The sequence below is a fragment of the Centroberyx affinis genome, unplaced genomic scaffold (genome assembly GCF_046629955.1).
Source record: "Centroberyx affinis isolate AG114_WGS23_722 - 3 ecotype Tasmania unplaced genomic scaffold, CSIRO-AGI_Caff_v1 ptg000374l_1, whole genome shotgun sequence".
Taxonomy (NCBI): Eukaryota; Metazoa; Chordata; class Actinopteri; order Beryciformes; family Berycidae; genus Centroberyx; species Centroberyx affinis.
In genome coordinates, this window is record NW_027279043.1 from 1 (window position 1) to 142,588 (window position 142,588).

At 43.0% G+C, this 142,588-nt stretch overlaps 9 protein-coding genes and 1 pseudogene across 11 annotated transcripts in view; 7 read left to right on the forward strand and 3 right to left on the reverse strand.

Annotated features, from left to right (window-relative positions):
- Window positions 1-793: 793 nt before the first annotated feature.
- LOC139641466 (cell division cycle and apoptosis regulator protein 1-like) lies at window positions 794-4,866 on the forward strand (the record flags this gene model as incomplete). Its single annotated transcript, XM_071515877.1, has 9 exons — window positions 794-985; window positions 1,163-1,396; window positions 1,492-1,621; window positions 1,904-1,995; window positions 2,078-2,224; window positions 2,427-2,547; window positions 2,757-2,939; window positions 3,472-3,677; window positions 3,781-4,866. Coding segments are annotated over 9 exons (1,386 nt in total), but the record flags the coding sequence as incomplete, so codon positions are not given.
- Window positions 4,867-14,843: 9,977 nt separating this feature from the next.
- Window positions 14,844-34,333, forward strand: stox1 (storkhead box 1). The gene is made up of 4 exons (XM_071515876.1): window positions 14,844-15,186; window positions 29,938-30,090; window positions 30,277-33,013; window positions 33,715-34,333. Exons 1-4 carry the CDS (start codon window positions 14,844-14,846, stop codon window positions 33,866-33,868), a joined length of 3,387 nt encoding a protein of 1,128 aa, XP_071371977.1. The 3' UTR covers window positions 33,869-34,333.
- A 953-nt stretch (window positions 34,334-35,286) lies between these two features.
- LOC139641461 (zinc finger protein 345) lies at window positions 35,287-42,007 on the reverse strand. Of its 3 annotated transcripts, none has more exons than XM_071515871.1 (2): window positions 41,870-42,007; window positions 35,287-38,942 (listed from the first exon to the last, which is right to left on the reverse strand). In XM_071515871.1, the coding sequence occupies exon 2, from the start codon at window positions 38,818-38,820 to the stop codon at window positions 37,174-37,176; it is 1,647 nt and encodes a 548-aa protein (XP_071371972.1). In that variant the 5' UTR covers window positions 38,821-38,942; window positions 41,870-42,007; the 3' UTR covers window positions 35,287-37,173. The 3 variants fall into 3 exon arrangements, with proteins under 3 accessions (XP_071371972.1, XP_071371973.1, XP_071371974.1); XM_071515872.1 differs by lacking the exon at window positions 41,870-42,007 and adding an exon at window positions 41,116-41,289; XM_071515873.1 differs by lacking the exon at window positions 41,870-42,007 and adding an exon at window positions 40,616-40,667.
- Window positions 42,008-44,766: 2,759 nt separating this feature from the next.
- ftr14l (finTRIM family, member 14-like) lies at window positions 44,767-50,044 on the forward strand. The gene is made up of 7 exons (XM_071515875.1): window positions 44,767-45,378; window positions 45,531-45,626; window positions 45,793-46,026; window positions 46,191-46,350; window positions 46,500-46,631; window positions 47,536-47,672; window positions 48,173-50,044. Exons 1-7 carry the CDS (start codon window positions 44,980-44,982, stop codon window positions 48,554-48,556), a joined length of 1,542 nt encoding a protein of 513 aa, XP_071371976.1. The 5' UTR covers window positions 44,767-44,979; the 3' UTR covers window positions 48,557-50,044.
- A 257-nt stretch (window positions 50,045-50,301) lies between these two features.
- LOC139641459 (transmembrane protein 150A) lies at window positions 50,302-76,567 on the forward strand. Its single transcript, XM_071515868.1, has 8 exons — window positions 50,302-50,497; window positions 51,157-51,420; window positions 57,157-57,204; window positions 58,066-58,152; window positions 59,859-59,926; window positions 65,646-65,773; window positions 71,837-72,014; window positions 72,501-76,567. Exons 2-8 carry the CDS (start codon window positions 51,356-51,358, stop codon window positions 72,761-72,763), a joined length of 837 nt encoding a protein of 278 aa, XP_071371969.1. The 5' UTR covers window positions 50,302-50,497; window positions 51,157-51,355; the 3' UTR covers window positions 72,764-76,567.
- A 142-nt stretch (window positions 76,568-76,709) lies between these two features.
- On the reverse strand, window positions 76,710-86,134 carry mat1a (methionine adenosyltransferase 1A). The gene is made up of 10 exons (XM_071515874.1): window positions 86,001-86,134; window positions 83,677-83,754; window positions 83,014-83,136; window positions 82,808-82,920; window positions 82,412-82,555; window positions 80,672-80,797; window positions 80,475-80,567; window positions 79,886-80,068; window positions 79,588-79,721; window positions 76,710-78,833 (listed from the first exon to the last, which is right to left on the reverse strand). The coding sequence occupies exons 1-10, from the start codon at window positions 86,065-86,067 to the stop codon at window positions 78,731-78,733; spliced, it is 1,164 nt and encodes a 387-aa protein (XP_071371975.1). The 5' UTR covers window positions 86,068-86,134; the 3' UTR covers window positions 76,710-78,730.
- Window positions 86,135-97,664: 11,530 nt separating this feature from the next.
- On the forward strand, window positions 97,665-100,727 carry LOC139641464 (peroxiredoxin-like 2A; annotated as a pseudogene).
- A 969-nt stretch (window positions 100,728-101,696) lies between these two features.
- Window positions 101,697-107,516, forward strand: selenou1a (selenoprotein U 1a). Its single transcript, XM_071515861.1, has 7 exons — window positions 101,697-101,790; window positions 102,446-102,692; window positions 104,339-104,518; window positions 105,106-105,197; window positions 105,410-105,550; window positions 106,154-106,318; window positions 106,423-107,516. The coding sequence occupies exons 2-7, from the start codon at window positions 102,488-102,490 to the stop codon at window positions 106,516-106,518; spliced, it is 879 nt and encodes a 292-aa protein (XP_071371962.1). The 5' UTR covers window positions 101,697-101,790; window positions 102,446-102,487; the 3' UTR covers window positions 106,519-107,516.
- A 4,816-nt stretch (window positions 107,517-112,332) lies between these two features.
- Window positions 112,333-118,194, reverse strand: sfxn3 (sideroflexin 3). The gene is made up of 11 exons (XM_071515862.1): window positions 118,118-118,194; window positions 116,653-116,825; window positions 115,782-115,952; window positions 114,886-114,984; window positions 114,188-114,263; window positions 113,928-114,013; window positions 113,325-113,452; window positions 113,089-113,138; window positions 112,751-112,800; window positions 112,583-112,630; window positions 112,333-112,471 (listed from the first exon to the last, which is right to left on the reverse strand). The coding sequence occupies exons 2-11, from the start codon at window positions 116,814-116,816 to the stop codon at window positions 112,375-112,377; spliced, it is 969 nt and encodes a 322-aa protein (XP_071371963.1). The 5' UTR covers window positions 116,817-116,825; window positions 118,118-118,194; the 3' UTR covers window positions 112,333-112,374.
- A 2,907-nt stretch (window positions 118,195-121,101) lies between these two features.
- The window catches only part of pdzd7a (PDZ domain containing 7a), a 23,390-nt gene continuing 1,903 nt past the window's right edge, over window positions 121,102-142,588 (forward strand). The window contains exons 1-15 of the mRNA XM_071515866.1: window positions 121,102-121,294; window positions 122,093-122,230; window positions 122,410-122,584; window positions 123,629-123,805; window positions 124,320-124,467; window positions 125,383-125,443; window positions 126,241-126,768; window positions 128,262-128,414; window positions 128,795-128,970; window positions 129,767-129,858; window positions 129,974-130,065; window positions 130,238-130,306; window positions 131,336-132,007; window positions 132,378-132,478; window positions 135,351-135,476. Of these exons, the coding sequence (XP_071371967.1) occupies window positions 121,102-121,294; window positions 122,093-122,230; window positions 122,410-122,584; window positions 123,629-123,805; window positions 124,320-124,467; window positions 125,383-125,443; window positions 126,241-126,768; window positions 128,262-128,414; window positions 128,795-128,970; window positions 129,767-129,858; window positions 129,974-130,065; window positions 130,238-130,306; window positions 131,336-132,007; window positions 132,378-132,478; window positions 135,351-135,476 (2,901 nt within the window). The remainder of the gene's footprint in view (window positions 121,295-122,092; window positions 122,231-122,409; window positions 122,585-123,628; window positions 123,806-124,319; window positions 124,468-125,382; window positions 125,444-126,240; window positions 126,769-128,261; window positions 128,415-128,794; window positions 128,971-129,766; window positions 129,859-129,973; window positions 130,066-130,237; window positions 130,307-131,335; window positions 132,008-132,377; window positions 132,479-135,350; window positions 135,477-142,588) is intronic.

Sequence of the window (142,588 nt, forward strand, 5' to 3'; positions counted from 1 at the left end):
TAGGCTAGCTAGCTAGGCACAGTAAATCCCTAGTCCCATGACCATGAAAGACTCCTTGAACCTGCCGGTGGAAAATGGTTTCTGTCCGATGCACGCTCAAGTTAATTTCAAGACAACGTTAACTTGAATTTGGGGGGGGGGGGGGGGACAGCTCATACCGCCGTTTCAAATCGCGGTATACCTTGAAACCGGAAACCGGACCATGCCTAGTTACCGCACACGTATTTTGATATGTTGGTTGGGTCTTTGTTTGCTCGATAAACAGAATAGTTCCATATTTCACTCATGGCACCAGTTTTGTCAGCCAGGCTGGGTGGGCTTGGATTCAGTTCAGGATGTGGTGGACTCAAAAAAAAAAAAAAAGACGCTCTTGCTGTGTTTTCAGCTGTTTGACGGTTGAATTTTGCACTGACTGCTCCAGTCCAATGTCAAGAACCAGACTCCGGTTCTGCATATTTCAGTCAGTTTCATCTCGTAGAACATATTAGGTGAAAGTATTGAACATTTTAAAAAGTCTTGCGCAACAGTATCAAAGTAGTATAAACATTTTGGCAATGGTGGCAGCGCTACAGTCTGTATGTTACTAGACGGAGTAATGCAAGTGTCATTGAGAGGTGAGTTTTGTGTCTCATCATGGCTTGTGCCTTTTGTTGTGTCAATAGGCATGAGATTGCTGATCACTTTGTCAGTCTACTCAACATTATAAATCCTTTTTAGAATTCAGAGTCTGCTTACATAATGATGCCATTATGAAAAGAAGTCCACTTCTGACTGGTGTGTTTGTCTCTGGTAGGAGGAGGAGAGAAAGAGGCTGGAGGAGCTTGAGCGCCAGCGGAGAGAGAGACGCTACATCCTCCCCGATGAGCCCACTATCCTCGTACACCCCAACTGGGCAGCCAAGAACGGCAAGTTTGACTGCAGCGTCATGTCCCTGAGCGTGCTGCTGGACTACAGGCTGGAGGACAACAAGGAGCACTCCTTTGAGGTGAGACGCCCTGGCCACAGCATTTGTTTTACACTGCCTTGCAGCGGAGATGAAAGAAGTGTACAGTGTGAAAGGTCTGTTTGTGAATATGAAACCAGTAGCATCTGTTTTGTATCTCACAAACTGCCGTTTTTGTCTGTTCAGGTTGCCTTTACACTGTCCCCTCTCTCTGTCCAGGTTTCCCTGTTTGCTGAGCTGTTTAATGAGATGCTACAGAGAGACTTTGGCTACCGCATATATAAAGCTCTTGCTGCGATTCCTGCCAAGGATGAGAAGAAGGAAAAGGAGAAGAAGGCCAAGAAAGAGGCAGAAAAGAAGGAGGCTGAAAAGCGTGAAGTAAAGAAGGAAAAAGAAGAGGACAATGAAGAACCAGTGGTGAAGAAGGCCAAAGAGGAGGATGAAAAGAAGAAGGTAAGCCTCTTAAATAGACCTGGTCTTTTATTTACCTAAAAGTCTACAAGTTGTGTGTGCTTTCATGTCGACGTATGATACATGTCTTTTACCAGGACGATGAAAAGGTCCTGAAGAAGGAGGAGTCTCGTGACGAAGACGAGAATGAGGATGAGGGCAGCACAGCGAATGCTGAAGAGTACGACCCCATGGAGGCCGAAGATGCAGACGATGACGACGATGATGGTACTACTTCTTTCTTTTTCTTTTTTTAAACAAGGAATTGCCTGAAAATGCAACCAAAGATTTATTCTGGAATTTCCCACAAAATGATTTGGCTGATGATGAGAAATCATGCACCACTCTGAACACGTGATGGATAACATTTCCACAGTATCTGAGGCCTCGAGATTTATTTCTGAGTGAACATGTATTACATTCCACGGTTAGAAATTTGACGATGCCACTGTTCAACCTCTGTCCTTCTGCCCCTCCATCTCTCTCTCTCTTAATCTTTCTATTTCTCAGATAAGGATGATGACGATTCTAACGACAGAGAAAGGAAAGACGACCGCAAGGATGGCCGCAAGTCGTCAAAGGAGAGGTCCTCTAAAGACAAGGTGGGGTTTATTGTCGTAAGCACACTTTACATAGACATCGACTCAGAGTAGAGTGTGAACGTGGTTGTGTGTGTTATGCCAGGAGAAGGAGAAGAAGCAGATGGTCACATACAACAAGGAGCTGCTGATGGCGTTTGTCTACTTTGACCAGAGCCACTGTGGCTATTTGATGGAGAGAGACCTGGAGGAGATCATGTACACACTGGGCCTGCACCTTTCTCGCGCTCAGGTACACACACACTCCACTTTTTTCATTCTCGGTTCTGTTTGTACTTAATGTCATTTGTACTTGTGTCGGCTGCCAACACTGTAGATTTTGGCATATACAGTTCTGTTGTGTGGGAGTTGAATTTTTAAAGATGGTTTACTTTTTCCTATGTTTTGTTGCCACAAGTCATCCTTCCTATCACGTCTATTTTGTCTGTTTCCAGGTAAAGAAGCTGTTGAACAAACCGGTGGTCAGAGAGTCTTGTTACTACCGTAAACTGACGGACAGGGGAAAAGATGAGCCTGCTCCTTCCTTTAATGGCGCCCAGCTAGACAACCTTTTAGGTGAGCTAATATGGCTGAGCATGTTTCTGCCAACTTTTTAATACAGTCTTAGTGCCCTATGAAAGTAGGTTGAAGGTAATCGAGCACAGTGATTGGTTCACTAAATCTGAAATTGAATGTCTAAACATTAATTTTCATGCAATGAGCTGACCAAATGTGGCTGGGGTGGTTTAGCTAACTAATTTTTTTAAATATTCTCTTTCTCCCAGGTAACCGAGGACTCCTCCCAGCCCCAAAGGCTCGTGCTCAGTCAGAAGCCAGCGAGTCTGGTAATCTGATCGTGTACAACGGAGCCATGGTGGACATCGGCAGCATGATGCAGAAGCTGGACAAGACTGAGAAAGCAAGAGAGGAGATCGAACAGAAGCTCATTGTGCAGGATGCCAAAATGGGTGCGATTTTGAATCATGTGTCATGTAGAGTATTGTCTATTCAAATGTTTTATTTGTCTCATTTGCAAGCTACACTCTGTGTCAGTAGTCCACCAGGACAGTGATCTGGCTCAATTTGAGCTTTGCTACAGCAGAGCCCAGTCTCACTTCATTTGGCAGTCTCTCTCGTGTGATTGCTGTTGCTAAGTGGACTGGCACATTGCTATCGGCCCAATGGTCAACTGCCACATAAGAAGTTAGAATAGGATCCAGCAGTGCTAATTTTGATTGGTAATGCTGAATGGAAAAGAGAAACTAGTTTAGATTCTGTACAGTCCCACTGTACATTTGTGGCTTTGCAACCTACAGCTAACTAGCTAAAAACACTCTCAGCTAAGAAGTGAAGATTGGTTAAGGTTAAATTTTCAAAATGGTAAAACCTTTTTGATTTATTAAGTAGATAGTGTATCTCACTCTCAGCTGACCTGAACTTGCTTCTTGATGTCGTATCACTGGACGTCCCACCTAACTTTGTCTTGTGGCCTCATTCCAGACGACGATGCTAAGGCGATGGGCCAGCTGGAGCAGGCCAACAAGACGCTGTCCAGGGAGCTGGAGGAGGTGAAGAACACGCTGAGCCAAACTGAGGACTCTCTCAAGACCACGCAGGAGCAGAAGAGCAGCTTCCACGACCAGCTGCACAAGACCTCCAACACCCTCAGCGCCACCGTCAAAGAACTGCTGGCAGTCCTGAAAAAGGTGACAAGATTTAAAATGAGCAAAGTTACTGTCTCACTATTATGTTGGGGTTTTTTTTGTTCATTAGATTCAAATTCACTGATTGTTTTTCTTCCCCTCCTAGGATCAAGAGTCGGAGCAGCCTGCTGATAAAGTCACTGGCGATCAAACTCGGACGTCTCAAACGAACGGTGCTGATGAATGAGTGACACCTTTAAATGAATCTAATCTGTGACATTGACTCTCTTAACAACCTGTAAATATGCACTAAACAAGTATAATTTGACTCCTTTTTATTTGGACCTATTGTTGTTTCCCAAGTACATGTATAGATTTATTCATTAATTAGTTCCCTTGTGTTCATTTGACCTCAGTTTCTGTGTTTCATAGGTTTGTTTCCAAGGAGTTAGTTTTGTTACCTAGACTGTGCCGCATCCTGATTTTAACTATGAGAATTAAATAATTGAAAAGCTTATTTTCATAGTTTTTCATAACTTCAGTTGCTAACAAATATTTTTTTTGCTATTGCTTTACCCTATCATTGTGGCCATTAAAATACCACATGTAGATTTCTGCCAGTATGTGTGAGTTGTACTTATCAGAGATTTTGTTTTTTCTAATTAGCAATAATGATGCTATTTATGTGCAAGAGAATTCATAAAAAGTATATTTAAAAGAAACTAATTTTGGATGGCAGAGGGTGGGAGTGGGTTCCAGCTGATGTTCAGACAGAATTTATTTGTAAACATGTTCCTCATCCCCATCCGCTGTTTAAATAACTGTGTTCAATAAACACACTGAGTTTGTAGTTCCTCTATTTGGCTGATTTCACTGCCTTCCATTCTCTCTTAAAACACACGGCTATGCATGATCCTTCCTGTGACGAACCTCGACCTCTTGGCTACATCATGACTACTGCTGCAGTCATGCGGTTCATATTTTACTGCTGGGAGTTTGTCTTCTGTTTGTTGAAAATGGAACTACGTGTGAACCAAACGATAAGCTCGATGAATGTCTGGGATGCTGAAGGAATCTTTGCTGCAAAAGACATGACGTTTTTGAAGTCCATCTCTGAATTCTGTGCATTAGTTGTTTTGGGTTGGAAAAGAGCCAAAATTGAATTCAAGTTGTGCCCCAAAGCAGCCAATTTTATTTTTCTATTGACAATGTACTCTATGGATGTCTTGTGCAAAATTAAAGTGGTTCATTTTAACACTAATAATGTGTCTTATTATTTTCTGGTACTGTTTGTATGACAAGTAGTACATTTTCATTTAGCCGTTCCTTCATGCAAACAATTAAACAGGGCCCCAATAAAGGAATTATAAGTTTGCCTCTATTCACATGTACATATATGATCAAAGATGTTTGAAGATATTGTTAAACATTTTGTTTGAATGTTTAAATTTAAGTTTTTGAATTTGAATTAGACCATTTGGTGTTGATGGCCAATCAGGGTCCAGTATTGTGAGAACTAATAAATCCCCTTTTAAACAAACATTAACTTGCAAAACATCATGAAAAATGTATTCTTATCCTGAGCTGTACCATATTTGAAAACAAAATCATGAAAACTAAAAATATGGAACCTTGTGATGGCTCTACTCACCAACAGGGGGCAGCAGTAGATGCAGAATTACAGCCGCAGAGAGCTAACCGACTGCTTAATTTACCCTGTTGTAGAAGAGCTGTCCCGATGCACATTTTAGAAACCAGTTGTTCACTCAAAGAGAGTTTCCATCACAGATTCAGAAACATCAACATGTTTTTTTGTTTCCCTTGGAGGGTTAAGGACCCAATACTGGGCTGAAAAAAAGACTCAGGCTCAATTCTCTTGTCGGTGGCAAAATGCAAAATTGTCAGATTTAGCTGACTCAGATGTTTACTTTTGTGCGCTTTGCAATGCAGAACAGGTGCCATCTTGATCACACTGAGGTTTCCTGAAGGCACGCAGATCTAAGCCCTCTGACATGAAGGAGAGTGTGATAAGTCCAAGACAGATTGCTCCACGCCGTTTATCAGGAACATTATCCCTCTGGCTGCAGGTAGAGCTTATGGGTGTGACAGAGATGGTTTTGGACAAGGAATATTAATTATGTGATATATTGTCTTGGGTTCGGTCTATACTGCTGGGAACGGACTAGAGAGCGGAGCAGGGAGGGTCCTGCCTCTCAGCCTCTTGTAGATCATTTACCTTTGAAGCCATTGTTGCCTGAGACATCTCTTTGAAACGTTTAAAGGCCTCTATGTCTTTGAGTGATTGGAGTGTGTTTACCTCCTGTTGATGTAATGCTGGCTACTGGCCTAGGCTTTGTTTCCTCTCTCACCACTCCCTTCAGATGTAAACACTCACACACACACACACACACACACACACACACACACACACACACACACACACATAAGGGATTATTAGAATGAGAGTTTTAAATGTGGTATCACCAGTGAATTACCATTTAATAATCACTTTTGTCTTTCCTACACAACACACCACTGTTTACTCATCAAACATAACAGGAGGCACAGATATCACACTTATTTGTATGTTGTATTGGTTTATTTCTCAGTCACAGTTTATTTCATCAATTTAGAGCTTTTGTATCCCATTAATTGCCAGCGGGTAATCAGTATTTTTCCCCACATTTTCATTTGAACCCACTGTCTTATTTTCCCACAGTCCTGCAGCTGTGAACTTTTATTGAGTTACAAGTGAATCCTGGATCAGCTCCCACCAAGAGTGATCCTGTTCACATTGTGTTAAACTAAAAAAAAAAAAAAAAAAAATAGGAACCTCTGACTTCGTAGGAAACATCCCTGTCCAGTTTTTCGACAGCCTGCCTATGTCATTTCCTAGGGAACAATGACTATCTGTCACCCAGCGCTGTGGTTATGTGACTGCTTTTGTCCTGATGTCTGAATGGGTGACATACAAACCTAATTTCTCCCCGAGGAATGAAATGCACACATACCCTCCAAACTCCAGCAGCAGCAGCAGCTCTGTGTGTGTGTGTGTGTGTGTTTATGTGAGTGTATGTGCATATGTGCTTATGCTTATGCGTATGCATGCACATGTGACGTGTGAAATTGGAGCCCGCCACAGAGAGCAGGGCAGGTAACCCCACTCCCAAGCTGCAACAGAAGGCTTTTGTGGCCCTTCTCCGCCTCTCCTCTTTAACCCCCCGCTATCAAAGGGCTTGGGTGGGAGTTGCACTCACAGCCCGGTCTGTGGACAATCAGCCCATTTCAATGCGGGGTCGATGTTTTTCAGGGGCGGGGGCACCCAAGGTTAGTAAAGAGGGAGTTTGGTTTAGTAACCGATCACGTTGCCGTTTCTGCCCCCTCCCTTGATGCTCGCTTTTCATGTAAATAAGGCTTCTGAAGTCTTGGAGTGGGGTTATGGGGTTAGAAAGCATGTGCAGATGTGGTATGACATTACACTGCTCTCATTGTCAGAAAAGTATCTTGCAAGAGTCTCTCATATTCCATTATGCATTAACACAAAAAGTTGAAATGCTGCTACACAATTCTTTATCGTATGCCAGTGGATCTGTGTGTGCTCAATTTCTGTCTTTGGAGGTATTGGTTATGCCGTTCCCCCCTTGTTCTCTGTTACTCTGGGCCCTTGCAGTTTGATTTCAAGGGCCTGCTGGTCTGCTTGGTGACTCTGTCCTATCGTCAATCTATGAGTCAAACCCTTCCCCGTCTGGTTCTTCTCCCCTCCCCGTCGTTGTCACACATTGTCACACACTCCGCACTTCGGCAAATCACTCTTTTCCCCGTTAACTACCATCCGCTGTGCATGTCAAAAGTCCAGAGTTATTATTACCATGACAAAGCCGGCTCCCCCGCCTCACACACAGCCTTTGTGGTCCTGATGGGTCGGCTTTTCATAACCTGTCAGGAGTCACTGTCTGTTTGCTCTCTGCTTTGTTTCTTGGCATTCCTGCCAGCGATGGTGACAAGATGGGACAGACATGCAGCTCTGAGCCCAAATGTATCCAAGCTAACCGATGTATTATAAACCCATGTTAGTTTTTGTATCAAAAAAAGCAAAGTTTAACCTCAAAACCCAACTGAATCTGACTGAACTCTGACCAAAACCACCAAACGGTCTTTTGGTGTTGTCTTAGTAAATGCTCAGTCTTTTTGTGAACTTTCTTTTTTTACCTCAGAGTGTCTGTGTAAGATTTTATTCTTTACTCATAATTAATTGTCTCGCTGTATTGTGCAGCAAAGACTTGAATTTCCTGGGCGATGAATTGTAATAGAGATAAGTCATTCATACAACAAATGACCCAGCTTCCTTCATATCCTCTGGGGTAAGCCAGGTTTCTCTCTCAGCTTGTTTGTCCCGTCCTCTCACCCTCGCCCGTCTCCTCTGAGTTTTGCCAGAAGACGTCTGCCCACCAAAGTCAAACAAACAAGGCCGACCGCCCTCTTACGTGCTGTTTGATACTTTAGGTAATTGATACATGAGGGGCTGCATTGAGCAGCTCTGCTCGGCCTCTCCTTGTCTCCCCGACACCCCGGGCCCCCGCTGGAAGAGAGGGGCCCTGTTCGGCCGGAGCGGCCTGCCCCAGGAACCCTGTATCCTCAGGACCGGGACAGCAAAGTGGTGCGGTTGTTGAGGAAACGATCCTCTCTCAAGGCCTTTCCCTGGGAATACTGGGTTACAGTGTGAGAAAGTTCCACGGTTGTTTTTGACAACATGCCTCTGGGGCGTCTCCCAGTGGGAGCACAGGAACGCCTCGCCTCTGTGCCGTCTGGACGACCCTCCCAAGACCAGGAACACCAGGAGAACAGCGCAGTCCATTGCTACTAGTTTCCCTCCCAAGTGCAGGGTGTAGGTATAAGTTGGAACACTTTTATAGGGCTTGCAAAATCAGGTGGCTGTACTGCTGGAGCCACTTCAGTGCAACTGTACACCGCTTCGCATCAATTCGAAGCAAGTTTCATATTTCGTTGGTTAACAATAGCTACACAAAGCATAGCATTCATCTTGGCTTAGCATCTACACTTTGGGGGAAAAGCAGATTTTCTCTAATTGCCATTGCATGCTGCCCTGAAGGAAAGTATGTCACTCAATAAGATAATCATATAGTGGGAACCAAAGATTGCCAGTACCAGCTTGCAATTTGGAAAAACAAACATTTCCATTGTGAAATTGCATAGCTAGCTTTGACACGGTGCATGCAAACATGGGTCAAAACATCTATGGAGAAACAATATGTGCGGTAGACACAGGAAACATTTCCATTCAGGCCAGTTGGTACAATAGATCCCAGTCATTCATAGCTCTGCAGATGTTATATTGAAGTGCCAGGTGGGTTGTCTACTGTCTGGCTCAGATGTGTGATTAAACATAATTATGAATGACTTTTGAATACACACTTGATTTGTATTCTTTGTCTTTCCACTCCTCTGCCTAATGGTGAATATTGGTTTCTCTCATGACAACGTGTTCTAAGTTTCTGTCTTCTTACCTGATTAAAGGCTTAAAGGTCTACACTGACTTTTTGTGAGTTTAACCCATATTGGTCACCTAACCCAATATGCAACGAGAGGATTAGCACCAAAACCAGCTCTGTACGCATGCTAATGCTTCAGCATACAGTATGTTAAGTAGCCTAATCACAGGCAATTAGCATTAGGCTATCCTAAAAGTGGGAAAGTGGGAATTTGTAGCAGCTCTAGTGTAGGATGGTTAGTTCATTTAAATGACTCTATTTCGGTGTAACTTGTTTTTCTTTGCACATGAAGTGAGCTCAATGGCCAAAAAGCTAAAGTTTTAGCACTGTTGATTTGAAATGGACATCACTAATGATGAAGATTGAGATTTGGTTTTCAGAAGTCATGAATCTTCAGCTTATAGAAAAATCAAATCAAATTGCCTACGGTTACTTATCCTGTATGCTTAAGTGTTAGCATGCACACTGGAAGGAGCTAGCTACTGGAGGCACAGAGATGATTTTGGTGCCAACCCTCTCGTCACATCTTGGGTAAGGTGCCAACGGGCCAAACTCCCAAAAAGTCAGTGTAGTCCTTTAATATGCCACTAAAGATATGTTAGAACAAGCATCTGCAACCCACTTGACGGCTGCTGTCTTTGACAAACTGCCTCTCCCTCCTTCTCCCTCCGTCCTTCAGCTCTCTTTCCTGCCCTTCTTCCTCATTGAAATGCAAAACGCTCTGAATCAGGCCAGGAAGTCACCGTGAGGCATTTCCTGCATGCTCCGGGTCACCTTGGAGGGGTCGCCGAGAACGGTGGGAGCGTACTCTTCCTAACAAGGGTGTCCTCTGTGTGTGAGTGCGTGTGTGTGTGTGTGCGTGCGTGTTATTACAAGGTCATGGGCATGTGTTATTTCATGGATCCTCCTCTGACTCAATAACAGTAAGCATTTTTTTTCTTCCGTCTGCTGGCGGTGTGCTCAACTAATGAAGCTCATATGCTGCACATGTCTTTGATGTCACATTACCATAGCAGCTTTCAGGCTCTGCTTCTTCAGTTCAAAGCTCTGGCCATTCAGATCCCGGTTTAATACATTTAGTGTGGCTGTCTGGATGTTAATTCGGTGACAGGTGACACATCACAGACCAGAATCAGCCTTCATCTTGCTAAAGTTGGCCAATCAGTTCAATGACGTCCGACTTCAGGCGAATTTAGAAAGCGGGTCCATTGCCAAGAACCTTGTGCACATGTACTGAATGTACAAAATATTAGGGACACTTGCTCTTTCGAAAAGCACACTGATGAGCTGAATCCAGGTAAAAACCATTATCACTTATTGATTTCCCTTATTTAATCTACACCAATCACAAAGGAGGAGATGTAGATAGATAGGATTTTTAAGCTTTGAGACAACTGAGATGTGGATTGGCTGCAAGACAATATCAGGAAGATGTTCCTAATACATTGTATATTTCAAGATCCTTGAAAACAAAGATAATATGGGTCTTACAAAATGATTACATTTGCTGTGGGTTTGATTCCATCTCTCCATCTGTATTGCATGCCACCTTCCACCTATGTTACCTGTCACTCTTTAAATGTAAAATCCCCCCAAAAAGGGTAGCAATGCCAAAAAATAATAGGAAAAATGTTGCTTTGACTATGGTTTCATGGCTCCAAGAATGAGTTTAGATGTGGACATACTGTAGGCACATTAAATGAATAAGCCTAAACCAGCCTTCTGTTTCTGTAGTGTCTGTTGACCCACTAAGTTGAGCCATGAGAAACGCATCACCTGGGAACACAGAGAGCCTCTTGGTAACAGACAGTAACTGTTATGGCTTTATGGAGGTCAGTGTTTGATGAGAGTAGGTTGCACCTGTGAACTCGACAGTGTGTGTATGGATGGGGCTGCCACAATGCACACTGCTGCTGGAAGAAAGGGAAGACTAAATCCCCGACCCGCTCGCACTCTCACACAGCCTCAAAGTGCAGCTGTAGACATCTCTCACATGGCTGTGATCTTCAGCATGTCCAGAGGGCCTTTGTGCGTGTGTGTGTGTGTGTGTGTGTGTGTCTCTGAGAGGATGTGGGTGTAAACCAGCCTGCAGCTCACTCACCACCTTCTCAGCCCATAGTATATATGTACAGTAAACAGTGCTATAGTACAAAAACTAACTTTCCATTTCTCTCTCTCTTTATTGCATAATCAAATAAGGCAGAAATGTCTTTAAAAAGCTAAAAATGTAAAAGCAATATTATTCCTCTGGGGACTAAGTGCTTTGTTGGATACCCTCTCTGTCCTAGAGTTATTAAAACAAGATGACTCAATTACAGTTCTGACTTTAGCAATCACGTTTTATGGCAAAAACCACTCTCATTATGCTTGTCTGGCTGCCCATTCACTCTGTGAAATGAACGTCTCCTGCAGGTTTGAGTTAGGAAGCGCATTGATTTCTGCTCTAAAGCACTCAGGCATGCATCTGTTACTGTCTTAAATGTCAATACACACTGTTGAGATTGAACACAAACCAGTCCGCTCCTCCTTTGATCTTGGCTGCAATGGCAGGGTGCTGAAATAATGAAATCGTAAAAAGAGTACGATTGATGCTGAGACATGTTCTCTCATGCACATAGATTGAAAGTCTTAAAAGCATGAATAAAAAAAAGATTTGAACTAAGCATGATTGATGAAGGAATAGTATCAATTTTGATCGTGGAAAGAAATAACTTTGGTGTCAAATCAACTATATTTGCACGGCATCTGATTAGGAATTCAGCTCGCTTGGCTGAATTTCACCTAGATGTTTGTTAGGGCATTTTGTGAGTCTACCATCCTCCAGCTTTCTCCATCTGCTGTAACAAGATTAGAGTCAGCGCTCCCCACAGGGAGCCCATCCTCATGTTTCTTAAACATCCTCTGGAAGGATTTAGGCAAGTAAATAGGCGTGGTGATAACATACAGCGTTTCCATTTAACTTTGTTAGCTGAAATATGCGGACACGGTTACTACAGCGGCCTATGCTGCCTATGCAGTCTCATTAGTTCTCTCAGATGGCTATATCCTTATATGTATCCTGCTTGCATGAGCTTATTGACAGGTCAGTGAATAAATAGCCTATACCCGACCCTCTAATGATCCCCCTGACCTCACAATATGATGCAGCGCTGACCCTTGCCTTTTCCTTTCTCCACTAAGGAAATCCACATTCCTTAGTGCCATCCTAAGCCGGTAACATCAACAAAGAGGGGGCACACCCTCCACAAAGGTTGTAAGACCGATGCTGAGTCTATATGTATATATATTGCCTCAGTATCCAGTGGAGTGGCCTCATGTGCAGGAATCCTGGTGGGATTTAAGGATGATTTGGGTCATATTTATTCTTGGCAGGGAGGTATAGGTGAAGCCTTCTGGGGGCTTTTTAGTCAGAATATGTCCCAAGAGCCAAGACTCTGTAGCAGTAACAGATGTTTTGGCATGTATGTAGAGGCTCAGACTTTTGGTTCAACATTGTGGTTCACTGACATTATGTTATTTAAAATATACAGTATGATCACGTCGTGGTCATTCATCCTTGAGAGACACCTGATACGACCTTTAAATTGCTTCAATTCCCAGAGAGAGAGAGACATGCATGCTAATTGAAAATCAGGGGGCCAGAGTGCAGTATTTCATATAATTATGGTAAGTTGGTGAACTTTGCTTCATGATAATCAGTTCCACCGGCAGACTAAACATTTGGAAGAAAGAGCCCTCAGATTTTAAACATGATTCGGGCGGGCAGGTCGAGTCCCATTGTCCCAACAGATGTAACAACATGTGTGCCAACAAAGTCTGTTTTTATCTAGAGGAAGTTAACACTATCAAACAATGGGGAAATTCCTACAGAATTCCATGCAATGCAAACAGCATCACATAATGCAAACAGGGCTATGAATCTTTTTTTGTGTGTGTAATACCATGATTTCAATCATCAGTGGATGTAGATGGCTATGAATCATCATATATTAACTGAAGTAAAATTTGCAAACATAAAGAAGCCAAAAAGGAAGGTGATGTCATTTGTAATTTGCTTTAAAATGTGACCACAATATGCTGTTTTTTTCCTAATTAAAACTCTTCAACTCTATAACACCACACAAAATATCTGCGACTCAAGTCCTTGCCTTTGCCTTCAAACTTCACCCCACTCTCCTCAACTCTGCTTCCCAGCAGAGAGACTGCACATAATTCATCCTGTGTAGACGAAGGTGATGTATTCTTTTCATGTACAGAGGAAGCGCAATATCCTGTTCCCGCACCGGGCCTAATACCACACTGAGGCAGGGTGGCCCCCCTCTCCAGGGCCTGAGTGCTCCTGAAACCAAAGCCACGGGCTTTCTGAGACTGTGATATATGAGGTGTCTGTCTGTCTGTGCTTCTGAGGCGGCCTGTTAAAGTGTCAGTAAAAGCACGGCCTAATGGGCTGCCTCTCTTCAGAGCTCAGGCGGGAATGGTTCTCATTTTAGCAGCAATATGTTCCTTGTGGCAGAGGCTCCCAAACTGTTATTGAACCAACATTTCTCTCACTGTGTCACTGCTCTGAAATGTAATATTTCAAGTTTCTCTCATGTTAACACAATCCAAATGAATACATTTACTCTCATCAGATCCCTGTTTACCACACAAACCGTTTGGCCCCAAGGCGTCTTTGTGTCAAACGATGTAGCTGTGGGAACCAACTTGCCACGAGGAGTCTAGTAATGGAAAGAAGCGGTTCTTATATGGATCAATACTAAATCCCTCAACAAAGGTTGCTTTCAAGCTTTGTTGGCACCTCCATCAACTAAGGTCTCCTCTGATGGCAAGTCATCTATATAAAAACCCCTGAACAGGAACCAAGTGTTTTACAAGGCATCCATGTTGCTGGTCTGACTCCAGACCTTCCCTTATTGCTTATTAGGGCTGAACAACGTTTGTGCTTGTGTTGCAGGCTATTTTGCTGGATATAAAAATACTCTGTGTATTTTATCTCCACAACATCTTTTAAGAAACAACATTGTTTGTTTGATGAGATTGACCAAGTTTTTTTCATGGCACATGATTATCCCAATAGCTGTCAATAAAAATAGCAAACAAACAACACATAAAAACACAAAACAGGAAATATCCTAACATGCACACACAAAATGTGCTTTGATTTCATTCTACAAGGCATATTTGGGGGTGGCAGAGTGGCCTGCATGCATCTGCCTTGCTGAAGTGTCCTTGAGCAAGGCACTGAATCCCTACCAGCTGCAGGTAGGCTGTCACTGTTGTCCCAAACCTCTGACCTTCCAGGAGGGAAACAAGCAAAGAGAGCATTCCCTATGGAGATCAATAAAACAGATATCACATTATTAGGCTTTCTCCGTTTGGAATGAAATGCAAATACATAATAATTATAGTAACGGCACCTGTCTGTCTGGTTCCATACAACACACACCTGTGAGAACTGGGAGGTCTACCTGTGTGTCCCGGCAGGCTGAGCCCTCCTCTTCTCTGCCACCGTCACTGTTTCCCTGGAAGCCGAGAGAAACCAGTCAGACGTCCTGTCGTCCTCCGCTCCACACACTGCAGGACGCTGACGGACACCGGGGGAATGCGTGGCAAATCCCCACGTTTATCGGGATTTTTTCAGAGGGGAGAGCTGTGTTTTCAGAGGAGCATCTTCGCGGTACGTCGTTTCTAGCATGCACGCTCGTTTCTCGTGGTAGAAATGTCTCACCAACAGCGGGTCGTCCAACTCTCCGCCGCGTCGCTTGCTCTGGTCTTCGGCAAGGAAGAGGAGAGTTTGCGCGCCGGTGGAGAAAAACTCACCGCCGACGCCGACGCCGCCACCGCGAGCGGCCAGGAGATTTTTGCGGACTTCAAAGCGCAAAACCTGCGAAGTTTTTGGAATAAAAGGCTCGTGAAGGCTGTAGCCGAGGTCTACTTTCAGGGATGGATGGAAAATTTGGTGCTTTTCGTTCAAGGAAACGCGAACAACTTGGAGGTGCTGAGGGAAGCATGGATGCGCAGGGCGCTGAGGTCACCCAAAGGATTTGTCATCAAAGCTGTTGGTATGTAACGTTAGTCCTGTCAATTAGCCGTCATCAGTGTGTTTATACTGTATGTTACCATTAATGTATGTAATATGCCTCTCCACACGCTCCTGAACAAGAAACAACTAAGCCTATAGTCATCCAATAATGAATTTTAGAAGATACAAATATATACAAATAAACATAAAATCTATAAGTTCCTATAGGAATATTATAGTGATACCATAAGAGATAGAAAATACCATAAAGTACCATGAAGAGGTGACCTTACCCCTGAGTACCAGACATAATTAAAGTCCCTATAGGTAAACTAATGTAATCTTTCGTCAGGGCAAATTGTAGGGGCACGCGAGAAGCAGCGTTTGTGTACTTTACAGCTCAGAGAGAAATGTGTTAAAGCAATAAAGCTTTAAAAACATCGGACATGAGAGCTGACAGTGTGGTTAAACGCCCTGTGGAGTAAATAGCCCTCCTCTTCTGTGTTTTCCCCCTCAATACTAGGTATTTGATTTTTGTCAAATTTGACGTCAATAGGCCTGCATTTCTTATATGTCTTCCTTATCCTACAATTTAACAGTGCCATTTTCAGTGTGAAAGTTGATCCACAAAAACAAATTGTGATAATGTATTTGTCTCTCATGAAATAGTCAGACATGCATCATCTTGTTAATGTGTGTGTACAGGCATACAACTGGCAACTGTTGCTCCACTTTTGTCTCTGAAATAATTACCTTATGTGACATCCAGCATGACAGCATTTACATTTTTTCCTTCATATTCTATTCTTGCAAAAAGACACCATTCACAAAAGTGACATCATTTTTAAAGGAGGTTTCTTTACTCCAGCTCACCCTCTGGTCCCACATTTAGCTGCAGTGCCTAATAAGCAGTGCATAGAGTCACCAGCTGTAAGTTGTTGGAGAGGGCTGAAGAACTGCCCATGTCACCAATACTGTTATGTTTGTGACTCACTCTGTCACAGGCTGAGAGATGATGTCCCATCAGCCTGGCTTCCCCCAAACCTGTCTCTCTTCTGTTGTTGACACAGTTGTGTGTTTACCAATGCTTGTTAACAAACCTCTGTATACCATGTAATTACTTCTAATTGCTTTCTCTCTCTCTCTCTCTCCCTCTCCAAATGTGTCTGTGTTTTGAGGCAGCATATAGCAACAGAGAAACAATGAATGGAAACCTTCATACAGCTTCCTATAGCATGATCTCATGGGCTGTAAATGCCTGACAGCACCGGCTGCTGGAGAAAATGACAGCTCTGTGTGGATGTTAGACCTAATGATAGTACTCTTAGGAGGATACAGCAGGTTATTCACATTTTTAGCCTTACTTTATAGAGCAAAGACACTAAACAGCCAGTTAAGGGAAATAGATATGTGGGAAGCATTAAAATAATTTTGCGTTTCTGCCACAAAGCACCACATTCCCACTCAAATCTACACAATTATCCCATAAAACTGCAAAATTAAATTTTAAAATTGCATGATGCGAGATTGTTAGCATTGCTGCATCACACACACACATCTTTTCTAATTGTTAAGATGAAAGTTGGTTCCTTTTGGTCGTTGCTTATTGAAACAGTGTCCCGGCAACAAACATTGGCTCTGAGTTGCCATTTGGTCCAGCTGCCCTGCCTTTCCATTCATCTGCCTGTCTTTGTCTGTACGTTATTTTGCCTGGATGCTTGCCCTTGCCTCTGTCTACCTGCTGACTTAGTATCAGCCTGTCGGCTCTGCCAGATTGAGCAGTGCAAGGAGAAGGAGCGTACAGGCGAGGAATGTGAGGGAGAGGAAAAGACCACACAGGGGGAGACCCGGGAGGGGATGGAGCGAGGGGGAGGGGGAGACTGACACGCCGTCCTGCTGTGAGACAGTATGTTTCTGGCCCTAAGCCTCAACTCAGCACAAATGCTCACCCACACGCAAACAAACACCATATGGGGCAAAGGCGATGATTAGCCTATTACCATGTACGGTATCACGAACATACATGAGCTCATAGTCAAAATGCAAGGCAGGCATTGACACCACAACAGACTCATCAGGCACGGCCTCTCACTGGGCAAACCTGTCCTCTTAACACCAGAGCCCTGTAAGCAAACACACGTCTGCGGACATGTCACCTCCTTCTCCTCCCTTTAACAAATTTGCCGCCTCACACCACGGCAATTTGTATGGAAATCAGCCCCGGCAGGTTGTCAGCCTGGTTTACTGCCTTCTCGCTGAGAATCGGTCAGCAGTGAATCACCGCTCAACTGGCTGCCGGCCGCAGTCGCTTTCTATCGCCCGGCCCCGCAGGATTAATGTCCCTCCATTTCATGGCCAGTGAAGGACTACGGGAGACAGACTCGTAGCGGGATATCAGTGGACAAAAAGGCCTTGACATTGTCCTGATATAAAGACGTCAGCTGGAAATTGGAAATGTTATGAGTTATGGGCCACGGTGAATTTAAAGCAGGCCAATTTCCTTCCTCAGGTCAGAATAAAGTTGGAAAGTGACTTTACTGACTTAAGTTTTTTCAGTGAAGGGACACAGATTAGGAGACGCTGACCTAAAACTAACCAGGTGTGGGTTTTAGTTAACAGTGTTGGTGAGAGAGAGATGACAAAACAAAATATGCGGACAAAGAGACTAGGTCACGGTGATTTATCACGCTGATTCCTCATTCTTCTTGTCCGGTTATCAGTGCTAATGGGCTGAGCGAAGACAGAGTGTTCTGCGGGCCGCCAGCCACCTCTGGGCCTCTTCTGAAGAGGGGGCTATGCAGAGCAGGAGGAGGTTTGTGGGAGGTGGGGGTCGATGGAGGAAGGGGATTGTGGTGAGGTTAGGGGGAGGTAAACAGAGCAGGGTGAGGCGTTAGTATGAACAGGCTTCGTTGTTATCCTTGTGGGAATGGGCCCCGCTGGTACTGGGGTTGACCTCTCCGCTTCAAGTCACAAATGTCTGTCGGGTGTTTCTCTTCTCATTCTTATTCTCTTTCCCATGGTCTAAAGTTATCTTGTCTTTTCCTCTTGAGCAGTTCTTTACAGAATAACACCACAGTATAGTGAGTCAACATCCTTGTTGCAGAGCCTGGTGCCTCATCACCAGTGTTTTAGTAAAGGCTCAAAAGAGATTCTTATGGAAGGACCATCTAGGTTGTTGTAATGCTCTCCTGTTGAAACCAGAGGCTTCATAATGACTGTTAGCTGCTCCTTCATTATTTAGAGCCTCAGTATTGTTTCTGCTGCAGGACGAGCATGGATCCACGAGCTAAAACATTTATACAGAGTTAGCCAGTGGTGTAATGAGGTGTCCTGTATCCTCCCCACAATCAACCTCTGTAACTGCCCTTGTCTTGAAGGGCTGGACAGGCTTTTGGACATGAACGTGACTGAATGAATCCCCCGGACGGGCCTCTCGCTTTCGCCATGGAAAGCTCTTCATTTGCCATTAGAAGACATAGGTCTCCTTTTGTATATTCTTGGGGAACTAATGCACTGCTATGCTGCACTTTTTAGGCCAAGTTTCCTTTTTAAATGGTATGTTTCATTTAACTCACCATACCGTAAGGTGGTGAAGCATTCCTGAAATGCTTCATTTACTCTTGAGATCATTTCCTGAGCCCCGGCTCCAAGCGCCTTATTTTTGCTCTTTACTTTTCACTTGAAAGTGTTGTATTTTTACACAAGGGGTGTCTCCTTTCATGAGGGTATTTTGTCAAAGTCTCCAAGCTCTCTGCTAATGGTCATAACTCTTCCAGATGTTAGCTTATTAACCATGACACCCCCTTGCCGGGCCTTACCGGGGTTAAACGGCCCACCCTGTCCTGGCTAAGCAGCAAAGGTCAAAGGTTACAACCTCTTTGCTAACTAGCCCCCTTGGGGTCACTAAGCTTCAGAGGGGTTTTTTTGGCGAGGTGGACAGAGCAGCCCACATCAATGCAGGATAATATCCAGGTGTTCCTCACTCACGCTGTGTGTCACTGAGGAAGTCCTGATGCACAGAAGCACAGAAGAAGCCTCACTGTTTGGTAAAGAACACACACACACACACACACACACACACACACACACACACACACTCATTAGGGGATAGAGGTTGCATGTCTGGTTAGTTTGATTAGAGGAAACACCATACCTTTGTGTGTGGCATGCGGTCTGCTTCACTCTGCTTTACTCTAGTACAACAGCTCTGTGGTACATCTACCATCTACCAGCCTCGCTGCTCTCAAACTATATTCCTTAAAGATATTCCTCTCCAGCTCCCTTGGCACTGGTAGTATGACATTAAGGTGTTACACATCTGAACCCAAACTATATGCTGCTATTTGTCAAGCTCAAAGCCACTAAGAGTCAGTGTTATGACAGCAGCGGGTCCAATCTCGTACGTCTCACAAAAACACCAGCGGAATGTTTTTGGAGGAAACCATATACTAAATCTGCCAGGATCCAGCAGTGCGGAGGCTCCTGTGTCCGACTTCATCGTAAGTTCGCTAGACCAGAGGACCCCTAATTTAATTTAGCCTAAACAAACAAGCGACTGGATTTTAATTCAATTGTAACATAAAAAGTTTTGATATTACTCAGCCAATAGCGGAACAGCCTCTGTGATTTATGTGCAGCCTAGTGGAACTATTAAATTGCCTCAAGTATATTACTGTTTACCCATAAATCAATTGCTATATGACAAGATGTTGGTATTGGGTAATTAGGCTACACTCTTATTACACAAGCTTCAATCTTATTATGTCTTTGTACCTCATTGGCTGTGGGCCCAGGGTGTGTGTCTGCACGCTATCTGTTGTGTCTTGTATGCTGTTTCCTGGTGATTCGGGGCTTGCAGCAGATTGTTTATTATATAAGGCCCGGATTTGAAGAAACCTTGACCTCCATTCTCAAACATGACCCTTCACAGCGCCTGTACATGTGTGAGAGACTGTGTGCATGTGCATGCCTCTCAGCACATCATTTGTTAGCTACATCCTTTCCCATCGAGCAGGAAGCTCACCCCCAATGTGAATCAGCCGAGCCGACCCCTTTATCGACCCAAATATTGAGCTCACCCATAGCGGTGGAGCGGTGCCAACAATAACAGATGAGGAGGTTCCTCTGTATCCCTCGGCTTATACACCCTGTCAGCAGCCGCTTGCACTTCCCTCCTGGGATTTGTCTTTATTCGCTCTCCGGTCAGGCGAGCGGGTCGACACAGAGGTGAGACAATATTGCATTAAATTTGGTATTACTATTACTCTTCAGTTTCCTGACAGGATGTTTTCTTTGCTTCACTTAGCATTGATAAAAGCAGTGGTACGCTAACACCGGCTCTGCGATAGCAAAGCGCTGTGTTATTGCATTACGTCAATGAAAAATACTTTCAAGGACCATGGACAGAGTGGAGCGCTGACCAGTTGTAGGACATTAGAAAGCTTTGGTTCATGTGGCAGACGTGGACCGGCGCTCTGTTCCAAATACTGGGATAACAAACACAGGGATCTGGTGCAGCTCAAGCTGGGTTAAACAGGAGGAAATGGGTTTCATCTGCGCCCAATGACTGCCATCACTCTTGATTAAGGGGTGTGGAGCTGCTGGAAAGCATGTTCACTCTCTCAGATTGTGTGTCTGTATGTGTGCGAGTGTGTGTTTTGGTGGTGGCGTGTCAGCAGAGAAAAGACACTTGGGTGGAGTGTGCTGAGAACACCTGGACCTCCTAAACATCCTCTAGAAGGGATGCTTGTGAAGCTAAAGCCATCTTCCTACGTCTAAGTCCAGTGAGTCACTACAAGAGCGAAAAGCTTCACCACAATTTCTCTAATCCGTACAACCTTATTTACCCCACATAGCCAAAATGTTTTATACCATAAAAGATAAAACCACAGTAGTTGAGAAGAGAACTGGGATGTCTGGATCTTTAGCAAACTAAAATCTATTGGCAAGACTGCTTGTGTTAATCTTGACCCTTAAAGCATAATGTCGTCCATTTTCATCACTTTGGACTCCATTTTCCCATCATTATTCATCATATTGCACAATTCTGACCCAAACCTTGTGAATTGTTTCACTGTAGAGCTACTTAAGTCTTGTTTGGCTGGGTGCACAGCTCTCCAATACAGTCCTATAGGGCCAATGAACCCTCCAAAAACAACCGCAAAAGCACCCAAATCATGAAGCAATAGGTTTTGATCAGAATCAGTTGTTTGCATTGGAAAAAGATGGGGGAAAAGAGTCCAGGTCAGAATAGGCCAGAGTTTTGCTTTAAGTCCTGCCTGCTGGCACCACATGTAGTGTTGGTATCATGTTACACAGAAAATACAGCCTGTCCTCCTCCACATTATTACTGCTCTCCAGTCAAACACCTGGTCAGCTGTGTTTCCTACTTCCCATGATCTATGATAACAGGTTTTTGTACAGTAGTTTAGAGTCAGGTCAGTTAATTGTTACTGACTCAACATGAACTAGATCTCTTTGCAAATAGCTCTTATTGTGAACTGCATAGTAAGCATAATTTAATTACGTTATCATTGCAGCAGCAGGGATTTTGAGGAAAAGACTGATCAACTATGTATGAGTGTACATTGAAAGTACAAAATATTAGGGACATCTTCCTGATATTTAGTTGCAGCCCCCTTTGCACAATCCACATCTCAATTATCTCAAAGCTTAAAAATCCTTCTCTAACTTGTCCGCTTCTCTTTATCAACATCTCTTCCTTTGTGATTGGTATAGATTTAATAAGGGAAATCAATAAGGGATAATGGCTTTTACCTGCATTCATCTTATCAGTGTGCTTCATGAAAAGAGTAAGTGTTTGTAATATTTCTTACATTCAGTGTACATGTTTTAGGCTATGTGAATGTCACTTTAGTCCCAGCCTGTTTATGCTTACTAGCCAACTCATGTTGATTGTTTGTATGGCAAGGGCTTTGCATGACAAACTGAGTCTCAAAGCTGTAGCTGATGTCCATGCTAGATTTCGAACCTTGTTGTGCTGTTTCTTCTTATTCTTTGCATGGGACAAGGCACTCCCACAGTAAAGGTCTCTATGGTGATGCAAGTCAACACAAAGCCTGCCTGTGTCCCTGTTTTAGCTCATGAATCCTCTTCACTAAGTAATAACATTATAAGAGTGACATCCAAAAAAGTTTGGATGAAAAACAGACAATTTGATTATTCTCTCTGCCTTTTTTCTATTCCTCTGCTGAATAATGAGGTTCATCTCACTATGTCTAGCATTTAAATGTCAGATTCATATCCTGCTGAAATATATCTAATTTAGTCCATGCAAAAAGAAATCCCCTGAATGAATCTGGGTAGTCTGAGTTAGCATAGCACAAACCATGTCTCTTTGCCAACAAACCCATTTCCTCAAACAGTGATTACAATGAGGGCACAGTCTGAATTTTGCTCTTTGCCTCCCATTTCAAGCCTTCACTTAATATTAACACTGAGAACGCTCTGAGATAGTGAAACGTCGAAGTTTCAGATTAAATATTTATCTAATGTCTCCAAGTTAGGGGGCGGGAATGCTGATTTTTACTGTCACCAATCAATAAAGCTGTTAAATCATAAAGTAGTCAGTGGTTCAGTGTTTCATTTTGCACATTGTGTTTTTAAATGGGTTGGTGGCATTCATGTTGAAAACACCTCACCAGGTCACAAATGAACCCCACTGACAATGTTTCTTACACATCCAATGACAGATAATTATCACACAAGTTAGTACTAGATCAAGGCTTTGTTTAATTCCAAGTGATTTCAAAGGGAAATGGCAGGAAAGGGCTGTGCTGCACATCAGTGTTTACCAGTGTTGTTCCACTGTTTTGGGTTTGGTTGTTGGGACGGTGATTGCTCTGTGAAGGGATCTTTTCACTCGGTTTATTGGTCCACTTTACTGCAGAGCCCACATCTGTGTGTTAGTGAAAGACACGACTTGTAAAAGACGTTTAAAGTGTCATGCACACACACACACACACAGACACACACACACACACACACACATATATATATATATATATATATATATGTAAGAAGGCAAGGGCGTGTCTTGGACGCCTGCTGGTCCAGAAGCTAGAGGACCAAAACAAAGGGAAATAGTGGTGGGACTGGGAGGGTGTGGCAACATAAATTACAGCTGACATCTCTTCCCATTACACTGAATCTGACTGTGTGAATGTTTGACATTGTCCTACCAGAGACTTAACTTAGATCTTCCACTTATAGCCTGCAGATCCACTGAAGCGTGTCCTTCACAGGGTCTGAGTCGGTGGGAGACAGGGGGGGTTTCTGCAGTTTGGGCCGACCTCAAGTTCATGTTGAATGCCATGCAGTGTGTCCTTAATGAGGGAGAGAGAAGATTAGCCTGTTTGCTTACTGGAGCCTAAAAGATTAGACGATAGAGATGAGATAAGGAGGGGTGTGTGTGTGTGTGTGTGTGTGTGTGGGTGTGGGTGTGTGTGTGTGTGTGTCAATATGTGTGTGTGTGTGTGTGTGCTTCCAGAGAGGTCACAGAGTGAAGGATTGTGGGAACAAGCCTGATGTTTCAATTAGATCTTACCTGCGATAGCGTGGAGGTGGAAGGTCAAGGACTAGATTCTATCACAGCTCTCTTTATTTCTTATTTGCTGTTCCTCAACAAGACCTGAATATGGTGGATATCCTGTCTATCTGAATCTGTGGATCTATGATTGAGCTTCCCGCTGGAGCAGGATCACTTCCCATCCTCCATCGTAAGCTGAAAAATCAAGTCCCTCATGTCACCTTCTCTACACTGCATCACATCCCCTCTCCCACAGCAAAACTAGAAAGAAAAGTTACACTGCACCATCATGTCAGATTTTGCAGGATTTTTTGTTTGTATTGTTTTATGACACAAAGGGAGATTACTTCACGGCACAAATCAGGAATCGTTTTGCATGATACACAGCTTTATTTTGTATCCTACTGGCACGATAGCTTACTACGCAGAAATGCATATTGGGGTGTTATTGGCTTTTATCATTCTTGCTTTTCAAAACAAACACGTTGAAGTAGCAACACCCTTTTTGTGGAAATGTGGTCTTAATTTTATGGGAAATGTGGTCTTAATTTTGAGAAACACAAAATACAACATGTGACACCTTTAAAACCTTAGATATTTTGGCTACATTTTATGTATTCTACTTATCTGCACTTATATAGCGCTGATATACTGCATATAGGAGCCAGAATGCTCCTCATCAGTCCAGAGATGAAAGGAAAAAAACATAGAACGTTATTGGTGTATGGCAATAATGCTTTACAGCTAAGTATATGTCTATATTTATTCTGACATATTTGTTTACAACCTCACTTCTAGCAGCTAGTGTCAGTCATAATTAAATCAAGCTAGTTAGTTGCTAACCTCTATGGTAAATTACCACTAGAAGGCTAACAAGCCAGCAGACCTATATAGCTGTAAGTGAATTTTCAACAACAAAAAATTTATTCTGAATGCACTATTAGCGTTTTGAGAATAACTGATGACATTCGGCTCATGCAAGTTTCAAAATGTCTGACATCTTCGTGCCCAGCAGACCTGCTTGGGCTGGTCGCAAAAACTCCCTTCCACCGCTCTCCTTAGATCTTACTTTTACTCTTTTCCTAGCAGCTTTCTCTTACACAATCATTGTAGGGCCTCAGGAATATTGTCAGGGTGCTGTGGCTCTGACCTTTGCACTTACTACTGGTTGCATGTTATGATTATGGTCTTGGAATTGAGGTTTATTCTACTGTTGTAGGCTACTCTATTCTAAGATAAAATGTCAGCTTAAATGCTTAAAATGTAAATGTAAAATTATATAACAGCATGAGGGATATAGCTTAGTTCTGTGCTTCTGTCTGCTTCTGAGTGTGTGTGTGTGTGTGTGTGTGTGTGTGTGTGCACGCGTGTGCGTGTGTGTATTGGTGATCAAAGCCAAACCTTGGCTCATAAATTGGACTGTTTCAAGAGTACGGAAACAGAGTGTGTTGTATGCTGTTACCAAGGTGAGTTGTAAAGATTAACAGGTACCTCCAGTCTTCACCTGCCAAATGTTAGAGTGACATATTGTCCCTCCCCTCTAGGCACTGAGGAGATGCCAGTTGTCCTGAGAAACACTGCGTAGAAACAGTGTTTGGGTTTGTGTTGCCACACGACTGAAAATGTCTCTTTGTATCAGTCAAGCTGCTGCACTTTGGCAGCATTTTGCCCCTCCATCCCCCTAGAAAAGATCACTTGAAGATGGCATCACTTTCAGATTAAATCTATACAGACAGACTTTTACTGCCACTGCACTGAAGCGTATGGAAGATGTACTGTCTGTGCTGTATGTGCAAGAGTGTGGCGTGTTAATATTCCCCTCCAAGAGACTGGAGGTAATGCAATCACGTATGAAATGGGACTCATGCGGCTCTGAGGCCCGTTAACCACACAGCCATGTGAATACATGTGGCATTGATCAGTGTCAGCAGCCGAAAAGATCTGTGTGTCTCGAGAGGAGAGAAGCTTTCTGTCAATCTTCTCCACAATCTGAGGAGTATGATTTCAATCATTTTTCATTTTCAGCCATAAGCAGCTGTTTATTCGCAGGGAGGGCTCATGACATGACAAGATGTAACTGTTTTTAGCTCTAGCTGGAAGAGAAAATAGTGCAGGCTGTGTCACTTCTTCATTTCAGTGATATGATCAGTGCTATGACAGTAAAGCTTCAGGCTGGTTATATAGAATTGGTTCCCTGTGACAAAAAAAATCATCAATCAGTCTCCTTTACCTTAGTGGTTCTCAACCTGGGGGTCGGCACCACCCAGGAGGTCGCAAGATTATTTTGGGGGATCACAAGATGATTTATGGGATAAGAAAAAAACATATTTCTGCGATACAAATGTATTATGTCGATTTTTTCAGATTTTTCTCTAATTTTTGCTTTTTTCTTCTAGGCCTAATCAAATGAAACAACCTGATAATGGAAAATCATTCTTTAGTTGAACTGTTGCAGCCTGTGATGGGGGGGTCACAAGTAGGCATCGCTTCCTTTTAAGGGGTCACTAGCCAAAAAAGTGAAGAACCACCATTCTATGCCTAACTTGCCTCGACAGAAGCCTCGTCTCCTGTTTGACTCTCTAGCTGCTGTTTCCCCCCCTCTTCCTTGTGGCACTGGGTTCTGTTGCCATGGCATCCAGCAGGGTATTCATGCTGTGTATGACAAAGGGTGTAATGTCCACGGCCCAGTCTTAGATTACAGGAACACAGAGGTCCGCTCCCCCTGGAGAGAAGACGGTTACCACAGTGAACCTCCCCGACGGTCACGCCTGCTAATGTTAGACTCAATAAACACTAATCCTCTGCCTGGCCCATCCTTCCATTACACCAACTTTTTCCCACCTGGGTTTCTTCACAAATAAACTGCTTTGGACATGTTTTTGTCCTCTGCCAAACACCTGAATTGTCTCACTCTCTTCTCTTTCTCCTTTTTACCCTCCGCAAGGTGGGTGCTGCTAAGAGACCTGAATTAAATCGCATATGGGAAACATGCTCTTCCTCTAACCTATTTCTCTTTTCAACTCTCTTAAGAGTACAAGTGATAACAGGTCTCAGACAGGATGTCCTGCTTACAAGCAGGACGTGGCCAGTAATGTAGCGTGTAGAGAGGATGTTGCTTCCATCTACCAAAGTTGCCTCTATGCAACGAGGACTGGAAAGTCATTTCAAAGGAGGTTTTTCCGTTAGCTGGTTGATTCTCTGTGATTACTACATTAGTTTTATTTATTTTTCAGAATTCTTTCCTCCCTCTGACCCTATCATATACTTGCTGACCTTTCTCGTCTGTTGGGTGTTGACAATAGTCGGGGGCGGTTGCTATGCGGACAGCCTGGCAGGCATTCCTATAGGAAGTTAACAACAATGGAGAGCAAAGGCAGCAGCACTAATTCAATGCCGAGGGAGACTGCTATTGAGATATCCGCTCTGAGGTTTAGTCAGATTAACGTCTTCTGTCACTGCTGGGGAAGGCAGATGTTTTCTACAATGCCTCGCTGTGTCACAGGATCAGGTTTACAAAGAAAGACCCCTGCCTCCGAGCCTTAGGAGCTTTAATTGAGCTTACAGTTTACTGATAATTGATGTTTGTGTAGGTTAAATAACTTCACTTGAGATATTCCTCACTCTAGATAAGACATGTTCACCTCAAAGGCTGTGCGTTTCTTTTCTAAAAACACAGAATGATTCATAAATTGCAGAAAGGAAATCTGTCTCTTGATTAAAGGCTGTTCTATATAGTTAATACATAATGACATGTTGAATTCTTCTTCATTGGTGGCAACTGTTCTGTGTGTGCAACACTGGAAAAGTAAAGTTATTATTTAGTAGTCTTGCCTGTGTCTATGTGGGTGCATCAGTGTGTGTGTGTGTGTGTGTGTGTGTGTGTGTGCGCTATACCATGCTCTACCATGGCAGCTATTTGATTAGTCGTTTATTTTCCCTGTCTTGGACATAAGTGGTTCAAGTGTGAGGGTTGTAAATGTTTACTTTAATGGGAGTGTGAGCTTGGCAGTGTTTTCACTGAATGCCCTGGGGTTGACGGGTGAATCACCCACAGTCACACACGCCACATGTTTGAGCTTAAGCCTGAATTCACACATTTATTCATGGAGCATTGTTGTCAGCACAACTGAAAACCTCAAGGCACATGGGGAAATCAATCAATCAATAACAAAAAGAAATTAAATCTCCCCTAACCACATGACTGATTTGCATTTCATGTGACTGGCATTTTTACAGGGTGCACCAAAGACTGCCAACAGTATTGGATAATGCCCTGCAATAACTGCCAATAATGCAATAATGCCAATCTCTGTGGTGCTATGACAACATTATGAAGTTTATATCTGAATACAGGTTTTGCTTGATGATTTGACACCATTTTGTTTTTTCTGTTTGTCATTCAACTCAATTTTTTTAATCTGTGGGCTATTAAATTCAGGTCAATAAATAAAATACAGGTACAGCACGAGTAAGCACATCTTTTCGTTTTTTTTTTTACATCAGTATCACATCTCATTGCTTATCCCTAAATCCACCAACTATGCACCTTGCATTAATGAGCTGTAGCTGATTAACTAAAACCAATTTTCCAGTCCTGTGAGTAAGGTCATGTTCATGCCCTTGTGTCTGCAGTTGATATTCATTGTAGTTGAGCCATCTTAAAAGGAGACTGGGGAGTTTGTCTTAGCCCAGCCCAGATGCTAATCATTCATCAGCACTGGGACCAGGCCTGGTTTGTTTTGGTGCCTTCACTATGGGTATATTTCTGCAGAGAATTCACCCAAGAAACAGTTCTTGGTGGCTCTGGTGATATATATACACTGTATATACTGTATATCAGTAAATCATACAGACCTTTAAAAAACAGTTAAGGGCTAAGGGCTACAGTAGCTATGCAAACATTTTCCATTTCCCCTGCATAGCAGCCCTCACAGACAGAGCTGCCCTCTGGTCATTTCCGTAGCCATTTTGCTTCCATCCTTCCAAGAATTAAGCTTAGTTGAACTGGGGAAGCAAAATGGTGCAGGGGAAAGCAACCCAGTGGCCAGCTGTTGCTTTGCAGTTGCCTAACCTTGTGGGAAAAAAATGTTAAATGGCAAATAAGTCATACTTATCTATGGACAAAAAAGTGTAAATGTTTTTAAATAAAACAGAGCCTGTGAGACAACATACCCCTACACAGACTGATAATGTCTGAAAATGTGTCCCAGTTGCCTCTTGTTTCTGAACAAGATAACAGGTTGACAAAATTAGAGACAATCTGGTTTGTGAATCTCTTGTCACACAGTGAGGTAACCAATTATTCAGATAAAACTGTCTCAAAGTTCACATTCAGTCTTGATGTCCCATCCTTATCTTGGGGTGTGGTGGGGTCTTTATGGCACTGCGATACCCCACCACCCCACCACACACACACACACACACACACACACACACACACACACACACACACACACACACACACACACATACACCCTCACCCCACCCCTTCATTGTAGGCTTTGCACTTGGTATGAAACAGAGCATTAAAACTAGCCCATAAAAACACTATTTGCCCGAGGCAGCTAAATCACTGAGACTCAGTTGCAGTTGATTGTCTTTGGTGCTGAGATAAAATGTCTCTAAAATGTCTGGTGTGTTTTGAAAGCAGCTCGTTTTTTTATTTCAAAGCCCTGTGGCTTCTGTCTGATGGGCTCCCAGAGTTTGTTTGTATGTCACTGGAATGCTGTCAAAGCTTTGAGTCTGTCTGATTGGTGGTATTTTGATGTGGGGTGTGCGTACATAGAATGAGTTTCATACTGTTTTTACAGAGACCGAGTGTTTCCAAGAATCTCTGTCTATCTATTTCTCATTCTCCCTCACTTTCTACAACATGTTTGTCTAAGGGCACCTCCTAGACCAGTAGAGCCTTAAGATATGGGGGGGCAGGATATCTGATCTGCCCAGCAGGCAGACCTGTGGTAATTTCTGTGGGAGTAATGGAATTCTGTGGTCTGTCCCAGTATAGATGGAATTTCAATAGCAGTCAGGCATGGTTCACATAACTCACATAAATAGACCACCTTGGTCATGATTTAGAAGGTGGCTAGAAAAGGAATGTCAACTTCAGTTCTTTGAGTTGTTTGCACTGGCAGGACAAGTCAGAGAGAGACCTCTCTAACCCAGGTGTGTTTGTGTGTACTACAGCAGGCCCACCTGTTTCACCCAGTAATGTGTGTGTGTGTGTGTGTGTGTGTGTTTCAGGTGATCTGTCCCCAGTGCAGATGTCCCCTGTCCCCCAGTCCCAGTTCATCCCGCTGGCTGAGGTGCTGTGCTCCGTCATCTCAGATATGAACTCCTCCCACATCACCGTCAACCAGGAAGCACTTGTCAACCACATGAGCAAAGCCCATCCAGGTAACCTATAAAACATTGCCTGTCTGTGCAGGACAAGGCAAGCAGCTGTTGCAAACCCTTCTTGTTTCTTGTCACGTAACCAGTATTATTCCACTGTGATAATCTTGTTGGGATCTTTAACCAGAGTTTTTCCTCTCACTCTTCTGCTAATCACCCTTTTCTCTTTCTCTGTTCTCTTTCTCTCAGGGATGACCATCCCGACTCAGGACATCCTGTACAATGCTCTAGGCAATCTGATCAAGGAGCGTAAGATTTACCACACAGGAGAGGGCTATTTCATTGTCACGCCACAGACCTACTTTATCACCAACAGTGTGGTCCGAGAGAAGAGCTGGTGGACCTCAGGTTCAGGCGACGACCCTCCCTCACCTCCTCCCATCACCTACCTTTTGAGCAATGAGGCCTGCATGGAGAACACTCAGACACCCCTAGTGGCCCACTGCAAGTCTTGCAGCTGCTTTGCCCCTCTCCAAACATCCACTAACGTCACCACCACTACCGTAACTGCCACTGTCCCTCCCTCCACTGTCCCAGACCAGCATTCTGTCTCAGTATCCATAAGTGAATGCACAGGCAAGAGCTTGAAGTGGCCCCGACCGTTAGATCACAAACCCACAGTACAGCATCAGTCCACCTCCACAGCAGCAGACTACCAGGCCAGCGAGGTCAGCAAAACCACAGCCACCACTAACGCCACTAGCCGCAAGGAAAAAGACAACAAACCAGGAAGGAAATTTGGTCTCAGTCTGTTCCGGAGGAATGGAGGGAAAAAAGAAAAGCCAAAGAAGGAGTATGCATCATTTTCAGGCCAGTTCCCTCCGGAAGAGTGGCCAGTAAGGGATGAGGATGACCTCAATAACTTGCCTCGTGACCTGGAGCATGCCATCATCAAACGCATCAACCCTGAACTCACTGTGGACAACTTGACACGCCATACAGTCCTTATGAAGAAGCTGGAGGAGAGAGGGGAGAGGGGGATAGACAAGGTGTTGGACAGGGGTCTGGATAAGGACGATAGGGGAGTAGACAAGGGAATGTCAACCGAGATCCTGACTTTCTCCAAACCCAGGCACCATCACTCCTCCAGGGCAGGGGCAGGGAGGAGATCGGCCCCCAAGGCCTCTCGCAGCAAGAGGAGAGCCCACTCCTCCAAGGAGAAGCAGAGGGATAGGGAAAAGGAGAGGATTAAGAATAAGGCCCCCATATGTGGGGATGACTACCCAGAGGAGGAGGACCTGATCCCCTCTCGGCTCAGAATGGAAATCCCTGTTGATGAGTACCTGGAGGAGGCTGGAGGTGTGGAGGGAAAATGTCTTTATAAGAAACGCATTGACAACCCATTTCAAACTCAACCAATCAAAGAGCCTGCTGAGACCACAGTTACCGCCACCGTGACCGCTGCCACCAACAGAGAGCATAGGAGGCGAGAGGTGAAGGAGGGCAAGACTTCAGCACCAGGGAAGAAGGAACGAGCAGGTCACCGCTCCAAATCATGGGACCCGCATCGGGCCAAAGGTATTGTAGCAGATGCGGAGCATACAGGGAAATCCCGTACATCTGAGGACAGGTATGACTGTGTCAATGAGAGCAGCTTTACTGCTGATCATCTGCTGCAACCAGACATGAAACTCAACAGAGAGCTGCCATCAGACTACAGCTCAGCCTACCCTGAGAGTAGTACCCTGAGGATAGATGACAAGGTCCGACACCAGAGGGAGGGAAACAGCAGGGAACCCTGGGAGAGAGAAGGCAAACGCAGGCCTTTACCGGAGGCGGAGTACAGGAGCGTAACAGACCACATGCACCAAATGGGCCAGACTACAGAGGATGACCTCCCTAACATTCAATCATACACTGAAACTGACTCCATTCTCCCTACCCATCCCTATGATCCAGCCATAAACCACTTGTACAATCCAGCTCTGGCGTGGCCTAAGTCCTCTCTACAGCGGAAACACTCCCTCAGACGCTCCAACACACAAGGGGATGATATTCAGAGGCCTGATCGGCTCTCTCCACACCAGCAGGCCTGTAGCACCACAGCCAACCAAGAACAACCAGGGACAGGAGCCAGCATCATTGTCAGTAGTAGAGAGCAAAGGGCCACAGGCCATGAAGAGAGACTGGAGCTGACAGCTGACAGCAGCGTCTTAATGACAGACACTGATGGCTTCATAGAAGATGACCACAGGCTCTACCAGAGAGCAGATGAACAAGATGAGGATGCCTGTAGCTCCTTGTGTCTGAATGAGGAGGAGATTATAGAAGCTGCAATGGCCTACCAAACAAGAGCCCACTACCATGACCCCCAGTTGGTTTACCATGACCATGAATCTGATTTGCAATACCAAGACCCCCACAGCCACTATCATAATTCCCGCTCTCACCACCCACAAGTCAACTCCATACAAGATGACAGGGACAGCACTTACAAAGAGATCATTCCTGTTACCACCCAGAGGGAAAACTCTCTTAGCCCCACCAGACTTGGGGAGACCAGCTGGAGACCCCACCATCACCATCAGAGGACTAGATCACCAGGGGCCCAGAGCGAGCCCAGCCCCAGGCAAGGAACATTGCTCCAGGGGGAAAGACGGGAGGCCAGCCTTAATTTCGACTGTCTAGAAACCCCTGAGGTTGCAGACAGCAGTATCTTTGACTACTGCCAGACTAGTGAGATGGAATCGGACACTGAGACCCTCCGAAAGTCCATTGATGAAGGTGATGGTGAATCTGCTCACTGGGGTTGTGAGGTGGAGGAAGTGGAGGAGGGGGGATTTGAGACCCTCAGTGACAGGGGAGTCCCTCAGACTCACAGTGCCAGTCTGAGCATGCCCAGTGGAGCCAGAGGGGGAGAGATTGTGGAAACAGGGGAAGGAGAGAGCCAGAGCATCACAGGAGACAGTGGTATAGATTCCCCTCGGTGAGTGGTTCTCACTACAGCTATTCATATTAACTATAATAACTTCAATACTGCGTTTTTCTCTAATTATAGCTCAGTTTTAGAGCAGTGGTGACATCGTGTTAAACTCATTTAACTGACTGAAATGTTGGCAGACTGAGACTGACTAAAAGGTTTTATTTGTGAAGAGAAAAAAGAAGGTCCACCACCAATGAAGTCTCTAGGCCAGTGTTTAACTAGTCTTCACACTTTAGGCTCATGTCCTATCTCAAGCTTCTGCTGTAACCCAGCCCATTGAACAATCAGATCGACTATCACACTACATTCTGGAGGAGCTTTAGAGACAGGCAAAATAAGCACCATATTGAGGTTAGTTAACCTCTGGGTTAGATGTCTGTGGTTGACCCTACTCCAGAGTCTGTTTTTCCCTTTAATGTAAATGGCAATAAAGCTGAACAAACACCTTGTGGCCAATTACAGCATCCAGTATTTGGACAGAAGGGAGTCATTTTGATAATTAGTATAATTACTCTGCAGCACTTATATCCTCATGTTATAATGAAAGAGGAAGAAAAGACTTCTTTTTTTAACATTGAACTTGCTGCGTACCCAGTGTATGTAGGTGGGTAGATGGAGTGCATGAGTGCATGAACATGTCACCTTGTTCAAATGGCGTATTTATGGAATACATCAACCTCTTGTGCCCCCTTTTTTCCCTATAGGACCCGTGTCAGTCTGGCCTCCAACAACACTGTGATTCTGGAGGGTCTCAAGAGAAGAGGTTTCCTACAGAACTTGGAGAAACTGCATTCCAAGAGCAGTGCCATAAGACCACAGAGCTCACTGCTGCAGCTCACCCCCGTCATGAACGTATAGCAGGCCTGAGTCCCCTGCTGGAGCTTTGTGTTGGACCCTAGAAATCTCCTGACACAGCTCAATATGAGAGGCCAAAACCAAGTCTGAGAATCTCCAATACTATGCAACTGTTTACGGTCTGAAATATATCCAGTGGGTTATACTTAGGTGCTTATCTCCAGATCTCAATACCTATTATAATAGAGGTCTGTGTACAGATGTATATTTTTTTTCTTTGTTGTAAATAACACTTTTGTAGTGGAGTATCCTAGGATGTATCCATTCATGGACTACGTGGTATATGTGCTGTTAAATGCATGGTTTACTGACAGCTTGTGTTATGTAACTGTTTGTACAGTGACTGTGATAGTGAGTTTTTTTCTCTCTCTACATTCCACATGGGTTGAAAAGTTCCATGACAATAACAACATTCGTCCCACCATTTGTTTTTTGTCTCTTTTCCTGTAGCGATTTACCACAAATAAATCGGTGTATGTCAACCAATGTGTCTTTCCTGTCATGAGTTAATTCCTCATAAAGGAACATACAACACAGAGTATCTCAGTTCTAGCCAAGCACTCGCAATGACAGTGCAGTTAATTCAGTGAAAACATTAGTGATGCAAACCAGACATTGCTCTGCACCCAGAAGGTTGATAAGCCCTGGGTGTTTTTGGAGGTTACTGACAGTGAGAGATCCCAACCTTGAGTGCCCACCAACTGGGAACTGAGGTCAGACCTGTAGTTGTGGAGGAATGCAAGCCAATGTAGTGTGTGGGGGAGGCAGCTTGCTGACATTACGTTGATGTTTTTACACCGTTCGCAGGCCATTCCCAAGAGCTTTTCCCATGGTTTGAATTGAGCTTGGCTGTTCCAACAACTAGACTGGTCTGGTGTTTCTTTCAGTGTTGAGATTTCAGTGTAAGACTCAACTGTTTGAGTTGTAGAAAGGATCAGAATATTAACCTAGATCTCAAACACTGAAGTGCAATACCTGCTCTACATCTAGTTTCTCCCTATTGAATTGGTACGGCTGCTGCCATATTACATTTTTTATACAAGGTAAAGAGCGACACCATGTGGACTTGTTGAAAAATGCAGATGTGTGAGAGAAACCCAATATGCTGAAGTTCCCAAAATGTTGCTTTATCAATTATAAAAATGAAGTACTTAATAGTGCAGCAAAATAAACCAGTATCACAAAGTGATACAGCATCTAGTGTCAAAACCAGACACCAACAGTCATGTGCCATTGCCCAGGACCTAAACAATTATGGGTCTTCCGGATGACAACAGCAGTCCGCAAATAATTGTTTCTGAGCAAGACTGCCATCTAGCTGTATGGCTTACTGCTTTTCCCCAAATTATACCACAGAAAATCCTAGTAATTTACCATTAAGATCATGTGATCTGCCTTATACAACGTACAGAACACCACAAGAGAGTCAACAACCTTTATTTAACCATATATGTGCCACTCAGAAATTGGGAAGAGATGTTTCAGGGTTTGCCCTTAAAAGAGAAGCCTATATGGATCAGTTACATTGTTACTTTTTTCTCTCTACATTGAGGCCATTGACAAAAACGGGGGAAAAAAAATTAAAGACAATATGGTCGTAACAGTGTAAACACATGGTAATATACATAAAAGCAAAAAAAGTAATAGGTATCAGTGACATCAAATTAAAATGTAGGGTAAGTTAGTATGAGTAAGAACAAAAGACTCCTGAAAACCCTAACTTTTTTTTTCTTCTTTTTTCAAATAACAGCTCGGCATACATTTCTACATAGCATGCAATAAGGCACCTATCTAACACAAGGAAGAAACCTATGCTACAGTTTGAAGCACAATTGTTATCCAAATAAAATGAAAAGAAAATATTGCTCACCATGTTCACTCCCATAAAAACAGTATATCTCTCATTCCCTTTCATATAACCCAAGCCATATCTAAAAAAATACATCAGTTTGTAAAAGATATTTTACACAGAACAGTAAATAGAGCGCAATCCAATGGAATTCGGAAAAATCTGAAAGTTCTGTAAAAGCAAGCTTTTCTCCTGTAGTCTTCTTTTTAGTATACACAATCGATCTGCTTGACCACATTGTGAGTTTGTAGATCTTTATGAGTAAGAGTTACCTATATTCTATACACAGGTAATTGAATTAGTCTCCAAAGCAATAAAGAAAGTGTGTCATTGCATTTCAGTAATGTACATTTGGTGCTGGAGTACAGAGGAAAACGCACAGTAAATAATTAGGACACAGGTCATCTTGTAATATGCTACCCAGTATGTTTATTTTCTATTATGCATTTTCTTATGACTAAATTGCATCTCAATAGAATTAGGGTCTCAGCCAGTATTGCTCTCTGTACAGTCTGTTCAGCAGTGCTAACCCCTCGTAGACATACCAAAAACATAACCTGATAAATATAGAAGATGGCTCGTGTCTGATGGAGCCCAAACCCAAGATTAACAGCCTGCACGAGAGCACCTGCAACATTTCCTGGTATCTCCAACACTTAAAACAAAACAAATAAAAGTCATAAAGGAAATAAAGGTGGAGACAAAGTGGATCTTACTATCAAAAATGTCATCTTCTGGAACATAACAGCACACTAGTCACCTATACATATATATAAAAAAGAAAATCATTAAATATTTACATAGGATTTCTTTGTCTGCTTCACGTGGATTGTGAGGGTGAAAAGAAACGGCTAATTTATTTAAATCAAGACAAAATAACTTTTCTCGTTCACCAATTGCGTTGGTAGCCTAGACTGCTACACGTCATGAATAAAGTTACAGCTGAGAAGCACAATTGCCTGCCTGAAGGTACATTAACTCAATTCTGCTATCAAAAAGACTAACCAGAAGGGGAAGCATCGTTTTTTCCCCAGGTAACAATTTTATCATGTAGATTATCAAATCACATTTTTTTTCTTTAAAAGTGTTCAAAAGAGGTCCTGGAGCAAGTTAAGCACAATCACAAACAAGAATAGAGGCTCCTTCACATCTATTATCACAACCTCTTCAAACTGAGCAGAAAGTCCTGGGTACAGCTCTGAATTATAGGTTACACAGTCCTTCAGGCCAAGTCTTTTCCTTTTGAATAAAGACTTGTGTGTCACTGTCCATTCATATTAAACTGCTCCACTTAAACATAGCAATGTGCTGACCTGACCTGACTCTTCTCTATGGGAGTTGGCCTGATATTTCCTGTGGCTATATCAAGGATGGGACCATTGGTAGAACAGAAACAGAGGGGGGCGCAGGGGTGTGTGTGCGCTTGAGTGGGATAGGGTGGGAGTGTGGTAAAGGGGGCTCAATGATCTACATGGATCCTATGATGCCTGGAGAGGGAGGATGAATGGTTAAAGCCTTTTCCACACTGGGAGCACCTGTACGGTTTATCACCAGACAGGATGCGCTGTTTTAGGATGGTGGTGTTCGGGAATCCCTTCCCCGAGGGCATGGGGCTGTACTGCTGCGGCTGCTGCTGCTGTTGTGGCTGCTGCTGTTTATTCTCCAAGTGAACTCTCTGATGCCTAGAGAGGGAGGAGGAGTGATTGAATACCTTTCCACAGTGAGGGCAGGTGTAACTCTTTCCCTCGGAGTGGACTCTTTGGTGCCGGGACAGGGAGGAGGAATGATTGAAGCCCTTGTCACAGTGGTGGCACATGTAGGGCTTGTCTCCCTGCTGGTGGATCCTCTGCTTCATCGGACCGCCATAGGGGAAGGTCTTCCCAGACTGAGGGGAGGGATACACAGGGTTCTGCAAGTGGGCCTTGTGGTGGCGAGAGAGAGAAGAGGAGTGGTTGAAGCCCTTGCCGCACTGGGTGCAGGTGTAGGGCTTCCCTCCAGCATGGACCTGCTGGTGCTTCTTCAGATGGCGCTTACGGACAAAACTCTTCCTGCACTGGTTGCATTTGTACGGCTTCTCACCCGAGTGAATCCTCTGATGCTCCCTCAGTGTGGCAGCAGCCGCAAAGCACTTTCCGCACTGTGTGCACCGGTGGGGCTTGTCCCCCATCGCCGCAGCGTGGGTCTTCTGGTGCTGCTTTAGGTTGGAAGCTGTAGCAAAGCCTTTGCCACATTGCCCGCAGGTATAGGGCTTCTCGCGTGCATGGACCTCCTGATGCTTTTTCAGATGCCTTCTGCGGATGAAGCTCTTCCTGCACTGGGTGCATTTGTAGGGCTTGTCCTCTGAATGCATCTTCATATGTTCTCTTAGGGTGATGGCAGCTGCAAAGCTCTTGCCACATTCTGAGCACCTGTGGGGTTTCTCTGGCAAGTGGATCATCTGATGAGACTTGAGGTTGAAGGCGTCAATAACACCTTTGCCCACCATCTCAACTCCGGTGGGGACATAGGGCTTTTCTTTCATGTGGATCTTCATGTGCTGCTTGAGGCTGGCCTCCACAGCGAAGCTCTCGCCACAGTGGACACATATGTAAGGATTGAGGTCCTTGTGAATCTCAAAGTGTTGGTGGAGATCGGCTATGCTGCCAAAAATCTCCCCGCACTCGTTGCACTGCAGGCCATGGGCCTCATGTATGATGACACCATTCTCAGACTCCACTGTCAGCTCCCCGCCGTGATCAGACTCCACTTTCACCACATGCTCACTTTCCGTCTTTAGCAGTACCTCTCCCAGCAGAGCCTCACTTGGTGCGGTCTTGATCTCTGCCCCTGTGAAGCAGTGCATCTCAGCGTGTTCCACCTTGATGTAATCATGGTCCGTCTCTGCTACAATTGCATCTACACAGGCTACAGCTCCCAGCTCTGGCCCCAGTCCCTGGATCTTGGCTAAGTCTGAGCCATGGATCTCCAGCTCTAATCCACGTTTTTCTTCTGTCATGATCTCCGTTTCTGCACCATAGTGAAGGTCGACCTGGCTGTGGGCTATGACACACTCCGACCCAAGTGTGTCAAGGCCGGAGGTGTCACACTCAGTCTCTGACTCGGCCATGAGAACACACTCCAGCCCAACGACCTCCGTTTTCCTGCCGGGCGGTGACTTTAGAGGGAATCGGGGGTAAAGAGCTCTGTCTTTTTTTCACGCAGCGCTGGTCCCTTGGTCAGAGAGCAGACCTGCAAGGGAGGAAAATAGAGAGAAAAATAATTAAAATAATAATGGAGTGGTTTTCAATCATGTGTCAAGGGTCAAGAACAATTGTATGTACAGTATATATACACAAGATATTTTCCCACTATTTACAACAGCATTCCTGAGGAAGGTCACAAGCCACAAAGGTTATGCTTTCCTCAAAATGTTTTACTTTAAGAGACAGTGCTCAACAGCTTCTTTGCATGCTTTATAGGCTACCAGGTTTCACATATACACCTCGCCACAAACACAAAATGGACTTGCTAATAGCCCACATTTAGTAATATAAAGTTAAATAGTCAGGCCCCTATCGATCAACAGCAGTTTGGAGCCAATGCCACAAGGGAGGGTGAATAAGGGTGGCATGAGTGAAAACATGGGTGAATGCAGAGTGGCACAATGACATGGCAAGGGGCAAGTGACTCCTCAGAATGATGATATGGATAAACAATACAAAAATGTCATTAGAACCCAATTATGGCCTTCCTGGAAGACAAAGGTATTATGGTAACAAACAATTAATTTCGAACTGAAGACCTAACATTGTGCTTGCAGGCTATAGACGTATGTACATGAGTTAGTTTGATATGCTCAGACCTTTAATTAAATAAATAAAAGAATATGGTTGGCTCAACAAAGAGGTCTCCCACCTACCGACCATTATTAAAATAAAAAATAAAAATATATTTGGCTCAACAAAGAGGTCTCCCACCTACTCCCCTGGATAAGTAGCAGTGCTACTCCTCCCTATCCCCCAGGTCAGACATGCCCAACCTGGGTAAGTCAAAAGAAGCACCCCATTGGAGGCATAACAAACTGCCAGTTGCAATGCAGGGGTTGAAGGAAAGCAACGTGTGTTTTGGTTAATACAAAACTATTATGGTGGTAGTCAACATGTTAATATGATAGATATGTCTATTTAGTCCGGCCTATAGGTAGTGACTCTGTCGTGCACACACTGTTATTAAATCGTGCTCATCCACAAAACACGCAAATTGATTGGGTTGGTCCGTGCGCACGAAGAAACCATAACAAGGAAACGGAGTGATTTTCGTGGTCACACGGGGTACATAGTGCCCTCTGAATTAAGTCATGAGCCATGACATAATATAAAAGTGTATTTTCCATGACCACTAATAGCTGGCTTGCTATACAACTTAGCAGGCTAAGTGGTCGCTTTGCTAGCTAACTTAGCACTTACGATAAGCTTCACTCGACTAGCTAACACAATTGATAAAATCAGAGTGGACCACATCATGCTCAAGTCCCAATTCTAATGTGAAAACACACGCCAGCGCATGACTGGCATACAAAATGGCTTATTTGTGCATTTCATGGTTTGTTATTTTAATATCTGGAAGGTGTAGCATTAATTAAAAAGTAAGATTCAGTCAATGGTTAAATATTCAACTGTTGATAGCTAGCCTACCGTAACAGCTACAAATAGCCATCATAGCCGCTAGTTAGCTGGCTATGGTCGGGGGAAACTGGTTAACGACAAAACAGCATTGTGTTAGCAGCTAATGCGTTTGCTGATTTAGCCCGCTAACTAGCTTCATAGCGAGCAACAAGCGAGTAATAGTAGTCATTATAAAGAAAATAGTACATTTCGTACAAGTAAACATAATATATAGATCAGACTTGAGCAAGTCGGTACATTTATGATATAATCACCAACGCGGAAATTCTCCTTGTGCGCAGTATTAACAGGCCATCTTGTTGTGCCACACCAGCACTTCCAGCTAGCCAAGATTACATGCTCGCCTAAGATGGCTGCCGCTAGCTAACGTTAGCTTCCGCCCTTCAAAAAACATTGAACTCGAGTTGGCCCCGAACAAAAACGCCCAAGATTTGGCCAAACGTGTATACAGTGTCACATAACCAATCTAACGCCCTTGTTAAAACAGAATCAACCCCAAAGGTTGATTTTATGGGCCAAATAACTAGCAAGCTAACTGCAACACACAGCAGTTACAATCTGGTGTTCGCTAGCTGAAACAAAGATGGCTAACGCGAGGGCGACAAGTGTTGGGGGAAAAGCCCGGGAAAGACAACCATTTACTTACATAAGAATCAATACAAGACAAAGAACATGCACAGTAATACATTTTGAGATGTATGAACCAAATAGAATAGCAACAAACAGTCAGTTCTTACGTCAACTTATTTGATTCCCGAATGAGAGAGCATGAGGTAACTTGGCTACAAATCCAAAGCCCTCCTTTAATGCGGCAGCATCCCACAACCAGCACATACGACTTCAATGGCGGCCTTGCTCATGCTAACAGCTAGGCAGCTACAACATTAGCGTGTTGGCTACCTAGCCACGATGCCAAGCTAACAAGCCAGCTAACCCAGCCCGCTAGCAAAGCTATCAAGCCTCCTCTCCTAGTACTAGCTTGTGGCTTCTAAAACACTGGAGCGGAAGCTTTCTTAAACCGCCCATCCGACCATGTTAACTCTGGTTTCGCAAAGATAAACTGGATGTTGTTTCCAGAGAGACGGGGAGGCAATTCAACACCCAACATATGTCTCAAAATTATATTTACTGGAATTCAGACTGAAATCTTTTCCTATTCCCGTGTGTCGCTGTGCTGTTGGTTTTTTCCAACAGAGCATACCAGAGTGAGTCTGGGCCTGTATTTTTCCATTATCACCGTATACAAAGTTACTATCAAAACTGGAAACTGAAAATACACAATCCTAACGTTGGTTAATATTAACTATGCCGATTAAGAGTATATTCAGTAAAATTGATACGGTAGCACATAAAGTTGGCTCGTTCTGCCTCAACGTTGCTACTTTAACGTTAATGTAAGTTGATTTTGAACGATGAAATAATTTATGAGGAATAAAGATTCCGATTGTTATAAGTTAACAAATTTGTGCATGCGTGCAACCATACACCCACCTTTCAGGACTAGTACTTTTTGATTGTTGACGAAAAAAGCCGTTTATATGCTTCAAACTCCGGGTTGAAAAGGGCTTGCAAGCTCGTCTGTCTGCGCCTCGTCAAACTGGTGTGTCTTCCTCTCTCTCTCCCTTTCTGTGTAGCTGGCGCCACAGCTCATCTGGCGCCAACGTTGGAGCTACCGACGCACTTTAGCGAAAGTAATCATTGTCATTTAACTATTACGGCAACCGCTACCGCCCCCTATAGCCCTGGAGTCGCTGCAAAAAGAGGGGTACAGTTTCAAATGAGTTTAGTTTATGAAGAGAATGAGTGTTGAGAAAATGTTTTGACATACTGAAGGAAAGCTCCAAACAGTGTTTATCAGCAGAGAGGCCCCAAATCTAAACAGACAGTAGCATACTCCATAATCTGGGAAGGTTAACTGTCTGTTATTACAGGAATTAACTCTCAATTAAAAGTGAACTTTTCAGGTCAATGGAAGAGATTCTGTACCAATATGTACAGTGTAACGAATATGGATAGAACATTTAATTGACAGTTGAGTGGTGCTGAAATATCAGTCCGGCTGCTGAACGTCTCAAATATTTTCTATAGCCTAATGTATGGATCTTGAGATTGGTAGCAAATGTGGAAGTCTGCGCAATATTATGATGTAATGGTAAACATCAAATGTCAACTAATAGTGTTAAAACGCATTACAATTTGCTGATTTTGATAGTTATACTACAAATTCTGTAGTATGGTAAGGTGAATATGTTTTTTCCCAGTAAATTATGTTTTTTTCCCAGTAAATTATGTATTTTAGTATTTTTTTTCACAGGAATCTGGTTAATGAAACTTGGCTAATTAAACTTGGCTTGCTTAAGCTATAAGTTTTATATGCTTCGATCAAGTAGATGTCATCAGCAAATAAAGGAGGAATCACTGATAAAAATGCATTCATGTAGAACAGGAACACCAAGGACCCAAGAATGGAGCCCTGCAGGACACCATCTGATGTCCATCTATTTGCAGCAACCAGTTGTTGCATGTAGATTAGAGAATGAGAGGATGAATCCATCTATTTGTCCACAAAAACTGTAGTGAGATAATATGCAAGTTAGAATGTAATGATTAACAGCATCCTACAAAGGTTTTAATTAATCTAGAAATATTGCAAGAGCATATTCTTTGTAGCTGGTCATAGTTGAGAGCAGAATGGATTTATCAACCAGCTGTAGGGCAGACATGTCTGTGGTGGATAGGTGGATCCTGTGGGAATCAATCTATTGAATCTGGCATGGTCTTTGAGCTATACAGGACATTCACCCCTGATTTTATTAAATCCTGGAAGCTAAGCAGGGTTGTGCTTGCTTAGTATTTGAAACAGAATACCAGTAGTAAGTAAGTAGTAAGTAAATCTTTCAAATATCTCTGGTAAGAGTCTATTCTGGTAAAATATACATTATAAAACAAAACAAAATATTATTTGAAGTCCATCATTCAATAACTATGAAATATAGAGGATCCAGTCTATAAAAGAGTTTTGTGAACCAAGGACATTTTACATACCAGAATTTATAAAGTGTTGTAATTAATTTAAAGTTTGTGCTATCAATCAGGTTGTAAGAGGTGTCTCTTTTTCACACAGTAGATGTCTGACTTTGGAAGGAACTCTTCATGTAGCCTACACAAGGGCATTTTGGTGCACAGTGCACAGTGTATAGATTTGAGGGAGAGAGACAAGAGAGAGGGGTATAGCCTACTTGTTTCCTGTAATAATATGTTACTCCCACAAGAGGACCCTGTTCTACCATTGCCAGTAATAGTGAATGCCCTGGTGGTATTCCCAGTGATCTCAGTGAGACTTGGGTTGGCACAATTCAAAAGATATAGATAAAGCAAATGTGATTATGAGACCAAGATAACAAAGTGGAGGTAATTCCTTATAACAGTGCGAGTAAGTTCAAAGTGAAAAATACACATTTAGCAAGATATAAGATTATATGAACATCCATACAGTAATATGGATTAATTTGGCAACCCCCTTTATCTTGGATATAGCACCGCTCAGAGGTGAGAGGTGGTATGGATTTCAAAATGAAATGAAACAAGTAATCATCTAGAGGGAATATGTAACTGATAAGTGACACTTGGAACTTGGCAAACATCACACAGCCAGCTCATGTTGCAGATGGTGAACTTCTTCATCTCAAAGTGCCTCAAGTGGAGGTACAACTGGACATGAGGACCTCCTGTCTCTAGACTTAATTAGAACAGTGCATAGCATCATTGTGTGTTGTAAAAGTGAGATATGTAAATATGTAAAAGTGTAATGTGCAACTCTTAAACGATTAATGACACTGGCATTACACACATTTCTTATCAGACCTACTTGTATATAAACTAACCAACCTCAATAAACTGTCAATATAACCATACAGTACTTGTGGACTCATTTCAGTTGGGGATTTTTATTTTTTTATTAGTTCTGTTGTTTTATGATGACATACTGAAAATCAAATACATCATCATATCCATCTGCACATACAAAGTGGGCTTTATACTGAGGGCCTTTATGGATTTGAAATAATTTTGGTTCTTATTTCTTACTGAATAACAAGAAATGTCTCTGTAATACTTCATAGTTCATGTGCAAAACATTTTTTTGCTGTGGCGATTAATTCATTTTGAAACATACAAATAAGAGCTCCTTTTTTGGTACTGGTAGTTTCTCATTTTCCATACTATAGTACATTCTTTTGTCTCAACCCTCCTCTTTGTCACATGCAGTGCATGTGTAGTGCCACCCCTCCTCTGCCTATTAAACATCCAACCAGGAATACTGGTTTTACCTTGAGAGTACACCACATAACTATCATTCTGTCACACACAGCTGCAGTCACACAGTTTCACTGAAGCTGTCAACTTCTGGAACTCATATTCTCTGTGTATCTGTGGATGCCACATCTCTACACCTGCTCGCTTTGGTTTTCCTTGGGTCTTTTATTTATCTGTGGATGTAAATACATTTTATCACACTTTTTTTTAATCTTCTAGCTGACCTTAACCACCTGTGGACTTTAACACGATTATCTGCCGGACATCACTTTTTTATCCAAGTAAAAATGTCCCACCCCAGCACTCTGGACTTGGACAGATACAGCAGCTTGGAGAAATCTCGTCGCTCCACCAGCCGCAGCCAATCCAGGCTCCAGCCCAAAAATGGAGATGTCCTGTGTGACTTCTGCACAACGAGGAAGCAGAAGGCTGTGAAGTCTTGCCTGCTGTGCCTGGCGTCCTACTGCGAGACCCACCTTCAGTCTCACTACGAGTACCCTGCTCTGATGAAGCACAAGCTGGTCAAAGCCACGGGCCAGATGAGGGAGAAGATCTGTGCACAGCATGACAAGCTGCTGGAGGCGTTCTGCCGCACCGATGAGACGTCGGTGTGTGTTCTCTGCATGATGGATGAACACAAACACCACGACACTGTCCCTGCTGGAACAGAGAGGACCGAGAAGCAAGTGAGTAGAAAGAACTAGCACATAGATACTCAGTGAGGGATTTAAAAGGTTCTTTATTGTAACTTGAATGCAGCTAGTAGTTCAGCTGAAAATTTCACACTGTTATCTTCCATTGATGAAGGCAACTTTGATGTTTATTCCTTCTTCTACAGAAACAACTTGGCACCACACTCCACAAATCTCAACACAGGATTGATCAAAGAGTGAAAAAGTGGCAGGACCTCCGACAAGCTGTGGAATCACTTAAAGTAGGTATAATGCTATAAGGCTAGTATGAAGCCATGATACTTTCTGATTGGAATAGAGAGAGAAGTGGGCCATCCTTCAGACAATGAAAAATAAACTACTTTCCATTTGTCTTTAAGCAAACTCTCTCTCCCTTCTCTTTCTCTCTCTTTCTTTCTATGCCAACAGCACTCGGCCCAGGTGGTCCTGGATGAGAACGAGCGGATCTTCACTGAGCTGCTGCGCTCCATAGAGAGGAAGTACAACGAGGTCAAGGAGATGGTCCGCTCCCATGAGAAGACCACGGTGACCCGGGCCGAGATCCTACTGGACCGCTTGGAGGAGGAGATCACACTCCTGAGGAAGAAACACACCGACCTGGAGAAGCTCTCACACACCGACGATCACATACACTTCCTACAGGTGAGCCTGACTGTGCTGAGGACAATGGACAAGACCAGAAATAGACAGTTTTTAGACATGAACAGTGTGGTGTTATACTGCATTAAGCATTGTGTCTCGTATTTAATATCCACCTAGTATCCACCTTCATCCCTGTCTTCATCTCTGTCATTTCTTTACCACAGAGCTGGCAGTCTCTGTCAGGTCCCTCGGGGTACGAAGACCTCAACAACGTCAGTGTTGCCCCCTACTACTCCTTTGATGCCACCAAGAGAGCCATCGCTGCTCTGAAATTACAAGTGGAGGAAGTCAGCAAGACAGAAATTAGCAAAATCTCTACAGCAGGTTGGCAAATTTATCTTGTTTTTGTGTCAAGTGGCATTCAATGTCTCTCTGCAGAAGATATTTATTTTCTAGAATGGTCATTTATTCAGGCGGCTGTTGTTTATATGAAACATACACTGTCATGGGTTTCCTTGTCTGTCTCTTCATAGTGAAGGAAGTGTACATTACTGAAGAACTGGAGACAAAGACAAGGAAAGAGTCGGTGATAAAGGAAGAGCCAAAGACAAGGAAAGAGTCGGTGATGAAGGAAGAGCCAAAGACGAGACAAGATTTCATGAAATGTGAGCCGTCCACTTTCTTTTTACAGCAAACAGTAGATCCAGCCTGCTTTGCATTGAACTGGAACTTTGACTTCTTTTTTGCATCAGCCTGGCAGGGTGATTTGGTAGACATATTGTCTCCATTAAATCTCATTCACATTCTGGCTAGAGAGGTTAATTGTGTACTAACCTGATGTGAAAAGAAGTAGACATGGGCTGATAGGTTAGGAACATTTCCATGCCTGACAATGGGATGACAAAACCTTGTGGTGAAACAACTGAAACTAGTGTTAAGAGAGGTATGCTGCTTGCAGAACAGGTTTGGTGAAATGTGTGAAAAACAACTTGCAGTTCAGGAACGTCTAAACAAATAAAGGTGTTGCTGCTTTTGCCCCCACCTGTGGAAAGTGGAAAGCAGTGCAGCAAGCTGATTTCTGGGAGTTACACAATATGGACTCACTGGGTTGACTTTCAGTCATTCTTTAACGTATTAGTTTCCCTCTGTCTGTAAATGTAGCAAATGCATGTCAAGTCCATTACTTCACAAACACTTGGTTTACACAGTTTCGTTCATTTATGTGCACAGAGATAAAGCAAAGAAGTGGAGTGATAAACCATGGTGATAAAATACAATGATAAGACACGGATAAAAAAGAAAAAACAAATACAGACTTGGGCTTATGAGATAAAAAAAAAAAAACTAGTAGAGGCTTATAAAAACATCTCACTTCAAAAGAAACAAACACAAAAACAATCCAGATGACAAGCAAAGATAAAACTGAATTAGAAAACATTTACTAAATGACAACTAAGCACAACAAAGACCCACTTTAAGGCAACAGAAAAGACATCAAAGAGTGTTTGAGTGTTAATTAAGTATACTTAGGAGCTTGGATTGATGTTTATATCGCTCTGTACTGTCCAGACTCCTGCCAGTTGACCTTGGACTCCAACAGCATCCACCCCAATCTTTACCTCTCCGATGGGAACCGAACAGCTACGATGATGAGCGATCCCAAGAGCTACCCTGACCACCCAGACAGATTCGACCACTGGCAGCAGGTGAGAGCTGCTTACTGTTTGCATGAACAGAGGTGGAGGGTTGAGTTGACCCATTGGCCTTTACTGTCAGGGAACCTGCTCTCTGAAATGCCCCCCTGGAGGAGCTCAGGCAGACTCAGCGTTGTCTTTTAAATCACTTCTTATGACCCATTTATAAAGATAAGTTTATGTAATGTTGTTTTTCTTGCACTATTTTTCCTATTATTTTCTTCTGTACACTTGTTCATGTGTCTTTTGTTGATCTTGATTGTGCAGCACTTTGTAAATCTTTGCTTTAGAAAAGTGCTAAAGTTATTTTATTATAACATAGGCTAATTAAGTTTATAAATGTGTCTAGGGGATTTTGCAGTTGTAGCATATGAGTCATATCTCAGCAGGTGTCGTTATGCAGCCTTTTATGCTACCAACTGTGGATTTAACATGTGGAATGACAGGATAACTGTGCATGTGTAAAGCACTATTTGGGCCTTCAGTTTATCCTCTCCTCTGTCTCATCCCAGGTGCTGTGCAGGGAGAGCCTGAGTGGGAGCCGCTGCTACTGGGAGGTGGACTGGAGGGGAACGGAGACCGATGTGGCCGTTACCTACAGAGGGATCAGCCGCAAAGGCAATGGCAATGAATGCAGCCTGGGCTGGAACGACAAGTCCTGGAGCCTGTACTGCTCAGAGTCCAAATACTCATTTGTGCACAAAAACAAGAGCACAGACATAGCGGTGCCGCGGTCGTCTCGTATCGGGGTCTACCTGGATCACAAGGCAGGGACCCTTGAGTTTTACAGCGTGTCTGACAGCATGCACCTTCTGCACAGAGTTCAGACTACATTTACAGAGCCGCTCCACCCGGCATTCAGTGTGTGGGGCTTTGGCTCTAGTGTAAGACTATAGGAGATTTGAGAGAGTTGCTTCTGAATATATTGCTGTTAAATTAGAAATATGGTGTTTCTTTCCTTTTCTATTGTAAGGAATCCAGGTAATTGTTCTTTTAAGGCTATTTGATCTGTGGATGACAATGTGTTAGTGATGAGTAGGGAAGGAACGGTTTAAATATGCAAAAATTAAATTATCATCTTGTCTTTTCTTAATGTCTTAATCATACTGTTTATCTTTTGCTGTCAGTCACCATCAACACTGTCAGTCAAATTAAATCATAGTTGCTGAAAACCTCAACCCCGGTGTATTGATTGATTGATTTGGCACATGAAATAAGGATTTACTTTACTTTATACACCTTCTATCCTTCAATGCCATATCAAATATCATCCTCTCACATATCTAACATTTCTGATTCCATTAATACAGCCAATCTGGAAATATCCTCTCTCACCTGGTCCCAACACTGATGATGAAAAGGAAAGAAAACCCAACATCCTAACAAACATCTAGTGTCAGCCACTGCTTTAAGTTCTGAGTTGTAAACGACCCTGTTCAACGCTTGAAAATCAATATAAGATCAATAAGTGCTTTGCATTAATTTGAAAGAAAAAATGTCTGTTGGCCATGTTTTGGTTGTTTTATGGCAGGGCAACCTTTTTGTTTGTGTTTGGACTGCAGATTTTTGATCGCCCATCCCCTCATCATGGGATTTATTGAGAGACAGTGATGAGTTGAACCTCCAGAGGGCATCAGAAAGAAACAGATTTTGTGTGTGTGGTCCAGATCTCTCTGTATCTCTCTCTGTCTCTCCCTCTCTTTCTCTGTATCTCTCTCTCTCTCTCTCTCTCTCTCTCACACACACACACACACACACACACACACACACACACACACACACACACACACACACACACACACACACACACACACACACACTTGAGTTCCCGATTCTTTGTGGACAATCGAGTTGTCTTCCAGAGAAGAGGAGGATGGTGTATCATGAGCGACCGGGTAAAAAAAAAAGGCAAAAAAAGATGCGCTTGGTTATTGTATCAAGCGCTCCCGATGGCCTCTAAATGTCTTCATCTAAACAATTCTTTGGCAGCTGTTAAACCTCCTTGTGTAAACAACGAGTTCATTCATCTCATCTGATCATTCATCTGAATCTTGATCAAATCGCAGAGATCAGCGTTGACTTGATCCTCCAAACCTGGCTACAGCATTTCCACAGCATATGGAGAAAAGTACCGGGTGTGTTACTTTACAGATATGACAATAGTAAGAAGGTTGTATTTTCATCTAATATATTTTTTAGGGTGTAGCATAAAGCCCTGTGATGACCTTGAATGAATGAGTTGATGGGCCAGTTTTTCAAGGTAGCCTACAATCAGATTTGACCAGCGTGTCATCTAAAAGGTGAAGTCTAATAAATATCCTCACACGCATATCCTGTTTTGCCATTTTCACGTGGTGATAATTGTTTGTAAGTTTCCCAATTAAAATGCAATTAAAAATACAACATTTTGATAAAAACACACATCATGAGTCTGGCTGTAGTTTTGTCCGCCCGCCCACTCGGAATGCAGGAAAACAGAAATCCAGCGTACACACCACTCTAGCAGGCTTGGGGGGGGCGGAGTTCAGTGTAACAGCTGGACGGGCTCGTGGCGGCGATGTAGCAACGATGCAGTGTAGCACGAGCCCGACTACCTGGAAGAGCGAGCCTTCCCTCTCTGATTCAGAGCGAATAACGGCCGGACGGGATTGTAGTTTGCCGGTTACGGAAAGATAGGAACTGATGTAAGCATACAGCGATTTCTCCCAACACAACACCGTTTCCTCAGCCATAGTGCCGCGTGGAGGTGACCATTTGGGCTGCCGGAGGTGTGGACAAGAGGTTGCCGTACGTTAAGTTACCGAAAAACTTCAACAGTAATCTCGGAGAGGGAGAAGGTAAGCCAAAAAAAATAAATAAAAAAGCTGTTGTCGTGCTTCGTTGTTGTTAGCAACATAAACGTTCGCAGCCGTTTGTATGTACCTTATGCATGTATGTAACCCAGTGGTAAATGAAACGGTGGGTGAACTATGACATCCAGTTGGTCATCATTAGGGAAACCACCATCAATGTAAAAAATAAGCTAGATGCTAGCTATATATCCTGAAAAGCATTTATGTTTTTCTCCTTAAAAGATCCCATGTCAATCTTAACCTTAAGTCAGATCTATTCCACTTACTATGATGAATTCACCAATTCATATTTTGTATTGGTGAACGAAATTGATGGAAAAAGAGAGTAGATAGTGGAGCCATAGTAAACCATTCCGCAAATCAAAAGGTCGGTAACGTTAAACTTAATTTAGGTGGGTTTACGCTCCAGGGTTAACGTTATTTATAAACTATATTAGCTAGTAACTACATTTTGTGTCAGCAAACCCATGGATAGTTTATAATAACACTTACCTTCACAGGACATCACGTAACATTGACAACATTATTGAGTATCATGCTCTTATGCAGGATGGCCTAAACTGGTGTGATGATGATAATGATGATGTTGAATGATGATGTTGAATGATGCTGACCAAACTACTCTTCTCACCTCCCATTCCCAGGTAAAAGGACATATCTGACCTTTCAGTGTTCAGCCTAACCGTCATTGGATGGTTTGAAAAAGTCAGTGGAAATGCAGATGTCAATCACCCACAGTTAAATGCTAGTACTTGAGCAGAGAGTGCTTGGCTGGCCAAAGAGAAAAAAGAAGAAAGGGGCTGCTCCAGGTGCCAGGGGAGAGGTTGACCACAGGGGTCAGAGATGTCTCTGTGGATGATACTGCCTGTCAGCCTCCCAGCTCTCACCATCACTGGGATATGGGTTGTGTAAGTGTCACCTTTCATTTGCAATAATAACATAGCATGTAATTCTATTTTTGTATAACTCCGAAAGCTTAAAATCATCAGTGAAAAAGTGGTTGCTCCTCTTGCACACTTACTGTAAGTCAACTGTGAAAATTGAAATGTTTGTACAGCCCTTTGCAGCTGAAAGTTGGTGTTTGACTAGTCACTCTGCTTTAGGATAATCTGGGAACTACAGCAATACGTATGTTCAGTGTAAGTTTCTGGTATGTAAAGGACATATCGGGCTGGTTGCGCGGACATGGATTGAGCCTAGTATTAGACTAAGATTTCATTTTCAGTGGAGATCTCCATCGGTGTAAAGTTTTTAATCTAGGACTAGGTGTGACTGATGTGTCATTATCATAAATTTTGTGATGCAGAAGGAAGTATATCTTTCTGCCTATACCACTTGCCAACAAATTTTAAAAAATCAAGCGTACCCATTCACCTTCTTTCATAGAAATATATTATTACAGCATTGTTTGCCACTTAGCCCATTGCTGTTGCATCTTCTTTTAAATGCAACTAGGCATTAGGCAAACACCTTTCAGCCTCTCTAGATTTATGATCTACTGCTAACTTTCTGTCAGCTAAAACACTAAGTGTGCATTCCCAAAGTGAATAAACACAGGTGCCTAAACAATAGACTGCTTTTGGTTATGTCTCAGGTGGTAAGAATCATGCTTCATGCTTGCATCTGTTTTTATTGGCTAGCTAGACTGGCACTCAGCTGATTGATAAATACTACAGATATACACGCCTATGTTTGAGAAGCAGTTGAAAAATGTGCAAGACTACAATCTATTACAACACATGGATTAGGCTACATGTAGTAACGTGTTAGTTGATGCCGTGGAAAAGTTGATTTGGAAGTCTGCCCATTAGATGAGCGTATTCACCCAGGTCATAGCGTAACAAACTACAGCTCTGTTGTTTTTATCAAGGCAAATACGTTTTGATAGAGCAGCCTAGAGGAAATGCCTACAGGAGAGTAGCACTGCATATTTACCCTGAATTCCTGGGAGCCATGGCAATTGCATGTGGATTAGCTCTCTAGAGGAAGGCTGTGGGATAATCACTCTCTCACTTAAAGGTGGGCCGTAGTATAGCTTAATTATCAGAAATACAGTATCTGAGCGGATGTGAGGGAGAGAAAGAGTCCCACCTGGTTATGTAGGAGCTGACAGCTCTCCTCTGCTCTGTGATTACTCTGGGAAGAGGAATGCAAATCCCAAGGGGCGAGACAGATGGCCCAATTCCAAATACACTGACAGTGTCAGAGTTCTATATCTAGGATATGTGCTATATTTATGATGAGTTGCACAGGGACTAAGCAGACTCTTGAGATGCCAAAGCAAAGACCTTGTACATTGATTAGCATTTTTGAGTGAGAGTATAATTACAGTCAGCCTCACAGTCCAACCTGCAGTGTGTGTTCAGGTGTACAGGGAATTGCAGGCAAGAAGGGGCTCAGAGGTTAATGTTTGAATAAGCCTTTACTGGGATGGAGAAGAAGGAAACGATGCAGGTGAATATTGCCTTTAGAAGGAGCAACACATTTCTTTTTTTTGTTTTGGCATGTGTTTTTGAGGTGGAAAACTGATCTTAGTAAAGAGGCCAGAAGTTGCCATCAGATCCTTCACACCTATTTCCTTCCTGTTACCTTGACAAGGGCGCCTTTCTTCTAAGTGCAGTCAAGGGTCTCTTTCCAGAGCGGTGGAATGCCAAAGGCCATGATTTGTTGCATAACTCCCCCTTTTCACAGAGAGTGACTGGGTGGGAGTTGGGTAAATACTGGGACGGGGTAGCGGAGTGCTTATTCAGGACTTTCACACAGCATCTGGCGGCCCTGCCCAGTGTACAAAAGGACCGTGCGGAGCCAGAGGAAGGCTTAGGCCCGCGTCCACCCAAGAATCTTGGCATAGATTCTTCCGCTGACCTTCATAAGTTCAATAAAGCTTTTTGAAAGGGCAGTATACTGTAGATTCAGTATACCTGTAAGCAATACTTTTTCCCATTCAGTTTTTAAAGCACATACAGTATTGCTTCAGGTTTTAGTATATCGTTGCCCATTAGTGTATAGGCAACAGAATGGGTTATAAAGAGCCGGATAGGTTGCTCACTGGAGTGTAGGCTTTAGTGGCAAGTTTTATTTATAGTAAAAGGTATGTTATGCATCACACCCTAGCCTGTGGTTTCTGTTGACATTTTGTCCTTTTGTGGCTATGAAATGTATATACTAGAAGTTTCCATGGTGATCTTGTCTAAATGTTCCTGGTCCTCCAATCTTAAATAAGAAAACACAGTCTGTTCCTCCTATATGTTGCTCCCAGGCATGCAATTACTGCTCACCACAGCTGAGCTTTGGTAGAGGCCCAATTATGTAAACAAACCTGTTATTATTTAGCCTTGTCCAAGCATAGAGTGTGTTGATTTAGGTCTGCATACAGCTAAGAAAGACTACTTTATTTAGAAATGTTTTGGAGCTGTACTGGTGTTGTTTTGACTTTGAGAACTGACCAAATACACCAAACATGGCTCTCTTCAGCTAAATATGTCTTCTGTTTTTATTTCTTTCCTGTTTTTTTTCTAGTGAACTCAGTTGGTCCTCCTCTACTTCTGCTAATGGTCTCTTTTGTCAGCCTTTTTTATGATGCTATTCTTCAGGCAGTGGTTTTAGGCCTCGACTCTGGCAGCCCTCTACCTGACAGCCATGTTCCATTCACAACGTTGGGTTTCCACGCTGCATTATGCAAGAGCAGCGCTCTATGCCGCCATGCCATCTGGTTTATATGGCTTTCACATTGTGATTCACTTAAGACTGTGCCAGTTTTGGGTTGGAAAAACAACAGTAACACATACATCAATGCTGTCAAGCATTTACCAAATGCTGCTCCCCTGTACAGTAGTAAAACTCGAAAAGACATGCATTTAGTAATCACACATTGTGGAAAAAATGAACAAACAAGCCACTAAGTTAATTACATCTTAATTAAGTTCTACCTCCTGCCTTCTTACACTTTTGAGACTCAGTCTTATGGCTTTGCGAGATGAGCTACAAATAGATATTCTTTTATCCTGATTTGTTAACGACATTTGTGATTATTGGATTGGTCTGAAATTTTATGAGAATGCACACAGTCTAGTTTATGTAGTAATGACTGTTGTTTAGATTGGGACTTTAATTACTTACATTTGGTCATTTAATTTCCTTGAGTCTACAGTAATACAATAAGCTGAATTAGTGATGCCCTAAAACTTGTTTTTCATTCTACTAAGTCCTAGTTAGAGTTTAGCTTGCAGTCATATAGGCATATAGGCTGCGACAAAGGTCCCAGGCCGGATTCAAACCCAGGGCACCACAGCTTTTTTTTGTAAACAAATGAACAATTTTTGTAAATTCATGGCCAACATTGCTTGAGTATGTATGACACAGAGGCCTAAAGGACGCTGGTTATTATCATATTGTCTTATTATACTTACCGCGGGAAAGAGAAGCATGGCTCAGATGATCTATGTGTGGCTTTGTTTATGTGTGTGTCTATCTTTGGGTGTGTGTGTGTGTGTGTGTGTGTGTGTGTGTGTGTGTGTGTTTGTGTGTGTGTGCATGCACGTGTGTCTCTCTGTGTCTGCTGTTGTGTCTTTACGATGGCAGGTGCGTCAGGAGTGCAGATGTGTGTTTTAAGGGGCAGCTCTGCATTTTGTAGTAACCTATTTTGTGTGTGAGTGCACACGACTGAGTGTGGTTTGCGACTAGGATGCTGCCAGCCGTGGAGACATTCTTAATTGCTGTTTAGCCTCTCACTGACCTTGGAGTGCTGTCACATATCAGGACAAACAATCTCTCTCTCTGTCTGTCTGTCTGTGTATCTCTCTCTCTCTGTCGATCACTGAAAATATTGTTTCTGTTCATTCAACAGTGTGCAGGGATAATAAAGAGATGACAGTCCTCCTTGTGACATTTACATTACAATTACCTTTCCTTCCTGAGCTGCCCCTTGCCCTCCTGAGATATCGACCTACAAGTAGGGCAGCATAATGTAATCTTGTATAATCGTCTATCTTGATTTTAGTTTCCATGCTTAATAATCAGAGAATTCAACATAAACATATGTAAATGTTTCATTTCATTTCATTCAGAACACCCACTGTACTACCAACTCAGTTACTCCCATTAACGTTCCTCCGCTATTCACATTGAGCTCTGCAACCAACCATTACCATTGAATACGCAGCATACAGCATATTCGTCTTATCATTTCCATCTGCTATTCAGTGTGACTTGAGCATACATGGGCAGAGTAGAAACAGTTGAGTTGTGCATAGCCCAGCGCTAAAAGTGAACGATTAGCTGGCATTTCATCAGTCCAAATTTCAGGTCAGAATGGAAAAACCCACTGATGATAAAGAGGCAAATCTGCCCTCCTATCGCAACCTCAAAATCATTTTAGTGGCTGAAAATGGTGGTCTGTCATTTGGAAGTGTACCTCAAAGTAATAGGACATCTAACCCAACACCTCAAGACTGAACTCACTTCAGTGAGTTCCGCTAATTTTCTCCAAATTCATTGAGATGAATGATTGTGGACGGTTAATAATTGTGATCACAACATCAGGCAAAATAATGAAAATTATTGTAACCACAATTACACAGCCCTACCAAGAAGTCTCACCTAATCTCACCATGACAGTTTTGATTTTTACTGATTACTGTCAGCCCCATTCACATTTGATAGAATGCTATCCTCTCCTTTGGCTTAATGTCAGAGCTTCCATTTTGTGCCCCATGCCAAATGTTTAATTCAGTTGTGGACACAAAATGATAGGGATGAAAGCCACCCATATCAATTGAGAGCATGTTGACTCTTAGGTTAATTGGGGCATCAAGGTCTTAATCTGAAAGTGCAATATGGGTCTAGAGCAAGCAGAAATCTGTTGCTATCTAGTGATCATCTGGTCATTGACTTCTGTGTGGGTCCGGCTACTCAGTGACCTGACCAAATAAAACACTAATGTTGGTTTTCAGCATCCGTCATGTCAGGGTGACTGACACAAGCCAGTCTCTCTCTCTGTAGTCCTCTGAGTTTGGGATCAGGTGATCAGAAACAGTCAAGTGTCAGGTGGCCTTGTCCTACAGGAAAAACAGACAGGTGCAAGTCAGTGGCAGGTCAACCTGACAGGATCGTATTTGTCCATTTTAATTCTGAAATAATGTTGTGGTGCAGTAATTAAAGTAAGTAAAGCTACAGGACAGTGTTGTGGGTGATTTTAAATGGCGTACCGCTATGACAGGAAGGTTTGGGAGGACTAGTTAAATTGTATTATTTCATTTAGAGAACAGAATATAACTAAGAAACAAGTATTCAGTGGCTTCACTCTCCCCACTGTTCACTTCCCACCTACAGTATAAATTCTGTACTAAACCATATCTAACAATGAAAATCTCCTTAGGTGGGTACCTTGGACACAATCTTACCAAACAGGGGTCTGTGGCTTAACGCATTTCTATGTAGGAATCCCTGGTTGCGTGTAATGTCGGTGATGTAAGAATGGATCCATATTCTGATTTTGTACTCCTTGTAAGTCATTATGGATAAGAGCGTCAGCTCAGTGTTCAAAATGTAAAGTGTAACAGTTTGACAACTCATAAAATAAACTCACACTGTAGCAAAATAACAGTTACCTTTTCTTTTGGCTAATCACATCTTCCCTATTTCAGGTATGCCATGGCCCTGTACAACCAGCATGTCTGCCCTGTGGATAACTGGTATGTGACTAAACCTATCCTGTGTTTTGTTTGATAACGCCTCTCAATTAATCACTACATGATATGATGACATAAAAAAAAAAATCACAATTATGCAATTTCCCCATTGGGAATGCATTCAAGTGGTTCATTCCCAATATGTTTCCCAATGCGTTTTTCTACAGAATGTAACGCAGTAAGTAGCTGGACTGTTTCCAGGTTATTCATTTCCCAGAGGCTCCAAAGAGACACACGTCAGAGCTCACGCACATTAACCAACAGAATAAACAGCAGTAATCCCATTCATCTAACACAAATCTAAACTGCAACTTGCATTTGTTATTCTTCTCAATTCAAGCTCCCTTAATTAGTGACTGACCAGTCCTTTGGGCCCTGGGCCTGTTTTGGACATGCTGGGGTTAATCTGTACCAGCAGAGCTACTTTTTGGATGACGCAGTGGTTCTCTGACTCTTTGGCTCACCAACCCTAAAAGCAAAGGAATGCCTGGTTGTGACTCCTCAACATGGACGTCGACATGGAGACATTAACGGCAAATTATAATGACTGTTTTCCCTTTGCAGGCTTGGAAGTGGCCTAAAGGCTGCAAATACACATTTCACGGATAAAAAACATTTATCCCAAAGATTATATAATATATGATAAGACATCAGAAATATTTCTTGTTGTTTTGTTTTTTAAATCCCCTTGTGGCCGCTAGCAATTGTGGATTTTTCCCTTTGCTAATGAAATGGGACTGAACAAAACTAGTAATTTTGAGGTATATATTTTTTTTAACATTCAGCTTTTACATTGACCTGTGTGTGTGTGTGTGTGTGTGTGTGTGTGTGTGTGCGCACGCACGCGCTTGTATGGTGTTGCAGGTTGTACAACCAGTCATGTGAAGAGGAGCTTTATTTGCAGAGTGGGCCAACATTGTGCTGCACCCTAGACAATGTACCTCTCATCAGGTCAGTGAGATCCCCACCCGTACCTCTCCCTCCCTCCCTCCCTCCCTCCCTGTCTCTTCCTCTCCCTCTGTCTCTCCCTCTCGCTCTCTGTCTCTGTGTCTCTTTCTTTCTGGTGATTCAAAACAGGAACACCGTGCCATTGTTTTCTCATGACCCCTGTCGCCACGTTGGTGACAGAAAGCGAGTGAGCTTGAAGGAGACAGTTCCCTTGAGTTTGTGTGTGTGTGTGTGTGTGTGTGTGTGTGTGTCTGTTCTGAAAATAACTTGCGGCTGAAATATCCTGCCTGCCACCGTGGCAGTGGGGTTGAAAGGCAAAGCATAGGTCTGCACTTGCCCGTACACACACACACACACACACACACGCACACACATGCACATGCACATGCACACACACACACACAAACACACAGGAATTCCCCAGAAAAGAGGAGTCAGCTTACATTTGTTAAGAAATCAAGAACCTCCTGCTTCTTTGTTTAACTTTTTGGCCCATTGAGCTTTGAACATCAAAGAGCAGTTAGAGAGCGTAAATACTGTGGTTTATATGAAAGAGTTGGGGAATGTCAATACAGGCTGTCGGAACAACTTACAGGATAACTGACTCCTGTCTTTTAACAACCATTACTCTTGGAGTGTGTATGGGTTCAAGCATTGTGTTCTGTGTGTGTATTGCATGCACTTTTGAATGGGTGTCTGTGGGCTAACATGACGATGTTGGAAATTATGTTATTTCATTCTCTTATGGACAGTATGACAGTAAGTATGGCAAAATTAAAAGCACTGCGGTGGTTAGAAATTTAGAAGCAACACAGTTCATGGTGTCCACTCACAAACATGTATTTACTTTTGCACACTAGCAAACAAAAATACATTCTTATCACTGGAGACATGGTTTATTATTATCCAGTCACAGACAAGAATTAGTGTACAGAGCACGACAGTGTTCCCAAAAATATCAGATAGCGCTTAGAGCTATGTGCAGCTGTCAGATCAACAGATAAATTGGGAAATGTCTAAATGTTGCAAATGTAATCTACACTAATGCAGTGGTGTTATTTTTTCTACTCTACAGTTAAAAAGCTGCTGCAATAGATGTACTTTTTCAACTGTAAATGACTGACTAAAATCTCATGTAATGACGTGACTAAAATATGACTAAATGTAAAAAAAACTTTGATCAAAATACTAAGACTATGACTACGTAAAATTGTGTAAAAACTAACCATGTCTAAGTGGTAGTCTACTGTAGTTTGTACTATAGAGTGTGTGTGTGTGTGTGTGTGTGTGTGTGTATGTGTGTGTGTGTGTGTGTGTGTGTGTGTGTGTGTGTGAGAGAGACTGCAGTCAGCTGAGAAGGCTTTGGCTTTGTGGCAGCAGGAACCAGGGCCCAGGCAGACAGCCTGTGTTGGCTGATTGTCTCTCCTGCTCTCCCCTCCTACATACATTTCCCGTTCCTAGAACAGAGGCAGTGCGGAGTAGGTGAAAGGTCAAACGCTGCATGATGGGACAGGAGGAGTTGAGGCTGAACCCCTACCCCCGTTGCACGGGCACACACGAGTCCAGATAATATTAAATATGTCAAAGTGCACACACACACAGTGATCCCATGTGTGCTTACAGGTGGATGGGAAAGGAATCAGTGGCATGGTTGTGGTGTCGTGTCTGCAGGTTGATTTATTTGTGTTTTCTGTTACTCTCTCTTATAGTAAATGTGGGACTCTTCCCCCCGAGAGCTGCTTCTTCAGCCTTATCTGCAGCACTGGTTCCTTCATGGGTAAGACACACACACTCACACACACACATTTATACGCAAACAGATTTGATGTATAATTCTTTTCATTTACATCAACTTAGAAACGCTTGCACAAATAGATTCCTGCTATGATTCACCATACCACTTATATTCTGTAAGATAAGCAGCCATAATATATAATAATAATAATAATAATAATAATAATAATAATAGCCTAAATCTGAGGCATCACTTTGATTTTTGCCATTTGATATAAATTAGAATTTAACAAATGAATCAACAGGATGAAGCTGTTTCCCTGGTTGTAGGCAGCATATTTATTTGACCTTGCTTGCCAACATTTTTAAAACAATTTCCTATACTGTCACGATATTGCCCTTTAAGCCGCATTAAGCTGCCGTTTTGATTGATGTAAGATTCTAGATTGATGCAGGAAAGGCATCAGTAACTGTTCTGTGCATCCTGTTGCCAATTTTCAGACAGCCAGTCATATTCCAGGGTTTTCCCACCAACTTAGACTCTTTGGCAGCCCACCTATGTAGTTTTTCTGATCAACTTATATATATATATATATATATATAAATCTTTTTGCTTATGTTAGGGTTTCAGAATAGCATTAGTTTTGCTGCCCACAAAAAACGCTTCCATCTCCCATCGCCATGCAGAACCTACAACCCCGCTGACCACAGGGGCCGCTCCAAGAGCCAGGGAAAACCCTGCATATGGTCATTTTGAATGAAAGGGGAGTGAGAAATAACAACAAATTTCCCTTGAGAATGGTTTCATACAGGCATTACTGACTGATGTACATGCACATGCACACACATACATGTAAAAGGAAAATATGGCTGAGATTTACTAAGTGAATGTGCTCCCATGTGCTTTTTTGTGAGTCTGCACGTGCTGTTCTCTGTGTTAGTCGGTGGTTCCGACTGCCCTCCTCTAGTAAATGTTTCCCAGCTGTGGCTTAGACATGTACCGTGTGTGTGTGTGCGTGTGTGTGTGTGTGTGTGTGTGTGTGTGTGTGTGTGTGTGTGTGTGTGTGAAAAGAGAGGGGAGAGATGTCCTTGGCCTGTCTTTTTTCATAGAGAGGCTCCATGCCATGAGCACCTATTTAAGGCTATTTAAGACTGCTACGTGAGACATCTTAGAAGGAGGCAGGGACAGATCCGTGATAAGACCTCGATCCTCACAGATTACCATATTAAGTAGAAAAACAACACGATTAAGCCTGAGTGTTGTCCCCCAGCCAGGTGAATACCTATCATATTGGCTGTTGTTGTTTGCAGTTTGATAAACTTCTCATTTCAGATTGATGTGAGATATAGGTAACTGCTCTTGTTGTATTTGCCTGTTAAGAGATGGGAGAGCTTTTGTGTGCGTGTGTGTGTGCATTTGTGTTTTAGTGTGTGCGGAGAGAGAGAGGCAGTATGGTGTGCGTGGGAAAGCTAGGCAGGAACCAGACTGTTGCAGTCCAGTGTGAACTCTGCACAGGGAGCAGTGAAAGTCTTGAGTGTTTGACCGGCACTGTTAGCCAGCCATGACCCCTGAACCTCAGTGGGTCAGTCTGTCTGCCTTGTGTACATATGTGTGTAGGTGTGAGACAGAGAGAGAGAGAGACAGGCAGAGAGAGAGAGAGGCAGGCTAAGAGCATTTAGCTTACTATAACTGTCAACCAGACAAAAATGCAGACAAATCAATTTGGAAAAGTTACACAATGCGGCAACCAATGTAGCATGTTGGGGTTTAAGCCTAGCCTAAACAGCATATTTCAGTTGTCCTCACTCTGTACAACAAGAATCCAAAAACTGTTTTCATTTCTCAACCATGATGACAGTTCATGTCTGGATCAATTCAGGTGATGTTTAGAATAGTTCTGTTTCAATTTCTGTGAAATTCTGTTTTGATTTCCCATTCAAACCACAGTAACCTACGTAGCTATCCTTGTCCTTTCCTCCCATCACAATTTGTAATAGAACTTTGAAATCAGGATGTCTGGTGGAGAGTAAACCCATTACATCCTACCAGTCGCTATTCATAAACACATGCTGTGTGTATTCAACTATCCAAATAACACTGCTGTTTGTGTGTGTGTGTGTGTGTGTGTGTGTGTGTGTGTGTGTGTGTGTGTGTGTGTGTGTGTGTGTGTGTGTGTGTGTGTGTGTGTGTGTGTGTGTGTGTGTGTGTGTGTGTGTGTGTGTGTGTGCACATGCACGTGTGTGTCTGTGTGCCTCAAGGTTCCAGCCTCCTCCTGACAGGAATGTGTGTTTATGTCGGTGGAACCACGACAACAGCGTCATGCTGACTTAGTGTCACTCAATACGCAGTTTCAGCACAGCTTCTAAAATGTTCAGTTGCATTGTTTGGGGGCCCTGGTTCTAAGGCTGACACCAGGTGCTCTGGCTCCCTTCACACCTAGAATTATCATGCATCTTATATCCAGATTGTGTCTTGATATGATTTTGCTGGATTTCATTTAAATCTGACTTTAAAATGAATTTGTCACACATGCATTTTAATGTCAGATTGTTTCCATGCATTTCTTGGTTGGGTCTGCATTCAAAGTTTAGTAGTAGTAGTAGTGGAGGTAGTACTAGTAGAATGATGCTATATATGGATTTGAGACGCATTGCATTTACACTCAGCAAAATGCATCTCTGACCACATCTGGAGGTGCTTTGGGTAATTGGATGTTCAGTGTCTTGGGTGCATTTACACCTGCTTTTTTAGCCATTTTTTATTTACCATCTAATCACTCGGGACACATGTCAGTGCCGGGTGTAAAGGAGGTCTCTCATCAGCTGTGCTTTTGGTTGCTTGCGTCATTTGTTACAGAAGGCCAGTCATTGTGACTCCGCAGAAGTAGGCTAAGCTGACATGGCATGTAGCTGTACAACAGGCTATTGTGAGAAATCAGCTCCTTAGCCTATTGATTTATGGCTCACTTTGTAGATTGTGCCCACTACACTAAGCTCAGGGGTTCACCCGCATCTGGGATCATATGCACTCCATGAACTGTATGTTGCTTCACAATTATTCTTCTCATTTTTATCCTACTCCCCACCTTTTTGCCAGTATACACACACAAACTTGAAAAGACAATGCAAGCATTCTCTCTCCGCATACCTCCTGTGGGAGAGAATGCAGTGGGGTGTTTGGATTGAAACGTATCCCCTTGTGGGGACGGCAGGGTTTATTTAACTCTGAGGTGTGGTGTGACTGATGTGTGACTCGTCTGTGTGTGTGTGTGTGTGTGTGTGTGTGTGTGTGTGTGTGTGCGTGCGTGGCGTGCGTGTACTTGTGTGGGTGCGTCCGCTATCGTTTATGTGTGCGTCCATGTCTGTATGCGTACACAGCAGCATGTCTGTGCTTGTGACAGCAAGGTTATGCATGTTTGTGTGCGTGTTTGGTGCAGTGTGACTTCCACAGGAGAATAATACTGGTGCATGTGCAGAATGTCTGGCTCTGGATGTGAGCCAGCACTCAGCTTCCTCCCCTGGGCTTCCTGAGTTCAGAGAGAAAGAGCTCGACCCGGGGAAGGAGGCTGTGTGGAAGAAGACGAGGGCTGGGACAGGGCTTGGGACATTAGCATGGGGTGTTTATATAAACCTATTGCCATTGTTGAGCTGTCAGACAACAGCCTGTACTGACCTTCTGAGGCCAGGTGGAGGCCAGTGATGCTGCTTACTCATCAGACACTAAAGCTTTGCGCTGTAGGAGCCTGCGACCCCTCAGCATGACATGCATCCTCAATGACATACGCTTTCAGAGGAGTACGCACAGAAAACAGCCTGTTGCATCAGTGTCCCATTAGAGTGCATGAAGTCCAAGCTAAACATGGAAGAAACATGGAGCTGCCCATGGAGAAAAGGAGGGGAAAGGAAAGTGCTTCACTGTCATTAACCTGCTGGACTGTGTTTCATCATTTTAGGGTAACTGTTGAAGGCCAGCAAGTCCAAACATGTCCATTTGTAATGATTAAAAAAAACGTCATTTTATTGAATGTGGGCAGATCCACAGCCAGCTAGTCTGCAGTGGGGAGACAGAGACGCCATAATCTAATGCAGTAAACTGCAATTAACTTTCTTCTCCCCTCAGCAAAATGTTCTCCATTTTAAAAAGGAGCAGGAAAAAAAACAACAAGAAAGACAAGGTCGTTTTCCGCGCCTGGAGACACTGCTGTTTGTTTTTCCATGCTAGTAACTTAAATCACTTCTCCAAAATGATTTTGGTGCTCTGGGAACAGAAGCCTGCTCACATACAAAGTTCCCTTTCACACTTGTACACAATTTTTTGGCTCACACACAAGCACATATATACACATTCACACACTTTTTGTCTCATACACATAGACAAGCACACACTGGTTTGGAATTGTATCGTAATTTTGTCCTCTAATTTTTTCGTAGCTTTTATGTGTCTTGAGCACTGTCCGTTCTGCCTTGTTAGCTCTATTCAACTTGACTGGAGCTGCCGTATGGTTTGCTTTGTGTGGTCACTTGTTAGCTGCCGACCCATAATGCAGCAGTATTTGAAAGTAGCAAGCACATTTTATGCACATTTCCTTTACATTTAATTTCAGCAGTGGAAATAGAGAACAGCTAAACAAACAACAGACAATTGACAGTTGCATTATTTTTCTCCTAATCACCTACATTGTAAAGAAGATATACATTTAATACTGCTAACTGCTGCACAGAACTTGTCTATGATATAGGAGTGATTTTATTTAGAATGCATAACCATTAATCCTTTATATTGGAGTCTTGTGGCCAAGAATGGAAAGGTCTGGCCAGGTTGTGAAATGCGGCTGGTCGTAAAGACAGCGGAGATACTGGCGTTGAGCCAGACGGGCCACGACACATCTAAACCCCGACTAGTGGAGACAAAGCGTTTCATTGTCAGGGGTTGTGCTCTGATTTCTTTCTTTCCTCTCTGTGTCCAGTGTTTCCATTTTAAGCTTTTTTGGCAGCATGGGCCCTCTTGATGCCTGTCCCTTACACAGAGGTGGTGACAGACCTAAGACAACAGTTCAGCCTCTGAGACAGTGCATGGGCTTCAGGTCAAGACATGAGGGGCTCCTTGTCCCTCTCTCGTTCTCCCCACCCCTCCCTCCCTCTGTCCTGCTTTCACCAAGCCCAGTCAGCCTTCGTTAAGCACCAGCCGTGAGGAGCTAACAAAGACAGACCAAGCAGGGATCACCCCACATCAGTCAGCTCCCCAAAGCGACAACAATACCCCCAGTCACAGCCCATTAGCCCATTAGCAGTCATCTGTCCCATCTACTGTACTCCCTTTTCCCTTCGTCCTTTAATTTGAAGTCTTAGACCAACCCCCTCCCACTTCTCTTTCCCACTTTCCCGCAGTTTCCCGCCTCTCAGATTCCCGCTTCTTTAGCAGGGAAACATGATTTCCAGCGATTCTCAATGGGCTTCCAGGAAATTTCTGTGTTTTTTGGCGAGATGAGGTGTGGGAGTGTTTGCATTAAATTGAAGCCAGACATTCTGGCCTCAGTTTAGTGCAATTTAGTGTGCATGGTACCTTTGCAGAATAATGAATCTAGAGCCTTTTCCTTTATCTATCGGCCTCTCCCTTCTTCCATTTCTCTCAGGACTCTCCTCTTCTACTGCTGTAGTGATTTAATTGTACTGTACTGTTCTGAACATTCATAAGAATTACCATTAACCCACCCTTCTGCTGTGTCTGTCTGTCTCTCCGTCTCTCTCTTTCTTTCCTGTAGTGATGGTGATTGTGCTGCTGCGCTATGCCCACGTCATTGAGAAGCACCAGAATTGTGTTCTCAACACGGCGAGTCTGTCCACAGGCTGGATCTGTGCCGCTGGACTCATCATGGTGGGCAACTTCCAGGTATGGTGAGCCAAATGTTCAAGTTTAAGGTCATTTGCACAGTGTTAATACACTGAAGCAGAGTGACTAAAGTGATAAGATAAAATGATAAAAAACAAAGAGGGAATGTAATCTGCTCGTTCATCTGTGCAGGTAGGATAAACAATGCAAGAGGCTTATAAAAACATCTCACATCAAAGCAAACAAAATTCAAGATGACAAGCTAAGATACAACTGCAGTGGCTAACAGAATATAAATGACAACTGAAACAATATGGTGGACAACAGTGGAACAACAATAACATCCATAAAATAAAGGGAAATACAAATAAATCAAAATATACCTTGAGTGTGTGTGTGTGTGTGTGTGTTGTGTGTGTATATGTATATGTGTGTGCATGCGCAGGCATGCTAGAAGAAGACAACAAGGACTGCAGTGTTGAGCAGCAAAGCCAGTAGACAGCACTCCATCATCCGGAAATTTACTCAAAAATAGAACTGTCCCTCATCATAAGATTTCTGCGGTTTTCAGTAATATTCAGGATCTGTTCAGTACTTTTGCTGAGCCTCTGTCTCTTTCCCTCTTCTTTAATCCTCCTCTAACCCCCCTTACCTTCCCTTCTCCGTCTCTCTCTCCTCTCTCTGTCTCGCACACTCACACACACACACACAGGCAGAGGGCCTACAGGCTGCTGTCGCCCTGTAATCCACAGCAGATCTACGCTAAGATTTGCACAGTTCTGCACTGTTCCTCCTGGCGGTTTAATGTTTAAGCTTCAGCAGCAAGTGAAGAATCCAGACCTGAATTCCTTCTCTGCAGATATTTGGACTTTGGGAAAGGGTTTCTTCAAGTTTAAATATTTGGAACCTTGGCCGGGAGCCTAGACTCTCTCTGTGTGTGTGCATGTGTGTGTATGTGTGTGTGTGTGTGTGTGTGTGTGTGTGTGTGTTTGAGAGAGAGAAGACGGGGAGAGAGCATTTACTGGTAGCTTTAATGAGACTCCATTGGGTTTTCTGTAGAAATGAGGAGTCAGGAGAACTTTAAAGATAAAACTGTGACAGGGAACTCCGTCACTGGCTGCAGGTAGCACACTTACGGACACATAAGCGCACACACACACACACACACACACACACACACACACACACACACACACACACACACACACACACACACACACACACACACACACACACCACACATTCTCTGCTTCCCTCCACCTATTGCAAAGTAATTAACCACCACTTCGCTATTACCCATTTCTTCTGCCTGTTTCAGTAGTTCGTCACGGGTGCACACTTGGTAGTTCTGCCTTCTTCTGTTCATACATTTATACAACACATTTTTTACTGCTCACCTACTCACCTTTGTGACGTGTATGTCAGCCTGTTTTCTCCATTCGGAGGAATTCTTGTGACATGACGCATAATTTCTGCTACTTAAATAGCATCAAGGCAGGAGCACATGCGTACGGTCACGATGATCATGAATATATATATTTCTGTTTTAAATAAATATTGGGCTCCTGATTGTTTATTTTGGGTGAACAAAATGTTAGTAAATAGGGTACATTTTTGTGTAAACATTTCTTAATTTCTTGAAATTGTGTATTCTCTATAGAAGAGAGAATTGCGTAATCATGTATGGAGTGTCTGCAACAAATTGAGTCTATTGGGAGGGGCTTGGAGTTTTTCAGGCCTCCCTTGGCTGCAGACAAGTCAGTCTTTGTGGGGTTACAGAGCAGGTAACACCTGAAGGCCAATGGAGTGAAGAGTGTAAATACTTTTTTGTAAATCCACTGCACTGTTTGCACTTTGGGAGGTTGGCCTATTAAATTAACATCTGCACCACAGGTCTACGACTAAGCCTGTGTTACTTCACTCGTGAGGATTAGAACCCCATAACACATAGACAGTGTTAAGTTTCTGAGCTGTGCCATTATCCATGAAGATGCAATGCTCTTCTCCACTACTGGGAAATTTGTTGCTATCCTGATTTTGTCCTTGAATTTTTGATACTAGTTCTAGAAACTATGCAGTCAAAAACAGTTTCTATTTTGAATGAAAGCATGTTTCATTATGAGCTAGAATAATCCTTGTGTCTCTTGAGTGCATAATTTGTGCATGCCATTTCATTCACATCATTCTCAATATCTTTTCACCATAAAAATAATTCATTAGAAGATCAAAGAACCCGCTGTAAGAATCCAACAATTTGAAAGCTTTGACTTCCTTTTGATTAATTTGATGCTTTGATATATTAAATCAGTATCTGTTAAACATCAGTATCCTTTTTTAGATAAACAGCCCTTTCGTCTTAATCTCTCTTCCTCCCTATTCTCTGCTCTGCATTCATTATTATAGAGTGATTCAGTTATGTACGGGAAGTGGCGACAGACTGTGTGTAGAGATTGTCTCTGTCCTGTCTGTTCATCCAGCGACAGTATTACTCTGCCATTGCTCTGCCATTATATCTACAGTGTCTGTCTGTGAAACATGAGCAGAATAAAACATGTGTTGAGTCTATATGTCAGCTGTGGTTTAGATGGGAAGGATCTAGTTGATTGGTTTTATTTGTAGCTGACATGGCATTAGAAATCCTTTGACAGGACGGTGTAGAACCAGATGCGCAGTGTGACCGAGGAAAGCAAAAGAAAGCGCGGGAAAGGAATGAACGCTAAATGTCCTCCTCACCTTCTTCCCCGTGTCTCCTCTGGGGCCTCAGCTCTGGGGAACTGGAAGGAATTTTACGGGAAGCGCTGGGGGAAGTGAGTCATCATGTCTGGCCATGCGTGGAGAAGAGCCGGGCAGACCGGGTGTGTGTAGCGGCGGGCCCCATCTATAACCAATGACAGGCCCGATACTAGCCGCTGGCTCGCAGCCTTAGTCTCTGTTTCTTACAGTCAAGAGCATTTCACTGGGATGCGAATAGAGAATGTCATTGATGGTGAATGAAGTGTGACAACCATATAGATAGAATAGAAATACTGCTGAATTAAATATAGATCCACTGACCACTGGCATAATGTGACACATTTTTTCTTTTTTTTTTTTCTTTTTTTACATTTTCTATTAAAGTTGTCATAGGCTCACAGACATATGGACCCAACAGCCATAAGCAATCACACCCAGTTGTCATACCAAGTCTATATCAGAGGAGAAAATTAAAGTTATGCATGTAACCACAGTGCTATGAATTCTGTCTGTCAGGAAGAATGAAATAGAACAGAGCAAGGCCCCGGTACACTAACAGTGCCAAACTCTGCTGACCCTCACAGATCAAAGACAGTGATAGCATCAGAAACACAACACATTAGTGCTGCAATAACATAGTCGGCAGGAGAAACCCCTCCAGTTTGGAGCCATGCATTGCGTAAGTCTTTGGCAGGACAGCTGTGGTGTGGCCACTGGGGTTCTTCCTGTGAGACGGGCTGATGATTTGGACAGAGAAGGAGATGAATAGATGAGGGTGGGTGATGGGAGCAGCTCACCACTGACACACAGTATTCCTTGAGCTGGAGCCTGACTGAGCCCAAAGCTGCCTTCAGGAAGGGGAGAAAGAAGGAGGGACCAGAACAGCTGTCAAGACTGGAGAGGGGGGGGGGGAGATGAAAGCAAAGAAAAGATGAAAGCGAACTGTTCTGCTGCGTGGGTTTGTGTGTCTGTGCGTTTGTGTGTGTTTGCGTGCGTGTGTTTTGCACGCACAGACAGGTTGAGGTGTTGAGAAGCGTGTTTGTGTTTGTCACTTTAATAATGTAATCCAATACACTTCCTGTGCAGGTGAGGTAGACCGTGCCAAGCCGAAGGTGCGTTTAGAGCGGATTGAAGTTGCTTGTGGTGATGAGCGCCTTATGCTTATGTTAAAGATTTTGACAGGCGTTTGGTACAGCAGGTGTGTTGTAAACAGTTGGAAGCCAATTAAGTTTCGCTCTGTCTCATTTGGTTCTGTTTCCTGATGCTGAAACTGAGGTTGACAGAAAGCTGGATCTCACTTGGGCTTGTTCCCACACGTTCATCCTCACCCCTCTGTCCTGCTGCAAATCATTCCTTCTGTAACCTTGCATCACACAATCCAGCCTTTCTAAACATTGAGGAAGAATTCACTGATGTCACTTTTTTTGTGAATGTAATGCACACCAAAATTATTTATTTTCAGTTTGTACTCATAAATTAGATGTTTAAGCCCTGGAGCAAATACACATCTCCTTACACATAGTTACTTGTACTACCCATACTACTTTTCTCAAGCCTGTATAGTGAGGGAGTGTGACCTCCATTGATTCCAGCATTGCATTGTGTGAACATCATTACTATTCATTTATTCAGGGATACTGCTGGTCAGTGTCAGCCTGCAGGAACTGATTTACCGGGCTGCTGCTACTCATTCATCAAGCTGCATGTTATGTAAGGGCCAATACTGTACAGCTTCACGCCTGAAACCTGTAAGAATGGAGGACAGTGGGAGAGAACGAAACGTGTCAAACACTTATATTCATTGAAATTAAATTTATTCAAAATATGAAACGTCCATGCACACACATTCTAGGCTGCTCTCACTCTGATCTGGATCCCAGGTGTTGCAGCTGCAGGTAGAACAATAACAATCGTACTGTTCTTTTGCGTCACTGCAGTTTTTGCTCTTCATGCCTGTTCAGTAGGCTGTTAATCTCTGAAGGCTGATGGCTGAGGGTCAGAGAAATAGCCATAATGAGAGCTGTTGCTCTTCAGCGTAGCCCAGTCCTCTCCACTCATCCTTCTTCCTCATTCACCTCATGTCTCTCCTTAGTCTTTATTGTCTCTTACTGCTTCTTCTGCCACATTTCTGTCCTCTATTCGGCACACTGCTCTCCCCCTCCCTTGGTTTTCCCCGCTTGACAGCCCCTCGCACCCTTACCCCCAACCCAAAACAACATTATTTAATGCAACAAGATGCAGGGAGAACAGAGCATATGGCTGTTGTGTTGTGTTTTTGCATTAATGAGTAACAGATTGGCCTTACTACTGTACTTAGCCCCCCGCAGTGCCAATGTGATAGAGCTGATGAAGAGCTGGTGGACTGGAAGAACTAGGATTTTGTAATGGCCACTTTACTATGGAAGGCACTGGACTGAAAGAGAATTCCCACTTTGAACAAAAGAGAAACCCTCTAATTGTGGAAGCCCTAGCCTTGATTTCTCTCCCATCTTCACTTCCAACTCTGTTTGGGGTTGGCACAGGGAGATTTAAGAAAAGACTCATTGTGCTGTATGTGTTTTTTCATATCGAGTTGCCTAGAAATCTCATTTGGTCACTTCAAGGATTAGCCTACTGCACAAGAATGTTCAGAATGTACTAGCCGGGTCAATGGACAAATGGCTTAGAAGCCAAAACTAAGTCAAAGCTAAATAACTTCTAGGCTATTGCTCTAATGGTACTTTAGAATTAAGGGGAGGAGAGGGACGCTGGTATCCCAAGTCCAAGGCTTTAACCAGTTAGCAATAGCTAAGAAAAGTAATCTTTCTGTCTAAATTAGTCTAGTCTTGGAGATGTGTCTTATTGTTAGCCAAGTCCAAAGCCAAGCTCCCCTGTGTAGACCCCCTGCCTTGGTTAATGCTCCACTGAGTCTCTTATCAGTCCCGATCGGTACGTCTGAGCTGTGTGTGTGTGTGTGTGTGTGTGTGTGTGTGTGTGTGTGTGTGTTCAGATCCTGCAGCAGGGGCTGCAGTCACATGCTCCTGAGCTGCTCTTTTGTGTATTGTTTCTTACAGTGCTTGTGATCAGCAGGGAAAGGGAGGCATTCTGTTGTGTTGCTGCTCTGCCATTATATATCACGCTCTCTCTCTTTGACTATCTTCTAAAAGAGTGCCAAGAGGCTCTAAACAAAGTACTAAGAATCAGTGAATTATCTGACCCAACAACATGGTACTCAGCCTGATTGATGCTGCCCCCTTCTGACCATGCCTACATGGAGTTGTCTCCTTATATTAACTGTTTGTGATGTGAACTACTGATTTTTTTTTTCTTTTAAAATAACCATTGACTTGCTCCATCATAATTTAATATAACCTCTCATCTCTCTCCCTTTCTGCTCTCTTTATGTGACAGGTTGATAATGCCAAAGTGCTCCACTATGTCGGAGCAGGTGTTGCCTTCCCCACCAGCATGCTGTTTGTGTGCCTGCAGTCAGCGCTGACTTACCGTCTGGCTAAGACCCAGGGGGAGTACAGTGTGGGCCACCTCCGGCTGGCCATGACCCTGCTGGCCTTCATAGCCTTGGTGCTCAGTATCCTCTCCAGCCGCTAACAGATGGCCAGCCTCCGAGGCCTTAAAGTGCTTTAGAGTAGTGCGTAATATGGAGATGGTGAAGAGCAGTGTGTCCTGTAGATATTTTTTTTTGTAGTTGTGGGTATAAAGGTCACTGTACTTTGCAAGATCAGTTCCAGAAGGTGTTGCAGTTTAGGAATAGCTCTTATTTGGTTATTTATATCTTAATATGTAGACAGTATAACACCCATGGATGATTTTCATTGTGTTTAAATTTTTCTAGCTGTGAGGACAATTTCCCAGCTGTGGGAGGAAGCATCACTGTGAAATTAATATAAAGGAAACATTGGTGAGGAGGGTGGAATTGATGGGAAGAGGACGGAGAGACAAGAGAAAAGGAATGGAGAAATATATACATAGAAACAAATAGATTTCATATTTAGGTGAATCTTACCAATGTTAGGCTGTCAAGTTGTTTTGTTGTTGTCCTTAACCCTGTCTACAGGTGGTGTATTCTTCGTTCAGGAGAGCTTCACCCTGCAACATGCATCAGCCATCTTCGAGTGGGTGTTCTGCGTCATCATCATGCTGTTCTACGGGACGTTCGCCTTCGAGTTTGCCGGCATGTCAGGAGACACCATGATGGTGCTGGCTAGAGGAGGGGCTCTGGGGCCTGCGGGGAGAGAACACAAGATGGAGGCACTGGGAGGGCCCGGTCCACACCCCCACCCACACCCCCACCCCCCTGAAAACATGTCCATGCTGTAGCCCCCTGGCCACAGAGCTGGCGTGTGTACTACTACCAAACTTGGATTGTGGAGTGAGTTGAATTATTCATTTCCAGCCACACCCGTCTGATGGGGTTGAAATGAACCAGGCCAGTACAGCAGCCTTACTGGGCGGAGCAGATGCTACTGTTTCAACCTGGCCTAGGCGTGTGGACCTGCGACCACAGCAGAGATCTGGGCTTGTATTGTACTTACATCAGAGCCTTGTGTCTCTAAAGTCCCTGCTTGCATTTTGCACATTGCCACGTGAGAAACCAAATTCTCTTCCCATTCAGACCCCCGCCTTCTCTGACCAGCAGAGGAGTGTTTTGTCAATCAGATCAAGGAAATGCACTGTTACCCTTGGGCCGAGATCCTCTAAACCTGCCCGGAGACCACAAGAAGTGGCCTTGGACCATTTCCGCTTCAGGTGATTGCCGTGATGTCTTCATACTATGAGTGAGCTCATGGTAAAGGAGTGCAGGCTGCTGGACGGCCTAGCTGAGCAATGGACAGCATGATCAAGACAGTATTAGAGCAGTGAGACAGAGAGAAAGGCAGAGAGAGAGAGGACATGGTGTGTGAGTGTGAAAATGGGAGTGAGGACAGACCTGTGGATTGGTTACTCATTATAAGAGTAAAAGAGACAGTCTGTGCATCAGGAGTGTATGAATGTTTTACGCGATGCTAGAGATAAAACAGGACAGAGGTCTGCATTCTGCAATCATTCTCAATTCAGACATGCACCACTAACCTTACGTTTGAACATCAGCCCATGGTTCCCTCCACATGTACTAACTGAAGAATCACTACTTTGGAAGTATGCATTGATGCACCCATGGGAACCAAACCCATTTCTGTCCATGTCTGGATGCTTTGGGTGACATGACATACCTGTGTATTTTTTTCCTCTTTGGAGTTACATTCACAACATGCAGAAGACACGGTGCCTTATGAATTCCAACATTAATGACTGAATATGCTGACTGTCTGGAAACTGTTGGCTTTCCTCCTGATTGTTAGAATCAATACACTAACAAAATCAAACCTCCGATAGTATTTTGTACAACTTCCTCTCTGTACAATTCTGCCAAAGTATATGGAAGAGAGATGACGCATAGAGTCTAGAGGCCAAATGCATACCAGCTAATTCAAGCCAGAGCACTGGGCTTATTGAGTTTAATGACAGGAAATCACAAGTGTTTTCAGGGTCTGTGGATGAAGGCCCACATCTCGTTAAACCACAGCAAGAAGGAACGGAAGGATATGCTCTCTCTGTGTTTTTGCCTACTTTTCTTTTTCTGTGAATCGGAGTCTCTCTCTTCCATAGCCGGAGTTATGCAAACCCTTGTTTAGCATGTCCAGCTGGTACAGTAGGACAAAGGGAAAAGGAAGGACGTGTAACGTAGAGTCAGTGAGGCATAAGCATTTGGGATCTACTGTCCTGCCTCCATGTTACAGTATGTGCCAAATATCTGTTCGCCTGTGACATCGGTGCTAAAACACAAATGGCCTTGACCTCTACTTTACTTCAGATTAGTTGTGATTATGATAAGCTTTGATAAATGAAAGCAATAGGAAGGAGACGCACAATTTCAGCATCAGTGATTACTGATGCTGGAGGAGGCGAGACGAAGGCCAGTGCAGCTTGAACTGGAGCCATCTGTGTGCTTCAGTGCCAGATATAAGCCTACATGAGCAGATATTCAGACCTATAGTGGCAGTTCCATTTAAAATCTTTAGTAAACGTTGACCCCTCTCTGAGTTGACATTTCGATAATTGACAATTGACCCTTTGAGTATAGTTTACAGTTTCCTGATTTAGCGTCTTGTTTTTTTTTTCTCTCACTTGTCCCACGCATCCAAATGTTGCATGTATTCATAGTTGACATTCTCTGACATTCTGGACTGTTTGGGAATACAGAGCAGCGTCTGAATTCCTGTTTATATATTCAGCATATTTTTAACATCCCAGAGTAATCTTAGATTAATCTTAGAGTATTCAGACCACGCTCTGGGCTCTCTGGTCAAAAAGGAGGTGCAGCAGAGGGTTTACAACAGTAGTAATCTTGTTAGTAGGCCAGCTGCCATTCCACACAGTGAAAATAACACTTCCTCATACCACAACTGGCCAGAGACTTGGGTGGGGTTTGTTGGTGCCAACATTTGAGGTGGCAAGGTGGCCTGGTGGCTCAACAGGTCGTTACTCAACCGGACGGTCTGGGTTCAAGCCCCACGGCAGAAAGCATCTGCCCTGCTGAAATGTCCATGAGCAAGACACTGAATCCCTACCAGCTCCAGCGCAGTTAACACTACGCTCTGAAACTCCCTCGGGTGTTTTTACAGTCGGTTTCAGTAGAACTGAAATATCGTCATTCACTGTCAGACTGAGTGTATGAATACACACAAGACTTAACTGGAAATGCTGGTGCACACTGTGCTGTGGGCCTGGGAGGGCCAAACGACACCAGCCAAGACACTGATCACTCACTCCCCTCTACTGGTCAAATTGCTTATTGCAAGCTCAGAGCAGGTCTAGTTTTCTACTTGAAAAGTTGTACATGAATGTATCTGTAGGCTACAGATTCAGGCCAAATGTGTTTGTTGTTTCCACTTTTGACGAGTGCCACTTAGAAAATTCTTCTGTAGCTCCACTAAAGAAAGAACACACTCGTAAGTGTGTCAGAGTGGGTTGAACTCTACACTTATGGCTTCAGTTGAGTTGTTCCACCTTGCATCACCTTAAGGTAAAATGTGGCCATGTGGCAATACTGTACCTCCATATTATACATTGTTCTAACAAAACACTGTTACAATTCAGAATAGTTCATGATGCATTTGAACTGAATTGTGATGCTGTTCATATTGTTCTAGCAAGACACATTTTCCAATATTTAAGTATTTTCAATTTTTCATTTTACTTCATGGTTTATGCATGTTAAGGATCTATGCATAATGCTCCATTTTCCAGCTGTGCCATACATAATGCTATACAAATTATTTGGAGTAGGGTTGTGTTGCCCTTGAGACACTGTGTTTGATCAAATTCACATTTTCATTGCCTGCTTGGCTTCCACGTCTTGAATTCATGTCCACTTCTCTACCCTTTCAGTTACACCAGGAGCCCCTGTCTGTCCTTTTCTTCTTGTTTACTGATCTATCTTTGATCTTTGCACTCAGGAAAATATGTTACGACACCAGCTGCAATCTTTGATTCAAAGCAGAATGAAGTCCGTTTGCTTCTGCCTCCTGTTTTCAGCGTTTTTATGGAATTGGCCTTATGTTCGGGATACATTATGTATATTTGTTGTGTATAGCACATGTGTTGATTTCTGGGACCTTGCTTTTACCCATATATTGATTTTACATTTTTACATGTGCCATTGCTTTTCCACAGATTTAGGATTCTACCAGTAGGATATCTACTGGTAGGATTGGCCATCATCCAATAGATTCTATAGTTAATCAAAGCTGATTCTATAAAGCTTGACAATAAACATTCCTGTATACTGTAGCTAGCTTGTGAGATTAAGCTGCTGACACAAATGTGGTTGGATATCTGCAAGCAAACATAGCCTGCCCATGCTGTTGGTGGATAATTGTGAGAGCATTGTGTGAGAGTAAATGGGATCTTTAAACCTCACAGAAATCTGTTAACTTAAACTGTCATACTCAACTGAAATGCAAAAAGAAACCCTATGTGCCTTATTATTTTGATAACAAAAACCAAAGAGGTTTAGGTTGTAAATTCTATTTTGATGAAAGTAAGATGATTGTATATATATGCCTTAATGTTCAACAAATAAAACCATGTAAAGAACTCCTCATTATTCTCTCCCTGTGTGCTGCGTCCAGACGGTGTTCTTAATCTTCATCATGTAGTGAAAACAGCCAGACCACAATTTATTTCTTTTAATCTTTTAAATATTTTTTATTGTCAACAATTATTTACATTGTCCAGTTGCTCCGCAGACTAAAATTGACAGGAAAAGAAACAGATCAGCAGAGTTAATAGAGGAATACCTCTCTTACAACAAGGTGTTGGGTGCAGATGAAAGCCGGTTTGTGATATAAACCTGGAAGACTGAACTGTGAAGGTTTAAGAGGAAAACTGTTACACTGCTTCAAACCCAAAGAAGAAAAGAAATCAAATACTTCTCTGTCATTTAGCAATGGCAAAAGCAGTCTTCTAATTTATGTATTGTTCCTCATGCCCTATCACATGCAAAACGTTTTTAGAAACACTCCCTCTTTTTTTCTTTTCTGGATCCATGGAAACGGATCTGGGTCTACAGTGTAGGCCTGCAATGTAAACAGACAGTAGTCCAAGAAATTTTTGGCGATAGAGAGCTTCACACTGCGTAAGACATTAGGTGAATATCTCAAAGATATGGAAGAAGCATTTTCTATATAGTGAGGGGGAAAATGCACAGCACATCTGCAGGAAAGGTATTCTGTCATCAGATATTTACGTTTGGCCAACTTTTGGCTCATTCTCATAAATCAACAAAGGCACATGGCATTGTAAAAATGTAGCAAAGTTAAGACAGTGGTCCACAAAAATATGCTTAGTCTTGGCCGCATGCAGTTTGGCAATCCACTGTATAGAGCAAATAATCACAAAAGATCAATTAATAATCAAGTCAAGAGATCTACTACGGACTTCTAGCCATTTGATAAAATGAGTCTATTCACATTTACAGTCCTGGCCACAGCAGCAGGCCTATAGGTAAAGATGCAGACATGTAGATACAAATTTATCATCTGTACTGAAACAAATTCCACCAGTTGAGCTGTGTGGCAATAAAAGCAACTTGATACTAAAACAAAGCTGGACTGAGCAGAGGTTAATATAGATTCGACACATAGTATGGCATGGATAGTAGAGCGCTACAGAAACATGAGGCTGCATGGCTGTTTTACCATTTGGTTGATTGTAACATACGCTCAAGAGATAGACCTCTCCCCACTTCTTAGGTGACCTGTCTTCTTGCACACTGGTAGCTGTAATGGTGCAAACAGCTTTCTGTTGCACACATTACAAAATAAGACTTAGAAAAGATATTTTTTACAGAGCTATGACAAAAAGATTTAATTAAAATAAATTGTTTTTCTTCTGAAGCCAAGAGTCCATTTTTTAGTTTCTTCTCAGTGGAGAAAAATTGAGCCTTTGGTTGAGCAATAATTACACTTCAGACATTCATATGATATTCACTGATGAAAATATCTACTGGTTTCATAGAATAGCACCATTTGGAAATGATATGGGCTGAGGTTGGTTGCTGCACACTGAACAGGTTACATAATGCAGCAGTCACAGTGTTGAGGCTAAATGATCTGCTAGTGGTGTAGAGTCATTATCAGAAGATTTCACTTGCTCTGTTTGTGAGCAGACATTAACCAGGAAGCTATTTGTCTAGTGATTGTACGGAAACAATACTTCCTTAATATTGCTACAGCACCAACATTTTCATACACCGACACATAGGGTTTGCATTTGACACAAATTTAAGCCAGCCAATGTCTTGAGATGCTCTATCAGGTTGTATCTGAATGTAAATGTGTGGATTGTCAAGTCGAGATACATCACTTTATTCTCTCTTTTGATAAAGATGTTTTGTGGGCTACACAAGGAGAGAGGGCAGAGAAAGGGATTAGGTAGTGAGATGTCCTCTGCAATTTTTCCCTTCTCACTGGGGTTAGGGAGCATAAAATGTCCCATTATATGGGCTACAACCACACTGGCATTCAATTATGTTATCACCTCCTCAAACCTAACCTATAGTCTCATCCCTGGCCTATCCCTAACTTTAGCTTTACTTCTTCCTATAAAAAACAAAGACATCCTCTCACTTCATCCTCTCTGGTGAAATTCAACAAGAAGTAATTGTCTTTTGTGGTTGTAGCCCATAAAGAACTGTTGTGTTGCATCTCCAGGCTGGTCGATCGGGACGAGCAGGCGGAGTATTTAGAAGTGGAGCTCTTTGGGCATTTCCCAAGTGAACTCTGGGCGGCCGAAGTGGCCGTAGGAGGCTGTCTGCTGGTAGATAGGCCTCTTCAGATTCAGTTCCCTGGGGAAGACACAGGACACACACAACATCAGGAGTGGCAAACTAAGCACACTGAAGGATAATACTGGTGTTTTATTGTTTTTATTATTGTTGTTTTATTATTGTTTTTGTGCTAATCGTTTAGGTTGCCCCTGTCCTGTACATTACTCCTGGTGCTGTCTGCACACAGTCAGCAGAGTTGAAGATATCAAGGCTCGTTTTCCACACACTTGAAAATTGCCCATGCTAGATAATTAATAACAGTAAACATGAAGCCTTAATTTGGTGTTGTCAGAGTTTCTGTTTTGTCAGTATTTCATTGTGCCAGAGTGTTTTCATATCATCTGACACCTGTCCATCACCTGACGCCCACATGAAGAAATGGAAGTCTCTGCAAGGAAATAATCCTTCAAAACATGTCGCCTTATAAACTTTATTGTCACATCCATGTCTGTTTTATTTAGGGAGGTCTTTGTTAGCCAGGACAGCAGTTAATTTCAAGGTTTGACATGATAAAATGTATTTAAAAAAAATGTCATATACAGGATGCATTTCAAAATGATTGGGGGAAATGTAAACCAGATGTAGATAGAAGTAAATTGGCTATAACTCTAAATGACGCTGGTATTCTCTTTTAAATTCATTTTGAAGCAGTGTTATATTTAGTAGTAACCACACTATTTTGTTTTGTTCTGTTATTGTTACCCTTTTCATTCGACCGAGGACAGCTTGAAGGAACATGTGGAGAATACAAGGGTCATGTTCACTCGTTTACCTGACAATGACTCCTGGCCGCAGGTCAAAGTTCTTGTTGACGATCTGGAGGAGCTCTGACTCTGTTTTCGGGGAGGAGCCGTAGGTGAACAAGGAGATGGAGAGAGGGTGGGCCACTCCAATGGCGTAGGACACCTGTAACATACATAGAAGTACATAGATAGAATAGTTTTTATCACCCACATGATGATCTCACACCATCACAAATACGGGATGCCTAAGGTTTTTCCTTGCGTGTGTTTGGATGGGTGGATGGATAAAGGGATGGATGAAGGGGTGAAGCTGATTTGTGGTCTCACCTGAACCAGCACCCTCCTGCAGAGCTTTGCTTTGACCAGAGACTTGGCCACCCAGCGGGCGGCGTAGGCAGCGGAGCGGTCGACCTTAGAGAAGTCCTTCCCAGAGAAAGCTCCGCCACCGTGAGCGCCCCAACCCCCGTACGTGTCAACGATGATCTTCCTGCCTGTCACACCAGCATCACCCTGTTGTGCGAAAAAGGGGAGAAGACATGTGAAATCAGTGGCGACCACTGGTGTTTTTTTTTTATATTTGTTTTCTGCTAAATTAATTATTTGGTCACACTTTATTTTGATAATCCAATTGTTGATACTCAACTTTCTATCAAGTGACTATGATGTGTCACTAAAAGGTCTATTGAGATTCAAGTGAAATATTAGAAATAGGATAAAAAAAAAAAAAAGTCAGGTTAGGATTAGGGTTAGGGGTTACATAGTCTGTAGAAATGCATCAAATAGGCAAATGACCCTTTGTTGAACATCTACTTTTTGTCACCTGATAGTTGGTTGATTATCAACATTGGACTGTCCAAATAAAGTGTTACTAATTATTTGTTCAAGAAACAGTGTTTAGGTCGGGTGTAACTGTCACCTGGGGTCCTCCAATGACGAAGCGACCGCTAGGCTGAAGGTGGTAGATGGTTTTGTCATCCAAATATCTAGCAGGAACCACAGCTTTGATCACCTGATAAGAGTAGATTCCATGTTAAAACAAAAGATACAACTTAATTTTCCATATTGTAGATTTGTCATCAAAAACACTGTGCTGGTGTGTTTATGAAGTTCCACCTTCTCCTTCAGGACCCTCTGCTGCTCCTCCAGAGAGATGCAGTCGTCATGCTGGACGGAGATGACCACGGTGTGAACTCTCTTGGGGATCACGGCTCCGTCCTTCTGATCGTAATGCACCGTCACCTGAGGGGCGGAGGAGAGGCCAGATGTTGTAGAGAGTGTGTGTGTGTGTCCAAAGAGGAGGAGCTCAGCCTTCTGGCATCCAGTGACTGAGCTTTCCTTCAGTCCTAAATTAATCAGTTAACCTATTAACCTGTAAATCTGTCAACAAAGACGTTGTAATCCTTATTTATCTGTTAGTCTCCATTTGTTTTATTTGTATCTATATCCTATTCTTTGCTGTTGCAATGACCCAATTACCACACAGGATCATTCAAGTTGCATTCTATCAAACACACACCTGTTTGACAATTTATGCCAAAAAAAATGACGAAAATATGATTTTATTGTACTTTTATATCAAAATCTCATTACTTTTACTTCCTGGAAAATGGAAAATCTTTAGCAGTGACCTCATCATGTACCAGGAGGCAACATAAAAATTCCAACCAATAAAACAATCACAGATTTTTGAATGAGCATTCCTGTCACTCTCATCAAAACAGCCTTTCTCTCCCTAACTGACATCCTATTGGTTTACACTTTTGAATGATCCCTCCCACCCCAATATCCTGTCTCAACAGGAAATACATCACTCTCAAAATGCAGTTTCATTGTGACTTTAAAGTTTCTTTTATCTGTTAAGTCTTCTCATGTGACCTTATTTGAGCTCTTTGCTTCTCCAGCCTTTCCAAGCTCCTCCCCTGAAGCTTTGAGCAGCTGACTGTGTCACCCTCCTCCTTCCTCTACAAACTCTTGAGTTTCCAAAAAAGACTTCATTCATATAATATCAATGGAGTGAGCTGCCAAGAATGAACTCACATTGTTGGCCTTACGCAGACACCAAAAGCCTATTCTTTCTCTGCTTCTAGTCTGAATTGTATCTTTTGCTGTGCCAGATATCCCAGCCTTCCAGATATTCAAGTGAAGGAGAAGGCCTGGATAGTATTGGGCCTGTGATTGATGAGGCTGCAGCTGGCTTCCTCTGCTGTCCAGACCAGATAATTACATAGGGAGGGTCAGCAGAGTCAGCATGTCCCCACTGGGATAAAAACAGATCAGTGCCATGTCAACTGACATGTTCACATCATCAGCTTGCACCTTCTCAGCGAGGCGTCCGTTGTGTCTGTCGTGTGTTCGGTCAACTGGGCCTCTTCACTCAGCAACAGTGAAGACGAGGCGGCGCTGCTCATTGGTGCGAGCGTTGCCTTGTTAATTCCCTAATACTACGCTGGTGCTTTGAAAATATGTGTACGGCACAATCTGGGATAAATCTAAACCTCTTTGCCCGATTGTTTGGTTTGAAATTTGAGCCGCGCTCTCTAACCTAATGTTCTAACACCCCATATCTGATCTGGGACACAAAGGCATTAAACAACATTTCCTCACAGAGTTGCAGTCAAAATCGCTAACTGCCACTAAAGCAGTCAAAAGTCTATTGTTTCCACTCAGAGAACATAATCTTGATGCCTTCAGTAGCCGTTGTTGATCCAATTTTTTCTGCTGGCACCAAAATCAACCTCTTGTACGCCACCCAAGATTGAAACAATAGGCTAATTCATAGGCACCATGAGTTGTTTTTTTTGTTTTTTGTTTTTTTTAGGTGAACAAAATCCTGCATGGAACACACAATCTCACCTGTGTTTTGGAGTCAGGACGCAGCCAGGGGATGGTGCCGTTGCGTCTGAGCTCGGCCATCTTTGAGTTGAGTTTGTGGGCTAAGACAATGGTGAGAGGCATGCACTCCTCTGTCTCGTCTGTGGCATAGCCGAACATCAGACCCTACAGGAGAGGGAAAGGGAGAGAGACAGTTGGGCTGAAAAAATAAGGAGGCAATGTTTTTGCTGTATAAAGGAGATCATCATCAGCAAATAATGAAATAATGATGTTGGTTGGGTCATTACGATCTGCACAGTGGCTGGACTGGTGTTGATAATGGAACCACAGGCGCAGAAGACATATTGTAGATTGTGAGGACCTCCTCTTAAGTCAACATTGGGCAACAGACATGCAGTCCCGTTGCAACAGTTCTACCTGGTCTCCTGCTCCAATGTCCTCCTCCCGTCTGTCCACATGGACCCCCTGGGCAATGTCTGGACTCTGCTGCTCCAGGGCCACCAGCACATTACATGTCTTGTAGTCAAAACCTACAAGGGAGAGGGAGAGAGCCAAAGCTGACACCTCAAAGCTGACAGCAGAGAGCAGATATTTCCTGTGTTTTCCATCTTGTTTTCTCTCACCCTTCTCAGAGTTGTCGTAGCCAATGTGTCGGATGGCGTCCCTGACCACCTTCTGGTAGTCTACGTTGGCGCGAGACGTGATCTCTCCACACAGCAGCACCATGCCGGTCTTACACACTGTCTCTGTCATTAAAGTCAATAGGCTAAGTAAGTCAATAGGTTATATTGACCTGCGGCACCACGCACATTCCATATATAACACACTCAGAAATCTTATCATCTTGATCGGAGCACCCCAAAAACGTCTAGACAGTCATCACTTTTAGACTTTGATCATCCAGAAGTAGGTGTTGAGATAACATGACAGGCTTTATTGACTGCTACAACCAACAAGTTCAGAGGGTTTAAACTCACAAGTGGTCACACCTTGTGACATTCAGAGGTCTATATTGAAATACAATAAATAATTTGAATAATGCAGATGTGTAAATTTTCAGGTCAGTTTCAGGGCAGTGGGTCACTTTGTCAGCTGTGTCAAATCTGACCATGTGTTGCCCTTTTTTTGAGGTCCAAGAGAGCAAAGTGTTATGGGGCTGAGGAGATTTTTTTTTTTAAAAGCCAGAGATCAGATAAGATGAACCTCTCTCCATCTCCCTGTTTCAACAACGCCATTCATTGTTTAGACTGTAAGAGTAAAGCGGAGCTGGATCCTGTGTTACTCACCACAGGCCACCTTGGCATCGGGGTCCTGCTTCAGATGAGCGTCCAGGACAGCATCGCTGATCTGGTCACAGATCTTGTCTGTGGGAAAAAACAACAAAAATGGAGGAGGGAAAAGAGGTTTAGATTTAGTACATGGTTTGAATCACATTTACAGTGAGTGAGTGTACAGTGAGTGTGAAAAAAAAGTGTGACTTGAACTCTTAATGGCACCAAGATTTGTAGGCCTATTAAACAAATCTTTTGAGGCAGTAATCCCAGAGAACAAAGGCCAGACAAAACAAACATTTGCAGACTGTATTCAGCACTGGGACTGTAGGTTTTGCATATTATCATATTGGGTTACATCAGAAAAAACATCAACATCTGATTGTCTTGGTTTTGCAGTACATGGAGGAGCGTGAATACAGTTTCTAACCCTAACCCTATATACCTAATTTTTCAGACACTGAGCAACAAAATGAATATAAAATGTTTAAATCTTTACGCGAATTGCCTGCAACAGAAACCATTTGTCTTCAGACTACCTTTCCTCTAAGGCTAAATCTTAGCTGTAAGACGACATTTCTGTGTAATAGGTTTATCCCAGACGATGGCCAGTATCTGTGGGAACAGCCCAGACCTCTAGGTTTGTTATCAAGTAGAAAGGTGTGCAGCCGCCGCAGCCTTCTACCAAGGCCACGCAGCTCTGTGGCCGCACCGACAGCGGGACAGACTTCGCCCTAAGAATTCTTATCACTATAATTTGGCTTCATATGGGTTGCACTGTTGCCATTTCATCATTTTATAGCAAATATTTAAAATCTAGGAGTAATATTGTCTGTGAAGAGGAGAGATACCGAGTGAAATGCAATATCATAAGACAAATATCTGAAGACAATGTTGACAAAGTTTTTTGAGGCAATGTAGACTGGAAATGTTGACTTCTGCAGGCATGGAAAAAAATGTCATAAATACTATTCATACGGTCATATTTTCTAGCAAAATTGTCCATCTAAATTGCTTCAAAACACTGATATTTAACATGGTCTGAACATGATACAACCAAACTAAAGGGTTCTCAGGATCCAAATCAATGCATTTTATTAAATTATGGCTGTACATATGTACCTTTATGGCTCTAAAATGTCAAGTTCTGTAATTTTCTCGGAAGCTGCAAAACTCATTTGACCCGCTGTGATAAAAGTTGACAGATTATCGATTTAGCACAGGGGACTTTGTAAGATTACATATTTGTGGGAGTATTACAACACATCGACCAGTGGGCTGAAGAAAACAGAGAGGGCAGAGTACATTTTAACATTTCTGATTGGATGTTAAGCTGACCGAGTTGACTTGGTGGGTGGGAGTGTGGAGAAGATCAAAGTGGTGGTTTGTGGATCTGAATGCCAACAGTTAGAGCCAAATCAAACACCAAAAGCTAGAGCGCACGCGCACACACACACACACACACACACACACACACACACACACACACACACACACACACACAAACCTCCTTTTAATCTCTCTCATAAAGCATAAAAGTATTTTTCCTCTCCCAAAGTTACTTCAAATCAGTGAAACCACTGGTAATCCACAGTACAATTGTGATATGAAATTTGGATGATTTGAAATTCAGATAAATATATAAATAAAAATTACATAAATAAATAAAATAAATAAATATTCGTGACGCATTTATGTTAAGATTGGAGTGATAGTGGAAGACTGTTATTTGTTATTTACAATATCGACTATGTCAATTTATTCCATTGCATGCATTTGGACTGACATGCCTTTGATTAGCCCAGAAACCCACTTGCCAACGTGCCGTGTATTGGTGAATAATGATGTGAGCATGCCACCAGTAACCCAGAGCCTTTATGGAGACCGCATGTCGCTCTTTTGATGCTAACTTTCTCCTCAACATGCAACCCTACACCATCCGAGCCACATTCACCCCAGCTGCCCATGAGTGAGAGTGAGAGTGGGGCAGTAAACACATGTTGCTCAGAGTAGACTATCAATGGAATACCATCCACGCTTGGAGAGTAAATACACAGTATACTCTGCATTCAATTTTGGCCATATGCATTTATGATTATCTGCCTTTCTGCAAAATCAGTTGAAATATTGATGTTAATGCAGTTTTTGCAGAAATATGAAATCCCATCTGCTCTTGGTAAGATGTTTCTAATACAGGGAAGTTTTTCAAATTGTATATTTTTGGAGGATATTGCGACAAAGTGTAAAGAGTATCACATAATCAACACCCTAACACGCTTAACGTTTCAACAGTAACTCAGCTTCACATGCAGGTAGCCTAAGTTGATGTGAAGGCTCACCTGGATGTCCCTCTCCTACGGACTCCGACGTGAACATGAAAGACCCATCTTCCAGCAGATCACTCATTTTCTACACGGCCAGGTGCTCAGGGCAACTCAAAACACTCAGACAGAAAAGGTTCCTCAGTTCCCACCAACAGCAGCCAAAGAGATCTAGAGGCTGCTTTATATTCCTGCTGGTTCTCTTTAAGGGTTTAGAGAGAAATGGAGAGAGAGAGAGAAAGAGAGAGAGAGAGGGGGAGAAAGGGAGACAAAAAGACAGTGTTGAAGTCTATGCTACAAAACTCCAGGTCTGTGTCCACATGGTCCTATATATGGCTAAGAGAACACACACATGCACACGCGCACACACACATACACACACACGCCCTCTCTCTCTTACACATACACACACACACGTCATGTGAATCCATGGGACAGTCCATTCCAGGGGGGAGTTGCTGATGGGAGGGGATTTCAACTTGGGAAAACTACCTGTTAACCCCTTGCGCACATTATGATGCTTGAGTGTGAGTTTATCATCATCACCCTTTCTTTGTCAGCTCTCCTTAGGGTGTGACGCTTCTTGGGTGCTGGCAGGAAAAGCTTAAATAGGGAGTTCATCTCCCCCTGCCATGCTGGTGGGACAGTTCTGCCTGGGACTGAGCCAGGTTGGGGCAACTTATGGACAGAGAGAGAGAGAAAGAGAGAGAGAGAGAGAGAGAGAGAGAGGTAGCTGTTGTCTGCTGCTAAAATGATGCAATCGCGTCTGTTTACATCGTGTCCTGAGCAATATGAGTGTCAATATTGGTGAAGGAACACTAAGAGGATGTACTAGAAAGGGACGGGATAGGAAAGGAACCAAAACACATCTAAAATACAAATATATTGTTTTGGTTCCTTTAGAAGTAATCACTTCCAAGCTAAAGAACGGAGTGTGCAAGAGTCCCTGGTAATTATGTTTGGAAGCATGTGCCAAGCAACAGTCACGCATTGTCACTCTTTGTCTAAATGTTGGTGTTACAAAAGATTTTCCATCCAACTGCAGGCCTGAAGCCCTTGTGTGTTAGATGCAGAAAAATATCGACCCACTATCACAGAAGGTATTATATAATGAAGATGCGTCAGATAGGTCATGAGCTGACAGGTAATTGACCGATTTTGTTGAAAATGAGGGGTGTGTAGGTGTGTTTGTGCATGTGGTTCACACAAGCAGACATACACACACACACAGAAACATACACCTGGAGAAACACTGGGAGTGTCAAATACATAAAGACACAGACTCCATATATTTTCGCATTGGTCCACAGACAGTAAGAGGTAAACAAATCTCTCTTTACTGTACCTTAAACACTGCAGGGGGACATACTCCTTCTCCCATCTGGCTCTAATTTGTTAGTGTTGACTTGGCCTCATGAAATGAGAGGAGAATTTTAACTAGCTTTCAGTAGTGAATAAAATACCACTCTTCCTGACTGCTCAAGCCTTACTCAAAGCAGATTTGACAGGAAACACAATAAGCGCCATCGACATTAACTGTAAAACCAGTGTGAGCAGTGATTGTGTAACCGCTTTTCTTCCTGGCATTGCCGTTTTTTATCACCGTTTCACAGGCAGCCTAGGGATGGCTTGCTTTTTGGATGCCATGTGCTACAATTCTGAAAAGGTTAGTTTTATATTTCAGAGTATTCCTGCAGGACTCCTGTGGGTCTCAAGGGTCCTGACAGGTTTTGTGGCAGGTGGGATGAAAGAGGTCATATTAGACTGCTGCAGGAATAATGAAAATAACTACATGTAATTTTTATATACTACTGTGTAATCTGTATTGTTTCTAAAAATGTCCACACCAGCAACATCAGGACATCACTTTAACTCGGCCTTCATTCAATCTCTGACTGGTCTGCATTCCATAAACAGGACTGTTTGAGTTGCTGAGAAAATTTAAAAACTAGGAGTGGGGGCTGAAAATTAGAAACAGTTGTTCACATGAAAATCAAGGCCAACTAGCTCAGTAACTAGCTGACCTAACATTACCCAGAGCCAGCCGAATCAAATGAAACCCAGAGGAGCAGGAGCTAGATGCTGAATGTGATACTATATCGAAGACATGACCATCAAACAAACCGGGAGTCCGACAACATGTAGTTCTTAGAGCACCTCCTGTTTTTTGCATCATTGGTATGGAATGGAAGTAAAGTAATATCCGTTCAGTATGTTGCTCAAGGATCCATAGGTGTAATTTGTGAGAGAAAACTAAAGTGAAGCCTAATACGCCACATTCCTATTGATTATCACTGTTTTCTTGTTTAGTCCGCACCGACAGCCAATAGATATGTGTGGCACAAAAGCATCAATACAAGCAGCAATATTTTTTTTATCGATATGATAGGAATGCGTTTGTGATGTTTGTTGAACACATTACTTGCAGACATTCCCTAACTGTAGGGCAAGCGGTAAATCATTTTAATGGGGTACCGGCAATGATGTAGTGCTAAATGAAAAAGTGGAAAACTGTGACCTCCAGGCAGTCACCAGGCAAACAACCACCAATAGAAACAAAAACCAATTCTATTTTCCCCCCTTAAAAGACCCAATCTTCATATAACTATAATCAGTTAGATACTAATTACAGTGATATACACTACACTGTCAGAACGACTAGAAGTGAGGACAATTAATTGTAACTAATGTGAACTAGATTAAATTAGTCTGTCATCACTTACTTGACTTAAGCCCTTTGCTCCTCTAGGGAGCATAGGCCATTGACAAATGTCCTCCACTTCACTCGGTTGTTGGCGGTTCTTTCGAGATCACCCCAGTTGAGCCCCTTCCCAGACATTTCACCTCTTCTCCAGCTGTTCCTGGGGCGACCTCTTTTCCTTGTTCCTTGGGGGTTCCATTTCAGGGCTTGTCGGGTGATGTTTGTGGCAGGTTTTCTGAGGGTGTGTGCAATCCAACTCCACTTTCTCCTTCGAATTTGTAAGTCAATGGGATCCTGGCTTGTTCTTTTCCACAGGTCCACATTGCTTACTTTGTCTCTCCACCAGATGTTTAGTATTCTCCTGAGGTAGGTGTTAATGAATGTTTGCAGCCTGTTTGTTGTGTGTTTTGTTGTTCTCCATGTCTCTGCTCCATATAGCATCACCTGCTTCACGTTGGAGTTAAAGATGCGTATTTTGGTGTTGATTGAGATGTGTTTTGAGCTCCAGATCTTCCTGAGCATGTTAAACACCACCCTAACCTTATTGATCCTGCTTTTTTATGTCATTATCTGTCCCTCCGGTGGTGTCCACAACACTGCCTAGGTATGTGAATGCTTCTACCTCCTCTAGGGCAGTGCTGTGCATGAGGATAGGGTTGCTGGTTTTGGAGTGGATCTTCATCACCTGTGTCTTTGCTGTATTGGGTGTAAGACAAAGGTTTGTCGCAGCTTGTGAGAGTCTGTTTATTGTTTATTGTTTATTTGGATCCCCATTAGTTGTTACCAAGGTAACAGCTACTCTTCCTGGGGTCCACATTAAGAACATAAATGTATACACATGCTTTCACATACATGCATACATTAATACAATTACAGCAATAATCTGGTCCACCCCATCCCACCCCACCCCACCCCACCCCACCCCAATTAAAACAGTATAACCATTACAAAAACCAAATACAATTTCAACAAAACCATGTGAAACTCTGTCTATAGGCTACATCTCTCTCTATATGTATACATATATATATGCATACACACACACTTATATACACATACACACATACATGCACACTTACTACATAACAAGCAGTATCTATGACTATGTTTACCAAATACCTTGAGCTACCAATTTAACAAACTTGACAAATTTAACAAGACCAAAGTTTTTTTTTCTTTTTTTTTTTTTTTATATTATTATTATTTGCCTTATTATTTGCCTGTACCCAAGAATAACCTCTTTAGTTGCTTTTTAAAACTGTCTTTACTTGTTGCTTGAGTAATTAAGTATGGCAAACTATTCCAATGAGAGATGGCTCTATACATAACAGTTTTTTTCGTTGCATTGGTTCTAGGTTGAGGAATTGTAACATGACCCCTCCTCACTCCTCTGTCTGTCTTCTCCTGCATTTGTATGTGTGTGTGTGAAAGGAGAGCTATGTCATCCGCAAAGTCAAGGTCATCCAGCTGCTCCCACATTGTTCACTGAATCCCATTTCTTCCTCATGATCCAGTCAATTGCCAGGAGGAACAGGAATGGTGAAAGTAGACATCCCTGCTTAACGCCCATCTTGACATTAAAGCTCTGGGAGAGCTGGCCTGCATGCATGACTTTGCATCAGGTTCCATCATACGAGTTCTTGATTAAGTTTATGATCTTGGTGGGAATTCCATAGTGGTCCATTAGGTGCCATAGTGTTGTCCTGTCTAAGCTGTCAAACACTTTCTCAAAGTCGATGAAGTTGATGTACAGGGACGTGTTCCATTCAATAGACTGTTCAATGATGATGCGTAGTGTTGTTTTGTGCATGAGCGATCTTTCCTGAATCCTGCTCGCTGGTCCCGGAGCCTCTTATCTACAGCTTCCTGGAGGCGGTTGAGGATGACCCGCTTGAGAATTTTACTGGGTACAGAAAGTAGTGTGATCCCTCGGTAGTTGTTACATTTTCTTAGGTCACCTTTCTTTGGCAGTTTCACAATGTGTCCCTCTGCCCATTCTGTGGGTGTCTTTTCCTCTTCCCAAATTTTCCCAAAGAAGCCGTAGAGCATGTCTGTTGATGAATTTATGTCTACTTTAAGGGCTTCAGGTGGAATATTGTCAGGGCCAGCAGCCTTGCCAGTTTTCAGTTGCTTGATTACAGCCTTTATTTCTGTTTTTGTTGGTCTGTCACACTTGATTTGTAGTGGTATCCTGGCCTTAGGAATATGTGGCTGTTCTGCCGGTGGTGGCCTGTTTAGGACCTCTTCGAAATGCTCTACTCATCTGTTGAGCTGCGCCTCCTGGGTTGAAAGCAGTTGGCCATTCTTGTCTGTAATTGGTTTACAGACAATGTGGATATGTCCCAGACAGTTTCATTGTGATGGTATATAACTCCTTCATGTTCCTTTGAGTCCCGCAAGTTCTGCCTCCTTGGCTAGCCTCTCCACCAGTGTTCTCTTGTCCCTCCTGATGTTCTTTCGCACTTCTTTGTGGCATCTGTTGTGCCCCTTTTGGGCCAAAGCCTTTACAGCTCTTGTTCTTGAGTTGTTCACTTTTTCTTTGAACTCTCTCCTCTGTTGGATTATGTTGAAGGTTTCTGGTGTTATCCACTCCTTGTGCTTTTGGGTCCTTCTCCCTAAGGCCTCCTCACAGGTTGAGCTCCAAGCAGCTTTTAGGTGTTCCCACTCCTTGTTATTGTCCATCCTTCCACCCTCTTCAGCTGTAGCTCTGTGTTTTCCCTTGAGAGGATATCCTTGAACTTCTTTGCCACTCGAGCATTGCTGAGGTATTCAGTGTTCTATTTCGCTCTTTGACTTTTGGCCTGGTGAGGTGATGTCTTTAGCCTTAGCTTGAATTCCCCTACCAGGAGACGGTGGTCTGAAGCTGCATCTGTTCCTTTTCTTGTTCTGACATCTTCCACGGACCTCCTGAACTTTCTACAGATACAAATGTGGTCAATTTGGTTTTCTGTGACATGGTCTGGTGACACCCAAGTTGTTTTGTGGATTGTTTTATCTGTCATCAGGTCTAGTCTAATGGCACACTGAGAGAGATCAGGCAACTTGGCTGACCTCTGGAGAAGACACCTCTGTTTGTTTTGGCCTCACTTGAGTCTGTAGGCCTGGATCTATATGAAAACACTCAGTCACCACACTCATGTTACGTGTGCACACGTGCATGCCAGAGAGAGAGAGAGAGAGAGAGAGAGAGAGAGAGAGAGAGAGGGAGAGAGAGAGAGAGAGTGGGAGAGAGAGACTGGTTCTCACTGAGTTTGTGTGGTTTGCCTCTAAACACTTGTTAATGACTGACCAGGAAACAGTGTTTTTTCAACACTAACAAGATTTTTCTGGTTGTACTGAAAGATAACTGCTATCAGAGCTTTGGCAATGTGTCAGGGTGTAACATAAAAGGGTCGCTATAATTACTTATTAATTGGATCATCAAATTATTCTGAGCCGATTGGGAAAATACATAATTAAGATAATACTGTAATCCTTATAATGGCCTTTTATCCCGTATGTATTGCATTTTGGAATGAAGCTCCTTATTTAAAACCCTCTAAATGGAGATTTCTATGAGATGTTAACTTGTGGATTTCTATTTAAACTTCTAGGTGAGGCTAACATAGTGCAACACAGACGACCATGGGCTTGAATGAAAGAGTAAAGTGTCTTGAGGTGAAACATTTGAGTCGTCTTGCTCATAGAGGTCAAACGAGGCTAAGAAAAAAAAAAGCAATAACGAAATTGTCAGGCCGTATTTCTGAGTTTAATCTGAGCTCTGAAGTCATCCTATGACAATACTGATCAGTCCAGTATCTGATGCGTCCATCCATGTCTTGTTTAGGTTAGGCAAAAGGCCCATATGATGCAGCTTTGTGCCGAAATGTGAAAATGTTTTAAACTTACTTTTGTCCAATATTGTTGCATTAGGCTATATCTCTTTGGAATAGCCTCATTCTGAACTTGAAGTTGTTTATTTTGCTATATATAATTACTGAGGAACTTTACCAGCTTTTTATGGTACTCTTCGCATTTAGCTGTCTTTGTAGCACCTTTATTTTCACAGATTTCCTTCTTAGTAAGCATTGTGTGTTGGCAGAAGCTTTGATCTGACCTGTACCATTTCTGACGGTATAGCCTGATGTTTTCTATGGACTCATTTGTACGGCAGTATATAATTCTGTTAAACTCTGAATTGGGCCTCTACATGAATGCTCACCTAGAATTATGGCACAAGGGATAGTAACATCATATCCTGTGTATTGAAAATGCTAAACTTTTAATGGCACTTTTTAACATCATATTCTAGCCTGCAGCTTATCACTGCCACTCTACAGTCGCTGAATTCTCACTATGGATTCAAAGAGGTCACTGTGAGTTGGTGGGTTTGTGAAACCCACCAACCCACTGGTGACAACCACAGATAAAGTTTAAAGTTCAAATCCTCCTGAACCCTCACCCAAAGAAAGCCACTGGGCCTCTTAAAAGATGAATAGCAAAAATGATAAGGGCTTGATGACCTTTGTGTCGCTGCAACAGGTTTTCATAGACTTTGTTTAAATGCATCACATAATCATTGAACAATTACAGCGTACTCAGCCAATGCCCATCCAGTAAGTATGTCAGGAAGACATGAAAGTCCCCCGGCTTTGAATATTTTCTCTCTCTTATACTGACACAGTGTGTGCAACAGAGTGTGTCCACGTCCAAGGCCGTGACACTTCTAATGTCACTCGGACCAAGCAACAAAGTTTAGGCACGGATGACATGTGCTTAGAGCTGAACTTTGCTGTGTGTGTGAGAGAGAAATAGACAGAGAGAGAGAAATAAACAGAGAGAGAAATAGACAGAGAGTGCATTCATTAGTGTGACATAGAATTCCCTAAAATTTAAGGTTATTCGTTGACATGGAGGTATAGAAAAAACACGGTGCAGTCGAACTCTCTTCCCCAGTTCCCAAATCAGTTTGTCTAGATGAAGCAGCGTGACAAATGACTCCTCCTCCTGTCCCATTGGCTACATGAAATGTGTGTCATATTGTTCTCATATTGACCCATTGCACGTCAACTTAAAAGCCGGGGTCAGGGTTTTGGGGTCAGTTTTGGATCCGAGAGTCAGTCAGACTCAAACTTGACTGAACAGGTTGAGATAAATGAATGAGGAAAGCCCAGGCAGCCATATAGGAGCTGTTAACACCTGTTTGTCTTTCCCCAGGTTCAAGGCCACGCAGCACTGCTCCACAGCTCCTCTCTCAGCGCTGTGTGCTTGTGCGGTTACCAACCAGTCCCATCTGGATGGCAGAGCAGCCAGATTAGGTTGGACCTTGCCAGTCCTTCGTTATGGCCTTTTATTGCAAGGCTGGGGAAAGGCCCGCGGGATGGGAGAGATTGTGGAGCGATTAGCTTGAATGAACTCGTCATATAAGGAACTACACATCGATAAACATTATATAAAGCACATGATCTGTATTCATAATGAGTTTACTGTATGTTTACAGATATTACCCTGTTGTTGTTGCACAAGCTGGTTATCTCCGCCAAGGAGGTTATGTTTTCGGTGCCATTTGTTTGTTTGTCTGTTTGTTTGTGTGTTAGCAGGATTACGGAAAAACTACTGGGCTGATTTTCATGAAACTTCGTGGAAGGATGTAGCATGGGCCAAGGAAGAACTCATTAAATTTTGGAGCACATCCGGATCCGACTCACGAACAAGCAATAATAGCACGAACCTTGGCGGAGGTCTGTGCTCTCCGAGTGCCCTTCTAGTTTCCTGTGTTATGGGTGATTTGGTATCGGGTTAAATTTGTGGCTTGTTGCTTACAATTAAACTTAACTTGTGCATCAAAAGTGTTCACCTTATTATCAGGCAGAATGTATATATTTCTGCACAGATTTTGTCATTGCTTGTAATTGAAACACTTGAAAATAAAAAAAATATAATGCAAAACAAAGAAAAATTATAAATAGTACCAGTTATCTTCACACAATGCACAAGCATGTAGCCCTATTTTTCAACAGTTTTTAAAGCATAAAGCAAGAGTTGTTTTTCTTTCTTCTTTTGCTGTTTTTCTTCACTTAAAACACTTAACTGACATAGGAAGATTATTTCGAGAATTTAACAGGCCTGAATGGCTCTTGCAGTAATTACCACTGGAGGCTCTGCTCCTTCTCTTTCACTACATCCTACTTAACTCTCTGATTGGCTTGATTCGCACAAGAGGAGTGTGACATATCAACCAATGTCTGCTAGTGAGAACACTAAACAGTAGGTGGGGTACAAGCCTTCAGCTGCGATTGGCTGTTGGTCCCACACACTCCCTACACTGTAGTGGAATACAATGGTGATCCAGGAATGGACTGTGTATATTTGTGAGGTTGTGTGTGTGTGTGTGTGTGTGTTTGCATGTGTGTATGTTTATGTGTTTGTATGTGTGTGTGTGTGTGTGTGTGTGTGTCTGTGAGAATACCAGCGGCAAAACAGTCTGACCAATGCGAGACCTTACTTGACCCCGAACCACACAGCGACAGCAGACCTACATCGTGAGCAGAGAGTAATGTTTACAGTATGTTGATTCCTTTCAGCATTTTATCATCAGAAATGGCTGTTTATCAGGTGAAAACAGAAAAGTCAAACAGCTGCCATGGCAATCATGGTATGTCCAGTGTAAAGCTAAAACCATTTCCTTGGATATTTTTTGGGAAAGAATCTTGTAGCCATTCCTTTGCTCACATGACTCTCAGACTGGCTCCCTTTCCTGACTGATCTATACATTCATTGCCTGCCATGCTTGATGACTTGGAGCGGTTAACAACAACAACAGCAACACACACACACACACACACACACACACATTCACACACCAGCATATGGCTGAGCCGAACAGCCAGAGGGAATGCAGCAGCTGGGCTCGGGGAGTGTCATCCTATCCATCTCTATTCCAGCCCATTTTGGACTCTCAGCACATTCCTCTGTGAAGCTGCCACCAATGAGTGCAATATTAACCACAATACCATCCTAGAGATCCCATTTCCTCACACACCTTCCGCAGGAGCAACACAATGCAAATGTCTGACTTGTTTGTTTTCACCTGTCTGTGGTAGAAATGTGTAATTTGAAAAAAGCAAGGAAACTGTGAAACGAGACAAAGGAGTCCCAAAAACCGATACATATTCAGTCACCAGCACCCCCCCCCCCCCACCTCGAACCCCTTTACTTTACCACCGGGTGGACTCTGTATTTATCTGTGGTTTCTCTTATACAGCCAATATCTCCAGTGGTTGTAAAAAAGGGTCATAAAATAGAGACAGGATGTTTTTGAAGATGGATGTATAGCATTGTGACCCTGAAAAGAAATATTTATGTTCCTTTTTTTATCTGTAATAGTTCTATAATAAACCTCTTGAGTTATAGAAAGAGGCTGAAGTGCACTCACACTACCACTTAACTCCCATAACGTGAGGCAGACTCACACTCACTTTTCCTATTCTCAATCCATTTTTATGTCTGTATCCTGGTGTTGGTCCTGGTAGAATATCATACACCTGCCTTATAGTAACTGAACCAATGTTATTCCATAACTATGACACAAGCAGGGAAGGTCCTTACTTGCCCCCTAACCCCCTTTGCAAGTCTGAAAGGGCATGAAGGAATTGTACGTTCCTAAGTATCAATAATCAACAGAAGTCAAATAACAAAACTGTTACAGAACTTGAAAAAGGCCAATAATACGAGTACAAAGTAAGTAGGATCAACTGCTAACTGATATAAAACATGAGACAAAATTTGTCTTTTAGACCAGATTGGACTAGTTTGACCTGCTCACTATGTTCAAAGGTCGTCCGAGGTGGTGGGGGAAGGATGTTCAGTGGGCCATGTTGCAATAACATAATGAATCCAGTTGTTTCCGAGCAATTACATTTCTGATAATTCAGCTTTGTAATGTTATACAACACACTTCCAGTTAAGAGGCTGATAGGAGACAGATACACTGTAGATGTTATGTTCTTAAGATAGTGTCACAGCATAAGATAAGTGCACCAGAAGATCTGCACTGATCAGCTGGAATTTTGCATTATTATGTGTTTGTTTTTCAAGACATCTATAGATTTTTTTGTTCCTTAGTATGACAATGTTAGGCAGGCTAAACCATCACTCAAAACATAATCATGTGACAAGTCGAGAGATGGACAACATCAACAGTTTTAGAGTTTTAGGAAAAGTGTAAAATTGCAAAAATCATTTTAGACATAGTGGAGCAAGTCCTTAATAATCTGGTCTGATTTTGGCTTCAAGTAATCTATTCATCTAGTCATGTATCACTAGCAATTTCGATGCTGAAGTAAATCCAGCCCAGGAGCAGTTTGTCAGTTCATTCTGTAATGCCACTAACCTCCTGTAGGGGTCGGTCTGGTTTAAGAGATCTGAACCAGGAGAACTGGAGAGGAAACACAGGGCTGTTGCAACTTCTTTGGGACTGACCTGTGGGCAAACAATGAAAGGCCAAATCTTACAAATCATACTTTTCATGGCCTCCTCTGAGAGAGACACACACTTCAGCAGTTCAAACAGGAAATTCAGATGGTGTGATTTAACTGAGGAAATCAGGATGGAGAACAGAAAGTGGGAGAGGAAGTGTACATTGGTATCAGTTTTTGAATACTTGAATACAGTTGCTACTCTTACATTACTGATGTTAATTGAACCTACTCAAGGCAACACCACTGTCGTTATAGCAATGTAATGGATGAATAATCAAATAATAAGCATGAAGGTGTGGAGGCAGAGTGGCTCTTTGACGGGAGCCCCTCTGCACACCAAGCTGAACCTGGTACTGAGGATTCAGCTTAACATGAGGCTTATTCCACAGTGATCTTTGAAGAATTCCTATCACGTTACGTTCACATAAGCAAGGCTTTTACTCTGATTGGACTGGTTGGAGTTTAGAGGGCTTAAGGGGCCGGTTGAAAACAGATCAAGGAGATTCCTACTCATGTTAGTAGCACGGAGCCACAGACTGGTGAGTATGAATTTTTTTCATGGACACATTTTGTTGAAATATTGTATGTTAGAAAATGTTCAGATATATTAATTACTTCTAGGTATACAAGCCCACTATTTAAAAAAATGAATCATCATCTCTCTTTAGTGAATGTGTGGATGTCATGTGTGTTACTAATCAAAACAAAATACTGAATGAGTGTCAAGCTGCTTTGCTGCTTTCTGAGCAACAATGTGATGTTTTTATAAGATGTCTGGCTTTATCGTCTAAAAGAAACCTAAGCCAAAAATGTTGATCATCTAGTGTTGTAATAACATAACAAAAAAAACAACAAAGGCGTGTCGGAGTGCACCTGTTTCTGATACACTAAGCAAAGCCGGAAAGACAAGCACCCATACCGCTTACTGTGAAAGTTAATCTTGTGCATGTTGCTTCCAGGAGCGGTGAGGCGGCCTGCGGAGGGAGCTGAGGGTCATGGTGACTGTGACTGTGGTCCTGAAGGCGTTGAGCTTGCTGGTTGCAGAGTTCATCAGCTCCATCACAGACTGGTTCCAGACTAAACCAGCATGGGCCAACCTGGAAGTGCTCGAGGACACAGAACTGAAGACGACCGGAGGCAGTGAGTCAGAAGACAGCCTTGTTGTTCCAGCATTTAAAAACTTACACCGATTCACCTGATGGTGGCGTTACAATTAAAAGTCAAAATTTTAACTCAAAGGTGATATCTCAGATGCCACTGATCCAATTTTTACTAAATTTGATGATGTATTTTGCCACTGTGTTCAGCCATTTAAAAACCTACACTGATTAACCTAATAAGGGAGCTACACTTAAAGGTTAAAATTTAACTCCTACACCATTAAGTTAGATTGACACAAGCCTTGCTACACATATCCAGCTATCCTTACAAATGTCACTGATCGGCCTAATGGGGGTGAATGCAGAGGTGAGATGCATCATTCCCACAAGGTTAGTCAAAATTCAATCCGTCTTGTCTGAGATATGCGTGACAGGCAGCACACAAATTAATCCACAGACAAATTTTAAATAACTAAAGTATAACTGCATCATACGTGTGGGGACAACATGTTTACCACTGCCTTTTTCTTCTTTGTTGGTCTTCTAAAGAAGATGACTTCTTCATGTGAAGAATTAGTTAACTTGTAGATGATGATTCACTAACATTCAGATGAGATGTCATTGAGATGACGGTTCAGTAACGCACCTCTGTCTCTTTCAGTCCACGAGCGACACAAGGCCAAGGCTCTGTGGGAGAAGACCGGAGCGGTGGTCATGGTTGTACGGAGACCTGGATGATTACTGTGCAGAGAGGTACGTGACTATGTTAGGACCAGGGTTGGGGTCAATTCATGAATGAACTCATCAACTCCAATTCAACATAGGAATTGGAACTTGAATTTGAAAAAACGTACAGGAACAGAATTGGAATTGAATTGGAATTTCAGTTGAATTTAATTCAATGAAATTTTGTGAAATTACATGTTTTTTTTTGTTTTTTCTTACTACATATCTGATCAGCTTATACGTACGTATACGTAGTCTTTTATATTATAAATACAGAATATTATGAAATGTTAAAAGGTACCTTTCAGGTGGTATTTGATGCAAAACATGCAATCATAATACATACTGTACATTATGACTGAATGTATTTGATTTGTCTTTTATTTGATTCATAATGTTTGATTTATAATGTTAAGCAAGTCAAGACAACCTCTCCTAGAAGTAGAATTTCATGGAATTTATTGGAATTCAGTTCTGTTTCCTGTCATTCCAATTCAATTCCAATTCTGTTTCCTCTAGCTAGTCAAGTCTCATTAGTTCCAGTTGACTCTCTCTCTCTCTCTCTCTCTCTCAGGAGGCCGCTGAGCTGTCCTCTCTGAAGTCCCAGTTGCAGGACCTTGAGATCCCTCTTTTTGCCGTGGTCAAAGAAAACCTCGGCAAGGAGCTGGATTGCTTTAAGAAGTATTTCTCTGGGAAGGTCTACCTGGATCAGAAGGTCTGCTTCTACAAAACCCCTACATATGGTTGTCCTTTAGTTTCACGCTATGAGGTCAAACATGGAGAATCAAGTCCATAAGCCCCTGTTTTCTTCTGTCCTATTAGAGAAATTTCTATGGCCCTCAAGAGCGGTGGATGTTTCTCTCCATGTTTCTGCGTGTCGGGGTGTGGAGGAACCTCTGGCGGGCCTATCGGAGGGGCTTCAGGGGCAACCTGAGGGGTGAAGGACTTGTCCTGGGGGGAGTCTTCGTCATCGGGCCTGGAGATCAGGTAGGCTACAACTTGCAGAATCAGTGGTATGACCGGTGTATCCAGATGGGACATTAATGTGTTATTTTTTATAGGGTATACTACTGGAGCACCGTGAGAAGGAGTTTGGGGACAAGGTTAATATGCTGGCAGTGCTCAGAACGGCTCGCAAGATCCAAGACGGCTCGGCCCCTGCAAGATAGATCTCAAAATGTGAATGGAGTGTTTGTTGCATTTGAGTGTGACATTATGCAATAGTGTGGTGGCATGTTTCCTGTTGCATGTCTGTAGTTCTTTAACCAAAGAAAGCCTAAGTCAGGGATTTCTTTACACTGTTATGCTGTATAGTCTAAATAGATATTCTGCTCATATTGCATTTGTTCCATTTGTAAATTTGATTTCTTTCTCTCTGTTTGCTTGGCTGCTTCCATATTTTGCTGTATGGTTATGATATGCATTGTTGGTACTATATGGTTGAGTTCTTGCAGCTCATATGTATTCACTTTAACTGTTAATTTTCCTAGTGTCTGCCTTTCTGGTCTTGACATAGTGATGGCCTGTGTGTTTTAATGAAGGTCTGTTTCTAAACTCTGCCGAGAGAACAGTTCTGATGCTTACACACAAATCCATAACTTTCAACAGACAGGCCAGGCTTGACATCAGGAAAAGAATGGACTGTTAAAGTGATTTCTTCAGTGTATTGTGTATAGCCCCACTTTCGTCTTCTTATCAAACTGAATTGTGTCTTAAAAGCAAGGCCTACTATGTTAAGATGCCAATAAATTACTATCATACTCACAGCAAGATGGTTTGCATATTTACTTAACGCAATTACATGCTGTAGCCATTCATCTTCTTGAGCCCCTGCTCCTCACATTCATGTCAAAGTTCATGCGTCTTAATCAGGCCATCTCGTGCGATTAGTTTCCCTGCACTTTGGATCGTTTAGTACGCCTGCGTCAAAAATCTGTTTACACAACCCTTGATAGGAGGCGTTGCGTCTCGCTCCATTGATATTGGTGAGTGCCTATATTTATTTAAATATTCGGTATTAATGTTATATCTCTACAGCCATTTTTAAATAGATACACTTATCTTGCAGCAAACCTTGCCAGCTCCAAGCTAAGACTTGTGTTACGAAACCTTTAGGCGAGCTATCTTTGCTACCGTTAGCAACTGTCGCTAAGCTCCGTGGCACTGAAGTGTGACTAGCTAGCTTTGGGACGTTGGACGTATGCATGAATTACGGGGTTTTCATCATCCTAAAGCCTACAGAATGCTAAAATGTCTTAGTCCAAGTCAAGTAATTAAAAATTATTGTTGAACCATTAGCTATTGCAAACGACTTTGTGGTGACATCAGTGCCGCCGGGGCACTGGGTGACATGTCAGTAGTATCAAGGTCGTTATCGCCATAAATTGCTGCTGACTTCTTGCACGTTGAACGGCCAGTTACTGAATTATTAACTTTTTAATCACCTCTGCTTCATATGTAGGCTGCTAGATGTGGTCATTCGTCCTACCAGTTAATTAATATTGATGCTCTAATTATTTACAATGAGTCCGACTACACTACGTCATCTTTTACGAGTTCTCCTCATCAAATAACTTGGAGTACCTGTGGCCACAGTGTAAACAGCCCCTCTCACCATTTCAGTTGCATTCAGGGAGTCCAGCCCTTTTCCGTGTCGCAGGATGGATGGATGACACACTGTCTCTATTGGCTGCTGTTATCATATCAGTGTCAGTCCTTTGCCTCTGAGTTGCAAAATGCTAGGCGAGCTGAATCCAAGTGCAGTGAACTAACCTTAACTCGCGATTGGATATTGTTTGTTTGCATCTTGGAAACGGTGGCAAGTTAGTACTTTATGTTTTTACTTTGGGTGGTTATAAAGATAGGCTTAGATTTTGAAATGATCGTAGCAAAAAGAGCCTCCATTGATTTCTCATTTACATGGCTTACGATAATGAAGCCTAGTTATTCTGATAACTTTCCAATGTACACTTACAGTATATAGCCTATTACAAACTGACTCAATGTATGTTTTGTGTTCTGTATATATTGTGTTTGCTGATGTCTCTTCCATATACAAGAGGAATTAAGTATAAGCTGGTAGTTTGAAAATGTGAGGAGTAGCTATATCACACCCATATAGTAAAATACTATTACGCTGATGGTCCGTATGGGACAAGAGCCAGACATTTTACAGTTCATGCTTTTACGGTGCTTTCATTTGGCTATTGCATGCTCTTCAAGGTTGGGTAGTAATTTCCTTTTGTAGGACAAAATGAAACCTGGCAAACTGGTTTAACATTAGACTAACAGTAGACTAACAGTTATGAAGAATGAAGGATGTCAAGGTCTGTCTGTATCTACCTAAATCTCTCTAAAAGCCAAGGGAGGCTTCAGGAAAATAGGGCTTGGGCTCACTTAGAGGTGGGTTGTACTGTCTGTGGTGTGGTACAAGCAGTTTGACTTTAACAGAAAAGTCTTTTGTTTCTTTTTTTCCAGTGGATACATGAGAGTGTGTAGTCAGAGAGTCAGACAATTTCCATGGCCCCGCTGCTGGCTCTGTCCAGGTGCTCAACAGCTCTGAGGTGGAGACTATCCCTGCGCTGCTCTGCCCTCCCTGTGGGGGGCGCTACCATGAACAGCCAGCCCTCCACTGCAGCCAGACCCCCCTCTATAAGACCCCAGGCTGCTCTCTTTCATCAAAGTACAGCCAAAGCCAGTCCTGACCCAAACAAGCCCACTTCAGGCAAGAAATATTTGACTGCCTCTACAGCCAGCTATTGTCTGTCATCATAACCCAAACTTTAGCTTCAGGTAGAATTTGTAACTACCCGATCTGAGTCGTGCATGCGCCGGTTGGCTTTAGGCAAGGAGCCCGTATGGTTGAGGTTAGGGTAAGATGATGGCCAAGTGGCATGAAAAAAAGTGGCATGCGAGATCGGGTAGTGACAGAATCAATGTAATAATAATAATAGTAATGGCCCATGTGATGGAGTTGTGACCTGTCCAGGGTGTCTCCATGCCTTCCACCCAATGTATGCTGGGATAGGCTCCAACGCCCCATGACCCTGAAACAGATTAAGCTGGTAGACAAAATGACCAAATGAATAATGATAATTTATCTTGCAAAGCAGTTTGTAACTGTGTTTTGATAAGTGTTGTATGAACAAAGGTCATTGTTATTAAGATAGACTCAGGACTGGAAGCTAATGTTTTCATCCACTGTCTTTAGCGGCAGATGGATTCACAAATTTGAAAAAAACAACAACAAAAAAACATTATTACACCGCAGGTTTTCACCAGAACAACTGATTTTCTTTTCAAAATCTTTTTATTGAGATTTTCAACAAAAGTTCCAAGGGTTGGGCAGGCATATTCCACATTGTTACAAAATATACATCAATGTAGTATCATATAAAAATAAAAAGTGATAATAGTGACAGTAATAAAGTGAGACGTCCCTACCCCCCCACCCTCACACCCTCTCAATTACCTAGAATAGGTATGAGGCACAGTATCTAGAAATAAAGAAATAAAACTAAGGATGTAGCTATTTCCATGAAGTCAGGTGTTATTTTCGTGTCAAGGGCAGGGCTAGAATGCATGTCACACTATGTTGTTTGGGTGTTATGAAAGTATGTCAAAAAGGGTCCCCAGCTCTTATAGAATTTCTCCCCAGAGCCACTGATTGAGAAGCGTATCATCTCCAATTTAAGGCAGGACATTATATCTCGAAGCCACTGACTAAGTGTGGGCGGGGCAGCATCTTTCCATTTGAGCATGACTGCGTGTCTAGCAGAACAACTGATTTTAAAATATGATTAAACTTCCAAGCAACGGTAGGCTGGCAGCCAGAGTGATTCATAGAGAAACGCACCAACCAGAGCCAAAATTTCTCTCTACCAACCAAGGTCTGGTGTCATTTTCCTAAAGTGTTAAGATTATATGGCAAGCCTGTCAGCTTGTTTTCAGTAGATGGTTATTCAGCCGTGTTGAGTGCCATCACACCCTCTTAGCAAGTATGAGAGCTATTTAATCTTAAGAGTGAGGTTTAGATTAGAGATGCAGTAATGTTAGAAGAGGCCATGCTGATAACACCCAGCACCCTCAGAGACTGCTATCACCATGCTCTGACGCCAGACCACACAGACTAGCTCTGTCTTGTTTGTCTCTCTCAGAGATTTGAGGTCTCCTTGTGTGAGAAATAATGAGTGAAACACATTGAAAGTTAATGTGAATAGCCCAAATGTCAAGTAGTCTGAGATAGAGTATTTGAAAGCAAGCTGTGAAGACTAAAATATCAAAGTAAAGAATCTTTCTCTTGCTTTTTGCATATGTTGTTACTGTGACACTTGAACATTCTTCTCATGTTATTGCCTGTTTGTGCTGCAGTGTTGTCCTCCAGCCTGGAGGGGGAGCTGTTTGGAATGGGGATGTGGTCTCTGGGTCTCGGCGCCGTAGGAGCAGCGCTAGCAGGGATCTTATTGGCCAACACTGACTTGTGTCTGCCCAAAGCTGCCCAGGCGCCGCTGGAATACCTTGAAGATGCTGACCTGCGCTCCACCCTGGATGGTTAGAAAATGATAATCATCTATCAGGACTTTGTGATTGGCTATGTAATAACCCACCAGTCACCCACCAATAGGCCTTTTTGTCTTATTAACAGAGGCTGCTGTGTCAGAGTAAGCCGTAGGCTAGTTAACCCATGAGTTAAACACGTTAGGAGAATTAACATTACATCATCACAAGAATCAGCCATTTGACATTTTCTTTATGGTTTCATGTTTAAATGCATTGTACATACAATGAATGAGGTATTGTGTAGTGTTTAAGGAAAATCTGCTTTTTTTTAATCTGCTGGTGTTTTGCTCTGGAGATTACATCATTGTAAAGAAAGATCTTAGCCTGAACCTTAACTTGTATTGCTTGGTTATTCTTACTAAGCACATTCCCACATATATGCTTTCCATGTGACCATGAGCATCTTGCTTTTGCTTGTCCTGTCCCACAGTAGGAACTTAAACTTTTTGTCTTGTATGTCTTTGTGTTCTTCAAGAATGTGATCAGTTTAATCTTCTTTGTAAATTGAGCTGTTTTATCAGGAATATGTCAGACTGGAGACTTGTTTTAATAGTTGTTGCTTCTTGTATTCTCTGCAGATGACAAGGTCATCAAAGCCAAGAGCCTGTGGGAAAAGAACGGGGCTGTGGTCATGGCCGTACGGCGACCTGGATGATTTTTGTGCAGAGAGGTGACAGAAAACTTCTTAATTTAATAGCAGAGGTTGTTATACATGCAAATGGGTTAACCTTTAAGCAGTATATGCAAATTACATTTTCCTTGATAGATTACTCTCTCCCCTTTTCTCTCTCTGTCTGTCTCTCTGTTTCTCTCTCTGTCTCTCTCTCTCTCTCTCTCTCTCTCTCTCTCTCTCTCTCTCTCTCTCCCTCTCTGTCTCTGTAGGAGGCCTCTGAGCTGTCCTCTCTGAAGCCCCAGCTGGAAGAGCTTGGGGTCCCTCTGGTTGCTGTGGTGAAAGAGAGCATCGGCACAGAGATCCAGGACTTCAGGCCGCACTTTGCTGGAGACATCTACATAGATGAAAATGTAAGCAACGCCAGATAAAACCAGATATACCTGGTACTTAATTGTTCTGTTTATCACTGCTCATTCTGCTGCAATCGCACTTAAAGGAATAGTTCACCCACAGAATGAAAATAACTACTCGCCTTCATGTCAGTCAAAACTCCATTGTAATACAGGGGGGTGAGTAGATAATGACAGAATATTTATTTTTGGGTGAACTATTCCTTTAATGTGTAATGCATTTATGTTACTGCAAAGTACTGTATGTACACAGTTCTATGGAAGCAAGTGACTCAAACATATTGAGATGAACTCGATCAAGCGTAGTCATTGATTATGGTACTGCAACATAGCAGAGAGCAGAGAGAAAGTGGATAAAACAACATTCGGTTTGGTTTATGCATGCATAATTCATGTTTAGTAGTATTAATGTAATAAATCCACTGCATGATAAAGTGTAAGAGATTCTCTTATTTTAAATGAATGAAATTTCATCAGAGGGCAACACATTCAATCCATTAAGGGAGATAGAGGAGTTTGGAGCTGTAGGGTGCTTGTGCATGAGTTCTAGCCTAGAAGCTTAACATGAATCTTCTTCCAAATCATGATCCTGTGTCCTTGTAGAAACACTTCTACGGCCCAACGCAGAGGAAGATGGGAGGGCTGGGTTTCATCCGTCTGGGAGTTTGGCAGAACTTCATGCGGGCCTGGAGATCAGGTTACCAGGGCAACATGAATGGCGAGGGCTTCATCCTGGGGGGAGTGTTTGTCATCGGAGCAGGAGACCAGGTAGCGTAGCAAAGATCTGGCCGATTGTATGCACCACAAGACGGTTTGGCTTAAAAGAACTACGAGTATGTTTTTAACTGAATGCCTCGTCTCTTGTTCTGCAGGGGATTCTGCTGGAACATCGTGAGAAGGAGTTTGGCGATAAGGTGGACAATGCAGATGTTCTCGAGGCTGTCAAGAAAATTGTGCCAGCAAAATAACTTTTTTGCAGTGGATTTAGCATTTCTAAAAGAAATAGCATTAGACAAAGAGCAGTGATGGTGCATTGCAATCAGACCTAGGATCATGAATATTCAGATACAGTTGTTTTTTTTTTAATTTACAGCCTGCACATTTTATTGTTTACTCCTCTATTCTGATGTTGCATGATTTTTGCTGTTGCCTACTCTGATCTAGACCAATTGTCTCTTACACTGTTGATATTGAGTTGCAGTCATTTGTTGTTGTCAAACTCTGTCTGTCACTGAAATACTGATATTGTAATGATGTGTGCACTCTAGACTGCTCAGGTGATCTGACCTCCAATGTTTGCATTGTCTAATATCACTGACAACTTGATGTACTCCTCTGTCATTTGCATGAACTGTTGGATGAGGAAATCGAGCTGCTAGAATGCGAGACAGAGCCAACATTATCACAGCGTTGCTAACTGACTATCCCTTTACCTCTGCAAACACCAAGTAGCTAACAGGGAGGAGTTGGTTTTTGAGACGGGTATCAAAGCAGGTGTAGTAAGGGATTTAAAGGCAGCAGCATTGTGATTCAGGTACGTTGATTTACACTTGAACTCTTCCCTTGGGAGAACAACATAATTCGAACTGGCTGGATTTTGCATTTGATTAAACACTAAAGTCACTGATATTAACATCTATTACTAGTACATTTTTAGTACTGTTGCAATGTGTGATACCTGAGATGTATTGTGTGCTTCACCTGGTCAGGCAGCCAAGCTTGCCTCCAGCCTGGCAGATGTGTGTGTGTGTGGTCTGTGTGTGTGATAATGACAACTTGACTCTAAACTCCACAATGAGAGGAGCAGGTTCGATGCTCAAACACACACAGGCTCAGCCACGACCGCCATGTTGATAGGTGCTCTTGGTGCTTGAAGCAGGTGTTGCTTGCATGTGTGTGTGAGAGAGATTTGTGTGCATGTATGGTATGAATGTCAACCACAATAAATACTAGAGTACTCATCACACCACCATCTCTGTGCTCTCATTTGCATATTCTTTTCCTGTGTTGGCAGGTGGAGAAACAGCTGTGCAGTACATTCATAAATTTCTGTTTAGTATTTTGAGGCAACATTTAGCCATAATAGCACAAATGATAAATTTCTTGGAAATCGAAACAGCAAAATAATCGCAATTCTATATTTATGCTAAAATTCATATAGAAAGGAGTATATATACCCTCCTCTGTATGTCAGAGTATGCCCATTTTATGTTTTCAGATGAATGACATTCCTAAACTTCATTATCTAAAACCTTTGTTGCAGTATTGTGTGTTCAGATGATAAAGGTTCACCTCCTGAAAGTGTACTTTCATTTGCCAAATTATTTATACTAACTACAGAACTACAAGTACGCTGACTGTTTAAATACTTTTAATAGTTTATAGTTCTTTGTCTGAAGGCTTCATTCATTTATCATAAAAGCAGCCAAAAGGAGTGATTACTATTAAATTTAAGAGCCTTAATTTAGGTAGTATATAGTAGTAGTACTATAGTACAAATCTATTGTAGCAGAAGTGGATAGCTATAGCTCCTGCTGTAATTATTTTTATATAGCAACATCTATTGTTTCCTGATACAATGTTCTAGTTTTCCAGATAATACAATCTCCTAGGAAATAAAGAAAATTGTGACCATTATTGTGACCATTATTCAAAATAAATAATGGTCCTCCCATCCTTTGATTTTTATGCTGAGACGTCTAAACCAACACGTCCACTAAAGGGCTTTTTTGGACGCATGATACACAGGTTCATATTCATATTGTCCTTGGCAGGCTGAGCTCTGTCTGTCAGTGTGTGTGTTTGTAGCCAAAACATGCCACATAAGCATTCAGCTGTTAATCTCTGCTTATCTGATTCACTGTATCCTTTCCTGCTTGTTGAACAAACAAGTTAAGGAGCATAACAGAGGTCACAAGTTCATAGTCTTTTCTACTATAATATTCACTGTCAAAGTCCATTTATTGGCCTTTCCTCAAGAGCATGGTGACCCTCCCATCTTCATTCATCCCCTTTTTACTACTGGGAGGAGGGAGGAGGGCAGAGCAGTGACTGGCTAACATTAAGTATCATATTTAGACACTAATAAGACAAATGGAGAAGACAGTTTCAGACATTTCAGTTAGTTTATTCTATTGCTCTCAGTAAATACATTAAGGAAATATCTTTCAACACAATACAAAATAGAGGGAGAAAACACTGTGCACCAATACTGACAGGACTACATGATAAAACAGAGTTATATGTACACACCAACGTGAAATAACCTAAACATTCATGGAGTGTAACGATAACACAGATTGTCTTTACATTTGTGCCTTCAGTCTGCAAAGATGTGACATTTTTCACGGCATGCACAACCAAGTTAGAGATCAGTGGGTCCTCAACCAGCGTGTAGTTCACTGTCATACTGTGGAGTAAGATTATACTATGTCAAGAAAGTCCATGTCAAACAAAATTATTACCCTTAACTTCACTAAAATTAATGAATCTAGCTGATAATCAAATTAATTTCCTAATGTGAATGGAATTTGGGATCTATTGAGCTAAAGTTTGTGAGATTCCTGAAATTTTTGGTGTGCTGTGGATTGATGTGTGCTCATAATGTGTTGAGAACCACTGCTATAAATAAATAAAACGCGTGTTATTGCAGGAGGAAAGCCTGGCAGAGGTCCATAAAATAAAGCTGATACAACAAGTTTAAAAGCTACGCACTTCTCTTCCTCAATCCTGTACATTTCATACCCGTCTCATCTTTGGCTAGATCTATGGGTGTGACATGTCATGGTGGTACAGTGCAGTCACGAGCTGAGATACACGTTTACACTCAGATTTTAATCCTGGCTCAACCCTCCAGTTTTGTTCTTGACATTTCTGCGCCACAAATTCAAGAGCAGTAAAATATCAAAGGAAAAACTCAGAAACTAGGCTACTTGGTTGTAAGCAATGAAAGCTACCAGCCATTGAATGAATTGCTAATGAGCAGTGATATGGCTTACCATAGTACATTAGACATTATCAAGCACAACAAACAAACATTACAACTTCCAACACACATTTCAAAAAGCAGTCCATAATACGTCTGCTCCTTTAACAGCAACACATATCCTAGTAGCTCCTACAGCAGCACAGCAAAGGTTATAGTGCAGTTTCACCCACAGTATAAAAGCCCCTCAAACACAATGCATAATAATTACCATAAAATGTAGATAAGAGAAAAATGTCATGACTGATGTCGCGAACAAAGGACAAATGTTTGGTATGCTGACCATTGCTAATGCATGGACCTTTACTTCAAATATTGAGAGACAGCTTGTCTAGTGATGCCGACTGTAACACTGTCCTGCAGTGCATGCGATCGTATCTCAACGCTCGACTTGAGCACTTGATAGCATGGGCACTCCAGCAGAAGCCAGTGACTGTGTTTACATGGAGTCTGCCACTGGATTATCTACCAGCTGATTGTTGCACTGCGCATATAAACATTGTCATTGTCTATTTCCGTCTGTAGAGAAGTGGAGGTTGATTCATGAACACTGAATTGCAATCAGTGTACTTTAAATTCAATAATATACAACAATTTCTGTAACATAAACTTAAGTGATTTGCTATGGATGATTCATGGACATGCAAGTCTCAAGTATAGAGGAGTAATGGTCTGCTCAATGTTAGTGTCGGGGATAAATGGGTTTTTACCAACACGCACAAAGTTAACACTTAACATAAACATCACTGAAACATCGAGTTGGTAACTGTGTTCACTATATCAAGTCAAGTTAAATCCGGCCAGAGGTAAACCTCCTCTGATCCGACAACTTGTTAGCCCTGAATCAAGAGGAGCGCACTCATTTGCACGGACAATATCACACACCTCTGTGCTAAGTGTGTACAAAAGTCTAGGACTCCTGTAACATGAGCAGCTGACAGGGTTTTCTGATGCATATGTGGGGCCATCTGGTGGATACACAAACAGAGGCACACCCTGAAGTTAAAATCTCCTTTAGTATCGCAAGCATTCATGTTATAATATTCTACATCATGTATATAGTGTATATGAATATATCCCAGAAAAATATACTTATTTTTACATATTCCAGACAGACCACATTAGGTTAAATTCAGCTGATACTTTCCTTAAATACACCATCGTCACTACCTAACCACACTGAACAACCATACATGTAGAGAGCTTGGTCGACAACCTAGTGAACATAGAGAAAATGAATTTGATCAGAGATGCTCAAACTCAGCCAAACCATCCCCCTTTTAAGAAGCAATGAAAAAGACTATGCAGACCAGGTAACAAGCATCTTGCATTTTGACTTTGTTACAACATTAACTACTTTCATTTGGTACAATGATACACCCATGGCTCTAGTGCAAAAGACATTTTCGCAAATGTTATCTGGCTAGTTGCTGCATACATTGTTGTCTGCATGTTACTGCGTTTTAAGCATTCTTAAACAAACAGACAGCCACAATCTGAGGGGGATGCAGATCAGATCACAGCATTTTCTCTTAGCAGTAACTTTTAGACACAACACAGTACATTCCTCTCCACCTTTGACGACACCACCACACAGCACAATCAACAATCAAAGAACTCATTAGCATGCCACTTAAGATAGTGACTAACCTAGTTTATAAAGTGATCTCGAATCAAGAAAGGCCTTGAAATGTGCCACAGACAGGTTGTCACTGTCATGGCATCAGTACATAAACATTTATGTTGATAAATCACGCTCACTGGTGTTAGCTAATATACTATGGATGTGCTTTGTGTGCTAGGAGTGCAATTTACAATGCTGTTTGATTTCTACGGGTTTTCTTTGCCACATGTACCTAGCACCTCATTAACCTGGTGTAAGAGTGTGAAGGGAGATAAGTACACTTCAAAGGAGAGATTACAAGGATAACAAAGGGGCAGAGTAAACCAAGAGAGGAGCTTGTTCATCAGGGATTGGTCTATTTTGGGCTCATAAACACAGTGGGGTTTTCAATATAACGATATAGTGGAGCTATAAAGGTGAACTGAACTGGAGGCAAGACATTCAGATATACTCAGTGTCTAAGAGCCCAGAATATCATCTGTCAATAAAGAATAATGCAACAATAAACAGCAATGGTTTGGAAAATGAGAAGGGAGGGTTACAAGGCATTACATTCAGGAACAATACAAGACTTACACTACAATAAATCTTCCATTTTAAATTGGACTTCTAATTCTAAAACACAAATCATTTATCAGAGAAAATAAATTCTCATTGAACCTGAACGCAGCATGACCTTATAATCGTGATGACCAGAGCGCAACATAAATCAGTAACCTTCAGAACAATTTTGACTCAAATGCAAGGAAGAAAGAAAAACACACAAACACAAACCAGGAGAACGTTTTTTTTCTGAGTACTGCCATCTATGTACGGAGAGAACTGTCGCTAACCCTGCTTCCCCTTCACCGACTCCTCTTTTGCAAATGGTCACATAAGCAGTTCCGCCCCCTTGCGTTCAAGCAAAGAAGACAAAGAGCTTAAATTTGAAACACCTCCCACTGTTACTTCTTAACCCTTGGAGCAGCTACATGCAATCAAATTCAAAAACAAATATAGTAGTACACAGAAAAAATAAAAAAATATGCATAAATAAATTTTGTTTTGCCCTCTGATGTGTGCCCACAGGACTATTAGATGCATGTATCAGCCAGCATGGAGAGCTGGTGCATGTGTGTATATATATACGTATATATACGTATATATACATATACATATACATATACATATATATATATATGTGTGTGTGTATGCATGTGGGTGTGTTGGCTGGTCCTACAGGCCCTTGTTGAAGTAGACGGTGGTAATATGGGGACTGGTCTGTCGTATCCTCTCCTGCAGATCTGCCTCCAGGCTGCCCACGCCCATCGAACTACAAGGAGAGGGGTTGAGACAGTTAAAATGGTGTTATAGGTTATTTAATGCTTCAGTGTGCAATTATGACCCTGCCCTATCCCAGGAATATGATCAGGCTGTACAGTACCTCTTCTGGGGGAACAGGGCACAGCACAGAGGAGTGGCAAACACCAGGCTGAAAACAAGAGAGAGAGAGAGGGGTGTTACACATTGTGTGATTTGCTCCTTTTAAGTACAGAAACTTGCATGCCACAGACACCAGTGATACTATAGATAACTAGTGTAATCTACTTACCACAGACCCACCAGCCCCACCTGGACTGGAGCATTCAGGACTGGGAACCGCTACAGGGAAAATAGAAGTAGTCAAAACCAGAGTGTACCATGAAGGCAAAAGTTTTATTAATGTGCTTGACCTGCAGTAAACTGATGTTTGTTTTAACGCCACTATGAGTACTTTGCCTGCTTTACATTGCATGAATATCTCACACAAATATGCATTCAATGTATGTGTACTGTGAACACAAGAGAACGTAACATGTGGAATGTGGCAAGACTCTTTTCAGCCTCACAATACACCGGCAGAGCCAGTAAATCCACTGACTGAAAAAACGATGACAGTCATGTGCTTACCTTCATGAAAGCTCTCTTTTCCAGTGCATTCATAATAACAGGGGGAATGGCTGTGCAAAGTAAAAAAAAAAATAGAAAACAGCTATCAGTTGAAGGGTTCTGCTTCATGACTAACAAAAGAGAATTACTGTGTTTACTAATAGGCTTCTTTTCAGGGTCAGTCTGTAATAGAATTTTAGATCCACAAGCAAGAGAGCATCGATTTCGCAAACCAAAGGACATAAAGTTAATGTTACCCATGGCTGGCACTGCCATGCCGATCCGCGACACCACCACCTGTACGATGGCCTGCTTGGCAGCGTTGGGAGACTCTCCTAACCTGTTCCCATTCTCATCTGTCACAGGAATGCCGTACTTCAACTCCCTGGGACACAGAGACAAAAAGCAGACGACAAAAGTCGTGGAGAGGACACAAACAGTGTCAGTCACTCAATCTAATAAACACCGCTACTGGGGAGCAGCAGGGTGGCAGAGCGAGTAGAGAGACTGCCCTTCAACCGGAGGATCTGAGGTTAAGCCCCTGTGGTGGCAAGCATCTGCCACACTGAAGAGTCCTTGAGCACGACACTGAATACCTACCAGCTCTAAGGAGGCTGATCTATAGCTTAACCTGACCTTCCTGATGGAGAGGGGCAAACCAAAAGAGAATTTCCCTACAGGGATCACTGAAGAATATTATTATTATTATTATTATTATTATTATTATAAGTCAGGGAGGCAAGCAACCAAAGTAATACTCATTATTACTGGGCTGTAGATCCTTTTATGAACCTCAGCCATAACAGCTCCCGAGTGAACAAAGCAGAGGTAATTGATGACCACTATTTTGAAGACCTCACCTCTGTCTCATGAAGGGAATGTTGATGCAGTTGGCAGCGGCGACAGCAGCAAAGGGGACAAACCGGCTGACGATCGGGGGGAGACGCTGACAGGGAGACAAGACAGATTGAGAGATAAAACAACATGCTTGAGACTCTCTGATAAAGCTGGCCCCAAATCTCTGCACAAATGTATGAACGCAGATACAGATCAGTTAAGTCTGTATCTGGGTTACGTTGTTTCCTGCTGTAGTTATTCAGTTTGAAGCGTTAAGCATTACCGTGGCTAGAGACTTGAGTCCCAGTGCTGTCACCACGGCTCCTGTTGTAGCGCTGACGTAGGCTGCACCCAGCTGACTGAGAGAAGAGACACAGCAGCACACTTTCAGCACCTTCACACACGGTAAATAGTCATCTTATTCTACAGTATCTGAGGACTGGCACCGAGAATCCATCAGGCGCAATAAACTGAAACATTTCAAAGTAGAGCTGCCCCACCTAGAGTGCAAATTCATGCTATAAATACGCAAAGATAATCAACAAGGGCAACCAAACAAATAATGGTCAGGCAGAGACATGATGATATTTAGTCCCCAATGACATGCTTGTTCCATAATGATTCATTCTGCATTTGCATATGCTGAAGGCAACCCTCCCATTCTTCATGTGTACAGCAATGCAGCGTGAATGCATGCATTGGACGCATTTCTGCAGTATTCCAGAGGAATACAGCCTACGTGGCACAACACAAAAAACTATGCAAATGCCTGGTCAACCTGACGTCATTTGGGGGCATTTGACCTGTGCCGACATGAGGGCATGGTGACATTGCGGTGAACATGCTTAACAGTGGAACGTAATACCGCTGTGAGGGAGGGGGAGCGGACAGCCCCGGCTCCCACAGCCTCCGCACAGACACTAGGCTAGGGGGAGGGCAGGAATGATCTAGTGTGGTAGTGAAGTGAGAAGTCCTCCCTACTTCACGGTGAGGGGGGCGTCTCCGCTGCGGTTGGTGTAGTTGACCACAGCGTTGAAGGACTGGTTGACCCACTGCCAGAACACCACAGCCGGAGTAGTCCTGCCAACCAGAGGGAAAAGGCATGGCGCGGTTAGGAAATGAGATGTCACACAGAATGTACATTACACAATAGTTCCGGTTGAGTAATTTGATTGGACAGGAGGCATTCCATGAGTGCTGATATACAGTATAACAGCACTGGGACATTTTACTAGATGTATCACTCTGCTTTACAGGTGTTCTAATATAAACAGTTTATGTGTTGCTTGGCAACACTTGGTAGTGGAGTCCTGAGGGACCTGTTTTTGTTGGCGGAGACGAATAAAAGACAAAAATCCTAATCTGTTGCCTTAACCCTTTTGTTCATAGAACTGCTGTATAAAAACAACACAGCCGTGCTGATACACAGTATAACAGCACTCCCTCTTGTGTGATATTGCTTAAATGAAACCTTATAACAGTTGAGCGTATATAGGCATTTCTACCAAAAGCACCCTACAGTGAAATACAGTATTGCAGGCCCTCCCTATTGTCAGTAGATCAGCAGTGTGTATACCAGTGTGTGCCCTTCCCCGGCCACAGCAATAGCAACTGAAATGGCTTTGAAGTTGCCCTCTAAGAAGGAATGCAGGAGGGTGTAGGGCATTTATATTAGGCACATTGTAAAAATGTATGCTGTATTAAGGTTACATTTAAAGTCACATGAGAACCAAATGGTATGTATTCAACATATTGCCAGAATCTCTGTTTCCATATATTTTTTGAGCTGTGTGATTTTCCCCATGTTAAGTGATGATGCTATTTTCAACATGGCGTATTGAAATGCAAGTGCACCATGGATGAAAGCTCTGCCTTACCTGTAGAAGGTGAGCATGCAGCCTGTGATGGACATGTTCATTGGCACCTGAGCGGACATTCGGCCAATCACAAACATCTTCTCCCCCGTGTCGGGGTGGAAGGCAGAGTCGTAGATATACTTGGCTCTCCAGAGCTCATCCTCCGTCAGCCCAGGCTTCACTTTCCCAGCTCTGAAAAAGACAAAATAATACCATTAATTATACTAGTCTATTTAAAAAATCACCCCAAATAATATACAGGAATATCCAGGAACCTCTTGCAATGGACAGAGTATTTTTAACATAATATTCAGCGGAGGCACGCAGACACATGGCACTTTCAGTTTATATTGACACCTTCTAATTTCTATCCTTTTTAACTCTGGTGCAAAGTAAAATTAACAAACATTATTGCCCACAGTCATAATTAAGCACACTACCAATCAAATGCCCTGCTATTTATATTGCTGTGGGGGGAAATACAAGGTGAACTTCAAACAAGCACCTCTTTCTCACTTGTAAACACTGTTTTAAAATGTTTTCTCGCTTATAAATGAAAGCAAATTCATCTACACAAGTCAATTGATTTTTGGATCAATGCTTCCCCATTAGGGAAAGGATTTTTTTTCCTGTGGGCATGCATCAGCCATCTCCATTTCAGTGCAAATGGCACAATCTGCCGGTCAAGTCAATTCTCATTTCTAGTCATGCATTGTACTCTAGATTTAACCTAATTTTTTGATTCCTTCCTCTCGCTTTCTTCACCCCATAAAACTGGCCCAGTCAAACAGCACAGCACAATCCTTCTAACTCAACACTCTCCTTCACTCACACCAATCAGTAACCACCCCTGTTTCCACCAATCCCTACACCCCATCTCCTGAACGTCTACCTGTAGTCCTCCACGGTTACCCTGGCCTCCTCCAGAGTATCAGAGGACAGCAGGACGTTCCTGGGATCTGTGACCATGAAGAAGTGCTGGGCGCGCCCCATGAACGTGCCTTGGTCCCATCGTGGCTCCTTGATGTTTATGTTGAGCGACAGTTCTCCAGACATCCTGGCTTCCTTTGGTCAACAACAGAAAATCCATTAGTATTCACATTTTTACACTATTTTACAATGCGATTTGTCATTGCCTAGACATTTTCTGATGACAATAGACAAACTAGTCAATGGTAGGATGCATTAGCCTATGAATACAACTGTACTATTTTGGAAGCAGAAGAACAATTGATTAGATGCAATTTTGGAATACATGTCTTATCAGATGAATTAACACACATACAGATCCAGGCTCAGTGGTTCAGATACACTATGAAATGTGAAATTATGGAAAAAAGCAAAGACCCCCGTTTAGCCTCCACTGCACAGTAAGCCCCCACCTCTGATCCACTTATAGCTCAGCTGCAGCAGAGAGTTTCATTGGAGTAAAGGCCCTCCTCCCCTCAATCAACAACATAGGAAAGTTAGTGTAGCTATCTCAGGGCAAACAACTCCAATCAGACTAGTTGGTCAAGTTTAACTTTCCACCTGCACGTTCTGCTTTTCATTACCATTTGAAAAATAAAGGTCAGCATAGTTACAGGTTGATAAAGAACTATGCCACTGCTGTGTTACATTGAAAACTTGAATCTGCTGGCTGTGGAAGCTGGAAGCATGATGTACCAGATTGTCGACACTATACAGAATATTGTTTATTATCTTTTGCCAGCTATACTATCTGTGACATTTAGTTTCGAAACCAGTTTACTTTTTGGCCTCTCTTTATTAACAATATTTGTTATTATACTGCTTTCCAATTCACATTAATGGTAAATGTCCTAAACTTCCCTTTGCAACAGCAAACAAGTAAGCTAAGTTAATAGCTTAAATACGTCAGATTGTAAACATCGTGATGACTAGGCAATTAACATAAGTTCACAGAAATAACGTGACCCAGAAATGACAGGTGGGGAGGAGAAGTCACGACAAGCTAACGGAAGGCACAGTTTCACTTTCAGCATAGCAAACAAGCTGGCTAACCAGTTAGCCAAGCAGCTAGCAATACCTTTACCACTCACACACACATTACGGAAATAATTCAACAGGACAACAAAAACAAAGTATATTCACATAACACCACTTGTTTAACCAGGATAGTATTCTAAAGCTTGTTCGCAGCATCAAAACAAACCACTTCACTCCTTGCTTGGTAGCTAACCTGCCAGCTAGTTTACATGCTAACATGTTAGCTCTTTAGTTACCACTGCAAAAGTAGCAAATACAAAGTGTATTGATCGAGCCGGATTGAAGATCACCTTAATCACAGATTGCTAGTGAAACGATTAAAGACTGAAAGTTAATTAATCCATCCGTACCTGGTTAGCTTTCTTTAGTTTTTGAAAATGTATGACCTCTCAATATCACAGCACCACCGGTGTAGTCCTATGCCGCCTTCAAGTGTTGTCAGAAATATCGTAAAATATGGTTTAGGGGCACATGAATAACCAATACAACAAGATGGTAAAGGGAGAAAGTTCACTATGATACCCGACCTGAGTCCCGAGATGTGACTTTTTGGGGGCGTAGAGCACAGAATCCATGCCAACAGTGCTAAAAGTGATGTATATAACGTTTGGCTAACAATTTAATTAAGAATGAATTAGGCTACATACACGACGCTCATTTCCCCCTCTTTATTCTGCTGCAGCGCAAAGGTCTTGATTTCTAAAATAAAACAACGTCCACCAAGCTGCTTTGTTAGAGACTCCATTTTGTAATTATTTACGACCAAAAGCAATTTAATACGCGACAAGTCATATTTCCGACCGTTGAACTCGGACGTAGGAGCTTCGGAGGAGCACCTGAAGGCAGCACTGCAGGTTTGTCATTTGTTCCAGAGTAGGGGTTGGCTTGAAACCCTGGGCGTGGGAGGCACGTCACGATTGGTTAAAACCCGCTGACAGTAAATGTCGAAATATTCTCAGTATGTTGAAACCGAAAGGCATTGAGGCCGAATGTAATAATTTCAGTTTTTGTTTCTCTGCAGTTTGTATAGGCTGTCTTCCCCTGAGGATGGCAAGGCATCTGGTATTTGCATGACAGATAGCCTAATTTGTTTCTGTTGCTTAGATAGGTTTCCATTATCGCCATTATCCTGTAGAGTTGTACCAGGCACAGGCACACACACGGACTGTCCAAAAATTAATATTATGCGTTTGAGTAGCTTAGTTATATCAGTTTCAGGGTATTTGAAGGTCCTGAAAAAGTCATAAAATGTCTTAAATGAGGCGTCTAAAGTCAAGGCTTCAAAAGTCCTTGAATAGCTGTTCCTAAATACATAATTTAAATGTTCAGTTTTATTGGTCTTTACAATATGCGGTTTCTGGTGTAGACCTACACACAGTCACGCAGACCTATACGAAAGTGGTCATACATTTCATTCCAACTGTCATTAAACAGTTCATAAAAGCTCTTATTTAACTTGATGAAACTCCCAGAATCCATCCCTCAGGTGCAGCAGCCACTACGACAACCTACAACAACCTCGACTTTCCTGCTGTAGGTCTAGTATTGGTATCATTTAAAAAAAAAAAAAAATAAGAGCTACATTATCACACTGATCACTCAAATCAACATCTTGGGTTTACATTGCACCTTTAGTCAAATGGCTAAACTGGTAGACTGTAATCTTAGTGAAGTATGATCTCTCCAACAGATGGCAATATAAGGCCATCTAACTGGCGCAACAAAGAGGAGAACAGCAGCCATGACCTGGGCTGCACATCTAAATATTACTCAAGGGTGTTTAGGACCCTTCAGCACATGCAGAGACTTAATGCGTTAATATCCTACAGGTAGGCTTCTCCTCGGTAGCACGTGGTACCCAGCATGGGTCTATAGGGGTCCAACAGCCCCATCCAGTTTGTTGGAATTAAATAAACAACGAGTTTTACCTGAGGTCAATAAAACAGCGATCATCTTACCTAAGTTATTGTTCGTCTTCTAATCTATTAGTAATTAAACATTACTAGTGTAGGGCTCGTGCACGGTTCCGGGGTCGCTCGGCTTATATAAAAGGCTTACACCTCCTAAGACAATGGTCACCTGGAGAACAAATGAGATGGCACTAATACACTGAAGGTGTCCAATAGTGGGGCAGTGAGGCGGGCCAGTGCGCGCCTATCCGTGTCAGTGGCAGCTGAGGTCATTCAGCACAACACGGACACAGGTAACGCTGTTACACTTTGTTTATATATATTTTTTATAGCCATTTTATTAGTCTAGCTACTTCAAGGTACCAGAGAAACGGAATAAGTTTGGATTGTGTTTCAGACAATAGATAGCATTTATTTACGTTACACTATCGTATCGCCAGCTGTGGCACATAGCCTACTATTGCTCGCAAAACGTAATAGCAAAGCATAACAATGTCTACAGGTAGTCTATATGTTTCGATGGTTAGTTTGAATGAATCAGAATAAGTTTGAATACAGCTGTCAAAAGAAGCCCACATGTTTACGCAAGACGTTTCTCGGGCGCTGTCCACGGTGCTGATTGATAGAAAAACACCGGTGACGTTCAATGCAACAGAGGACAGCATTCTAACATGACTATTCTATTCTATTCTATTCTATTCTATTCTATTCTATTCTATTCTGTTCTATTAAGCTCTCAGGTTATAGGCCATACCAGTATCAAAATGAAGGAGTTTTGTTTTCCTGAGACCACGTTACTCAACACAGCCTTCTCACAACAGCTATCCATTAAATTAAACATGACTCGGTCTTCGTCCCGAGGGGAATCACCATGCGCCGTTGATTGCCTTGCAGACCGTCGCTGATGGCAGTGAGGAAAGCAGGAGGAACGGACCTCATGGCTGTGGAGAGGGGATCAGAGGCCGATGCTGTAAGGCTTGGCAAACCGGTGGAACTCACAGAAGAAACGAGGGTTATAACAGTTTATTTAACCTACTAGGATAATTAGGAGTGCATCTCTGGGATCAGGATATCCAGAGTCCAAGCTTCAGTCATGGACCACTCTTCAAATCCTTATTAAATTGACTTTTTCTAACTTTTTTCCTGTGGACCAAGTCTTTTTTATAGTGCTGTATCTGGAATATATGGCACTGTGACTTATTCATCGTTTGAAACTGGCTTCAATCAAGGCACAGTGATCTTACCTAACAGAGGATGATACAGTCACTTGGTCCATCCTGAGTGGGGACCACCAAATACCGGAGAATCCAGCTCCCCACCGGCCCTGCCCCCCACCCCACCCCAACCTGCCCCTCCATCCTGACAGCAGACCCCAGATTCCCCCTTGTCTGGATGACTAAGGGCAGGGGAGCCGGACGCTCAGCATGGCTCACTCCTCTCACCCCTCTGGCCGGAGGGAGATGACGAATGGAGGGGGCCGCCCCCACCCCCACAACGGAGGCCAGGCCGGGGTGTCCCACACAGCCACGCGCTACATGCAGAAGAAGCAGCACCGCCACAGGGGCAGATCCTCCTCACCCATGGGGAGAGTCATTCTTATCAATGCACCTGTTGATGGTGAGTCTGGGACACAGTCAGTAAACTATCCTCTGTTTACCGTGGTACCACTGTCACACTGCCACGGTCACCAAGAGGCATTTAGGTCAGTCAGTCAGGCAACCAGGGTTAGATTGATATATTGGTTTGCTGATATATCAGGCAGATGTTGACTTTTTATCAAAAAGTCTGATAATATTGGCTAATCACTGCTGTCCCCCTCTGCTGTGATAAATATGATGCAGTTTGTTTGATTATTTGTATATTATGTAATTGGCCAATATTACACTGGTTGTCTAAGGAAGTCCTAAGCTGAATTGATTACAATACAATATAGATTCCACACAAGTCTATACATTCATATGTTAGTGACCCATGTTCTAAGAAAGAATACAGTTCATGGGGAAACACTGAATAAACACTTGTAAATCTGGTGATTTTTTTTTTGCATTAAATGGTCAAATTTAATGATATTGAGTATTGAATATTGTTGGCATCAAACCAAAAAATATCCACATTTAACAGTTTACAGCACTTTCTACAAATAATTTTTGTTTATTGAGCTGTATATTACTGTAACATTAACTATGAATCTTCACACCTTAACTGCAAACAGCCACAATCCCCTTCTTGTATTCAGAAAGACCCATAGGTCATACAGAAAATACACTGTGGGACTGTACAAACCTGAACTTGTTCTTTATTCAACATTACTGTAACAGGAAGTATACACACAGATAAGATCAGATGACGGTGGCTGTTACATGTCTGTGTGTTTTCTGTGGTTTTTGAATGTGCGTGTGTTTTGTGTGTATGTAGGTGGGGATGACAGTGAAGATATCCACACAGTGACCGTAGATAAGAGTCCAGATGGGCGTCTGGGCTTCAGTGTCCGCGGGGGATCTGAACATGGACTTGGCATATTTGTCAGCAAGGTGGAGGATGACAGCTCTGCAGGTTAGCAGTGAGTGTGTGTGTGTAGTGTGTGTGTGTGTGTGTGTTTGTGTGTTGGCCTGTCTGTGTGCATGTGTTTCACGTGGTGACTGTGTGCTTTTGTTTGTGTGTGCTCGCTTCTGTGTGTGTGTGTGTGTGCTTTGTTTACTTGGGTGTATCCTGACCTCTGCCTGTGTCTTCAGAGCAGGCTGGCCTGAGTGTGGGTGATAAGGTAGTGGAGGTGAATGGGATCAGCCTGGAGAACATCACCATGAGCAGCGCTGTGAAGGTCCTGACAGGCAACAACAGGCTGAGGATGGTGGTGAGGCGGGTGGGGAAGGTCCCAGGCATCCGCTACTCCAAGGAGAAGACCACATGGTGAGGGGAAACTGAGTGCTGCTGCATACTACAGATTTACCCCAATGATCTGTGAATTAGGCTGTCAGCAGTGGTGGAAAGAGTACTAGAATGTCCTACTCAAGTAGAAGTACTGGTACTTAGAAGTAGAAGTAGAAGTACTGGTGTAAAAATCTACTTAAGTAAAAGTAGTGTTGTAAAAATCTACTTGAGTAGAAGTAAAAAGTAGCTCATTTAAAAACGTACTCAGAGTAAAAGTTACAAAATAAAGTGCACAAACAAAGTAAAGCCAGATTACTCTTCTCGTATTTGTTGACTAGCCATTCACTGTAAATGGCTCCAAAATTGGCTAATTTACGATGGTCCAGTTTCTGAGGTTTATGGAGTACTTTGTACTCTGTAATGGGTGTGATTTAATATGTAGCTAAGTACAATTCTTCAGCAAAAATGTACTCAAGTAAAAGTAAAATTACTAACTTTAAAAAATACTCAAATGATTATTTGTGTTATGTTGAAAAAATTGCAAAACGCAATAAACAGATTAAAAAAAAAAAAAAAAATACTCAAACACATACAAGTACACAAAAAAGCAAGTAAATGTAGTTAGTTGCTTCCACCCATATCTGTCAACGTGCTGCCAAAATGAAATCCAATTATCTACAATTAAATGTGTACTCAAGAGTTCAAGTAACAAATTAACCAGCTAATTACTGTATTGAATGTGCTATACTGACAAGGGGAAACTTGCCGTCTGCTCTTACGTAATGTACAGACCATGATCTTGTTTTCACCACTGCTGACCTTTGCATGGCTTTTGTATTGTGTATTCTTGAGCGAAGCTCAAACTGGTTATCTTGCTGTTGGGGGATCTTGGTTTCATGTGGCAGCGGTGGATGGATTACCACTGCGACCTTTATGGCTATTTGATTAACTGATACAAGAGGCCTGAGCTCAGGGGGGAATGGGGATGATGGGTATGTGAGTGTGTGTGTGTGCACGTGTACCGTCTTATGTGCATTGCGTGTGTGTGGTCATCATATCTAACATGTTTGCACATGTGTGTAGGGTGGATCTGATTCACAGGCGGATGGTGGTGGAGGAGAGCGGTCGCACGCCATCAGACGCCAGTTCAGACAGCGCTCTCCGCAGGATCGTCCACCTCTACACCACATCAGACGACTACTGCCTGGGCTTCAACATCAGAGGAGGCAAAGAGTTCGGCCTGGGAATATATGTTTCTAAGTATGGACCAAGTCTGGCTGGAAACACACTTAGCTGCGCATAATATCAAATAAAGGTTGATGTGAAAATACTGATCAGATATTATAACAGATTCATGTAAACTCATTTGAACAGCAGGGTGGTGTAGTGAGTAGGGAGGCATTCCTTCAGCTGGAGGTGGCGGCTTCAGGCCCCCATCTGCCCTGCTGAAGTGTCCTTGAGCAAGACACTGAATCCCTATCAGATCTCTTCGGAGGGGAGCGAGGGAAAACATAATTTCCCTGCAGGAATCAAATATCACATTATGAATTCACTTGCATTTTTTTGTTTTTGTTTTAGCATGAGTTCAAAGCAGCAGATGCTCAAACAACTGTTAGAAGGTACTGTTTGTGTGTGTGTGTGTGTTTGTGTGTGTGTGTGTGTGTGTGTGTGTGTTTGCGCGTGTGTGTGTATGCGTGCGTGTGTGTGTGTGTGTGTGTGTGTGTGTGTGCGTGTGTGTATGCGTGTGTGTGTGTGTGTGTGTGTATCTCTTCAGGCTGGACCCAGGCGGACTAGCAGAGCTGCATGGCATCAAAATGGGTGACCAAATCCTTGCAGCCAATGGGGTGAGCTTTGATGACATCACCCACAGCAACGCAGTTGAGGTCCTGAAGAGCCACACCCACGTCATGTTGACCATCAGGGTGAGAGGCAACTTTTTAATTTCTAGTCTGGGGTCCGGTATCTCATGTGGCTGCTACACTGCCAGTGAAACTGAAGTCAGAACTGTGTCCCCCTTGCTGCTGTACCCAAACAGACACATTAAGAAAAAGTATGATAAATTACCTTTGTGGTTTGAATGAAACAACATCATACAATGAGGCAGTATTAAACATTTGCATATGTTTAAACATATCAGTTGATCTTCTTGGGAGTGGGACAGAATGAGCCTGCATAGCAAAACAGACAGTGCGCGCACGTGTACGGATCAGTGTGTGCAGGGGTGCGGCACTTAAACTCGTGTCCTTTTTTGATAGTGCAATTGTGTGCATGTGTGTGTTGTGTGAGTGTGTGTGAGCGTGTGTATGCCTGCTCTCTTAGGTCTGACATTCCTCTGTACTCATTTTACTCCTCTGATCTCAGGTTCCATGTGTGAAAAACAGCCAGGGACGACGTTCATTATTCAAAGGCAGTCAGGGATCAGGTTATAATCAGCAGAAAGCCTCATTTTATGTGTTCCTTCAATGCTGTGTCAGACCCAATTATGGCACAAAATCACACATAGTGCGGCCAGGGTTCGGTTACTTAACGCCCCCACAGCTGCTCATCTGAGGCTTTGTGGAAGATCTGAGACGGGGCCTGGAGTGACTCCTCTTTGACCTTAAATAGTGCCTATAGGTGAGACGATCCCTCAAGGTGGATATTGGAGGATATGGGACACTAATTCTCTTGACCCAAAACGGCTCCTTCCTCATAAGGAATGTTGCATAAGTTTGGTTAGCCAATTGTCCAGGAAATGTAGAGCTTTGATATGCTACTGGTGTAGGCACATGTGCAATTTTTAATTTCCCAGTTTTATGCCCTAACACATAGTCTCTCTCTCTTTTATTCTTCAACAGGAGGCTGGAAGATACCCTGCGTACAAGGAGATGGTGGCAGAGTACAGTTGGCTCGACAAATGTATGTTTTCTATCCCAAAACAATATTTATAATATGATTTTATGAGATAGAGATTGGTTATAAATTCTAAATGAGATGATGAGTTGAACAGCCTATCAGCTTGAAAAGATGTAATTACATGGCACTAAATGTTATAGAACAAGATATTAAAGACTCAACCTGGTCATCCCAAGAGTTTTTACAGAGAAGTAATTGGAATTCTAAAGTCTAATTTCTCTTTACAAGGCCACGTGTTGTTTCTACTTGGACATCTTTCAAAGAAAAGTAGAACACTGGCCACATGTAGCCCGCTTATACTAAAACCCTGTCATGCATTTTCTTCGCAGGCCTCAAATTCCCTGTTTTTTTTTTCAGTTTGATATGAGTGTGTTTCTGAAAATAGCCAGGAATTAATTTGGTGTACTCAAAGGCAGCTCAGTCGTCTGGAACAGAGCATGACCTGACATCTGGGTCTCTGGGTGTTTATTCTTCAAGGATCTTTGAAGATGCAGAGTCATTCCGGGGTTGCATTTCAAAACAAAACAAAACAAAAAACTCCTGGTTCATGTTCCCCGCTCCCCAAAGCCAATGGGATTAACGGGACGTGAGGTCAGACAGGAGCCAGTCAGCACTAAGCAGACTGTAAAATAAGGAATGAAACTCACAGTACGCATTTTATTCACTATGTAACTTTGTAGCTTTTGTGTTGGGCCAGCTGGTCGGTTTCACAAGGTATTGCATTTGCCTTGAGTTGAAAATAAGATTCTCAAAGTCCTAATCTCATCTCCTTTATTGTATTTGTGGTGTTTTCTCAACAGTGGCCAATGGAGGCCCTGCTCCCTCCTCGCAGGGCTCTGACTCCTACTCCTCCGCTTCCTCCTTGTCTTCCGGCACCCCCCTCAGCTCCCTCAGTGGCCTCTCTCAGGTCCTCTTCCCTCCCATCTTCGGCCATGAGATGGTAGACGTCGCCATCTCCACAGAGGACCGCTCCCGACGTCCAAGCAGCGCCGAGCGCACCGCCGAGACCGCCATGCAGACCGACCCCCACCCTCCCAACTACCCGGAGCACCCCTCGCCTCACGCTTCACACCTCGGCAGGCCGGTCGCCACGGAGACCAGCCGGACTCTAGGCGCCACGGTGCTGCTGAAGGACACGGTGATACGTGGGAAAGGGGAGGGGCCAAGGGAAACGGGAGGAGCCGGAGAAGGAGGGCGGGGCAGGGCGAGGACCCCGTCGTCAGGGGAACAGGACGTGGCGAAAGCCTCGCCCAAGACGGAGGTGCTGATGGCGCTGAGCAGACCGCGGAAACCTATCAGACGCTCCCAGAGCCACATCACTGAGAAAGGTGAGAACTACAGGCTCAAAGGGATTGTAAGGAGATTGGAACGGTGGATGTCAGTTTGCTGCATTGATTCAGTACTAATTCTAAAAGTAGTAGTGTTCCATATTGTGTTGCCCTAAATTGGTAGATGTTGTTGATTTGCATTGTTTTGAACAAGGTTTATTTATAGATTTTTGTTCATATAGATATCACATCACTGTCCACCTAAACCTGAACATGTAGATAACCCCTCCCCCCTCCCCATCCTTGGTTACAGTCAGACAGTGTACATCCCAAGACAATGAGAAAATAATAAATAAAAAGAAACCTGAAACCAACAGAAAAAAGATAGATTGTAAAATCTAATATAATAACAATACCACTAATAATATTTTTTTTTTTAACAGAACTAAATCAACTAAAGGTGAGGTTAGACTTGATTTGTATTGTTGATCGTATTGGCAAACCCATTGGAGAAGTCAACCTATCCAGAATCAAAGTGCGCTGAGTATCGCAGCCACAGCGAAGCATAATCAGGTTCAGTGCTTTAGCTGATTCAGTAGGCAGTACCTGCATTCACTGGGTAATCAGATCCGCCTCCGAGCTTGAAGAGATCCCTCTACAGGGCAACAGTCAGTTGACCAGGCAGTGACCCCTCAGTCCTCTGTCTCTAGAAGTAAACAAAAACATCCCACTCCACGTTGCTGATTTAAGCTCCAGACAGAATTTTCCCAAGAGCACAAAGTTAACGCAGAGCCGTAATGAATCGCTGCCCTCTGTTCTCGCTTGTCATACCTCTGTGAGAATTGAATAAGAACAAGCGTATGAAGAAATATCCATCTAACCCTTCAGAGGGCCGGTGAGTTATTAGCCTTTCTTTTACAATTTATCCAACCCTTTCATAGCGCCAGGAGCCGGCGGGCGCTCGGGGCAAGGCCCGGGGGCTGATGGGACATTTGTTATGTAAGCTGGAGCACTTCTCTCCTGCGCTCTCAATAGATCAGGGTGTGTTCAGGACGGTGTGGCTGCAATTCATCAATATTACTGTGTCACTTTCCACAGTGGAAGATTTACTGCAGTGAACAGAGAAGCTGACTGGAAGAGAAATGAACAGTCTGTACTCATAGAGGAGTGTGTGTATCACCCAGTGTTATTGACTAACAGTAAGCATGGAAGCATACAACGACTAATGAATTATGCTTTCAACAGCATACACAGATAGGCACAATGTCCCGTTCTTGCTGTGTTTCTACACCACTTCGGGAAAGTTTTAGGATTTAACTGTAGCAAAGATCACATGAAACTGCTCTTGATTTAGTTTTTTGAGTTTAAAAAAATAGCTTGTTTGTATTCATGCACACACTAGGTAATAGTTTGTGCAGACTTTACACACCAGGCTTCATTCTGTTATATCACTGGGTTGGAAAAATGTATCTACTGCACCTGTGTTGATTCCTCTAGTGGGGCTGAGCCAGCAGTCTAGACTATTTTGTCTCCTCTTTTTTCCCCCCCTCCAGAGGACAAGCAGAAAAAGAAGAGACAACAGAAGAAGAGCGAGGCAGAGGGGAAAACCACCCTGCAGCGCTCCAAAACCTTTGTCAACCTCCTGTTCAAGAAAGACCGCAAGGAGAAGAGCCGTACCAAGTCGCCGTCCCACCATGTTGACAGAGGTGAGGACCGGGACAGTGCGAGTGTCCCACATGACACATTCGTTCCTTCCCTACACATATTGTATATTCTCCTCTTGTGATACAAGTGAAAAATCTACCAGGGGGTTGAGAAAATTTTTCTAATGTAATTTAACTTGTTTTCTTGTGTGACAATAGCTTGAAATAAGGTGGATTACACCATTAGTGTCAAGGTAATGTCACTGGAAGAAAATTCTTGAAAGTAGTTGATTTGCATTGGAAACAAGTCAAAGTATCACATCCCATCAGCTGATTTTTTTTCACTTGTTTTAAGAAAAATAGGATTTTAACACTAAATGTAGTAAGTTTCTCTTTTAGCCAGTTTTTTGTTTCACTCCAGAGTATTCCCTTTAATTCCTTAGACAAGGAGAGGGGTCGTCCCTTCCAGCTCTTGAGCTCCCCGAGAGAAACCCGTGCTGGGGTGAAGGACAGGAGCCTCTCGCCCCGGCCGGTGGAGACCCTGAAGCAGGTGGAGGACATGTCAAGGAAGCTGCTCAGCCAGGATGAGGTGGCTGCTGTGATGAGACACTGTCGGCGGGTGAGTTCCTGATCCGAAATGTCCACCTCACACACCACAGTGGCCCTCTCCTGTGTTTTTTCACAGTCTACTTGAAGTCTTAAGGCGATTGTGCGCAGCATTGTTCCCCGTGTCTGTTTGAGTTTCTCTGAATGATAGATGTGTCTGGCGGTGGCGGTGACAAAAGACGGATTTGGCCTGTCATTTATGATTAGGATCAAATATCAGCGATCATCTGATCCCCTTGTCTCCCTCAGCCCCGCTCACACTCAGCGGCCACTCTCACAGGATCAGCTCCTCAGCCAGGCCCTTTCCACCACTCTGCATAAGATAACAGGTCTACTTAGAGCACAATGTGACTCTCCTGGTAATGTGCTGGCCAAACACCAAACACTGAAATCACTGGTGGATTGTGGTGTTCTAGGGAAGATGAATATTTAACAGTCCATATCGGAACATCTTTTCCAACCCAACACAACCTGACACATCTTGAAAAATCTACGCCTTGGGAGCCAATCCAAGGTGGAAAATCTTGGAAAACCTTGAAAAAGTCTTAAGGGACCTACCACAAATAAGCATGTTTTGCACCTTGCTTCAAAGGCCTTTTGTCTTTTCAAAACATTTATTTTATGCTCAGAAAACAAATTTTTCTATGGAAATAACTAACAAGTTGGTTCTTGTTCTTGTTCTTGTTCTTGTTCTTGTTCTTCTTCTTCTTCTTCTTCTTCTTCTTCTTCTTCTCCTTCTTCTCCTCTTTCTTCTCCTTCTTCTCATTCTTCTTCCCTATTTCTGTGTATCCATCTAATTCTTCTCTCAGTTTTTGTCCGACAATGTGATTGAGGATCTAGTGCGCCCCCTTCTGGCAATCTTAGACAGGCCAGAGAAACTGCTACTGCTCAGAGAAATAAGGTGAGATGTGTTGAGCGTGTGCGTGTGTGTGTGTGTGTGTGTGTGTGTGTGTGTGTGTGTGTGTTTTTATATGTATATAAGCAGATCTAATTGACTCTGATCCTGTCCTCTGCAGAATGCTGATCCCTGCTACTGAGCTGGGTCGTTTTGACAGCATGGTCATGCCCTTTGAACTGGAGGCTTATGATATTCTGAAGAGTCGCTCTGGTGAGCAGAGGATGTACATAATATTAAGTATTTAGTTTTAGTCTTTCTTTTCTTTAGGTAAACTTAAAGATGCAGCTTCCTGTCAGGATGAAAGAAAGACAAGAATAAGAGATGTAGAAATTAGAAAAAGCAGATTAGATTACACAAATGAATCTATGAATCTTCTCTTTAGTGCGTTCTCCAGCTCTGCGCTCCCCTCGCAGTGGGACCCCTCGACGCCACCTCATCACCCCAATCCCAGGTAGGCTCACCATTTGTGTGTATATGCATGTGTACAGTATGTATAGTGAATCTGTGAATCTTTCTCTATATTTCTGTATCTCTTCCTTTCTCTCCCTCACTCTCTCTCTCCAGATCTCACTTCCTTTCTCTCACTCTCGCTCTCTCTCTGTCTGGCCGATGGCCTCTCTCTGATCCCAGAGGGATATTAGATACATGAAGGGCTGATCCCGCTCTCCTTTTGTGTCCTCTCCTTTCCCTCTCTTATTTTCCCTTCCCTCGCTCCTTTCCTGCCCCATCTCATATCCGGAGTGTCAAAGTGAAACACCTGCACATGCAGACCATATCCTGTCCCTGGCATTCCATACACACATACCCCCCTCCTACCGTTATAAAAAAATGCACACACACACACACACACACACACACACACACACACACACACACACACACACACACACACACACACACACACACACACAAACACACACATTACACAATATCTCAGGTTTCCTGTGCCTGCGCTGTAGCTGAGGCTTGTATTACATCTCTGTTGCCTACAGAAAGGACAGAGAGCCGACTCTGAGTCTTAGACATGCCTGGCCTGCCAGCATGGTGCTTCAGCAATACAGTGATGCTTTGAGCCTTTTCATACAGCAGTCTCATTCAAGAGTCACAGAGACACACTACAGCCTCACTTTAGAGTGACTACAGCCATCTCACTTTCCGAGGTCACAGGTTAGGTGTCACTGGGTCGACATTATGAAAGCAGGAGGAAGCTGACAGGGCATTACTGAGGTGGTCTGTGTTTTCACAGGTTGAGGTGGCCGACCTCTGATAGCAAGAGATGCAGATTGGGGTCTGATGTGAATGGCAGCCACTTCTTGTCCCATTCAGAAGTGACACAACTTACTCCCAGACTTCTTAATGCTCAGAAAGAAAAGATTTTCCGGGGTTGTGAGAGTGTATCTCACAATATAATACAGTGACTCTGCAGGTTAAAGCTGGACTTAATGTATTTATGTGTGTGTGTGTGTGTGTGTGTGACCAGACTCCAGAGGTGGATTCCAGCTCCAGCCGGTCCAGGACATGCTGAGGGAGCATCAGCTGGTCGAGGACCTGGAGAGACTGCGTATGTCCGGCCTACAGGCGGGCCACGTGCCGCCGTCCCGTGCCTTCATCCCCCTCTTGGACGTACCTGTGGACAGTTACGCCTCCTCTGCCCTGCGCTCCCGCTCGCCGAGCCCCTCCCCCTCCCCCCCCCATCAGTTTCGCCTCACGGATGTCTCCCCACACAGCACCCCCCAACGTGGGCGCCAACCCCAGCTCTCCCCGCTCAGAAGAGAGAACGGGGCGTCGCGGCACGATGAGGCCTCCTTGTTGTCCGTGTCGGAGCGAGGAGACGCCAGTCCCGAGCGGGGGAGGTCGCCCGTGAGGAACGGCCACGGCAGAGCGAGGAGGGAGGCCAGTCCTGACAGCGTAGACGGCAGGCGGAGGAGGGAGGAGGGGTACACAGAGGTGAGCGTCCATGTTCCTTCGCAGCGTCAAGGCCGGACCGCTCTGGCTGATGTGTTCGAGCCCCCGAGCCCCTCCAGGAGAGTGAGCGGCCAGCAGGTGAACGGACACTCACATAACGGTCACTGTGTGAAAAAAAGAGCAACACTTCCACCTGAGGAGTATGACATCACCACTGTGACCATCTCCAAGGCCAAGCAGTCCCTGGGTGAGTACAGTACAGAGATGAATATAGTTTACACTTTGATTAAAGTTTAAACCATATGCATTTACAGTTTGAATTGCCATTATACTTTATCTGTGAGTGTGTCTGTTCAAATATCCACAAAGCTATCGTAAAGCTGCCCATTTTAATATTAGTAGTCTCCTATGTTACATCACCAGTAGAGGTCAGGGCATCACTTATTGCTAAACTGAGAGCAGTATGGAAGAGTTAAAAGCTTTTATGTTATTTGATTTACCAAAAAAACTGAGTTTACAGAGTATTTACAGTATAGTTTAAGTCCAAGTTTAGAAGACAGGAATCTGATGTGACCAACCTGCCCCTCAGTTTGTATTGTTTCCCTATGTGTTTACAGGCATTAGTATCTCTGGAGGGATGGAGTCGAAGGTCCAGCCCATGGTGAAGATTGAAAAGATTTTCCCTGGAGGAGCTGCCTCTACAAATGAGGTTCTGAAGGTGAGCGGTGACAGCAGAGAGCAGGGAGAAAGCCCACAGAGTATCTAAAAACAGGTCGCACTTGAATGGCAAAGAATGAATAAAATTAGTATAGTTCCAAGGAGTGCAAGGGCGGTAGAAAGTTTAGGCAACCAAAGTCTACTTTTGCTTTCATCTGAGTTTGCTCCTTCACATCACAGTGGTTTGAAAGTACAACAGCCGTCCATCCTGTTTGTGTGAGTGTGTTTTGACTGGCTGTCAGTCCTCTGCATTGTGGTTATGACTTGTTGTTATAAGTGGTTGTCTATGAAGGAAGGGGCTGTGTGTGTGCAGTGAGGAGTGGAGAGGAGATGAGTGGAGAGTCGTCTCAAGTGGCCCATCTGCTTCATTATAGATGAGGTACATGGGCGCTGGTCTGCTAATGTATTGGTAATATATTGCCTGTACGGTAACTTAACAGTCATCCATGAACTTGGCTTGGCTCACTTAAACACACATGATACACACTCATTCACCGCAGTTAACCACACACTAGAAACTAATACTTTAAGCCCTAGAGCCGAAGATACAGCGGCCAAGCAACAATCACATGAAGATACTCGAAAAGTGCGGGGTGAAAGTTCAGAGGTAAAGGTTGCTGAGTGAGAGGGAGATGTCTGAAGCAGAACCAATACTGTCCAATACAATGTGTGCATGTGTATGTATGTGTGTGTGTGTGTGTGTGTGTGTGTGTGTGTTTCCTAACAGCTAGATATCAAGTGACAACCTTTCCCAGGTCTGCCTGATTAGAGTGTCAAACATTGTGGGGATCCAGTATCGGCTAAGCCTTTCAACTTCCAAGAACTTCCCTCTTACAGTCCCTCTATACACACACATGCCTGCACTCACATTCACACACACACATACACACACACCACACACTTGGGACAAAGACTAAAGGATATAATGGAAGAAAAGATATGAAGAGAGAGAGGGCATGATAGACAATTACAGCAAGAGCAGTGTCAGGAAAGGCGAGGATGGAAAATAAGAAGGATATTGGTGTGTGCAAAAAGACAGAAACTGGCAAAGAGAGGAGGACTGGAAAAACAGATTGAGGCCATTAAGACAGAGAAGTAGTCGGTTAGCCTCAGACTCTGACACGTGGCTACTTTTTTACTCGCTCCCGGCGCCTGACCGCTGTCTGTTGTCTCAGCCTCACACCTTGCAGCCGCAGCGAGTCAGCGAGGCCGTATCAGCTCCCCGGCTCTGTGCTATCTCCCACACTCTGAGTGCAGAGGGAAGCGAGACGGCTGCAGCACGGTGTTAACATGCATCCCGGCTCCTCAGACCCACATGATAACAGACTATCAGTGGAGTGTGTGCTTTGTGCTTTGTGTGTGTGTGTGTGTGTGTGTGTGTGTGTGTATGCGACTCTCCCTGCCACCTTCTCCTTGTATCAGCGGAAATGTGGGCATGAGTTGCGTAAGTGTGTCATGTGTTTTGTGTTTAACTGGCTGTATAAGAGGCCAGTGGGAATGCTTCAACTGGGCCTATATTTAGTGCCACTCTCACACATTCGCTTTGTTTAGACTGCCATCATCATTTTCTATGCGTGTGTGTTGTTAAGCCGGAGTGAAATAACACACATGGGAGTCAAATTCAGCAACAGTTTATGATGAGACGCATCACTTTTTCTTTGTGTGTACTTATCTATGTGGGTGCGGCACATGCTGTTGACCATCTGAGATCCTCAGAGCCATTAACTCTGTGCTGATGCTCTTTGTACAGACATATAGCTTAGACTAAATAGTGATCCACAGACATCAACGTTCAAGCCGATACTTCTCCGTTCCTTATCAAAATAATCCAGTTGGATGTATTTGTAATGGGCTGGTAAACCACATTACGAAAGATCCCTCCTTTCGTGCAGAGGCAGGAGTCGTTTTACGAGGCGTGTTATTTTTGGACGATGATATCCATTGGCTAGAAAGAGGAAGCCTCATAAATGCACTCCATAAATGGCCCGTAAAGAGGATGGGGCAGATTAGGTCGTGATCTATTTAATTCAAATAAATTACTTTTCAAAAAATGAAAAAGCACTTTCTAATCTCCACTTTGGTTAAATGGATCTAAATCTTTTGATGCTGTTCTCACGGAAGGCTGTAGCGTTGTTGGTCAACACTACTGGTCTGATGAGCTGCAGCAAAACCTGCAAATCTTCCCATACCACCCAAATATCGCTCCTCCCTATCTTGGCATAATAGATAGAATGGAATAGCATAGAATAAAGGGAAAATATCTATTCATATCTGATGACTGGAAAGGAAAAGGGAAAGGGACACACTTGGGGGAGATACAACAATGGCCGTCGGCCTTGTGTGTGTGTGTTTGTGTCTGTGTTGCGTGTTGCTAACCTTCACTGAGGTGGAGCGTGTTAGGCAGGTGCTTCCTCGGCAAGCGCTGATGACATCAGAGGAAGTTCCTCTTTTCAGGGTTCCAAAGGTTTGCCACAATCCGCTCTCATCCTGCAGGAAACAGTGAGTGTGTGAGTGTGTGTGTCTTTGTGTGTATATGTTCTTTTTTTCAACAACCTTGTGCTGAAGGGGAAACTTTATATGTACACTCGTGACGGCCTTCTGTGTGAATATATTAAAGTAATGGGAGAGCCCCAATTCTCTGTGGCATAAATCAGGTTCCCGCTAAGGGACAGAGTCACTGCGGATTTATGGAAACTGTCTGTGCTGTTGTTCTGGAGAGAGATGGACGACTGGAAGAAAAGGGGAGACAGGGAGGGAGGAGGAAATAGAAGGCTAGAGATATAGGTAATGAGGACTAAATATTGTAATTACATGTTTACGTTATACAGTGTATTATGTGTTGCATGCTCTTACCTGTGTGTGTGTGTGTGCAGGCAGGGTATGAGTTGCTGTCCGTGGACGGCGAGTGTCTGCAGGGAGTGACTCATCAGCATGCGGTGGACGTAATTCGCAGAGCGTTCAGCAACAAGGCCAAAGACCCAATGGTGTTCGTGGTCAAGGTCCCCAAGCCCCGTCCCGCCCCCTCCAGAACCCAGGAGACCCGCTGACTAACCTCCTCTGGCCGGGCATGAAGGACAGCTGGGAGCAAGACTGATCACAGCCTCACCTTAAACCTTCAATTCCTGGGAGAGTGAAGCTGCGGGGATTCGCTCCAAACAGGCAGCGCTGGGCGGGGAGAGCTGCGGTCATAGCGGAGAGGAATGGATGCTGTCTCCGTAAGGCACAACAGGATTAGTTCTGTGAAGGGTGCAGGATGCAAGAGAAGTAGCTGGAAAAATGTCAGAAAGAAAGGTGAATGTGGTGGAGCAGTTCTGCGGGTTGAACTTCAGCTGTTAGCTTATCCATCCAGAATAAAGACTGTTATTAATTACTTTTGCTACATGAAATGTTGAAATATAAATGTTGACTTTTATAACATTCTTAGTGTTTTTAGCAAATATTTTAAAATTACAGGAAGAGCACTGACTAAAACCATAACTGGACAAAAAGCAAGCAACATGTCATTTTCTAAGGGATCTTTTATGGGACCAGTGATATGATAGCGTGGTTCATGAGTTTCTCCTTGGTTGAATTTTATTGTGCCACTGTTCAGCGCATGGCAACCTTGCGGTAACCCCCTCAGGACTGTCTCAATTGTGGAGCCAGCGGTCTGCACTTCTTAGTCGGAGCATCTCAGTCCACCGGATCTGCAGGGTTGCCAGAGGGGGATTACCCCAGCCTGCGTTATGAGATTTATAGATTTATACCCAGATTAAACCCCTGTATTATGTCAAAACTGATAGTTTGGGTTTAGTGGATGTCTGGGGGGGATTATTACAAATTGCTGCTCAGTATTTTTGTGCTGTATTCCTCTGGCAGAAGTGCTTGTGCTCTGGAGCAATCCGCCACTTTAGAGGCTTAATTACACCATGCTGTGGACTGAGCTTATGCAGACATGTGGAGGAGTTGGAAAAACATGTCAATGAGAAATGCAGGACATGGAGGCCAGTGGCACAGTTTAAACCAGAGTAGGGCAGAGGAGCTCCGGACAAAAAGGTGACTAGAATATAGTATTCACTGTGCCTTACTTTTACAAAAGGCCACTGGGCTGAACACTGATGAAATGCTGCACGAGATTGGCTTGAACAAGTTCTAGTAAAAAGGTCAAAGGAATATGTTTCAATTCCTCTGTAATTTACATGTAATTAACTATAATGTTGATGAAACACAGTGCATCCATGCCTTCAGATCTATCACAAAGTACTTCACATGTTTCAATTAACCACAATAAATGCTCTCTCAATATACTTTGCTCACCCTTGTTATGTTTTTGGTTGGTTTTGCCTGTGTAGAAAAGCAATGAAATCGACAGTCACTTTAAGGTGTGACAATTTGTTCTTTAATTAAAAACACAGTCATTTGTACAACAAATTTACACATAAAAATATACATGGACAAACTACATACTCTATGAATTAATGAAGACACAACATAAGGAAACATAAAAATATGCACACAAAGGAAAAAAACGTCACAAAAAGAAATGTGTTACGTTGCTTTGGTCTAGTCACAGTGGCTACATTTGAAATAGATATTTTGTCTGAATAAAAGACAATGTCACTCTGTTATACTATTTAGTGTTTTAGATATTTACACGGAAAACAGTTATGTGATGATGAAGAGAAGTGAGATATGGGGGAAAAAGGAAGTCCAGGATGCACACAGTACTTTCGGTGAGGGGGTCAGTTTGGTTTGCAACACCTGTGCTTGTTGTTAATCTGAACCTGTGCTGTATCTATGGTGATTAAATAACAGTTTAGGTCTGGCTAATAATATTTGCTGAAAGTGAATGTGGCTGGCTAAATCTCCATTCAAATACACTTTCTTTGACTTTAAGTTAACTTATGCACAGTGCAGAGTTTTAATATTGTTCCACTAAATCTCTTAAACCACAGTGAATGTGGTAACGCCATGCAAAATGCATAATAAATCTGATAGGGAGTCTGATACCAATTTGGGAAACAATATAGTGTTTCAGTATTAAGAGATTTAAGAGACTTATAGATATTGATCAGTTTTGCTGAAAGGATTCAATTGAATTTCCAAGTATAGGAAATATAACAACGCCTTGGTTTGCATCAGTTCTGGCCTCAACTTGATCAAGAAGACACTCAAAATGACCCGTCTCATGCAATGATAAACTAATGATACACACAAAACCCAATGATGATGATATGGGGTGATGTGATATTATGATACTGACAGTCAAGTGAAAGATCATTCGAAATGGAGAGACAACAGATTACTTCAAAACTGAGCCCAAAATAAAAGCTCCCAACAGTTTCATCAGTGGTCATTAGAGAGTCTACTTTAGTGTCACACAGACTATATAATGTCAACAAACGTTCATGCATTACAGTATTAGGTGCACTCCTTCTACGCTGTCCCCCTCCATTTAAAACTGATCCATCATTTGAAATATTGGTATGTGATAGTTATATAGAAGTCTTTATACTTTGTATATTAAACCCACACTGATACCAGTACTACAACAAAATATCTTCAGGTGCTATATATAAAAAAATATACAACATCATCTTCATTATATAGATTTCCATTTATCTATTATTCATTGATATAGACTCTTTGTAAAATAAAAGACAATAGTTCTCATCCCATTTTTCTTTTTCATAGAGACCCACCATGCTCAGTGTTACACAAAAGCCCTGCATATACTGTAAGTTTAGCTAGAAAACAGAACAGTCCACAGCTTCAACTGTTAACATGCTTCCCACTGGCTTAGATTTAGACTTTGTGCCGTTTTCTCACCCTCACCTCGAACCCTGACACCATCTGAACCAGCCGCTCCTAGAATCTGAAATAACAAAGACATGCAGGCATGCCAGTCTCACTACCTGTAAATCTGTCAGTGAGGATTACAGTCTAGGGGGGAGAGACACGGAAGACTCGGAAAGCATTATTTGGCTTTGGGCCGGCTACAGCAAAATAAATAGTCCTCTAATGGGAAGAGGGAGAATGAAGGGGAAGTAAATGGAAACTCTGAATAAGCATGCCTACAGTTCAAACGACACCAGCTGAAATCTCTCAGCGATGTCACGTGACCGAACCAAAGAATATGCTCCACTCTCAGTTGCCCCTTCAATGTTGATATCTTTATATTTGAGGTGTGTTCCACTGCTATAAAAACTGTGTTGTGTACGTTGAAGGAGAGGAAGAGACAGAAAGAGAGAAAGAGAAAGAGAGAAAGGCAGAGAAAGACAGAGAGAGAGAGAGAGGAGTATCAGCAGCATTGTGGTGATATGTCCCATGCTACGGTGCGCTTCCTGGTGCTACATGTTTGTAAAATGTAAATGTTTATATAAAAGAGAGCTCACTGCATTGAGAGTTTCTGAATGGGTTGACACATTGATAGAGTGCGATAGTGAGACTGTTGGTGGTCTAGAGCAGCGTTCAAATAAAGCATTTCCTTTGAACGTTTGGTTTCTGTCTCCTCGGCGGTCCGGGAAACGACAGAACAGAATGTCGACATGTAAGCAAACCGAGAGCCAGCGTCAAAACTGGTTTCTGGAAGTCCAACGATTCGCCTTGCAAGGAAAAACAGTTGTGTCCATAACAGAATAGAGCAGGATATTTGCAAAAACAATCCCAGGTTTCCCCTTGGTGAACAGATTATTTCGGTGCCGGTGGTGATATAATATAATATAATACTTCCGCGGTGGTGACCAATATACTGCATTTCTCTGGAGTGACAACAGTCACATTACATTCCTTTTCAAATACTCACTGCTGAGGAAAGATTTCCGAAACGAGTAAAAGAATACAAAAATGTCTTGTCCTTTGAAATATGACATGAACTGCTGATCCACTGAACACCATACAAATACAAACAAACAGCAGATGTTGTATTTTTTGGCGTCGTTTTCCCTTTACCACTTTGTCGGAGTACTAGTGCAGTGGTCGTCGTCATCAGTCTTACCGATGGGCACAGTAGGAGGGGTGATGAGGTCATCATTAGTGGCCAGCAGTGGTGGAGATGAGGCCGCTGTCACGATGCCTTCACTATGTGCTGGTGGCCAGGGGTTCAGCCTCGTGTGCTAACTAGAGACGTGTGGCCGCCTTTAGACCGGATCTCTGTGCGTGTAATAATATTTTTTGCTTGAAGTTCCTGTTTTTTTTTTTTTTTCGATACCCTGATTTCAGCGTGTTCTGAGAAAAAAACACGCATGCTTTTCTCTGGAGTCCCATAACGTCCCACTGAAGAAAATGAGTCTTTGTGCTGGCATTGTAGTTGGATAATCAAACCTGCGAAGGGCGCTGAAGGGATACCTTATAGTATTCGATACAGTACATCTCTCTTAGCGAAAGGGAAGAGTGCACCTTTGGGAGATCTCCCTTTAGACAGTGTGCAGTCATTTTACGGCGATGAGTGCTTGTTCAGTGGTCCAGGTAAAGCCATGTCGAAGATTAGTGCAGTATTTGGCCTGGAGTTCAATGTTTGGTTTACATCTTCAGTGGCGACAGAGTCCTTTGTGAGTGCTGGTAGTGTACTTACGAGTATGCGTGTCCGTGTTTCTGTGCGCATATAGGTGTGTTTGTGTGTGTGTGTGCATGTGTCTCTGTTTTTAGATCTCAGTGGCGGTGATTTCCTCAAAGTGGATGTCGTTGCTGCCGCTGTGGACCTCATAGTCCTCCACGTCCCTGTTCTCCAGCTCCAGACTCAGCTCCCTCATCACTCGTTCCAGGTCCCGGTTCCGACGGTACATCTGGATGTAGTTCTGCTGCAGCTGCTTCTGGTAGCGGATTACCTGGAGGGGAAAAAAAACAAAAACATATACATTTTTTCTATTCACTCCTGATGATGTGAAACAGAGTTGCTGGATGTAGAAATGACTCCCTCCTCCTCTCCTTCTTACCTTTTCCTTCTCCTCTTGCCACACCCTCCTCTCCTCCTCAAACCCTGACAGCTGCTCCTCACTCGTCCGCCTCTCGTACATGAGCTCAGCCTTCAGCCTTTCCACCTGAGAAAAGGAGAGAGGAAATCTTAGAAACTACACTCTTTCATTATCATCACTCACATCAGAAAGAGCAGAAAGAAATCTACCTGTTGCCTGAGTCCCAGCACTGTCTCTGCATTCTGCCTCTGTGCCTTGGCCTCGTCGCTCTCCCCTCCCCAGGCCAGACGACTCTCCTCCCCGTCGCGGTACACAGAGGGACTGGGCCCGCCCCTTCCTGCCATGCATCTCCCCTGTTGGAGGGACAGGCTCATACACTGGCCCTTGATGCCCGGGCACTGATTCCCGCTGTGACTGGTCAGAGTGTCGCGGAGGCGGGCCGACTCCTCCTCCAAGCGGTTCACTTTCTCCCGGAGCAGCTCGGCTTCGCTCTTGCGTCTCTGGAGCTCATTCTCGCAGACTTCCAGCTCCAGAGAGCGGGTCCGCAGGGCCACCTGGGCCTCCTGGGAATGAGCCTGGCTGGCCTGCAGCTCGGATCGGACTTCTCGGAGCTGGGCCTTCAGCACCACAACGTCTCCAGCCTTCTGACTGAGCTCTGACTGGATCTCCTTCAGCTGCTGCTTCAGTAGGGAGATCTCTCCTGACTTCTGACACACCTGGGGACAGACAGACAGACAGACAGAGAGAGAGAGAGAGAGAGAGAGAGAGAGAGAGAGAGAGAGAGAGAGAGAGAGAGAGAGCGAGCGAGAGAGAGAGAGAGGGAGAGAGAGGGAGAGCGAGAGAGAGGGAGGGGGGGGGGGGAGAGACGGAGACATTGAAAACAGAAAGCACAAATTGTGTCTTGTTGAACACAGAGTGGTACTAAGGATCTCAAACTAACAACCTCTGGTCATTCCTTAAAGCTAAACTCCTTAAATTCCTCCAAGCTTAAAGGCTTATGAGCTTAAACCAAACCTACTAAGCATCACCTCTGACCTAACACCTTTCCAGTGTCTGACTCTCTCTCACCTCCCACTTGGTCTCCTCCAGCCGCGGCCCCAGCTGGGTCTGCTCCCTCTGGATGGTGGCACACCTCCTCTCCAGCGTCTCCCTGTCCTGCAGCAGAGAGGAGAAGTCCTCCTGCAGCTTCTTCTTCTCCTGCTGCAGCTGAAATACCTGAGGACACACAGAGACACACGTTTAATAACTGCTTTACATACTATAGTAATGTAGATATATAGGACTTGGATCACTGTTTCTTTTACTTTGAAAACATACATGTTTCACACATTTACAGTTGAGTATAGTTTGATTCCAAAATGCAATTTTTGAAAAAAGTGACACCAACTCCTATAAAATGATAGACAGCTCAAAGTCAAATCAAATTGCAGTACTTTTTGAATGGTAGTAACTTAATTCTGTAGTTGACAGAATAATAACAGAGTGAAACCTGTATATTTTAAAGATGAAATTCAGGTAATATTTTTCTCCCAAAACGGATGTAGAATTTTGGAATAGGTTATTAAATTCCTTTCCTGACCAATGTTTTGTTTTCATACCATTACCAAATACCAAATCTCTGTATAAATGTTTTTAAATGCTTAGCATACCTGCAGCTGCAGCACCTGCTGTGCCCTCTGGGCCTTCTGGGAGGCCTGCTTCATCTTAGTGGAGCAGCTCTGCCTCAGCTCCTCCATCTCCCTCTCACAGCGACGCTGCTTCTCCTCATAAACCTTTCAGAGCAAAGACCAGGGGTGAGAGGTTAGAGGTTAGCGCTGTACCTGGACTTACATCATGTCAAGTTATCTATAATTTGACCTTTTGAAGTAGAGAAAATAGCAGCAACCCTTTTGTTTTGGTCAGTGCAGGCCAGGACAGAAGTGATTTGTGTGTACCAGTCTGTTTTATGTCTCACCTGGCAGATAGCAGCCTCATTTTCATCCAGATTCTCCCGGAGCTGCTGCAGCTCCAGGTCTCTTTCCCTCAGTTTCTCCTCCAGCTCCCTCACCACCGCCTCGTAGCCCTCCACGGGCGGTGGCGAGTGGCCGCAGGACCCACTGTCTGACAGTGGCTGCCCGCGCCCGCTCAGCGACCCCGAGCCCGTGCTCTTGCTGGACGAGGAACGTCCACTGTCTGAGTTAGTGTGACCGTGGCTCCCATTTGCCACTGTAGTGGTTCGG

What these genes read in the sequence shown, in the direction of transcription:
- sfxn3 (XM_071515862.1), bottom strand. Translation starts at nt 116,816, where the DNA reads ATGTCTGGAGAACTGTCGCTCAACATAAACATCAAGGAGCCACGATGG. An exon ending in GACGCCCCCCTCACCGTGAA is followed by an intron (nt 114,264 to 114,885) that starts GTAGGGAGGACT and finishes CTCTTCTCTCAG; the next exon opens with TCAGCTGGGTGCAGCCTACG. An exon ending in ATTCCCTTCATGAGACAGAG is followed by an intron (nt 113,453 to 113,927) that starts GTGAGGTCTTCA and finishes TCTGTGTCCCAG; the next exon opens with GGAGTTGAAGTACGGCATTC.
- LOC139641461 (XM_071515871.1), bottom strand. Translation starts at nt 38,820, where the DNA reads ATGGCCGAGTCAGAGACTGAGTGTGACACCTCCGGCCTTGACACACTT.
- ftr14l (XM_071515875.1), top strand. Translation starts at nt 44,980, where the DNA reads ATGTCCCACCCCAGCACTCTGGACTTGGACAGATACAGCAGCTTGGAG. An exon ending in CAGAGAGGACCGAGAAGCAA is followed by an intron (nt 45,379 to 45,530) that starts GTGAGTAGAAAG and finishes CTTCTTCTACAG; the next exon opens with AAACAACTTGGCACCACACT. An exon ending in GAGACAAGATTTCATGAAAT is followed by an intron (nt 46,632 to 47,535) that starts GTGAGCCGTCCA and finishes TGTACTGTCCAG; the next exon opens with ACTCCTGCCAGTTGACCTTG.
- stox1 (XM_071515876.1), top strand. Translation starts at nt 14,844, where the DNA reads ATGTCTCACCAACAGCGGGTCGTCCAACTCTCCGCCGCGTCGCTTGCT. An exon ending in ATTTGTCATCAAAGCTGTTG is followed by an intron (nt 15,187 to 29,937) that starts GTATGTAACGTT and finishes TGTGTGTTTCAG; the next exon opens with GTGATCTGTCCCCAGTGCAG. An exon ending in AGTGGTATAGATTCCCCTCG is followed by an intron (nt 33,014 to 33,714) that starts GTGAGTGGTTCT and finishes TTTTCCCTATAG; the next exon opens with GACCCGTGTCAGTCTGGCCT.
- mat1a (XM_071515874.1), bottom strand. Translation starts at nt 86,067, where the DNA reads ATGAGTGATCTGCTGGAAGATGGGTCTTTCATGTTCACGTCGGAGTCC. An exon ending in GTCCTGACTCCAAAACACAG is followed by an intron (nt 80,798 to 82,411) that starts GTGAGATTGTGT and finishes TCCGCCCCTCAG; the next exon opens with GTGACGGTGCATTACGATCA. An exon ending in GCAGGAGGGTGCTGGTTCAG is followed by an intron (nt 79,722 to 79,885) that starts GTGAGACCACAA and finishes TGTATGTTACAG; the next exon opens with GTGTCCTACGCCATTGGAGT.
- LOC139641459 (XM_071515868.1), top strand. Translation starts at nt 51,356, where the DNA reads ATGTCTCTGTGGATGATACTGCCTGTCAGCCTCCCAGCTCTCACCATC. An exon ending in ATCACTGGGATATGGGTTGT is followed by an intron (nt 51,421 to 57,156) that starts GTAAGTGTCACC and finishes TCCCTATTTCAG; the next exon opens with GTATGCCATGGCCCTGTACA. An exon ending in GACAATGTACCTCTCATCAG is followed by an intron (nt 58,153 to 59,858) that starts GTCAGTGAGATC and finishes TCTCTCTTATAG; the next exon opens with TAAATGTGGGACTCTTCCCC.